The 122,220-nt window shown below is 48.0% G+C and overlaps 1 protein-coding gene across 1 annotated transcript; it reads left to right on the top strand.

The window, feature by feature from the left end:
• Positions 1-12,761: 12,761 nt before the first annotated feature.
• LOC119402464 (dipeptidyl peptidase 1) lies at positions 12,762-112,444 on the top strand. Its single transcript, XM_037669621.2, has 8 exons — positions 12,762-12,982; positions 18,175-18,301; positions 62,553-62,711; positions 79,901-80,065; positions 85,464-85,586; positions 86,521-86,648; positions 99,679-99,850; positions 112,103-112,444. The coding sequence occupies exons 1-8, from the start codon at positions 12,820-12,822 to the stop codon at positions 112,437-112,439; spliced, it is 1,374 nt and encodes a 457-aa protein (XP_037525549.1). The 5' UTR covers positions 12,762-12,819; the 3' UTR covers positions 112,440-112,444.
• The last annotated feature ends 9,776 nt before the right edge of the window (positions 112,445-122,220 follow it).

Below are 122,220 nucleotides of genomic sequence, written 5' to 3'. Positions count from 1 at the left end.
GTCAAGAGCGCCGAGACGACGAAGAACCTTGTATGGCCCGATGTATCGCCGAAGAAGTTTTTCACTGAGCCCACGTCGGCGTATCGGCATCCAGACCGAAACACGGTCGCCGGGCTGCTATTCCACGAAGCATCGTCGAAGCCTCTAACGGCGTCTGTCGGTCATCTGCTGATTCTGCTGCTGCGAGTTGTCGGGCTTCTTCGGCGCACTGAAGGTAGGCAGTCACGTGGAGGTTTCCTTCGTCAGTGACTTTGGGTAGCATGGCCTCCAGTGTCGTTGCCGGGTTCCTTCCGTATACCAACTTGTATGGCGTCATTTACGTCGTTTCTTGCACGGCCGCCTTGTATGCGAAGGTCACGTACGGAAGGATGGCATCCCATGTCTTGTGGTTGACGTCGACGTACATGGCCAGCATATCGGCGATGGTCTTATTTAGACGCTCGGTGAGGCCATTGGTCTGTGGGTGGTAGGCTGTGGTCCGGCGGTGGCTTGTTTCGCTGTATTTAAGATCGCTTGAGTAAGGTCAGCAGTAAAGGCCATACCTCTGTCGGTGATGAGGACTTCTCGAGCGCCATGACGCAGGACGATGTTCTCAACGAAGAACTTGGCTACCTCGGTGGCACTGCCTTTGGGCAGGGCCCTTGTTTCGGCGTACCAGGTGAGGTGGTCGGTAGCTACGACGATCCATTTGTTTCCGGAGGTCGACGTCGGGAACGGCCACAGTAAGTCCATCCCGATTTGCTGGAACGGCCGGCGAGTTGGCTCGATCGGCTGAAGAAATCCAGTTGGCCTTTTCGGCGGTGTCTTCTGTCGCTGACAGTTTCGGCATATCTTTACGTAGTGGGTGACGTCGGTAGCGAGGCGAGGCCAGTAGTACCTTTCTTGTATTCTAGCGAGCGTGTGGGAAACTCCGAGGTGTCCAGCCGTCGGGTCGTCGTGTAAAGATTCCAGAACCTCTGGACGTAATGCTGAAGGTACTACGAGGAGGTCGTTGGCGCGGAGTAGCGAGAAGCTTTTCTTTAGGAGCATGCCATTCCACAAGAAAAAAGACGCCAGTCCTCGCTTGAATACCTGTGGAACAATGGTGGCGTTGCCCTCGAGGTATTCCACAAGACCCTTGAGTTCTGGGTCGGCTCGCCGTTGTTTCGTGAAGTCATCAGCATTTAAGGTTCCCAAGAAAGAGTCACCATCCTGGTCGTCGGGTGGCGGTGGGTCAACGGTGGCACGGGACAGGCAGTCGGCTTCGGAGTGCTTTCGTCCGGACTGGTAAACGACGGTAATGTCGAATTCCTGAAGTCGCAGACTCCACCGTGCGAGGCGACCTGAAGGGCCCTTCAAGTTAGCTAGCCAACACAATGCGTGTTGGTCGCTCACAACTTTGAAAGGCCTGCCGTAAATATAGGGGCGGTACTTTGGTGTAGCCCAGATGATGGCAAGGCACTCCTTTTCTGTTGTGTAATAGTTGGCTTCCGCCTTAGATAGCGACCGGCTAGCATAACTGACAACCCTTTCCAGTCCGTCAGTCCTCTGTACTAGGATGGCTGCGAGCGCTACGCTGCTTGCGTCGGTGTGGATTTCCGTGTCGGCGTATTCGTCGAAGCGCGCAAGTATCGGCGGCGTCTGCCGGCGTTGTTTCAGTTCTTCAAATGCTTCGACTTCTGCCGCTCCCCACTTGAATTCCACGTCGGTTTCCGTGAGGTGCGTTAGCGGCTCGGCGATCCTTGAAAATGTTTTTACGAAACGCCTGTAATAGGCGCACAAGCCCAGAAATCGGCGTGCGGCCTTCTTGTCAGTGGGCGGCGGAAAGGCAGCGATGGCAGCTGTTTTCCGCGGGTCCGGGTGAACTCCAGACCTGCCAATCACGTGGCCCAAGAACAAGAGCTCCTCGTACGCAAAGCGACACTTCTCTGGCTTCAGGGTGAGTCCGGAGATCTTGATTGCTTGAAGTACAGCTTCAAGGCGCCGGAGGTGTACGTCTAAGTTTGAGGCAAACACAACGACGTCGTCCAAGTACACAAGGCAAGTTTGCCACTTCAAGCCTGCCAATACTGTATCCATAACGCGTTGGAAAGTCGCAGGCGCCGACCAAACAGCGAAGGGCATGACCTTGAACTCGAAGAGCCCGTCTGGTGTCGAAAGGCAGTCTTCTCTCGGTCTCTCTCGTCGACTTCGATTTGCCAGTAGCCGGTCTTGAGGTCCATCGACGAAAAGTACTTTACGCTGTGGAGTCGATCCAGGGTGTCGTCTATACGTGGGAGAGGATACACGTCCTTCTTTGTGATTTTGTTCAGGCGACGATAATTGACGCAGAAACGTAGGGTTCCATCCTTCTTTTTCACTAACACCACGGGTGAGGCCCACGGACTGTTGGGCGGCTGGATGATGTGGTCGCGCAGTATTTCGTCGACTTGTTTTTACGGCCTCGCGTTCTCGCGTCGAAACCCTGTACGGGCCCTGACGGAGTGGTCTGGCACTTTCTTCCGTAATGATGCGATGTTTTTCGACTGGGGTTTGCAGAATTCCTGACGATGACGAAAAGCAGTCCTTGAACTGCAAGAGCAGGGTTTTGAGTCGTTTTTGCTTATGCTTCGGAAGGCTAGGATTGACGTCGAAAGCTAGCTGAGGAGTTTGGTTTGTCGGAGTAGGCTCGGAAGATTCGGTGGGGGCGAAAGCATTGGTGGCTTCCACAACTTCTTCGATGTAGGCAACCATCATGCCTTTGCTTAGAATAACAGAGAGCTGAGCTAGTTGGTACGTATTCATTCTAAAAAGAGACAGGGCGTGCAAACACGGACACAAGAAAGAGATCAGGACACCACAAACGCCGACTAACAACTGAAGAGTCGCACAACGGCTCAAAAGAAAGAAGGCACGAAAACTTATCTGCGCATGCCCATGCAACCGGCGAACCTATCAATCCGGCACGCGTGGCGGTCTACGTGGAAGATAACTGTTAAGATAACTGCAAGATTGACAATCTTTTGGAAGGCGCCTTAGGTAATTCGGTTATTAAGGTTTTTCGTTATGTGGACGACTACTTGATTTTTTGTAGTGATGAGGACTTTGAAAAGGTGGTAACTTCCGTGAGCGAAAAATTTGAATTAAATGGAGGAGGGCTGAGCTTTACTAAAGAGGTGCCTCAGAATAATGGAATACAATTTCTAGACATTTCCTTAACGTTCCAGAAGAACCACGTGTGCTGGCAGTATTCTCCTAGATCTTCCAAACCGCTGTTAAATTTTTCGTCGAAGCACTCGAAGGTTGTAAAAAACGGCATCGCCATGTCTTGCCTTAAGTCAGCCCTCACCAAGTCGTGTGAGCACAAAATGAGTGATAGCTATAGCGCACAGGTTACGCGTCTTTTAGATGTAGGGTATCCTCGTGATGCAGTGGCCACGGTCGCTGAGCGTTTAAAGAAGTCTATTGTGTTAAGTCCGAGCATGGTTGCAGAAAGCGATAGGAAGAAACGTGTCGTAGGTATTCCGTACATTCATTGCATATCTCACAGGCTAAAGAAAGTAGGAGGTAGATACGGCGTTAATGTTGTTTTCACGGCTGCCAATAAGCTAGGTAAGATTTGTGCCGCTGTGCAGAGGAAGAATGAGCGAGTAAAAGACAAGAAGCGGACCTATAATTGTTTTGTAAAACACACCAACAAATTCACTGATTGCCGTACGAGTGTGGTGTATAAGGTCCCTTTCAGCTGCGGCCGCTTCTACGTAGGACAGACGGGTCGATGCATTAAGCAGAGATTGTTGGAACATAAGAGATCGCCAACAGGAGGCTCACCATCTAATCTATCTTTACATTGTCGAGATTGTAAGTGCACGCCAAAATTTGATGAATGCGCAGTGTTGTACCGGCATAGAAATGAAGAAACGCGTCTGATGATTGAAGCATGGCATATCGAGAATAGTGGTAGCGCATGCGTGAGCCAACCGTCGATTAGCTTGCATAAAGATGAAATCAAATGCCTTAACAGTTATCTTCCACGTAGACCGCCACGCGTGCCGGATTGATAGGTTCGCCGGTTGCATGGGCATGCGCAGATAAGTTTTCTTGCCTTCTTTCTTTTCAGCCGTTGTGCGTCTCTTCAGTTGTTAGTCGGCGTTTGTGGTGTCCTGATCTCTTTCTTGTGTCCGTGTTTGCACGCCCTGTCTCTTTTTAGAATGCCTTTGCTCACGTGCTTATACTCGTTGCTCAAATTCGTGAGCATCACTGTTGCTTTCCCTCCCCGCAATTCGGCTACTCCTCTGGCGACGCAAATCTCGCGTTTAAACAACTGGTGCTGGTCGCCTTCAACGACGCCTTCAAGGTCTGCTGATTTCTGAGTGCCGACGGAAATGATGACGCTGGAGCGAGGGGGAATCGTGACCTGGTCTTCCAGCACATTCAAGGCGTGCTTTCCTGGCGGAGTGTGCGGCAGTAGTGCTTTTTCTGTGGGTAGTGCTATCGACTTGGATCTCAGGTCGATGACTGCACCATGAAGGCTTAAAAAGTCCATGCCAAGGATGACATCTCTCGAGTAACACTGCAGGACAACGAAGTTCGCGGAATAAATCCGGTTGTTAATGGTGAGTCTCCCTGTGCAGACTCCCTCCGGCGTTACTAGATGACCTCCAACTGTCCGGATTTCGGGGCCTTCCCAAGCAGTCCAAACTTTCTTCAGCTTCGTGGCGAACGGTCCACTGATGACAGAATACTCGGCTCCGGTGTCGACGAGAGCTCTGACGCTGTGGCCATCGATAAGAACGTCGAGGTCGCTAGCTCGTCGTCTCACGTTGCAGTTAGGTCGTGACGTCGGGTCACGGCTACGTCGGTTTGTCCCGCTGCTTCCCCGTTGCGTTGTCGGGTCTTCTGACCGCGAAGTTTCGACGTCAGGGCTCCGTTCGACTTGCGGCGTGTTATATAGATTTCGCCGCGGCGTCGTCGTAGGGGGCGGAGGATCTTCGGTACTTCGTCGTCCAGCAACCGCACCTCCATCGGTTGCTGCCCTTAGTTTTCCGAATACGGGCTAGGCCACCGGCCCCGGGTTGGACCAGTGTACTGGCGGCGCTGCGGTGAGATATAGCGGCCTGGCGATGGCGGCGAACGATAAGGTTGTCGGGGTGACCACTGCGCTCCTGCGAGGTAGTCGCCGATGTCGCGTGGTCGTTCACCCCACTGTGGACGCGGCGCGTTAATGGCGAAGCCACGCAGTCCCATCTGTCGGTACTGGCAGCGACGGTTGTTGTGGCCAGCTTCTCAGCAATGATAGCAGAGTGGGCGGTGGCCGGGGGCGCGCCAAACGTCGGTCTTCCTCGGCGTGTATCGCTGGCCGGCTGGCGGGCAGTGTGACGTCGGTGGTGGCGGTGGTCGTGCCTGGCGGCGGAACTGCTGGGGCGGTGCGGCGTCTTGACGTGGACGAGGAGGGGGGGGGGGCGTTGCGTCGGGCTGCAGCAGCATAGCTTATTGCTTGCAGCTGCGGCGGGGCCGGCTGAGGAACACCCACTGACTGTTGGATTTCATCGCGTACAACGTGAGCACTCGACGTCAGCTCGGGCTGTACAAAAGGTGCGAGCTTTCGCAGCTCTTCTCGCACGATGGCTCGGATCGTTTCGCGCAAGTCTTCGGAGCCGAGGGTATCATCAGCTGCGCTGTCTTGAAATGCGCGGCGATTGTGCTGCCGGGTGAACATCTCGAGCGTCTTTTCGATGTTTGTTGATACGGAGACAAATTCTTCGACAGTATTCGGTGGATTCCTCACAAGTCCAGCGAAGAGCAGTTCCTTTACTCTTCGCATGAGGACACGAACCTTCTTCTCTTGAGGCATGTTGGGGTCAGCGTGGCGGAACAGCCGGGTCATTTCTTCCGCGAAGATGGTCACGTCTTTGTTCGCGAGTTGAACCCGTGTTTCCAGCAAGGTTGCGGCCCTTTCCTTTCGGACGACGCTCGTGCACCTCTCCAAAAAGCACTGCGAAAGTGATCCCAGGTTCGAAGTGCGGACTCCCGGTTCTCGAGCCATGTCCTTACTGCTTCTTCCAGGTAGAAGTACACGTGGTGCAGCTAGTCGTCGGCGTTCCAGTTGTTAAAGGCTGTGACCCCTTCCAACGTCTCCAGCCAGGTTTCGGGGTCTTCACATGGCGAACCACTGAATGTCGGCGGCTCCTTGGGCGGCTGCATCACTGTCACGGCAGGGTTCGCTGTAGCCGTCATCGTGCCTGTTGTTTTTGTCGCCGTGGCTTTTGTCTTGTCCGGTAGGGGTCCGTAATGGGGGGGGGGGGGGGTCCTTTCACTCTGCGACTGGCTCGACTGTCGCTGATGTTGTCGGTGTCTTCTTCGCGGCGAGGGCTTGGCTCACGGTTGGAGGGCGGCGTTCGGTACATGGACGGGGGAGCACCCACACTAGATGTCACATGGTCGTGACGTCGACGAAGGCAGGAATCAGCGTGTCCGATACGAAACTCTTTAGTTGGCCGAACTTGTGGCCGGGAAACTGAAAGTCAAACTACAGCAATACACTTATACACCGCGTACACTGAGAGCGGCGAACAGAGCGTCGGCCGTCGATAAAAACTGCTCATTGCTGGGACGCGCCGTATTTAATATATCACGCATCAAACTTTCCAGTCTTATCACTGGTGGTCGTGCAAGCTCTGGAATAGTCTACACCGTTCGCGTCCTGCGCGTAATCTTGACAAAGTGATCTACAACACTCGTGAAGCTTCTCGAACACTGCGGCGCTGTCAGCGTCGAGCGTTGCTAACCGTCCTTGCGGGTCAAAGCCGCAAACATCAAAATAAAACAAGAAGCGGGCATGGCACCCAGATGATGGCAGGCACTCCTTTTCTGTTGTGGAATAGTTGATTTCTGCCTTTAGAGCGACCGGCTAGCATAGCTGATAACCTTTTCCATTTCGCCGGTCTTCTGCACAAGGACGGCGCCGAGTCCTAGGCTGCTTGCGTCGGTGTGGATTTCCGTATCGGCGTAGTCGTCAAAAAGCGCAAGTATCGGAGGCGTCTGCAGCCATCGTTTAAATTCTTGAAATGCTTCAACTTGCGAGCTTTCCCACCTGAATTCGACGTCGGTCTTCGTGAGTTGCGTCAGTGGCTCGGCGATCCGTGAAAATTCCTTGACGAAACGTCTGTTTAGGCGCACAAGCCCTAAAATCGGCGTACGGCCTTCTTGTCGGTGGGCGGCGTGAAGGCAGCAATGACAGCTGTTTTCTGCGGTTCCGGGCGAATTCCAGACTTGCTATTGACATGGCCCAAGAGCAAGAGTTTGTCGTACGCGAAGCGACACTTTTCTGTCGTTAGGCGAGTCCGGAGGCCTTGACTGCTTGAAATACAGCTTCAAGGCACCGGAGGTGTTCGTCGAAGTTTGAGGCAAACACAACAACGTCATCCAAGTACACAAGGCACGTCTGCCACTTCAGTCCAGCGAGCACGGTGTCCAAACGCACTGCAACGTCCCAGGTGCCGAGTAAAGACCAAAGGGCATGACCTTGAACTCGAAGAGGCTGTCTGTTGTTATAAAGGCGGTCTTCTCTCGGTTTCTCTCGTCGGCTTCGATTTTCCAGTAGCCGGTCTCGAGGTTTATCGACGAAAAGTACCTCGCGTTTTAGAGTCGATCCAGGGTGTCGTCTATCCGTGGGAGAGGGTAGACGTCCTTCTTCGTGATCTTGTTCAGGCAGCGATAATTGACGCAGAAGCGCAGGGTTCCGTCTTTCTTCTTCACTAACTCCACGGGTGACGCTCACGGACTCTTCGAAGGTTGTCGTGGTGTAGCATTTCATCGACTTGTTTCTTTATGGCCTCGCGTTCTCGCGTCGAAACTCTGTATGGGCTCTGGCGAAGTGGTCTGGCACTTTCCTGTGTTACGATGCAGTGTTTTGCGACTGGGGTCTGCCGAATTCTTGACGACGAAAAGCAGTCCTCGTATTGCAGGAGCAGGGTTCTGAGCTGTTCTTGCTTATGCTTCGGAGGCTCGCATTGACGTCGAAAGCTGGTTGAGGAGCTCGGTTCGTCGGAGTAAATTCGGTAGAATCGGTGAGAACGAAATCACTGGTGGTTTGCACAGTTTCTTCGATGTAGGCAACCGTCGTGCCTTTGTTCACGTCCTTGTACTCGTTGCTAAAATTCGTGAACACCACTGTCGCTTTCCCTCCACGCAGCTCGACTATTCCTCTTGCGACGCAAATCTCGCGGTTGATCAACAAGTGCTGGTCTCCTCCAACGACGCCTTAAAGTTTTGCTGATTTTTGAGTGCCGACGGAAATGACGACGCTGGTGCGAGGGGGGAGAGTGACGTGGTATTTCAGCACATTCGACGCGTGCTTTCCTGGTGGCGTGTGTGGTGGTAATGCTTTTTCTGTAGATAGTGTTATCGACTTGGATCTCAGGTCGATGACTGCACCATGAAGACCTAAGAAGTCTATACCAAGGATGACATCTCTGGAGTTATGCTGTAGGACTACGAAGCTTGCGGGATAAATCGGTTTGTTAATTGAGACCCTCGCTGTGCAGATTCCTGCCGCCGTTACTAGGTTACTCCAGCTGCCCAGATTTCGGGGCCTTCCCAGGTGGTCTTGACTTGCTTCAACTTCGTGGCAAGCGGTCCATTGATGACAGAATAGCCGGCTCCGGTGTCGACGAGAGCTGTGACGCTGTGGCCGTCGATAAGAACGTCGAGGTCGCTAGTTCGTCGTCTAGCGTTGCGGTTAGGTCGTGGCGTCGGATCACGGCTTCGTCGATTTGTCCCGCTGTTTCGACGTTGCGTCGTCAGCTTTTCTTCGGGCCGCGAAGTTTCGTCGTGATGGCTCCATCCGGTTTGCGTCGTGTCCTTAGGTCATCGTCGCGGCGTTGTCGTCGGCGGTGGAGGATATTCGGTAGTTCGACGTACAGCAACCGCACCTCCATCGGTTGCTGCCCTTAGTTTTCCGGATACGGGCTAAGGGACCGGCCCCGCGCTGGGCCAGTGTATGGTCGGCGTTGGGGAGCGACGTAGCGGCCTGTCGATGGCGATAGGGAAGGTTCTCGGGGAGTTCATTGCGCTCCTGCGAGATATTCGGCGATGTCACGTGCCCGTTCACCTCGTTCCGGACGTGACACGTTCATGACAAATCCACGCAGGCCCATCTCACGGTAGCGGCAGCGGCGGTAGGTGTGACCATCCTCTCCGCAGTGGTAGCAGAGTGGGCGGTGGTCGGGGGCATGCCAGACATCGGTCTTCCTCTGGGTGTAGCATCGACCGACATGCGGATGGTAGGGCGTGTGTGGCGGCGGCGGCGCCTGTCGACGGTAGTGCAGCGATCTGGCGTCTTGGCGTGGGCGTGGAGGAAGAGCATGACGGCGCGCTGCAGCAGCATAGCTCATAGCTTGCGGCTGCGGCTCTGCTAGCTGAGGCGCGCCCAGTGACTGCTGGATCTCCTGGCGCACGACGTTGGCGATGGAATCTACTTGAGGTTGCGAGGAAGGTATAATTTATTGGTTGTACGATTGCTCAAATTGTCTCACTCAGGTCGGTGGATCCTAGCACTTGAACGTCGGCGTAGCTCGTGGCCAAGAAGCTGCGGATGTATTGCCGCGTTCACATCTCAAGCGTCTTCTCGATTGTCGAAGCCTCCGAAGCAAATTCAGCGACCGTCTACGGCAGGTTCCTTATCAATACAGCGAAGGGTTCCTGTTTGACACCCCGCATGAGGAGCCTGACTTTCTTTTCTTCGGGCATACTTGGGTTGGCGTGTCGAAACAGCTGATTAATCTCTTCCGTGTAGATGGCAATGTTTTCATTGGGCAGATGCACACGGGTCTCCAGCATAGCTGCGGCCCGTTCCTTGCAGACCATGCTCGTGAACGTGCTTAGGAACGTCGTCCGAAAGAGATCACATGTTTGTAGGGCGGAATCTCAGTTCTCGAACCACGTCCTCGCGGCGTCTTCTAGGTAGAAGTAGTCGTGATGCCGTTTTTCCTCGGAGTTCCAGTTTTTGATGCTGGTGACTCGGTCCTACGTCTCCAGCCAGCTTTCTGGGTCTTCAATCGATGATCCACGGAAAGTCGGCGGCTCCCTGGGTTGTTGCATCACTACTGTAGCAGGTGATATAGCGGCGGTCATCGTCGCCCTCGTGTTTGTCGCCGTGGTTTCTCGCTTCTCGGGTAGGAGACCGTATTCGGTTCGCAAGCCTTGTAGCCTGCGGCTAGCTCGCTTTTGAACGAGGTCTTCAACGTCTTCTTCACGCTGTGGGCTTGGTTCCCGGCTCTTCGTGGGTGTCCGGAACATCAAGGAAGCAGCACCTCCACCAGATGTCACGTGGTCGTGACGTCGACGAAGGTAGCACTCGGCTTGTCCAAGATCAAACTCTTTATTTGGCCGAACTTGTGGCCGGGAATCTGAAAGTCAAACTACAGGAATACACGCTGTACACTGTTAGCGCCGAACAGGGCGTCGGCCGTCGAAACACTGCTCATGGCTGGGACGCGCCGTCTTTTATACATCACGCATCAAACTTTCCGGTCGTATCACAGGTGGGTGCGCAAGCTCTGGAATAATCTACACTGTTCGCGTCCAGCGCGTAATCTAAACAAAGCGATCAACAACAATCGCGAAGCTTCTCGAACTGCGGCGCGGTCAGCGTCAAGCGCTGCTAACGGTCCTTGCCGGTCAAACCCAAAAAACATCAAACTAAAACAAGAAGCGGGCTGGCAATATAAAATCTAAGTTTGCCTGCAGTGCTCAAACATTATTTACCTGCTCGAATGTTCACTTTGTCGCAAAACAAAGAAAACGGCAGGAAGATGGAAGCTTATGAAGAAAAAAATCCGTAAGCAGGGGACGTGTGCTGGAGCCGACGTTTCGAGAAGCGGACTTGTCTTCTTCAAGGCTGGTTGAAGGACACCCAATTACGTCAGTAAAACTTGTTGTTGGGCTAATAACCTCAAGAAATTACAACTCTCTTTCATTTCGCTTCTCTTGGTGGTTTGGGCCTTGTAATTGCGTCAAGCGATTCCAGGGGCACAGCATTTCAATTTGACAGGTCACAACTTCGATGAGCTCAAACTCTACATACTTCAGTTAAACTACCGTTCCCCGAGAGACTGAAAATATAGAGAATCCTATCCTATTCAAAAGTTTAATGCCGCTCCAGCCAGTAAGTATAAACGCTTCAAAGGGCAGGTACACCTTTCCATGCTGCATACACCGCTTTGTAATTAGCTCAAATTTTGATCTTTGTATTTGTGTGTACATATATTTTGTTATGTGCGTATATCTTCTCGAGTTGCCCCCTGCAATAATGCCCTCGTGGCGCTGCAGGTATTTGTATAAATCAATAAAAAATACATAACGAAAACGAGTGAGACGAATGTGAAATCGTTCTGATCACCATCAAACTATTATTTTTAGCTGCTGCTCACTATTGAAATGCACCCCCCCCCTTATTCTATACCCTTTGTACGCGGAAAAAGAAAAGGTCAAAAAGCATGTAGATGCTATAGAAAATGAATTGGAAGAAAGGTTATCAGAATACAGTGCGTTGATTGCCAAACCATCCAAGGAAACTGTGAGATCTTGTCCCAAAGAAATATGCAAGTTCTTCATTGAAAATTATATCTTGTTTAGACATTGCTGCACCCAGGCCCGTAGCCAGGGGAGGGGCCGAGGGCCCCCCCCCCGAAAAAAATTCCTGCACCACTTTCTAATCTTCCTGTGCGTGTGTGTGTGTGTGTGTGTGTGTGTGTGTGTGTGTGTGTGTGTGTGTGTGTGTGTGTGTGTGTGTGTGAGAGAGAGTTTGTGTGTGTGTGCGCGTGCGTTTGTGTGCGTGTGCGTGCGGGTGTGCGTGCGTGTGTGTGCGTGTGCGCGTGTGTGTGCGCAAGTGTGTGTGCCTGTGTGTTTGTGTATGCGTACGTGTGTGCGCAAGTGTGTGTGCGTGTGTGTGTGTGTGCATGTGTGTGTGTGCATGTGTGGGTGCGCGTGTGTTTGTGTGTTGTGTGTGTGTGTGTGTGTGGGTGTGTTTGTGTTTGTGTTGTTATTTGTTTTTTTATGGAGAATGGCAGAGGAAATGATACGGTGAAGGAGTGTGGAGTGCTGTGTTTATTTCGCGATATCTTCGTTGGTTTCACACAATCACTTTGTTTTGATAATCCCAACACTGGCGTGTGTACTAAATTTGGCTGCCAGATGAACACAGCAATTTAGGCATGAAGTATGTCGCATTCTGCGTCGCAGATATGATCATAATCGGGCATGATTACAAGAACACGTGGTCCCGTGTTCCTCCTTTACGTCCTCGTCCCCTCTACTCTAGTAATCATGTCCTATTATGCTCAATGCCAACTAGCCCGACTTTCCGCCTTAGCAGATATATGATATCGCGCTTGCTCATTGTAGCCTGTCCTCGCTATTCGTATCACGTGCGTTGCCTTGCCATCATATGAATGCTCTACCTGAAACGCAGGCTGGTTGCAAAAGTCTCACGCAAGGCCTTTCAGCTTTTGTGTTTCGTTAGCACTTATCGTTATGACGCACTTCTGTGGACTCAAGTACGGGGACTCTATAATCTCAACGTATCCCATTGCTTTGTACCTTATCAAAAACGAACCACATAGGGAGTTTTTCGAAATTATCCTGCAGTACGCGTTTTTGTTTTCGAGTGCTTCTTTTCTTTTTTATCGCCAGCGCGTGCACTTGTAATCGAATACTTCATATCAGCGCGGCGGCGGGGCTTGGGCTGCCCGCACCCCTTGTTTCCCGTCTGCCACGGCGGTGCCGAGATAACAATGGCGATAGATAAACCGTGCGCGGGCAACATGGGACGAGCAGACGGCCGTCCCCGCTGCAGCCGACATGTGGTCCTCCGCCTGCTTAGCCCTGTTCGTGTGCGGACTAGGCCTAGTGGCCGCCGATACGCCCGCCAACTGCACGTACGACGAGACCCGGGGGTGGTGGACCTTCACCGAAGGACCTCGCCTCGGCGATAGAAGCATACGCTGCGACAACTGGACTCCAGGTAAAGCACCTCTCGATGACCACTCGAGCGACGTAGATTGTCTATAGAAACGGCGCACCTTCAGGAAATATCTGATCATGCGTCATCCACCGAGCCAGAAGAAGAACTCGCGTCTTCGGATCCGGGGAAACTATATTTCTAGGACGTTGTCAGGTGTAGCCACTAACTCAACAATAGACATATAATTTCTCGTGTAAACTTCGAAGAATGCGCATTTGTGTCTGAAATCTCGATTACCTTCCGAGGAAAAGCTGAAAATGTTCAGTGCTCTATTCTCGCGAATTAAGGAGACGCGCCATGACCTCTCGTGCCAGAAGGCTATTTTTGAGAGTGAAACAGAAACATTCCAGCATATCTCTTCGTAAACGGGGTAAATGTGTATACATTGCGGCTCACATTTTACTGGCAGCAAAGCCAAGGCTAATAATATTCTGCACACTTTTGGGTACACTTTACCATAGAGTAGTTGCGATTTTAATCAATGGAGTAGCCGGGCCCCATAGGTTTAATCCATTATGGCCACGCGGGTTTTTTTGCGGTAATGGCGGGCCCCTGATATTGCATTCCAAGAACTACTTATTTTCCATACTTACTTCATGAAGGCAGGTACCAAAGCCAGGCCATTGTGATAAGCACGCCATCGCTTCTTTTTCTTTTTTTATCTATTGTGAAGCATGTTGTTCTTTGGTCTCGACCAACAGGGAGGGGGTGCTTCGATAAAACTTTGCCCCACTGACTAGGAACCCTGCGCACGCCTAGGAATGCACTACACTATTTAGAAAGCAAATGACACTGCCGGAATTCAACATGGCAGTGCTAGCGACTTGATGCCGGCGTACAAAGGGGGACGTCACTGCCTCGGCAGTGCATTTTCGGGGGTCACGCATGTTTATTTACAACACCCGCTGTTAATTAACAAGCTTTATCCGGAGTTCTCTACTCCTGCAACATGCCACAAATGCCACGAAACCATAGACCTCACTGATATGCTCTGGCGTTGCTCCGCGTTACGCAGCGACAAGGAAAACACTAAAGAGCGGTGGGACGCAGCTCTCCGCAGACCGACATTAGAGGGACAATTATGGGCAGTCCAACGGGCCCGTGAAGCAGCCGAAAGGTCGCATGGTGGGAGCGGCCCGCATTGGGCTAGGAAACTAGCACGACCTATTGGACCTCAATAAAGTTCTTTCATACATCCATCCACCACAAAGCGGGTAAGGCGGCACCTACGGAGCCTTCGTTGAAAGGCTGCATTGTTGAGTTGTGCACGCCGTGTGCGAGAGCAACCTTTACGTTCGGAAAGTCGATGCGGAAGCTGCTTTCCCGAAAATGAACATTGCCGGGACAGAAATACTCCTTTGTCCTGTGTCACTGCACATGAGCGCCTTTTCGGAAGCTGTTTCCTCACTTAAAGCACTTTAGAATGTCCTTGTATCAGGGCTATAAAACGATGAAATGACCGTGTGCCGCGCGGGCCGGGAACGAAGACGTCGCTCGGCAGGGCGTAGCCAGAATTTTTTTTCGGGGGGGGGGGAGGGAAGGTTCAACTATACTCTATGTATGTTCGTGTGTACGTTTGTATGTCTGCGTGTATATATACGCTACTAAAGTTGAAAATTTTCAACCCCCCCCACCTTGGCTACGCCCCTGTCGCTCCGTTTCCATGAGAAAATTGCAAATGCCGAATGCGTAAGACATCTCTTTAGGTGCAAAAATGTTCCACAAGACGGGTGAATTCATGATTGTAGTAGGTTTACGCCGATTTAACAAAACAATCATTAGCAAAATGACAAAGATGTTTCGCCACCGATGCACCCATGCGCAGATGAAGGCTTCGACCTGAATGATGCGACGATGTTGGCTCGGGAATGAAGATAACGCAAAAGTAAACTCCTGGAAACGTGGCCGGTTCGTCCTAAATCATCGGCTTGCAACAACTGCGGCCTCCTACCGGACGTTTACAAGGTCTTATGTGACACTAGTCCATCTCCAATCATTTGTTGCCAGTGTGCCAGTGGCACCTGCATAGGTGGCGAAACCAGACTCCCGGGAAAAAACTGCTCTGCAGTCCCATCCGATGCAAGAAGACTCGCCAGCACTCTGCGGGACTGCTCGACTGCTTGGCTCTTTGTGTACCAGCTTTTGTTCTGTTTACTTTTGAAGGGTTGCTATATTTAGCCACTGTTAAGCGTATAGTTTGGAACTGTGAGCGAATTGCGAATCGAGCGCTAATGTTAACATGCTAGCCCCCACCCCCCCCCCTATCCCCGCCACTGGTACTGCACGTTTTCGTGTGAACACTTTTACGAGAAAGAAATAGACAGCTTTCTTCTTGCGATCCATTTTAATTAAGCGGCAATGACAAGGCACGCTTCTAAAGCTTTGCAGAAGAGTTGATATCTTAGCCACTTGCTTCATGTTACTCGAACAAAAGCACGGGACACGAGTACGATACACACATCCAGCGTTGTGTGCGTCTGCCTCTTTCTCGTGTGCCGTGATTTTGCTGGCTTTTCTTCAAGTTGCAAAACTTAAATTTCGTTGCTGGGCTTGTTGGTTGGTAATCTTAAATACTGGATAGCGTACATTCGACACCGGACAAGGAAAGAAACAGCGATGCACGGTGTTTCTGTGCATCAGTTTTTCCTTCTTTGCCCCGGGTCGAATCTGCGCTATCCAGTATTTAAGGTGGCCCTGCACCCCAAATTACGCATGCCGTTTTTATCGGCCGTTTGCTTGCCATGAGTCTTAATGACTACTGAAGCACCAGTGAAATCCGCCGCAGCCGGGATCTCTAACGCCTCTTTCGCGTCAGCAGTCAAGCACCGTAACCACTGTACCATCACGGCGGACAAAATCAGAATCTTCGTAGCGTTGATGTCAATGCGCTTGCTGTGTGGTGTCAGTGGGGAGGGCGTCACTTCCACGGATGCTTACTCCATTAGGACGAGTAGTAGGTTTCTGCCTATCTCTTCAGGCGTTGTGTGCTCGACTTTCTTGACTTGTGGGCACGCACGTGGAATAATTTGGCCGATGTCGCACTTTATGGTTCAGGGAGCTACTAAAGGGCCACTTTACATCTACCTATAAGGATACACAGCTGTAAGAGTGCGTACACAGCAGAATTACAGGGCATCGCAATTCTGCTCACGCATGCGGATCAGCTGGCATGCACACGCACGAACGATTCGATAAGGATCTCCGCACTGCAAAATATAAACAAGTTTTTCGTCACGTCACTTCCGTCACTGAAATGACGTTAGTGATAGTTCATTTTAGACCAGCTTACGCCGTTAGAGGGGCGAGGCCGAAGATCAAGGGTTGTCACCTTCTTTGAATTTCGTCTTTGTTCCATTTAGCGCTGTAAGCTGGTCAAAATGAACTATCAACAACTAGCCCAGGTTTTCCCTGTTCAGACGTCAGTGATGTTTTGGTGGACCCCCGCTTAACGCACTCTAGTGTTAAAAAGCTTCCATCTCTACAACTGCGACGGGAGTGCGACGAGCGATATATCTCTCGCCAAATTCACTAACCTACAAGCACACATCCTCTAGCACTACCGTCTGAAAATTACCGCATAACTCTCTCACGCAATAAAAAGCAGTACTACGGCGGAGGCTACCAACTAAGACACACATGAGTCTGTGCAACGCTGGCACCCTGAGCTCTACGTTCGTATGAGTTTCCACAGAGCGAGGAATGTGCAATGGTCTAGCCCAGGGGTCTCACCTTAAGCTCACCTTAGCTAGCGGGCCGCAGTCGCAAAACACCTGATGGGCCGGGGTAATGAAGAAAATTAGAGGGGGGGGGGGGGTGTAGTTTGAGCAAATTGTCAGCTCGTTGCCATTTGAAAGAGAAGGCCTTTTCCATATCTTATATATGAATTAGTCTTGAAGGGGATTCAACTTCAGGTTTCCAGAAACATATCCATATAGATCTTCATACCGACTGTACTGTGAACGCCGATTGTAAAATATCGAGTTTTTGTTCTAAGGTTACGTTCCAGCACATGGCGACCGGATGGGATGCCTCACCAAAAGAATGCTTGAGAGCAGTCACGTCTGCGTAGCTCATTAAAATACCCGTCAAAATTTTTTTACTTTAATGGGACCAAGACAGTCATGTGCGGGCCCTGCCGCTAGCGTGTTTGAGAGCCCTGCTCTAGCACATGACTTGTGCAAGCAAATCGCAACTGACAGAGGGCGCAGCGCTGTTCAGCTCCTACTCCCCGGGACCGAACCTGTGACCTTCGAATAACGCGTCCGATGCTCCACTGAACTACGGCGGCGGTCATCTTCTCGTCCACTTTATGGGGTATATATGTGCAGTTAAACCTAGGAGTGTTAGTCAGCGCCAATCGCAGCCATGGCGGCGAGTGCGGGACACTCTTTTTCTGCCTGTTGGCGTCACGTAGCACGTGATCTTTTTACGAGCCGGCAGCTGACCAATAATCCCTCGCATACTACCTAAAGGAATCAAGTCTTCCAGAACGAGACCCTCGCTATGGATGTAGGAAAGAAGATGAGTTTTAAGGGCTCGTTTTTCTTTGCTAGGACACAATATTGTAGACACAATATTGTTACTGTACGCATGTCATTTAGTATAGATCCTCCAATCAACCGATGAATGAGAGCTCCGCTTCCCATAGATTCCAGCAGAAACGTTAGATATGATTAGCCCGTTCTGACAGGGCGTCCTCGTTTGTGCAGGCGGCTTATTCTTGCCATTTCTGTGTAGCATATAGTTAAGGAAGAGATCACGAGCTCTGAGATTCTCGTAAACTAAACGTCCTTCTTGCCTAAAGCTTTTTACATAGCTTGTAAGCGAAATATTTTGCTACACGTGATCATTTTGATGAGGGCAGTGCCGCGACTAACGAGAGGGGCGTTTCGCACGGGAATTCGAAGTAATTGTTTCCGTTCTAGGAATGCATGCCGCCAGCAGATAAAACATTGCATGTGATTTGAGTGGGTCGTTGAACTTGTTTTATGACGAAATGTGACATGTGAAGAAATTTGATAATTCGGTAATGACGTTGCCATTGCAATCATTTGCTATCAAATATGCAATAACTATACTAACGCTCCCCCTCCTTTTAATTTGAGTTTCCAGAACGTTGCCAATAAATTGTGCGAATTTCGCGTGTTTATAGACAGAATATGCGTTCCCCTTTTTGCTTGTCTTTTTTACAGGTAAAGATGCCACCAAGGTACGAGTGTTTCTGGAATTCCCGAACTTGGCCACTGACGAACTTGGAAACCGAGGAACCTGGACCCTGATCTACAACCAGGGCTTTGAAGTTGTGATAAATTTCAGAAGGTACGAGAACACGTGTATAACCGTGTGCATCTGCACAGCGAATAATTTTTTTGTAGTTCCGTAAGGCGGTACAACGCGAACAAAGGAGACGCGCTGTGTCGTGCGTCAACTTCTTTTCTTCGTCAGCGTTAGTCACACTATTGCCGCGAAGGATGTATAATATTGTCGTTGGGGTTTAACGTCCCAAAACCATCATATGATTGTGAGCGTCGCCGCAGTGGAGGGCTCCGGAAATTTCGACCGCGTTGTGTTCTTTAACGTGCACCTCAATTTAAGTACACGGGCCTCAAGTATTTTCGCCTCCATCGAAAATGCGGCCTCCGCTTCCGGCATTTGTTCCCGCAATCTTCAGGTCAGCAGTCAAGCACCCTAGCCACTGGACCAACGTGGCGGGTCGAAGGACGTATAGAAGAACGTGCACTTCCACGCGACTTTCGTTCTGCTACCAAGTGGCGGATGTTGAAAGATTCGGTAACACGGGTGAACAGATATGAGCATCGTGGCTAGCAGCGCGGCTTACGCGGACCAAGAAAAAAAGGAGACATGGCAGGGGCAGCTTAAAGGGGCCCTGAGCCACACACATTGCAAAGCAGTCATCCACTGACCTCAGTACCGGAGTTTATTGCCTCAAGAAATCATTGCTGCGAAAATTTCTCGAATCCCGGTCAAGAATGAGTGGAGTTACAGGCATTTTCCGTGCGCTTCCAGTGCTTTCTTTCTTCTCTCGTCCAGGCAAGCGCGCTGGAAGCTCCACAGGGAGAGGTGATGTCACGGGGCAAAGAAGTTACGCGTTATGACCTTGAGAAGCCGTGGTGAAATGGGATCGCTCCTCCCGTTGTGATTCCCGTGGGCGCTAGTGTGGCTACTTTGTAGTGTTAGCAGACTATAGGGAGCGTGAGGCCGGCACGTGGCGGCACCCAGTGGCGAGTAGAGAAGCTGACAGGCCCAATGTCTAAACTAGAACTAAAAAGACCCATAAATGATCTACAGAGCCAGATAGGCATCAGGAATTATAGATGATATGCGAAATGAATGCCTGAAAGTATTCAAAACAGAGGCAAAGGAAAGGCTACAAGGCTGCCTCGATGATATCGTGTCAAACAGATAAATGCCATGAACTTGGGAAGGAAGCCGGGTAAAGCTGATCCACAAGGGAAAGGAAACAAGTGAGATTGAGGCTTACCACCCCATGACAATACTGAGTAACATTCTAAAACTTTTCAATACAGTCGTCATCCGCAGGCTACAGAATTACCGTGAAAAGACCCGTCTTGTCAGAATCGCAAAATGGATTTCGCCCAAACCGACGGACAAGTGACCATATTTTTACCCTAACCCAGGCAATAGAAATGAAAAACAAGGGCAAATCTCACGTATACCTGGCACACCGGGATTTACAACAAGCGCATGATTCTGTGCCGCATTCAAGACTGTGGGAAAAGCTAGAAAAAATTAATATGGAGGAAGACTTCATGAAATTACTAAAAGCATTATATGCAGAGCTTACGGCAGTATATGAACTTCGCAAATATAAATCTAGACAGGTGAAAAAAAATATTGGACCCGAACAAGGGTGCCCACTATCGTTAAAACTATTCAACGCTTACATTAACAGCCTGCTAGACAGAATAAGAAGGACCAGGGCGACGCCTTTCCACCATTACAACTGAGCGCCAAGAAGATCCACAGTAAAACTTCATGCTTGGTATTCACCTCCAAGAAAGAATTCTGTTCTCGGGTTCTCGGGTGTTCACGGAGATTGCCTCAGATTTAATACTGACAAAACACAATGGATTGACGTAAACATTGACAATGACAAAGACATAACTCTTATTCAAGGCAGCACCATCAAGAAAAACAGCAACATACAGATACTCAGTAATAACGATATCTCACCAAAGGAATTGCCTTGAAAACACGAAGGAATGTTACTAAAACAATGCAACTGGCTGAAAGGTAGGGTCTTGTCACGGCATTCCTACAATTCCTACCGGGTAGGCTGCACACTCTGGAAGACCCTTGTTGTGCCTGCAACGGCAACACACTTGCATAATCTACACAAACAGTGACAGCTATGGACAGCCTCCAAAAAGAGCTAGGGCGCTCGCTACTGGGAGGCAGCTTTTCAACAGCATCCATGGAAGTAAGCAGCTCGAAAAGCGAGACGACGCACCCAGGAAGGAATGACAAGAACAAGTGCTTGTTCTTGTCATTCCTCCCTGTGTGCGTCGTCTTGCGTTTCGCGCTGCTTACTTCCATGGATCCATACCAACTGGCCCAGCTATCTACACTCTTTCAACAGCAGACGCTTCCCCTAACAGGCGAGTAGAGCTGGTCAACTTTCGAAGCACGCGAAGCAAGGTCGAAAATTCAGTGCGCAGGCAGGCTAAAGTTCCTGCCAGAGACCAACTACAGTCATCGCATACACCTGCACCTTCGCTACAGGCGCATAAAAACACGGTGGGTGAAACGATTGGCTTCCCTAGAAAATAAATTCGGCCACAACACTAAACTAGAAGAAGCAAAATCTGAACGAGAACGACGTCAAATAACAAAAAACGCTATCACCGAAGCCAGCACAGAGGAGTGGCCCACGTCGGCGGCAAGGGAACGGAGCCTGCAGCAGTTATACGTCAAATATAAGCTGGCTCCAGGCTGTGAGCCATATTACAGGGACGACCGCGAAAGCGCTCTGCTGTTCCAAGCCAGCAATGACCACGCAGCAATGGCGATGGGAACTGTTCGACGCAGACCCGTCGTACCGCCTATGCAGGGCCACCGAGGAAACCCTCTAACATATCATGATGGACTGCTCGTGACTCGGAACAGAGGCGCATCTCACGCTAAGTCTCGCTGAATACTTGGGACTCTCAGACGATTCCGTCTACACCCGAGTCGAACACACCGAGAGCGCCAAGCGACGCCTAAAACTCTTGGACAAACTGTGCCGGCTGGTCCGACGCAGCGACGGGTTGACAACACGACTGTAGCGATGGTACCACCGGATAGACTTGGCTTGACTTGGCCTTGGGGACGTTTTCCTTGTGGTCAAACGAAACTCGGTGTGTGAGCTGGTGCGCGTATGTGTGCGTGTGGAGCGCACAACTTTTTGTCCTGTGGCACTGCAAGCGCCTGCCCTGTGTCATGTCTATGAGTGTTTGTGGTTTAACTCGAACCTCTCTGCGCTAAGAATCAACATAGAAATAGCGTAGCATCGCCTAGCTAAGGCCTAGAAATAACCTAGAAGCAACCAGATTAGTCTTCAGAATCGTCCAGTCTCGCTTGTTTCAAGCCTTGCGCTGCTTAGTGCAAGCTGCGTTATTTTTTTTTTAAATCTTCTTTAACCCTTTTCTTAAAACTTGACCTCAACCTGTAGATAGTCGCACCTATATATTCTGCAGAGGATTCCCATAAAACGTCAGTCAGCCGCGTCCTCGTGTGTCTTTCTTTTCGTGCGTCTGACGTCAACCACTGAACAAGCGAGATGACCAACTAGCCCAGATGCAAGCCATTCTAATCAAACGTAAATCTCAAAGCAGTCAAGGCGGTGATGCGGGCTAGTTGGTTTGAATCACTAGTAAACATATTTGTAGCGCAAAAAAACCAGACGTAGACACAAGTAAGGAACACATACACAGGACGGGCGTTAGACATCAACTGATTTATTACTACAGACAACATAAAAAGCCAAAAAACCGTCGGACATGAGCGCATGCGCACCATCACACTCCGAGGTGCTTCCTTATACCTGCGTCACCACGTTTTACCACCTTACATGCGCAAGATTTCCTTTCAGATAGTCAAGCTCTTTACGAGACAAGGCTATCGACGCAACACTGACACATTTTCTTTCATTCTCACTTATAGCAAACGCTTCTATAATTTCTCGCGTTGCCTGGTCCTTGCCTTTCTTAAGCACACGTGTAGTGGTGAGTTCTGGAGCACAGCCACACCGGCGGCAATGGTCCGCCAAATGTCCCCCCGCTGCCTGCGCATCAATTGCCGCACGGTGCTCTCGCAATCTGTCATTAAGACAGCGCCCGGTTTGTCCTATGTAGCATCTGCCACAAGTAAGGGGTATCTTGTACACGACACCCGTCTCGCAAGGTACAAACGGTGTCGCGTGCTTTTTGGAGCACGCACTTTTTTCTTTGCGACCATTCACCACAGGGCACATACGGGCCAGCTTCTCTGGAGCAGAGAAAACCACCGACACACCGCATTTTGCTGCCACCTTCTTTAGCCGATGGGAGAAGCGGTGAATGTATGGCAAGGCTACAGGCCACGCACTTGGCTTGCCAGAGGGCCTGGATCGAGCCCGCCCTTCAGTCTTCGCCTCATTTAGGAGGACTTCTGCCACAGAACTGATGATTTCCTTGGAAAAACCCGCCCTCTCGAGGCGTTCTACTTGGCGCTGCAAACTTTGACCAACAAGGTGGTCACATGACTTTGCGAGGGCCGCCCTAAGGCAGCTGACAGCAATTCCCCTTTTTATTAGTTTCGAATGTGCCGAATCATACCTGAGCATTAGAATAACAGAGAGCTGAGCTAGTTGGTAAGTATTCATTCTAAAAAGACAGGGCGTGCAAACAAGGACACAAGAAAGAAGTCAGGACACCACAAACCCCTTCGGCGTTTGTGGTGTCCTGACTTCTTTCTTGTGTCCTTGTTTGCACGCCCTGTCTTTTTAGAATGAATACCTGAGCATTTCCTTTTTTGAACGTGGTTTGTAGCTCCAGCACACGTGCTTCTCAAGCATCTCAAAACACACATCGAGGAATTGTATACTCCCCCCTTCCGGCATTTCATGCGTAAACTTGAGGCCTTTTGCACATGCACTAAACACATTTGGACACATTTTTCTCGTGCAATAGGTTCTACCCCCCTTATCACCACCAGGTAATCGTCAACATATCTAAAAATTACTGCTCTGGGAGCCTGGTCAATGTGCGCAGCAATGCGTCTGTCACAATCGGCTAAAAACAAAGTACTTAAAATCGGAGCTATGCTCGATCCAATACAAACACCCTCCCTCTGTATAAAAACCCGGTCATTAAAAGATACATATGTGTTCGCAAGATAAAAGAATAGTAATTCTAAAAAACTCTCAGTCGATAGCCCGGAGGAGCTGTGGAAGCTCAAAGGGTCCGACTCCTCGATGGCATCTCTTACCACCCTGTGACTTTGTTTTTAGCCGATTGTGACAGACGCATTGCTGCGCACATTGACCAGGCTCCCAGAGCAGTAATTTTTAGATATGTTGACGATTACCTGGTGGTGATAAGGGGGGTAGAACCTATTGCACGAGAAAAATGTGTCCAAAGTATTCTGAATGTGTTTAGTGCATGTGCAAAAGGCCTCAAGTTTACGCATGAAATGCCGGAAGGGGGGAGTATACAATTCCTCGATGTGTGTTTTGAGATGCTTGAGAAGCACGTGTGCTGGAGCTACAAACCACGTTCAAAAAAGGAAATGCTCAGGTATGATTCGGCACATTCGAAACTAATAAAAAGGGGAATTGCTGTCAGCTGCCTTAGGGCGGCCCTCGCAAAGTCATGTGACCACCTTGTTGGTCAAAGTTTGCAGCGCCAAGTAGAACGCCTCGAGAGGGCGGGTTTTTCCAAGGAAATCATCAGTTCTGTGGCAGAAGTCTTCCTAAATGAGGCGAAGACTGAAGGGCGGGCTCGATCCAGGCCCTCTGGCAAGCCAAGTGCGTGGCCTGTAGCCTTGCCATACATTCACCGCTACTCCCATCGGCTAAAGAAGGTGGCAGCAAAATGCGGTGTGTCGGTGGTTTTCTCTGCTCCAGAGAAGCTGGCCCGTATGTGCCCTGTGGTGAATGGTCGCAAAGAAAAAAGTGCGTGCTCCAAAAAGCACGCGACACCGTTTGTACCTTGCGAGACGGTTGTCGTGTACAAGATACCCCTTAATTGTGGCAGATGCTACATAGGACAAACCGGGCGCTGTCTTAATGACAGATTGCGAGAGCACCGTGCGGCAATTGATGCGCAGGCAGCGGGGGGACATTTGGCGGACCATTGCCGCCGGTGTGGCTGTGCTCCAGAACTCACCACTACACGTGTGCTTAAGAAAGGCAAGGACCAGGCAACGCGAGAAATTATAGAGGCGTTTGCTATAAGTGAGAATGAAAGAAAATGTGTCATTGTTGCGTCGATAGCCTTGTCTCGTAAAGAGCTTGACTATCTGAAAGGAAATCTTGCGCATGTAAGGTGGTAAAACGTGGTGACGCAGGTATAAGGAAGCACCTCGGAGTGTGATGGTGCGCATGCGCTCATGTCCGACGGTTTTTTGGCTTTTTATGTTGTCTGTAGTAATTAATCAGTTGATGTCTAGCGCCCGTCCTGTGTATGTGTTCCTTACTTGTGTCTACGTCTGGTTTTTTTGCGCTACAAATATGTTTACTAGTGATCTCAAAGCATTAACTAACATATTGTCACGATCAATAGCCGACAGGACGATAGAGGACAAAGGAGCGAGCAGCACGAGCTGCAGCTGTGGGTTTTCTGAGGAGGACGACGTTGAGGCGTCTGCTCTTTTTGTTATCGGAATACAGACTTGTATTTCCTCGTCGCAACGTGGTCCTGTACCTTGTTATTTCCGCGTTGCGACACTGGTGGAGGTGCTGGACTTCTACGTCTGGTGCTCGGGACTCCGCCACGACCCGGCACTTCAAGTCCGACACCGAAACCTGTTCCTGCAGTGGACACTCCTGTCCACCGCTACAGTCGCCGACAGCGAGGCCTCAGTCCCGAGGCAATCCCCCTGGAACCTCTCCAGCCAAGGACTCCGTCTGCAGAAATGGCAACTGGCAGCGCTTCACAGGTGACCGTTGAGCAGCCTCGGATTCCCGAGACCTTCCACGGCGAGGTTTATGAAGACGTCGAGGATTCGTTGGACCAGTATGAGCGAGTCGTCAAGGCGAACCATTGGACCGTCGAACAGAAGCTCGCGCGCGTCTACTTTGCTCTAGCGGACAGCGCTCGCACGTGGTATGAGAACCGCTAGGCCACATTGTCTTCTTGGGATGCCTTTCGGCAGCAGCTTCGCAGCACCTTCGCAAACAACGACCGCCGCGATTCGGCTCAGCAACTCATCGCGTCTCGTATACAGAAACCGAATGAGAGTGTCGCCATGTTTGCGGAGGACATGACCCGCCTATTTCGACGAGCTGACCCTGAGATGCCTGAAGCCAAGAAACTACGACATTTGATGCGAGGCGTCAAAGAACAACTGTTTGCCGGTCTTCTTCGCAACCCGCCGACAACCGTTGCGGAATTTGTCCAAGAGGCTACAACTATCGGGCGAGCACTACAGCAACGGTGCCGCTATTACGACCGACCAAACAACGCCTCGATAAGCGTCTCTGCTCTGACGGCCGGCAGTGGGGGTTCTCTACGTGAGCTCATTCGCGAGGTTGTTCGTGAAGAAATCCGCAACCTCCTTGTGACTCCGCAAGAACCTGCAATGGCTTCGGTTGCAGAAGTCGTACGACATGAGATCAGGCAAGCATTTTCTTTGCCCGAATCGCTACCAGACCAGCGATCGGTTAACTATGCGTCGGCCGTCCGTCGTCCAACGCCATTGTCGCACAACTCGTCTCCTCTGGCTCATCCTTGCAACGAGCCGGTACTCCCATCGTACATTCCACCGCCGCACGAGCCGGTGATTCCAGCGTACATTCCACCGCCGCCGCCGCCGACTCCACAGCTTAATGCGCATACGGAAACGTCGCCGTTCTACCCTCCGCCAACGTCTGCAGCCTGGTCGCAAAGGATGGCCACCAGTCGACCATTTGCTCGTAAGACGGACTTGTGGCGCACCGTCGACCGCCGTCCACTTTGTTTCCATTGCGGAGAAGCCGGCCATGTTTACCGCATTTGCCCTTACCGTGACCAGAGATCTCAGACTTTTGCGCCGCCCTTTCCACGTCCTCGTTTTGACAACCGCCGCGACAGCAACATGCACCCGCAAGCAGAGCCATTCGGTCCGTATCGTCGACCCCGTTCTCCGTCACCTGCGCCGAGCTCTTCGCCGCACCGTCGTAGTTACGCCGACGCTGCCCGGGGCAGATCCCCCAGCCCCCGTCAGGGAAACTAACAGCAGCGACCTTTGGGGGAAGGTTGCCGCCCGTCGAGACGCTACAACACCCCCAACCGTACGATACAACGATACGACGGACGATGCGACGTCGCCGACCCCGAAGGAAATCGTAAGCGCCGACATAGCTATTTACGTAGACGGACGCCCAGTGACAGCGCTGGTAGATACTGGTGCGGATTTCTCAATTATAAGCCGGAAGCTCGCCGACTGCCTCAAAAAAGTTAAGACTTCATGGACGGGGCCCAACATCAAAACCGCGGGTGGTCAACTGATGACGCCGACCGGCAAATGTACCGCCAGAATTAACTTCGGTAATTCGGCTTTCGTTGCCACGTTCGTCATTTTGTCGGAGTGCTGCAAGGACCTGACCTTAGGAATGGATTTCCTGTCTGAATACGGCGCCGTTATAGACATTCCGGACAGGTCGGTTACATTTTGGATGGCCCCAGATCAAGTTTCGGATATACGCTGTGCAGATCAGCCACGTAAACATCTGCGCGTCTTCGACGATGACGTGACCATCCCTCCGCGGTCCAGCGCTCTCGTGGCTGTAACATGCGACCTACTAGGCAAGTCCGACAACATCGCCGAACAAATCCCAACATTGCTATTCAGCCATGGCCTATCCATTGCAAGAGGCGTCATAAGCGTAAATTTCGGACACACGCAAGTTCTAGTAACAAACTTCAGCCCTGAGCGACGACATCTTGCGAGAGGTATGGCAGTCGCGTACGTGGAGGAGCTCACTGAGGTCGCAAGCTGCTTAACTGTGGAGCAAGACGATCACACCGACCTGCTGCCCGTACCCCTATCCGTCGATGTTGGCCCAAGTTTGCTGCCTACGCAGAAGGAAAGCCTCCTGGGCCTTATTAATCAGTTTCAGGATTGTTTCTCTTCGACGTCCAGAGTTCGTCAAACGCCTTTGACGAAACATCGCATAATTACGGATGAAACGGCCAGACCCATACGGCAAAACCCGTACCGAGTAGCTCCGCGGGAACATGAAGCCATAGAAAGTCAGGTGCGCAAGATGCTTCAGGATGACGTTATTCAGCCGTCGAAGAGTCCTTGGGCATCGCCGGTAGTATTGGTGAAGAAAAAAGACGGCACCTTACGTTTCTGCGTGGACTACCGCAAGCTCAATCAGGTTACTAAAAAAGACGTTTACCCGCTACCTCGTATAGACGATTCCCTCGATCGACTACGGCATGCACGTTATTTCTCGTCGATGGATTTGAGGAGCGGATATTGGCAGATAGAAGTCGACGAAAGAGACAGAGAAAAAACAGCATTCGTGACAGCCGATGGCCTTTATGAATTTAAGGTACTTCCTTTCGGCTTGTGCTCCGCACCGGCAACGTTTCAGCGGCTCATGGATACCGTACTATCAGGCCTCAAGTGGCAAACGTGCGTGGTATATTTGGACGATGTGATTGTATCTTCTGCCATATTTGACGAGCATTTGAAGCGACTACACGCGGTATTCCAAGCGATACGATCTGCTGGACTAACGCTTAAACCAGAAAAATGTCACTTTGGCTTCGAAGAGCTTCTGTTTCTGGGGCATCTTGTCAGCAGTGAAGGTGTGCGGCCTGACCCCGACAAAATAGCTGCCGTTACAAGTTATCCCGCACCATCTGACAAAAAGGCAGTCAGACGATTTTTAGGACTGTGCGCCTATTACCGACGCTTCATTCAGAACTTTTCACGCATTGCCTCGCCGTTGACACGTCTCACCAGAGAAGACGTCACATTCGTGTGGGGTGAAGAGCAGCAGGAAGCGTTCAACAAGCTGCGGCAACGCCTCCAAAAGCCGCCAGTCCTGGGACACTTTGACAATGACGCTCCGACAGCGGTCCACACCGACGCCAGCAATGTCGGCTTAGGAGCCGTACTCGTGCAGTGGCAAGATGGCGCCGAACGAGTAATTGCTTATGCGAGCAGGACCCTCTCCCGCACGGAAGAGAATTATTCCACCACTGAAAAAGAGTGTCTTGCGGTGGTGTGGGCTGTTATTAAGTTTCGCCCATACTTGTACGGCCGCCCGTTTAAAGTTGTCAGCGACCATCATTCTCTTTGTTGGTTGACGAACCTAAAAGACCCATCAGGACGATTGGCGCGCTGGAGCCTTAAGCTTCAAGAATTTGATATGGCTATTGTGTACAAATCAGGGAAGCGACATACGGATGCCGATTGCCTTTCTCGCGCGCCACTTGAACATGCAAATTCTGAAGATGACGACGACGCGGCCTTTGTCGGGGTTGTCAACACGACTACAATCGCACAGCAACAACGCGACGACCCGGAACTGCAATCCATTATTGGTTTCTTGGAGGGACGCACATCCGCTGTGCCAAAGCTCTTCGCAAGAGGAGTAGCATCATTTTGACAATATTTAGGATAATAAAGGCGTTTCCAATGCCTTCAATATAACGATAGGAAACTTATTGAACTCTGTTCAATAACTATTTTTACATCTGTATTTAGTGGGAATTTCCATAACGACCTTACTACAAAAGCCCTAACGCGCGAAGCTCGCGTTGCACACTTCAGATTTGTCGCGATGATCACCGGGCCAGCTACTAACCTTGATCATCCGACTGCTAATCGGGCGTTTCTTTTTTCTGTTTTTTTTTTACGGTGGTGCAAGTTTGTTGAATAATTCCCATCTTTCAACATCTTTCAACTGACTAGCCGTTTTCTCGCATGTTCGGACGTCATTTCTATGTCACACGGCGCATCCATACCTATATGTCATTGGCTCAACGACACTGCAAGAGCTCCAGTGCTTCCGAGAAGGAAGTCGAGATGATCAAACAATGGGTCTAATAAAATCGTGCCTTCTTCGAACAAACCATGTCGCCATCGCAATAATAATAATAATAATAATAATAATAATAATAATAATAATAATAATAATAATATCTGGGCTTTAACGTCCCAAAACCATGATATGATTATGAGAGACGCCGTATAGTTGAGGGCTCCAGAAATTTTTGACCACCTGGGGTTCCTTAACGTGCACCTAAATCTAAGTACAAGGGCCTCAGACATTTTCGCCTCCATCGAAAATGCAGCCGCCGCGGCCGGGATTCGATCCCGCGACCTTCGGGTCATCACTCGAGCGCCATAACCACTATAGCGCCGTGGCGGGGCCATCACAGTGGAAGACCGTTATCAGTTATTGTCTTTAGAAATGTGTGCCTGCTCATGTGACTGAACATATCGCGTGCGTTCCCTGGCCTGTCCGTTATCAGTCGGAGTGAGCACTAGTACGGTCCCTAGAATATACTGGCTAGTCTGCCGTCTCCGCTCTCCGCCGCGTCCTCTCGGGGATGCCTGCGGCGGTGGCGCTGCGCGCAATCGGAGTTCCTTGAGCAGACGCCCCGCCCGCGACTCTCGCTTACGGGTGGGCTGGGGGAGCCGTTTACAACCGCGCTCTCACGTTTGCTTACCTTTTCACGTCGAAAGCCTGCGGTGTTTGCTTTTATTACAGAACGTGACATTGAGTACAAATAAGTAAAGAATACCTTAGCGCTAGTTAAAGTTGCAGAAGAGCACGAAGTCTGGCGTCACACAAGTTTCCCAGTGATGACCACCATCCCTCAGTGCATCCGTCCTGCTTATCACTTCTCGAGACAGAATTGAGAGCATCAGAATTTTTAATCTTTATTGGTTCCTTGACATGGGTTTCGTCAGCGTCATTTAATTGCATCTTCTCATCTTTAGCAGCTTAATTCTTTGCCGCTTTACTAAAGAGATCTTTACTAAAGAGATCTCTTTCGCTGTTCAGTGATTTCGTAAAGAAGCGGAATCAAAGTAAAATGCAGAACTTCATGGAGGCTTTTTGTGATGAAATTTGAATGCTCTTCACATCCCAGATGAGGCAAATCTGTTGTTTTCTTTTTCAAGAAAGCGCTGAAATCCACAATGCTCTTTCCATGCAGCTTACTCACGCTGAAATAAGTGGTAAAGCTATTTTCAAGTTTTGCAATAGCTGCTTTGAGAGGTCCGGAGGGGTACATCAGGCCTCCGTTATCAAAGTGCGCTGTGAATAGGGAGGTCTGATCACTCCCCGTAGCTGTGTTTCTGTCTGACAGGGGCGTAGCCAGAAATTTTTTTCGGGGGGGGGGGGGGGGGTTCAACCATACTTTGTGTATGTTCGTGCGTACGTTTGTATGTGTGCGTGTATATATACGCAAGCAAAACTGAAAAATTTTGGGGGGGGTTTGAACCCCCCCAACCCCCCCCCCCCCCCCTTGGCTACGCCCCTGCTGTCTGATGTGAGACATGTTGCACAAGTCTCGCACTGTGTCTTCTTTAGTTCCTTACGCGCCACCTAACCAGCAATGTAGTAAGTCAGCATATCGTAGCTTTTTTTTTTCCACGTATGCACTGTGGTCTGTGCCTGACGCTAGTGCAGTCTCCGCGCCACTGAAGTCTCCACCATCAATGAGGCTACGACGTCAATTGTGGCAGGCGTGTGTGACTTTATGTCATTGCCAGATAAAAGATAGCTCCTATCCCTATACCTATATATATATCCCTATACCTCAAAAAAAAAGCAAACGAAAGAAATAAGCAGCGCGAAACATGTGCGGTGGGCGAGCAGTCGACAAACTGACATAAGAAGTGCCGCGAATGAGTATTTCTTGTGCCACGAATGTGTTCTTGTGCTGCGCTTCGAGCCTATTTCCCGCTCATTTCGGCATGCAACAGTGTCATTAAAGAACGAACCTATATATTTTCAGTGGAGGAGCCAAAAGCCAAATACAACGCACATTATGAAAGCCAACACCCCTTTCATTTTATAATTTCGAACCTTGTGGCAAGGTACTCGTGGTAAAGATACCATATGTCTGTTCTTCGGCTGATACACATGGTTCTGATGTGCCAAGCTTCTGCTGTAAATGTCTCAGCCTGTTGGAGGGGCAACTTATTTGTGGCGTCATTGTAGAGCTATATTATAGTGCCTAGAATGTACAATATATTCTAGGCACTATAGCTATATAGTCTCCTGGCTGCCGCCTCCCTGGACCGCAGCAAGCCAGCAAGCTTGGACAAAAAGAAAGTTTTGTCTATATATATATATATATATATATATATATATATATATATATATATATATATATATATATATATATATATATATATATATATATATATGGGTCATTCCATGCCAAGTGTCCCAGACGTGGCGCTCGCACATCGCAGATTTTGCTGATAAAATTTCTGCCTTTTTCCTGTGCCACATGGAGTATTGTGGCAAAACATTTTTGCTCGAAAAAAATTTTGACGACCATGGCGCCCCCTCGAATTTCGCTTGTATTTGTTAAACCGTGCCTTATAGAAAAATGTGTATAAAATTCATTTTTTGTGTGTTGAGCTTCGAAAGCACGCTTGCGCCATCGCAGAGGTTCTGTTTAGTTGTCCTATTCTTTAATTCCGAAAATTTTGTGTTTCACTACCAGCTACGTAACTTCAAAAACTACGAAAATGTTCAAAGTTCGTGATTTTTTCTTGAGCTATCTGGAACTCTCCCTAACCAATATAAATAATAGTATGATTTTCAGGAAAGTGTATTTTAGTACAAAAATGTTTAGGGGTAAAATAGACTTCAAATCTTCCCGAAAAAAATTGTGAAATTAGAGAAAATATGCAATTTGTCGCATGTTTGACCGTATTTTTCATACTGATGCGGTCCAAGTAAAAATCCTCGTCATGCGGTGTTTGATAGTAGACTACATCGTTAAGTAATGAAGAAAGTCTAACCAAATCATTTTTTGTTTTAAGGAAGTAAATAATTTTTGAATTTGGCCCTCTGAACGCGTCCTGCATTTCTTCTTGTTGGTGCTTCGCCGCAAAGCACGTGGTCGCCCTTGCAGCTGACACTTGTCACAGGCAGAGGCAAGATGCGAGATGTATGTCAGTGACTCTTGAGTGGTCGAAAGTCTTGTCGCGTTGATGTCAGGGCGACGAGTACTGAGTTCGCGTTACAATGGGAGGTTGCTTGGCGGGCCCAACGGTAAGAATGCACGCCCGAGAGCAGCCTATGGCGCAGTTGGTACAATGTGCTAGAGGGCCGTCTGCACAATTAGCATACGCATACTGAATGAAATAATGCACATTGTATACACTTGTTTGTCTTGGTATAAGTGTTGTGCAGACGGCCCTCTAGCACATTGTGGAAACGACGCCACAGGCTGCTCTCGGGCGTCCATACTTACCATTGGGCTAGCCAAGCAAGCTCCCATTGTAACGCGAATTCATTACTCGTCGCCCTGACATCAACGCGACAAGACTTTCGACCACTCAAGAGTCACTGACATACACCTCGCATCTTGCCTCTGCCTGTGACGAGTGTCAGCTGCAAGGGCGACCACGTGCTTTGCGGCGAAGCACCAACAAAAAGAAATGCAGGACGCGTTCGGAGGGCCAAATTCAAAAATTATTTTCTTCCTTAAAACAAAAAATGATTTGGTTAGACTTTCTTCATTACTTAACGATGTAGTCTACTATCAAACGCCGCATGACGAGGATTTTTACTTGGACCGCATCAGTATGAAAAATACGGTCAAACATGCGACAAATTGCATATTTTCTCTAATTTCACAATTTTTTTCGGAAAGATTTGAAGTCTATTTTACCCCTAAACATTTTTGTACTAAAATACACTTTCCTGATAATCATACTATTATTTATATTGGTTAGGGAGAGTTCCAGATAGCTCAAGGAAAAATCACGAACTTTGAACATTTTCGTAGTTTTTGAAGATACGTAGATGGTAGTGAAACACAAAATTTTCGGAATTAAAGAATAGGACAACTAAACAGAACCTCTGCGATGGCGCAAACGTGGTTTCGAAGCTCAGCACACAAAAAATGGATTTCATACACATTTTTCTATAAGGCACGGTTTAACAAATACAAGCGAAATTCGAGGGGGCGCCATGATCGTCAAAATTTTTTTCGAGCAAAAATGTTTTGCCACAATACTCTATGTGGCACAGGAGAAAGGCACAAATTTTATCAGCAAAATCTGCGATGTGCGAGCGCCACGTCTGGGACACTTGGCATGGAATGACCCATATATATATATATATATATATATATATATATATATATATATATATATATATATATATATATATATATATATATATATACATACATATTGTACGAGAGTAAATAGATCTAATAACACTTTGAGCGAAATCGCATGAACTTAGCTTGTCGTTAAAAAAAATCTTCTCCAACATTACAATGTCTGTGATTAATATACTCACCCATTCTGAGAACTGCATTGCATTTATTGTCTCCGTAACACATCGAGAACCAACCTTTATAATTATGAGACTTTTAGCACACTAAATATATCTGAAGTAACGTTCTTACTCTCAGAATTGTTTGCTTATTAAAAACTGATCTTAGAAATGTTTGGTACCTTCGTAAGGACAATTTAACAGCATATATAAAATGATGGCAGTCCTGTGATAACAGTAGCTCCTTAAGAAAAAAAAAATAAAAGCCAATTTTTGGCCCTTTGGTTTTGCTTCGAGTAACTGCGCGCTCTTAAATGAGCGTCTGAATCCACCACTGATCTTAGTGTGATCACGGCAGTGTCCAGACAAGAGACGACGTTGAATGCAATGTTTGGTCGGTTCAAGATGTTCCAGTCTCTGCCCACACGAACAGAACGAAAACGTGGAGTTCATGCGGGAGCGCAAAATAAAAGGCAAGGCGCGATACTCCACCGATTCCTCCTGCGTGACATGCACCGTGCAGGCGCTCCGATGGACCGCAGCGCCCCCTGCGCAAGCATCCGTTGCGCGGACGCGGCCTTGCATGGGGACGGCGCGGAGACGGCAGACTAGCCAGTATATTCTAGGGACCGTAGCACTAGTAACTTGTAACTGAACGTGAGCCTTGTCTGCGATCACGAGGCTTTCGAGACGCCCACGCACGTGGATACATCTTTGTCAATTACTCTATTTCTTGCCTGCGTCGCTTAAGTGCTGCGGGCTGTGTTCACAAATCCGGGTCCGGGAACGACTGGTGACGATATTTAATTTGCATGAAAAAGAAATCTGTTGTGCTCTTTACGCGAAAAAGACAACGAAATCAGTCTTAGTGTCGAAAGAAAATATTGTCAGCCTACGTCACGATTGTGCTTGAAAATCCGTTGGCGGTAGCAAAAATTCACACATGGCCAAGTATCGATTACGTTAGTGATAGTGCATTAGTGGCGAGTTGCACTGAAGCCTTTTTGGAAGACATTCGATATTTTTTTTCTTTAAATCGTATTAAATTAGGTCTATTTGCTTCAACTCTTGTAATCTGCATAAAAACATTTTGCATTATTCCTACGGGGCCTTCTTTTAACAGTCAAGCTGTTGTAACTCGCCGTGGTTCGTGCGGTGTTGCAGAAAACTCCACATGTGGGTACACGCCACAGGAATTGTGCAAGCCCCACTACCGAGTACAGCAGGTGCGAGCGTTGAACGCAAACTCTGCTCGGCGAGGTGGAGCACGTGAAACACGTGAAAGATAGAGAAAGAAAAAATAGACAGGGAGGAAGAAGGAGATGGACAGAAAGAAAGCTATAGAAAAAGATACAAAAAGAAAAATAGAGAGAAATAAACGGAATAAAGATATAAAAACATAGAAAGACAGAAAGAAGCGGGCACGAAACCCTTCAGCAACCCTTCTGAACGAAAAAGAGATAGGAAAAACAAAGAGTAAGAGAGAAAGAAAGATAGAAAGAAAGAGAGAGAAACACATTGAAAGAAAGAGACCCAAACGGAATATAAAAAAGAGAGAGCAAAAGAGAAAGAGAAGTATGGAGAGGCAAGGAAAGAGAGAAACAAGGAAGGCCAGCCAGCCGCGCTGCTCCTTCTGGCTTGGCACCACTAATGCGAAGCCGCCATAATTTTTTTCCAAGGACCGATCTGTCGCTAAATGAAAATGAGAGTGAACATTAAAACTGCTTTATTTGGAACATGTAGGAACACACCAGCTACTTGTGCATATAGCCTCTGTTTTGATTGACACATTTGTCGTAGCATGACACCAACTTTCCTATGCCCTCGTCGTCATGAAGTAGGGGGGGGGGTCCCTCGGTGCGCAGCTCGAGATACGGGTCGTGGTATCCCAGCGCTGGCAACCACTGTTGCGAAGTAGGAGGGTCCCTCTGGTGCACAGCTGAGAATACGGGTCGAGGTATCCCAGCGCTGCCAACCACTGTTGCGAAATAGGGGGGTCACTCTGGTGCACAGCTGAGAATACGGGTCGAGGTATCCCAGCGCTGCTAACCATTGTTGCGAAGTAGGGGGATCCCTCTGGTGCACAGCTGAGAATACGAGTCGAGGTATCCCAGCTCTGCTAACCACTGTGGCGAAGTAGGGGGTCCCTCTGGTGCAAAGCTGAGAATACGGGTCGGGGTATTGGAGGCTGCGTGTCGTTGTAAGCCGGGAGACTAGCGAGCCGATGTAGCTGAAGATCGGACTTTCGCTTAGGGAGCACAGCAAGGAGACAAAATAGTAACAAAGTTTATCGCAGGTACAGCAGGTTATAGCAGTACAGAGCTTACCAGCACGACCAATTCGGCTGGGGCGACTCTCTAACAACGGACCGGCACGGTCTTAAATGAGGTATCGGTTCATCGTGACATGTCCTCTCCAGGCAGGTGCTGACCGATAGGCAGGAGTTCCACTGAAGTGCAGGTGTTGATCCTCTCCATGTTGATTGAACACAGGTGCTCTGGCACAGCAGCACGCAGGTGCTGACCCCTCTCCACGCTGCCTGATCACAGGTGCTCTGAGACAACATCGTAGAAGGCTGCCGCCTGTGCTTTCAACCAGTTGTGTACGCCCATCTGCAGCTCGCTGTCTGAGTCTAATGTCCTCCTAGTCAGCGTTTCATGCGATCAAAGAGACGATAATAGAGTCTTTTAGCAGGTTACGGAAATACGGTACGCAAATACGGTACGGCAGTACGGTAGCGTTCCTCCTTTCCCGCTGGTTGTGCTTTTCTCGCCCCCCGTTCCAGTGACAATGCGTACCCCAAACGACAGGTGTCTCGTTAACAATGCGTAGGCTGACTGGCAACAATGAGGCGTGACAACACCACAACAATTTTTGAAATAGGTTTTATTTATTTATTTATTTATTTATTTATTTATTTATTTATTTATTTATTTATTTATTTACAGAATAATGCGGTCGAAAGACCAAGCAGGGGGCATAATAAAAGGTAATTCACTATGTAACTTATATAAAAAGGAAGTTCAGGCAATAAAAATATGTTAAGGCAGTAAAACACAGGATAACAATTCAACAAAGTGAAATGGCAACAAGAAAATGCAAATCAAATACAACCCGAGACAGTCTGAGATCTTGAGTTGTACGGTTAAAAACAGAAAGATACGTACTTATCAAAGTCAGGATTTTCATTATCACAAATTGCTTCAAAAGGTAACGCGTTCCAATCATTGATGGTCCGAGGAAAGCATCAGTTCATGAAAAAATTAGTACGTGCGAAGTAAGGTTAAAGATCGTAAGTATGTGTATGTCGAGTTTGTCTTGAAATTCGATTTATTATATAAGTTTCTGGACTAATGTTAAATTAACGCAAATAAAGTGAGTGTAGAAATTTCAGCCAGGCAACTGCTCTTCGGTATTGTAAAGTAGGGATGTTGTTAATGGCCATGATCGTTGTTGGTGAGTCATTTCTGTGGTAGGCAATAAAGATAAAGCGAACCGCCTTTCGCTGCACCATCTCAAGCTTCTTTATATCTTTCTTTAGATGTGGGTCCCAAACGATACTAGCATAATCTAACTTTGGTCTTATAAAAGCATTGTAGGCCAAAAGTTTGATTTCTGGGGGCGCTGTTCTTAATTTGTCTCAAAAACCGAGCTTTCTAGAAGCAGACGAGCATGTTTGATTAATGTGACTTGACCCTGTTGGGTGGTTTGTAATTGTCACACCTAAATATCTATATTCGTCAACCTCAGTCAAAGTACAGTTGTTAAGAGAATACATATAATCAAAACGGTGTTTTTTATTTGTTATATGCATTACAACTCATTTATCACTATTTAATTTCATTGACCAATCTTCACACCACTTAGAAATGGCACACAGGTTGGATTGCAGACATTTCTGGTCATTCGGAGCAGTAATTGCTTTAAAAAGTATGCAGTCATCTGCAAAAAGCTTTATGTGTACTTGTGATGTGTCTATTGATTTAACAATGTCATTTATATACACTAAAAGAGAATAGGTCCCAAAACACTGCCTTGAGGAACTCCGGATGATACTGGTAGGATACCAGACATGCAGTCATTTATTTTAACATACTGCTTGCGATTGTGAAGTTAAGAACGGATCCAGTCAATGAGGTTAACAGGTAGACCTAGCATATGTAATTTAGGAATGACTTTGCTGTGCGTGACAAGATCGAAGGCTTTACTGAAATCTAAAAAATAGCATCAATTCGATTTCCCGTACGAAGCGATGACGTGAACACACATGAGTTCGCGTCGTCAGTCACAATTCATGTGAATTGTTGTGACTAGTTGAGTTGTGGTCAATAATTGTTTTCTAAATCCGTGCTGTAATGGCGACAGCAGGCTGTTTTCTTCAAGAAATGTGGTGATGTAATGCGTGACTATGTGTTCTAACAGCTTACATGACGTACACGTTAAGGAAATAGGCCTTTAGTTTGCAATGTTTAGACGATCCCCTTTCTTAAATACCGGTATTACACGTGCCGTGCGCCAATCATCAGGAATGAAGGAATTTTCGAAGGAGAGACGAAAAACGTTTGTTAAAATGTGTGCAACTGGCTCGGCGTACCTACGCAAGAATGTGTTAGGGATATTATCTGGACCATCTGAAGATCTAGTTTTCAGGTTAAGCAGCAAAGAAAATATACCCTAAGGTATGAACTCCGAAGACATTACTGGAAGAAGGCTTCTATATGGTGATTCATGCTGGGGAGCAGAAAATACGGAGCAGAAGTGATCAGCGACAATCGACGCATCATTTACGATGGAACCATCAACGGTTATTTGACTGGGCGTAGCATTCGTTCGTTCTAAATATCGCCAGAATTTTTCAGGGCTTTTTGTCAAAACTTCAGGTAATTAATGAGTGAAATACCTAATGTTTACAGCGGAGAGTTTGGAAGCAAGACTGACTTTTAATTGAGATATCGCATTAACGGGCTTTTTATGTTTTTTGGCTCGTTTTAGCCTACGGTTTAAATGAATGATTTCTCTTGTCATCCGCGGGTCATTTTTGTTAGTGCGAGCATATTTGGAAGGGACAAACTTTTCAATGCAATAATGAATAGTGTCTTTCAGAGCATCCCAGAGGGCCGTGACGCTGCCCGGCATGTTATCACAAAATTCCCACAAACAGTCAAGCATTGCATGGTCATCGGCTTTAGCGAAATCCTTTCTTAATTTTTTTCCTTGTTTTTTGCGCGACTTCGTATCACCAAGCGGAAAGGAAAGGTACACCGCCTTATGGTCCGAGACACCATCATTCACTTCCACGGAGCATGTGGAAATATCATTACTAATAAAAATTAAATCTATTACTGAGCGGGCACTTCCTGCTTCTCTGGTATACTCGGTAACAGTTTGTTTTAGATCACACATGATCATGTTATCCACAAGAGGGTTTATGTCCACATCGAAAAAGGACACGGGGTCACGCCAATCAATGCGAGGAATATTAAAATCATGGTTTCTTTGCTGCGCTGCAGATGACGAGACGAGGACGATAGGACGATACAGGAACATCAGCAACCATAGCGCAATAAAGAACACGGGACAAGGAAGTGACCAGGACAGAGCGCTTGTCCTGATCACTTCCTTGTCCCGTGTTCTTTATTGCGCTATGGTTACTGATGTTCCTGTATCGTCCTATCGTCCTCGTCTCGTCATCTGCAGCGCAGCAAAGAAACCATGAACGACCACCAACTAGCCCAATTCATCGCTCTACTAAATATCAAAATCACCGGCGAGTATCACCCTGTTGTTGGAAAATGCAGCGCGTATGATCGCACAGTTTGGAAATGTATTCAGGGGAAGCCGATGGAGCCTATACACAGCACACACAATAAAGAAATGGTCCCAGCAGTTTACTCTGAGGAACAAACTTTCGTGACGATCGATTTGGTTAACAACAACACCTGTCAATGGATGCCGTAAAACAATGGCTACGCCGCCGGCCCTACTTGGCCGATTACAACGAAAAATGCTATAGTTTGGGGGTATTAAAACAGAATTACAAACTTTGTCATTTAGCCAGGTTTCCGTGATTACTGTCATATGTTGATCATGTTCAAGAAGTAACAGTTCAAGTTCGCCAATTTTATTTACAAGGCTCCGAGCATTAAAATTTAGTATCCTTATATGTTCTGCCTCTATATGTTCTGCGGTTTACGTCAATGAGCGGCATCCCGCTGCTTTGGAAGTGCTACACGTTCATTTCTGGTGTCGTCCCATACAAAGAGGGCGTCATCAATTTTCAACTTATCATGCAAAACTGATACGCGCTTCTTATTCACTCGATCACTTTGGCGCTATCCAAAGAAGCTTACGCGCGCGCAGTGTTTCGTGACTGTAGTCATTTTGAATGAAAATGTTTGTCCCTTTAAGTTTGTTCGTATTTTGAATGACAGCCTGCTTTTCATTGTAATCTTGAAAGTAGCCTATTACTTGGCGTCGGCCGGTACGGCGGCCAAGGCGGTGAATACGGGCAATAGACTCGCATTTAACTCCAATTTTTTTCTCAAAAATGTCTCCAACAACACTTTTTCTTAAAGATGGCTCGTTTTCCCTGAAGCCCCTGAAACTTCGTAAGGTAGCGACATTTTCCTCCTCCGCTCGCGTTCCTCCTCGTTCTCCTCTCCTTCGCACTCTCTTTTAGAGCATGGCGCCACCTAGCTTGCTCCTGCGTAGCAGACGACGCTTCGCAAAGCGAGCGCTTGCTTGCCAGGCTTTAAGCATTCGCATTAGCCGTCTAGCTCTTGGTATCCTTTTTTTAAATTATATGTTGTTTAGGGCATGTTAGGACACGTTTGTAAAGGACATGTGTGATGTTGAACGTTAATGCCCCGCTCTACATGAAGCCTTATGACACCTACACATTGTACACGTCGTCCTCGCGAGGCGAATTCGCCGCGCATACCAATGACGCACTGAGACTGCCAGTACACACTAGAGGTAGCCGTTCCGAAGTATCGGTTGGGTAAATATAGTTAACGCCGCTATACGTGCCTCTATTATGTAGCACTGTACACTGCAGTACAAAAGGGCGTATTTGAGACATGTCTTTCCCGCAAAACACTGTCCACCATCTGGCTCGCTTGTTTTTTTTTTTTCAGCAAATCTTTGCGTTCGCTATTTCCTGTTAAATGTACAGCAACTTCAAAAAAAGGGCGTGCTATAGGGCGTATTCCTCTCCCGAAACAATAACCATCAATCTCCCGCGTCTTTCCTTGCATTATCGCCGGGTGCGCCGTACTTCCAGGTCACGAATGGCGTGCGTATTATTAAAAAGCATCCTTGATAGGAGAGTGGCGAGCGCAGAGTTTTTAAGAAAGGAAGCGCAAACTAGCCAGAGGAAGGTTATTGGTGAGACGCAAGAAGACTCCAGAAAGGGTGCGAACAGTTTTTAGAGTGCAAGAAACACATGGGCAATGGGTGTTGGCGGTATTATGCTAGTTAAAGAGTGGCCACTATTATTTATTTAGAAAATGACTGTCAGTGCAAGCAGCAGCTCGGAGCTTCATTGAAAGAAGAATGCGCCAGAAGGCGTACATCATTTCCAGTCGATACCTTTAGACAGCGTTGGTTGATTCGTTAAGAGATTAGACGCACCAATCATATGCGCAAGTGCGCCTCATAGACGTACTGGACATACTAACTATACTCGCTGTTCAATGAACGAGCAAGCGAACGAATAAACTAGCCTGCCACCGTAAACGTCGCGAGAGCTCCACTCGCGGATAATAATATCATCTGGGGTTTTACGTCCAATGCCACGATATGATGGAGAGACACCGTAGTTGAGAGCTCTGGAAATTTTGACCATCTGATGTTCTTTAACGAGCATTGACATCGCACGGCGCACTGGCCTCAATCTATTCGCCTCCATCGAAATGTGACCGCTCGGTCGCGACCTTCGGGTCAGCAGCCGAGCACCATAACCTCTGCTCCACCGCGGCGGAGAGCAACTCGCGGATATAAACCTCCACACAAAATGGCACGTAAACCTTCGCGCTAAATAACACGTGTACATGAGGTTCATAAACGATGAACGCACCCTGCGACTCGGTTGGGCACGCACGTTTTGCCTACCTACCTTCTATCGCAAGTCCACCGGCGGATCTGTCGACGTAAAAGAGCCATAGAAACCTATTTGCTCCAGGAAAAAAAAAAACGAGCATGCAACAAAAACGGAGAATAGCACTCCTAATGTGAGCTTTCACACTGCAGCTTTGTTTCTTCGAAAGAACTGCGCCGAATCTATGAAGTTTCGCGATCACCTTTTCGATCGTCAGTCGGCGTGCCATGCCAGGCGCACAAACCAATACCGCAAACTCAAACCAGTAGGCGCATCACGTCAAGCAGAAAACGTAACCCCATATTCTTGAAAAAAAGCCGCACCTCCCCGAAGGGGATCGTGAGGAAATGCGAATGCATTTGGGTGCACCCGATGAGTGTGCGATTAATTAATGAAGAGAGACGAGAGCGTGCACGTAGAGGCGTAATGCTCGAGTTGCATTGTGTTACACTTCGTCCTAGTGGTATCGTTGCCGCGAGAGATTCGACTTCACCGACTTCCATCGCTATCAAGACAACAAAGCGCGCGCTCCCTGCATGATATATATAGGTCCGAGCGCGGAGAGGAGGAGCGCCCGAGCTCTCTCTCTACCGAGCGAGCTCCGCGATGCGAGCGCCCTCACTGGGTACACTCCTCCTCTCTCTTACCCTCCGCTGCTCCGCGATGCGAGCGTCATCACACGCCCGCGCGCTCCTCCTCTCTTACCCTCCGCCGCTCACCACCTGCTCCGGTTGCTAGGCGCAGCGCAGCTGTTGCTAGGGGCGAGGAGGAGCGCGCGCGGAGAGATAACACCTGTGCGCACGCCGGCCAGGGACGCAGGACAACCCCCGACTAAGAAATGCATTCGCATTCAAAAAAAAAACACTTAGTACAGACCCCGCAGAAGCAGCAATAAAACGTGTGAGGAATAGCGCCGTACTGCACAATTAACTGAGACGTGTCTACGGCGTTATAGCACGCAGCGATTTGCGCGAACCTCGACGAGTACTTATAGTGGGAGGACAGCAACTTAACTCGCATAGTCGCGTCGAAAACGTCGGCCGAAAGTTCTATCTTCCGATTCGGTGTAACCAAGCCTTCCTTCGTAACTCGTTGCGCTTCCTGGACGGCATCGTGAACAGCTTTTTGCCTTCACTTGATTTGTTTCGGCATCTGAAAGCGCAGCATAAGCCCATGGCAACGAACTGTGACGTCGGTCTTGTGTGCAAGGTATCTCAGAGCACAACGCACGCAGAATGGAAAGTGCGTATCCATAAAACACATGCGCTGAGAACCAATGAGCCCGTGCTTCGAGAGCAAAGATGGCAATCGCGAGCGACTGTAAACAAACGAACGCTCCGATCGGTCCCACGTGACGGCAGTTGGCCAATGCCAACGCGGCGTCAGCCTCGGAGAGGGCAGAGGAGGCAGAAAAGAGAGGAGGCGCGCTTTTATGCACGTATGTCGCCACTTTACGAAGTTTCAGGGACTTTAGTTTTCCCCGCTATTTTCCAAAATACCATAAACGATTATGTTTGACCTTCGACTGCGATCTTCAAGGTCAACAAGTTTTCTGCTTTGCAAGGCCACCCAATTTTGAAGGGACAGCGACGATGCTTGAAGCGCTGTAATTAGCGGCGAGCTTTCCTTTGGTTCTTTAATAAATTGCTCTAGTGATTCTAAACGTAAGTCAAGATCACGAATGAGCTGTACACACTCGCTAAACTTGTTTTTCATTTGAGTAACCTCGGCGTGAATTCCCTTTCCTTCAGTACATTCTCCAACATATCAGCTGTAGAGGGACCCGGGTTGCTTTCAACATCACCACATATAAAAATTCCAAGAGCTACGTAAGAGTCATAGGCAATACTCAAACAAACGCCTGGGCAAGGCAAAACCAATAAAAACACCTCATCTCCACTCCTAATTGTACAGAATGAACAACTGACGAGAACAATCTTCTTGGTTACCGACATGGTCGCAGCCGTTTCGCCGTGCCCACTGGTGAAGTTCTGTGGTAGTGGTTTTATACTGTCCGTGGCGCATGACGTCACGAACATGCGCAGATCCTGAAGAGCGGTGTCCAACATGCCTGGCGTGAATGTTGATCTTTATTGCGGCCGTGTGTCTGTCTCAGCTTGCGTTGGTCGCAATGGGTCCGAGGCACACGTTGCACGAAGTTGGTACGCCGGCGATCGCTAGCAGAAAAACCTGCACAGCGAGAACTTCTTGTTTAGCGGCGTGGTCGCAGCCGTTTCGCCGTGCCCACTGTGTGGTGTTGGGGTACCTTCACCGGCAAAAGGTCGACGACCTGGAAAGGAGAGCGGTACCGTCATACGGTAGCGTATTTTCGTACCATATTTCCGTAACTAGCTAAATCTCTCTAATCAGAGGGAGAAAAGTCCGGGCTTTACGGTGGGTGGTCGAATACTTCCCGCCGAAAACACTGCAGGAGCTTCTTTGTTGCAGCTACACTGTGCGGCCGCGCATTGTCATGAAGAAGGACAACGCCTGATGACGACATTGCTCTTCGCTTGTTCTGAATTTCCCTTCATAGACGTTGAAGAGTCATACTGTCCGAGGCTGGAGTGAAGGTCGTGCCAGCTGGGTTCCATGAATTCCACCAAGAGAAAACCATTTCCCTCCCAGAACACAGCAGCCATGCACTTCTTGCTGGGGAACGTTCGCTTGCACTTCAGTGCTCTCGGGGAATCACATGCTTCCACAGTTTGCATTGCGCTTTAGTTTCTGCAGTTTCCGAACGGGCCCATGTCTGGTCCACTGTGATTATATTCAGTTAAAAAAGTCTTCATCATGGTAGCGCTGGAGAAAAGTTAAGGCGGCGCCCATGCGCCGCGTTTTGTGATGGCCAGTCAGCATCTTGGGAACCCACCTCGCACAGAGTTTGCGGTACTGGTGTCTGTCACTCACAGTGGCATAGAGAGCTGACTGCGAAATTTCGGGGAAGGAATCATTCAGCACAGAAACTATGAACCGGTGATTTTCTCGAATCGCCTGATCTACTCGCTGAACAAGGTCATCGGCTGACAGTCGCTGCCTTCCCTGTCCGCCTGCATCACGAACGACTCTGCGTCCTGCACCTTGCTGCCACGAATGAAAGTTTTGCCATACATCTTGCTCACTCGTCGACGTATTACATCTGCACCCTTCAGCATGCAGACATCGAATTACAACACAAACTTCACACTAAGCGACAGACGGTGGTAGAATAAGAGAGGTGGCCAAACGGCGCCGCTTCACCAATGCGCCACGCGTTCCACGAAAGTGCTCGAGTTGCCGCCCCTACTCCTCAAGGTGGCAGCAGGGGTACTGTGGGCCAATTTCTCCGCCCCGGTGCGTTCCAAAATACGTAGCCGGCGTGCGTCGCGAGTATTCAAATAGGGGCGGCGCCAGGATCTCTTGGCCGAGGGGGGGGGGGGGGGGGGCTGGGCCACCACGACAAGTGAGTCCCTTCGAGGGGAGCAGCTAAACATACACAATACTTTATGTATGTTCGTGCGTGTGCTTGTATGTGTGCCTATATATACACATGCAGTTGTCTTTTATTTTGAAGGGAGGCAAGTCCCAACCCTCCTCCCTGGCTGCGCCAGTGCTATCAGCACAGAGCCATGTGTCCCGGGACTGAGTCTACTCGCGTAGGGCAACACGCCTGGTCGCCGCAATGAAGTTTATTGCTCTCCTTCTCACATACTCTGTACTCCACGTCTGATAAAACAAGTCATAATATACGCGCGTTTGCCCCAATATCCAAAGAGCAAGCACTGCAATATATATGTGTCGAAAGCTCCACCATTCTGTCGATGTGCCAATGCACAACTTTAGCCATTCCTGCCTAGTAACGCGCTCAATATCTGCCTTTGATTCTTTGTCAGAAGTGCTTTTCATGCCATGTTATCGCATTTCCATGTTCTAAAAAGAAACTTCCAACAAGAAACAGGTTCATCTTGCACAACCGTGTGAGGCAGACAAGCTCCGGCATGTGTAGTTCGTATGACACTATTTAGGCCGTGAGCACGGTCTAAATGGCGGAGTTCAAGAGTGCACTTGACATGTTGCTAAAATGGACAATGAATATATATTCGTTCACCGGTTGCACGCTTGAGAGCAGCACTATAGCAGTGCACTCGCGGTCCGTCACGTGGCCTCTTTTCAAATTTCGCGGGCTTTCTTTACAACGCGGAAAAAATAACACAGTGAGACGTATCGTACAGGAAATAACTCAGTCCGTGGTTTCTAAAACTGCTGTACAGCTCAGTGTCCATAATTTGGATTTTCAGCCAATAATTAAAAGGTTAATTAATTAAAAATAATGAACTACTTTGTTTAGTGGAAAATAAAAAATGGCCTGAGTATCTATAGGCCAGTGCGAGTAGTATACGTTTGGTCCAATTAGCCCCTGAAGTGCCTTCCATTTTCAAACTCTTGGCTGAAGTTATGTGGGACAAGCTGTGTATATATATATATATATATATATATATATATATATATATATATATATATATATATATATATATATATATATATATATATATATATATATATATGTGAAGGAAAGAAGTGTTAATTCTAAGGGCTCGTTTTCTTTGTTATACACAATATTAATGAGCACTAACAGACAATAATGCCAAGGAAAGTATAGGGGATGTTTTTAGTAGTAAATGTAAGGTAAATGTGAAGAAAGAAAGGTGGACGAAAAGATAGCTTGCCGCGGGCGGGGACCGAACCTGCGACTGTCGAATAACGCGTCCGATGCTCTCTCTCTCTCTCTCTCTCTCTCTATATATATATATATATATATATATATATATATATATATATATATATATATATATATATATATATATATATATATATATGTGTGTGTGTGTGTGTGGTGTGTGTGTGTGTGTGTGTGCAAATGCAATTAACTACGATTTGCTTCTCCTTTTGGCTCGCCTTATGTTGGCACTTTCTCTTAGACGCTTACAGCACTCTTTCTTTTCTCCTCAATCTTACTTGCAAAAAACAACCCGCCATTGCTTAATTAATCTACAGATATCCTTACACATATCCATTCAACTGTGTATTGGATAACCCGCCGCGGTGGGCTAGTGGTTAAGGGGCTTAATTGCTGATTCGAAGGTCGCGAGATCGTACCCCGTCCGCATTTTCGATGGATGCAAAATGCTAGAAGCCCGTGTGCTTAGATTTAGGTGCATGTTAAAGAACCCTAGGTGGTCGAAATTTCCGGAGCCCTCCACTACGGCGTCTCTCATAATCGTATCCTGGTTTGGGGACGTAGCACCCCAACAATCATTATTGTGTTTTAACAGCGAAGGTATAATTAGTCGACCTTTCGCCATCCGCCGGCGTTCGCTCAGCGCTGGCTGCGAGATCTTGAGCATCTGACGGATTGTCATATGCTCGTTGGGGAAAGTGGGCTAATGGGGATGCGCGCCTGGACACGTGTCAAAACACAGCTGTCTGCTAGAAGTAGACTCAGTACAAAGGCGGCTTCGCTCTTCCAGGATGGCCAAGACTACTCGCAACACAGAAATGCTTGCAAAACATTTAAATACCTAGAAAGACTCGCAAAAACACAGAAAGGCTCACGAAACACTGTGGGGCGTCAGTTTCGCTGTTTCGACGGCTCTGACGAGTGGAGCTGGCAGCATTTTTTATGTTTAATTTCTTCCGTTCTAGTTCTTAACGATTATATGTGCTTCTTAGTGCTTGCTTTCTAATGCGAAACACCCTAGGGTAAATGAACCAAACTTTCCGAAGCTGCTCGTGGATCATTACCAGAGGCCGGATTTTTAGGTACTAAAAAGTGTGTTTTAGGCGCCAAGAATAGGCAGACAAAGCAACGCTTTAGGCGCTACATATACGCAGGCAAAACACGTTTTAGGCCTTCGACGTCGTAAATGTAGGCACAATAAAGTTTTACATAAATGCAAATAATTTCAAAACAAAGACGTGCACGACCTGCATATGACGGAAAAGCGAAAAATGTTATTGTTTATGATGGCACGAAGGCGCCAACAGTTGAACATGGCCGTGGAATTGGCTTTTTTCCCGCACGGTTTGCAGAATATGGTCTCTCTTTTTATTCTGTAGCATGGTGAGTAAAGTGTCCACTGTCGAACCTACTAACTCCTGGTTTTCTTTTCGTCATGGCTGAGAAGGGCAGCACAGAGGCAGATAGCCAGACCGCTAAAAGACCAGAAGGGAAGGATACCTCTTATTGGTCGGATCTAATCGCGTATGGTCAATTTATCTTCTGTCGGTGAACACTTTAAAGGCACCCTGCAACGCTTTACCTAGTAATCGTCCAATGGATTCATTAGAAGAGCTTATTGCCTCACAAATCGAGTGCTACAAAAATTTTCAGAATCCGTCAAGTACGAGCCGAGTTACAGGGATCTGTCGCATGCTTCAAGCCCTTTCTCTCTCCTTTCGTACCAGTGAGCGCGCTGAAAGGTACGCCGGGAGGTGGATGACAAGGGCACGTGGCGGCATCCCCCGGCGGCCACGGTAACTGTGCAGCTTACAACGCTCAAATAAGCCAATAGCCGTGGATATACGGTTTATGGCATCATTGGTTGACTGAAAAAATTGGGGGACCCTTCAGCATCGCCTTTAAGAGTTGAACGCGATAGCGAAATCCGGCCCCTCGTGCGCACTTCAACCACTAAGTGCATACTTATTAATGTATATTGTTATTGTATAATGTATATTGTTTATTGTATATTGTATATTGTAGTGTATATTGTTTATTGTATAATGTATATTGTTTATAATGTATATTGTATAATGTATAATGTATATTGTATAATGTATATTGTTACACACACACACACACACACACACAGACGCACGCGCCGCGCGCGAATTGTACAGGTTTTCGATCTAAAGCAAGAGTGGCATGGCCTCCAAGATAGACGCCGCGCGCCCGCCATCTGGGAAGCTATAAAGAGTCGAGACATATTTCTCACAATGCCTCACAGATGGCAGCACATTACCTAGCGTTTGCCGTTTGCTTGATCAACGCCTCCACACTGCACTCGAAAGCGAAATTTGATGTTAAATAGTGTTCATATATTTGAACATAGGCATTCATAGAAGTTATGGGCATTTAGACACAAACGCCAAACGTAGGCACTATGAAAACACTATTAAAGAGCTTCTTAAACTCTAATTCATACTCATATATAAAAATGGGGCGATAAAAACGCAAGGAACAAAATAGGCATTCGCCTGAAATCCGGTCTTTAATCATTACAAATAAGAATCGTCTTGCGAGCTAAAATAGGGAGAGTCATCTCTAGAGCGGCAGGACATGCCAACTACCGGTGTAAACTCTAATGAAGCCGAAATATGCACAAGAAGTTTTATTAATTTTAAAGAAAGTGTGCTAGTGTGAATTTAGCCTACTGTACTTATTCGCGTAATATCTTCACCGCTAGTGTTGTTAATTTTTGGCTATTCGCCCTGAAAAATAGTACATAAGTGCTACAATACTATGGCTCTGCCTCCCTCCATTGAAGGCTTCGCGCTCTACGAAAGCTTCCCTGAGAAAAATCAGTCAGACTGCGGGTCACTTTAAGGGACCTTCGTTTAAGGGATCTTCGTCTCTTGTATTGCGTTGAGGTAACGCAGGTCCCACGTTTGACACATATAAGCCGAGCAGGCTGCGCGTTTGCATCGCCAGCGCTTGCTTGCCCATGAACGCCAGCGTCGCCGAAGGGCTCATTCGTCTGTCCGAGCCAGCGAAGCGACAGCGAAAAGCCAGCGCCGAGAGTTAGTCGCGTCGGGCTCGGAGCAGCAAACAGAAGGAAAGCAGTAGAAAGGAGACCATAGAACAGAAAATGGATGAATGCAAAACAAATCAGGTAATCACAAGAAAAGCATATAAAATATCACATAATCAAACGAAACGGACATAGAAGAGCGTATAGATACAAGATATGCAGACACAACGGATAAACACAAGAAAAGAACAGAAAAGAGCAGATAAACAACATATACATACAGGCCTGCAATCGAACACAGGCGAATCGATGCACTGCAGTTCGTACAGCTTTCACTTGCGGTGGAACTGGCTTTGACTTTTTTTATTGTGATAGCAATTATATGGGCACCCTCGGCTGACTTTTGCCATCACCGTCATGTCCCGTGTATATATATATATATATATATATATATATAATGTAAGGAAGACAGCGGCGCTCGGGCACGGGCGCGAGATCGGCTGGCGCGAAGAAGAGAAGGACGAAGCTGGGAGAATAAGATGACTTCTTGGCCAATCTGCAGCTACAGATTTATTATACCTTACTACTCAGCAATCTCCCGACGTTGTACTTTTACAAGAAACTTGGTTGTCAGCTGATCAAAACTTTTATTTAAAAAATTATCAATGCTTTCGATTGGACAGAAACTCACGTGGTGGAGGTCTAACTGTTTTCATTTCTTCAAAATTTTGCCATAGAGCGAAGATAGCTTATAAAGCAATGTCGTCTGACTATGAAGTTTTGGTAGTGGAATTAAACCTTCCTGGCTGCGCTCCACTATCCATAGTTAATAACTATTTTCCGACTGGGATACATGATGAAAGCGCTCTTGATGTCACTCTGAGCTTCTGCAAAAAGAACATTCTGTTTGCGGGAAACTTCAACTCCCATCATGTGTCGTGGGGTTTCCGCACAGACACATCGGGAAAACGGCTATTTGACTGGACTAATACAAACAACTTTATATGTCTAAATTCCAAAGTTGCGACTTTTGTTCGATGTACGTCGAGATCCGTCCTAGATTTAACATTCGCTAGCTCAAACGTTTTAATCTCGTCTTGGACTGTGCTTGATGCTGCTACAAGTAGTGATCACCGTCCACTTGTATTTGAAGTCAAGATCCCAGTATTATCGGTAGACTACCAGGCGCAAAATTTTGTAAACTACTCCAAATTTAAAAAGAATTTACAGTGAACTTTGTCATCATTGCCCAGTATGGAGAGAAATGTTAAAGCTATGAGTCTTTGCTCAGTTTTAAAACGTACCATAACAAAATCACAGTTCACTATATCGTCAGCAAAAGGAAATTCAGCGTGTGCATGGTGGAATTCGGATTGTGCAAGAGATTATAGACGCCGAAAAGCGGCCTGGAAGAAACATCTTATAAACCAAAGTCCTACTAACTGGCGAAATTATTTGTACGCTAAAGCTATGTTCAAAAGAACAGTATCATTAGCAAAAGATGAATATGACGAAAAACGATATAATTTTCTATCCAAGAGTGGTAATAAAAAAGCTCTGTTTAGATTTCTTCGTAGTCGTAAGGCTATTGCAGCGCCCGTAAACATTGACTCGGTTATTCTTTCACCTAAGGAATTGGCAGATTTATTAACTGAAATTGCATCGGGCCTTGAAAAGCGATTTACATCACAGTTACAACTAAAGTTTGTGAAGCATTCATGTGTGAACGATTTTATCGAAGTAAATATGGAAGAACTTGCGCATGTCATTCGCCTTCTCCCTAATTCAGCTCCAGGCCCAGATGGAGTTACGTCAGAAATGTTAAAGATATTATTTGATATCTCTCCAAACGATCTTCTTAACGTCGTCAACCACTCCCTTAGAAATGGCTGGATTCCTCCTGACTGGAGACTTGCAAAAATTGTTCCCCTTCTTAAAAAACAGGGAGCGGGAATGCAGATAGACAACATTAGACCAATCGCTCTAACGTCCCATGTCGTTAAATTAATAGAAAGAATTTTATACATAAGAATTATAAAGTTTATCACAGATAAAGCAATACTGAGCGCCTGCCAGATTGGATTTCGACCCGGTTGCTCGATATGGTGTGCACATGTCGATTTAGAGGCTCGTATAAAGCTTGCCCGGCACAGAAGACAATTATCGGCTTTAGTAACCCTAGATTTAGCCAAGGCATATGATAGCGTTGAACATATCATTCTCCTTAATGCCCTCAACGAATTAAATTTTCCGCAATATATTACAAATTGGCTGTACGAATTTTTAAAAGATAGAAAATTTTATTGCTCCCAACGAGGCGTTTCTACGTCTAAGCATAGTCAAACGAGAGGTGTTCCCCAGGGCTCTGTTCTTTCACCTGTTTTATTTAATATCTTGTTAAGTTCGATTCCACTGTGTGATAAGGTACAAGTGTATGTATACGCAGATGACATTGCGTTTTTCGCATCTGATTATGATATACATTTACTCCATTCAACGTTGCAATCATATTTAGCAACATTAGACTCCTGGTTTGAAGATATTCGAATGCAACTAAACGTTACCAAAAGTGCCATAATTGTTTTTCCTTTACATATGCCTGTTAACATTTCTCTTCACTATCGGCAAGAAAGAATTCCCCAAGTGGACTGTATTAAATATCTGGGAGTAATATATGATGAAAAACTGAGCTGGCGTAGGCACATTGAACATGTTAAAGCTAAGGCTACACGCGCTGTCGGAATGATAACTAAACTTGGTCGGCTCCGTTCCGGGCTACGCAGAGATACTCTGATCATGATTTACCGTATGTACGTTCGCCCGATTCTTGAATTTGGTTGCGTGCTTTTTTCTGGTGGGCCAGCATACAAGATTACTCCTTTGGTTCTCTTAGAGCGCCAAGCTCTTCGGAGTTGTCTTGGTGTTCCTAAATTTACAGCTAATAGCGTGTTGTATCAAGAAGCTCGGGTACCCACTCTTGCTTGCAGATTCCGTATTTTGACAGTTAAAACATATTTAAAATTATATGAAGCTACTCCAAGACGGTTGCAATTCGTATTTTTTGCTGAATCGAGTGCTTTTTTCAATGAGCACTGGTCCCGTCTTCATAAACCTCAGATTTTGTTTGTTCAAACATTGCTGGAACCCCTAAATGTTAATATCTCCGAAATCATTCCATTAGATAAATCCCTATCCAATGTAAAAATAGAATTTGACGACATATTCCCAGCAAATGCGAAACTCTTGCCCTCTAAGTATTTAATTGGCATATTCGAAAATCACCTCTTACAATTAGGAATTAATAATGTAATTGCAACAGATGCATCCATGAATGATAAGAGAGCAGGTGTGGGTATCTTCTCCCAATCATTATCCTGGTCATATTCATTACGCCTTCCAGATTATACTCCTATATTTGAAGCGGAGTTAATGGCAGTTATTTTAGCCCTTCAAAAACTTCCCGCAAATCATTCGACAGCTGTTATAGTGACCGATTCATTATCTGTGTGTTCGTCCCTCACTACAACTTCCGAGTCAGTTATTCTAAACACATTCAGGTCATTAATCCCCATAAACATTCGACTAGTGAGGCTCATATGGGTTCCAGGTCATCGTGGAATATTTGTAAACGAGATGGCTGACTCACTCGCGAAAGTATCCCTTGAAGGCCCAGTTTTGTCAGTTATGCCTCCTACAGCTTATGTCACAGCGGCGAGGTTCAGAAAATTTTCTCTTATTGAAGATTCAGAAAAGATTAAAATACCAAATTCAGAATATTCACACTTGCAATTTGCGTGGGATAATAAATGGTGTCCCACGCGTAAATTGGAAGTATCCATCACTAAATTAAGATGTCGTATTCCACCGCTTAATTTCTACTTAAACAGGTCTGGTCTGGTCCCATCCCCTTTGTGTCCCAACTGTAACGAACCCGAAAATATCGACCATTATCTTCTAAGATGCCACCGTTTTAAAAACCAAAGAAAAAAATGCTTTGAAAATTTATTTAAAAAATTAGGAATATCACTAAGTACTCTAAATATCCTCTCCTTTGGGGCTGCTTCATTGGAATTCAGTAAAAGGAACGTCTGCGGGGCCCTCTGCGAATTCCTGATTGACACGATGAGATTACCTTGCTAATCCTTTGTTTATCAATTTATGGTTTCCCATCCCCTTTTCCCGAATACAAAATCTTATTTATTTCGTTATTTCCTTTTCTCGTATCACGAGAATCACCTTATTTTACTTGAAAAATGCCACCTTTCCCTTTCCCTGGTTTTCTTTTTTAACCCAATGTTCCAACTGACTGTAACCGCCGGCTCCTTGGCCAATCCCCCGGTGTGGGTGTGAGCCAAATGCAAGGAACAAGCAAGCAAGCAATCCCCCAGAGTGGGTATGAGCCATGCAGTAGAGGATACTACTACTATAGAACAGCCGGCCTAGTGTACAGGTGTTGTGTCTATTTCTCTGTCTCGTTCCTCTACAATGGCGCAGTCGTCGAACACGGAGCCTTAAGGCAGAAACCGCCTGTGCTCGTCTGTCTTCGGCTTTGCGGAGCCGCCAGCCAAGGAATGCCGTCCACGCTTCCTAGGGCATGGAAACCGCAAGCCTGCCGCCGCAGGAAGCACAGTTCGGCGGGGACGGCGTCCAAGCCTCCTCGACACCCGCTTACCTGCCGGCGCTACAAGCACCGTCCGGGTAAAGCCCCTTGATCTAGGAAAGTAACGACACTCTCCTCCGCGCGCGAGTTTCCTCCTCGATTCTCCTCGCAAGCCGCCGGCGCGCGCTGCGCACGGCACCATTTTTCGCCGGCGCTCCCGCGGGCGTGCCGTAGAAATCAACGGAGGCGCATGATGTCGGGCCACTTTTGCACCCCGGTGCTGTAGAAAACTTTGAAAAATGGTGATAACAAGATCGAGAACACTGAAATGAACGTTATAATAAAATATTAGTTTCTTTCGAAAGCCGTGAAAATGGGGCATGCTAATTTAAAAAGAGCTTTATGCAGCGTTCCATCATGCAGACGTTTTTTTCTGCCACATGATAACATGCTTTACACTTACATCTGAAATAATTTAGCTTGCGTCATGTCCGCCTGTGTCTGGTTTTTTTGTCTCTTTCCAGTGCGCGCATGTGCAACTCAGGTACTTACAGCGTCGCATCTTGAAATGACATCGTGGATAATATATTGTTCATCCATGTGTTATCTGACGTGAAAGTAGACTTGCGCGGTGGTCTCCAAACTGAACAAGACGCTTGCGCAGTGTCAGTACGATCAAGCAGCGCCAACAGCAACTCATCTACCGCAATGACAGAAGCGCCGGATAAAGATTTTTCAGAATAGTATTTTGACGTTCGTGTCAAAGAAACTAGCACTCGGTTTACCTGTGAGCGGAGACATTCCGCACGAATATAAAAACACTTCGGTGCGATGATTTTAGCTCGTGTTACATCAACAGAAAGAAGCTTTCCGAAAAACAGCAGAAGGGTGATTTTAAAGCATTTGCTACCAGAGCGAGAATTTTCGGCCTCTGCCTCGAAGCCGATATCGACAGCAAGCGAGCGCGATCAGTAGAACACCCCTGCACGTCGTCTCCGCGAGAAAACCAAATTATGATCGTCTCCCAGTTATGCGTGCGTGGCATCCAAATTCAAAAGCAAACTGACGAACTGAAAAAAAAAAAAGCAATGTTAGCTAGCTGGCGCCGCTCATGTACAATACCGGGCCTGCGTTCTCTCATTTCATTCTTTCATTCATTTCATTCTTTCAGGGCCTGCATTCGTTGCATTTGTGTGACTGAAGCGCATATCAGAGTAAGCTGGAAGAATAACGCCTCTACAAGCCGCTGTTCCAATTTTCAGTAAGACAGACAACGTATCCTGCAAGAATGTTACAGCGCGGAAAAAGAAACGAACGGGCGAGTAGAGGCCACACGGATAAGCGCTGAATTGTACCTGAGGTTTATTTGGGAAAACATGCATATTAGTAGAGTCACAAATGCAAATCTGAGCAAAAAAAAAAAAAGGAAAGCAGAAACACGGCACGGAAACAAAACTGATCACTAAAGTGAGTCGTCATGTAGAAGACAACAAAGCAATACCGGTGTAACAGGGGCCCTTTTGATCGCGATCAGGGGCGTTCTAGATCAGGTGCTGCTACGCTGTCACTTATAATCGCGATCAGGCCCGATCGGGATCAAGATCAACGCGATCTGCTCATCGATATCTGGCTCCCAGATTGCAATTTGACTGGCGTTTGCGCCAAACTCGATCCGGATTAGTTTGGACCGAATAGCAGCGATGATTGTTGATCGCGATCAAGAAATCCGATCCGGACTGATTCTGATCGCGATCAAAACTACCCGTGTGACACCGGTATAAGAGATGATCCAGTTTTTCATTAGTGAACGGAAGACATGATAATGCGTGACCAAGACGAGCCATTTCGGTCGCGGCCTGCTAGATAACGGGCCGGCTTACTTTCGCTAGCAGAATGTTATTTGTTGTGCGTTGTGCTTGTGTGCTTCTTTTGTTCTTGCGACTGATCGCATTTGTGTCACAATTTTTATGCGTGAATTCTCCCCCCCCCCCCAAAAAAAAACACCCTCATTTGGGAACCAGCGCCAGTAAGTGTCATCTCTATTCGTCCATTCGTTTGTTTTTTTACACCAAACATTCACAATAAACGGAATCTAACAATCATGACAAGCGCGATCGAGAAGCTGTATGATCGCGCGTAATCGTTCGCAGCGGAAAGCAGATCCTATAGCTGTGCACTTTAGACTGAATGAGAGTTGCCGCCGTGAGAGGTGATGGACTCTCAGCTGAATATTCATCATATTGAGGACAACCCCATTTTTAAGCAACGCGCGAATAGCCTGCGAAAAAAAGACGTTGATGTGCAGGCCGGATCGATATTTAAAATGTAGCATTCGGCGGTGCTTTGATACGAGCAATAGGACAGGCGCCTTACCTCGCAAAGAACGCTGTTCTTTGTCGGAACAAAGTTTCTTTGGCCGATGTTTTGCAGCCACTGCTTCTTGCGCCAGCCATCACGCTTACCATGGGGAATCGTAAAAAGTGCATAACCGTTTGCACTCTCATTGTGGCAGTTATAGGCACAACAGCACGGCATAGCGCCGACACAAAGCACAGAAAACAAAGCGCGCGCAACGTTTGCTACGCGGAGCCCCGGCGTAAAATGGCGCGAGCGAAAAAGAAAAATATCAGCAAAACGCAAGATCCACGCGTCTCCAAGGGCAACGGCGAAGGAGACCAATCGTCGACGCGGAAAAGCGGCGGAGAACGGGAGGACGCGAAAGGGGCGAGGAGGGAGAGAGGAGGACGCGCACGCGGCGGCGAGTACACTGAATGGCGGTACTTTCCCAAGATCAAGGGGCTTTACGTCCGGGGAAGGCGTCCAGGCCTCCTCGGCGACTCGACGGTATTGTACCGATGATTCCATTCATCGTGTTGACCACGCTTCCCTGATTGAGGACATCGCCACACTCATTGCTGCGACGACCACATATCCCGCGGCCGCAGCCAATGGTTCTCCAGGCGGCTCACCTGACGATGCTACGAGGATCATCCGCGCAGCCACGCACTTGTCCGAACAGCTTCACAGCTTGGCACCTTCAAACTGCGGGTTCTCAACCGCCGCCGTGAGTACCGGGGCCCCGTATTCTCCACGGCCATCGCCCCTGGCTCCTCGGGCTCCTCGAGCTTCTCGGGCCCCTCGGGCTCCTTGCTCAACCTTCCCACGGACGTCATGCAGGCGACATCCTTGCTTGCCCAGGAACTAGACCGTTTCGTCGCGAGAGCCTCCAGATCCTTGCAGTCCACATTACCATCAGCGGTTGCATCGGAACTACCGGAGTTCCGAGGATTCCAGGATAATGCCGTCCTGTGGACCAAAACAGTAAACGACCTCGCCGCGTACCATGCCTCGCCGAACCATCAGAAATGGCTGGTAGCCATCGACCGCCTTTGCGGTGCTGCCAAGGCATGGCACAACTACGAAGGCGTCAAACAACAATTCCGGACTGAATGGTGCGCCAGGTTGACTTATGTTTTTTGCCGCTTTTCTATCCCTCCGACCCTATCCCTGCCGACCCAGACTCTACCGCGGATGGGAACTCTGCGACACACCACAACGACGGTGCCGCTCGGGCGTCCACCAACCTGCCCTCCTTCAGAGATAAAGCTCACCACCACCTTAGAGCGGCCTGCGTTTGCACTCCTCATTCGACTCAGAGAATGGGCCCCCAGTTTCGCTTTTGCTGCAGGTGCACGTGCAGATGCCAGCTCCTGTCGTGCCTGACACGCCACCAGAACTCGGAGAGCATATGGCAACCATAAACATGCCCACAGACTCGCCGGAGCCGCTTCCACAGATTCGACAGCAGTCGTTCGCACTCGATCGCCTTCCACCCAGCGAGAATGGTCTCCCGGACAAGCATAAGGAAGCTACCGAGTTGCTAATTCCACTGCCCGTTGACGTACCATCAAATATTCGTAAGAAGCCTGCGACGGACTCCACAGCCAGGTCACCCGGTATGCCGCCCGGACACCTCCAGAAGTGCCGGACGATGATGAAGAAGAGGAAAATGAGCGATGAGCCCCCTAATACTAACGTGGAGGTTGTATCTGCGGAAAATGACTTCTCCGTTTTCACAAAGCCACTGAAACTTCGTTTTGCTGACGAAGGACGTGACCATCCTCCCGGAGTTGACAATGATACGAATGTGACCGACTTCCTCAAAGAAGCGGAAAAGGGGGGTCGAGAAGCTACGCCACCCACTGTGCCTCCTCCGATGCTCTTCCGGCAACCTTCTTCGAGCATGCCGCGTCCGCCGCTTACTCCGCGACACAACCTGAGTCGACTGCCGGATGTATGGCTGGCACCTGCCCACAAAAAGTCGCTTCGTGGCCGAGACCCACTTCCGCGATGCAGCCAGTCTCGCCTTCCAGACACCCTTTTCGCATATCCCCAAACCAAATCGCAGTGTGGCCGAGACCGGCGGCCACAACGAGGCGGCCATAGTCGACCGCCTGAGTCTTCGGCATTTCTGCAAGACATGTCGTGGCGTGCAAAAGAGCGACCACCCAGGCACAGCCAGTACCGCCTGGCAGAGACGTTTTCACTTCAGCGTCTAGGGCCTGTGAGCCTGCGACTACCAGCGCTGCACAGCCAATGTCGTCCACCCGAAACCATTTCTGCAGCTCGCCATGTAATTTCGCAGCGTGGCCAAGACAGCGGCGCTCGGGCACGGGCGCGAGACCGGCTGGCGCGAAGAAGAGAACGACGAAGCTGGGAGAATAGAACAGCCAGCTAGTGAACAGGCGTTGTGTCTATTTCTCTGTCTCGTTCCTCTACAATATATATATATATATATATATATATATATATATATATATATATATATATATATATATATATATATATATATATAGTTTTCTTGAAGTGCCACCTCTCATACTTATACGGCAACCAAAGGCAACTAAAGGTCGGTCAGAGCCTGACCTTTCTCAAAGATCAGGCTCTGACCGAAAGGTCGACGCAATAAATGAAGTTTTCTTGAAGTGCTACCTCTCATACTTATATATATATATATATATATATATATATATATATATATATATATATATATATATTATTGCGATAGCAATTATATAGACACTCTCGTAGGATTTTTGCCGTCGCCGTCATATCCCAGATATGTATATGTATGTATATATATATATATACGGTACAAAGAAAAATAAAGCACAAGAAAAAAATCCAAAGCACAAGACCGGAGATTCTAACCAGCGACCCCTCGTTCCTCAGCGTGCTGTGTTAGACAACTCAACCACACGCTATGTATGCGCCGGCGAAGTAACGGCAAGCTATTTATATACGCCATTTACCGCTGGTGGTAAGCCGATCTCGGGGGAGCTCGAGCGTGTTTTCCATCATGCCACACTCCTACGTTTTCTTTCAGTTTGAAAACTGCTTGAGACGCGCATGACAAAGTGGCCCTTTTCTGTACCCACTCGTGATGTGGAACGAAAAAAAAAAGAAAACCGGGCACACCTTGCGTAAGACGCCCCCGTGTGGCAGGAAACGCAGAGGGGTCACTCCACGCGCCATATTTTGAAAGAAAAAAAAACATGGCTGATCCCTCTGTCATAGGAATCGGTATAACACGAAAGTGAAACGTGTCTTCACAGACGCAGTTGCGCGTTTGTTGTGCATTCTTTCGCCCCAAGGGCGAAGGAATGAATGCTACAGCAACAAATTGTAATGTCACGCGAAGAACGGCAAGCAGCTCGAAACTTGCAACGCGCTGCTCAAGAGAAAGGACGCACGGAACGAACATACACAGGGTGAGAGCGAAATATATCACCTCTGCGTGAGCACCAAGCTCCTTTCGCAAAAGCGGCCGCTGCAGTGAGCCAAGTGACCTTCGAGCTCTCAACGCAAGACGTACGAACCACCGCGATCACGAGATAAACGCACGCACGAGCGACCACGCCCTGTAGAGGCGGGCGCTCGTCGCAACGGCGACCACCTTTAAAGCGCGCTCTTCTTACGCTCTTCGAGCCCTTCACGCCATCTCGCTAGTGATAACGAAAGCACGCTGTAACGCCGATCTCCGAGTACAGCCACTGACAAATGGTGTATATAAATAGCTCGCCGTTAGCATTGCGGAGAACGTGCCGACCGTGGCCGAATCGTTTCGCGCTGCGCGCTGGGGAGCGAGGGGTCGTAAGTTCGATTCCTGGTGACAGAACTTTTTCTTGTGGTCTTTTTCTTTGTCCGCTGTTAGCCTTTATATTTTACAATGTCATATCCGTGACGTAAATACGTCAGTGGAGCCGTGGTGGACCCCAGCATAAAACACTTTCGTGTTAAAAGAAATATCTAAGAGCGTGTGATTCTTCATTGTCGACACTTGCAGCACGTTGCTCAAACACAGAGACGTAACAACTGTGACAGTTGTTACTTCACGGTGGTCCTGTGTATACCTGTGTGTTCTTCGCGGGCGTTCTTTTTTCTGCTTCAGCGGCGCGCTGCAAGTAACGAGCTGCTTGTGTTCTTCGTGTGACGTTCCAATTTCTTGTTATCGCATTTATTGCTGCGCCCTTACGGCAAAACTGTGACTTTTATATAAAATCCACAGTGAAAAATGATTCACAAAAATTTCTTTCCGAAGCACGGAATCGAACGGGCGACCTCTCGCTACGCAGCGCGCGGCGTTAGACGGCTAGGCCACGAGGCGTACGTCTTCCAGCATTCTAACGGCGAGCTATTTATATACACCAGATACTTCAGCGTGCTTTCTTGGTAACCAGCGAGAGGGCGCGAGGGGCGCGCTGTAAATGTCGTCGCCCCGCTCCTTGCGATGCGCGTGCGCCTCCTGCCTCACCAGGTGCACTTTGCCCTACAGGGCATGGTCGGCTGCACGCGTGGTTATCTCGTGAGGGGAAGGTTTGTGTGTCTTGTACTTTCACCGCGATGTCCTCGCTGAAGTTACAGAGCGTACTAAGGTCACTTAATTCGCTCGCTGCAGCGGCCGCGTTTGCGTAAGGAGCGCGCTGTTCAAACGTAAAAAAAGTAACAAATGTGACATTTATTAGTTCGCGCTCGTCCTGTGTATATCTATGCGTTCGCTTCGTGCGTCCTTCTTTATGTTTGAGCAGCGCGCTTGAAGTGTCGAGCTGTGACACTTGATAGCTCGCGGTCGTCCTGTGCGTGTTCTTTTCTTGCGTCCTTTGCGCTTGAGCGACGCGATGGAAATTTCAATTTGAATTTGTTGCTATCGCATTCATTGTTTCGCCATTGCGGCGAAACTGTGACTTCTTTTTGTATTTACCATGATTTCGTTTTAGTTATAAGTACCACGGGAAATTTAGTATCCCCGGACACTTGTAAGACTCCTTCAATTATTTAAAGGGACACTAAAGGCAAATATTAAGTCGACGTTGATTGTTGAAATAGCGGTCCAGAAACCTCGTAGCGCTGCTTTTTTGCCAAGGAAGTGCTTATTTTGAAATAAAATCACGTTTTTAGTGGTCCGCATCGCGTTAGCGCGCTTCAAATCTCCCGCCTGAAAATACGACTCTCGTACGTCACTGCTGCCATGCCCAACGTTGCCCGCTTTTACTGCGCGGCCGCCGACACTAGTAGCAGCCGAGCGGAAGTAGCGGGACCCACAGTAGCAACAACGGCGCTGCGGCAGACTTACTCGGATGGGCACATTCAAAGCCGTCACCAAGTTGCGGTTGGTCTCGTAATCCTCAGTACGAAAGTGCAGCGAGCACACACGCAGAGGTTTTGACTGTTTAGCACACTGGCGCAATGGCATGACACTAAGCCACTTCGAGCGTAAGGGTTCATTCCGCGGCACCCAGTGAAAAGACACACCGGTTTCCTTGCTGCAGCACTGGCGTTGTGCACCATTCGGGCATCCGGCAATATCACACGCATGCGGCATTTTGTCGAACTTTCTGTCAGAGCGACCTTCACGAGCGCGCAAAACACGCACGGCAGTACGCGATCCCGAAACTACCACTGAGACGGGCGAGGCACAGCTCGGCGAAAACGGAACCTTTGAACCACGCGCGCCGTTCCCCATGGCAACGCCACGGAGGTTTTGTTTTCCATTAATCAAGCGGAAACGAACAAACAGCATTTTATTACGTCTTTTGATGCTCGGAATCTTCTTTTTTTACTGCTGCTAGTTTGATTACTAGTGATTTATTGTAGGCCGACTTCCCTACGTCATCGGGATCACTTCGAAAATGTCCCACTCGTGGCGCTCGTCATGTGATACATCTAGCTTAATTTCTCGGTAAGTAGGGCACTGCTGTTGATAATATTGCCGTTTTAGAAGTTGTCATACATTGGGCTTTCACTCCAACATAAATTGTTATTTGCCTTTAATGTCCCTTTAAGCCGAAGAGAAATGAAACTAGACAAGTGTTAAGGCTGAACTTGAAACGCTGTAGAAATCCAGGCACTCACCGCATTGAGCGGACTCCCTTTCGGTGCAGGTACTTCGCCTTCTCCAACTACAGCCAGAGCGAGAGCTTCTGCAGCAGCACCAAGGCCGGATGGGCGCACGACATTCTGGGTCACAACTGGGCATGCTTCGAAGGACACCGAGAAGAGGAAGCCCATCGAGGAAAGCCGCTGCAGGCTGCTCCACCCAGGTACGGAGATTCCATGCGTGTGGGCAGGAGAACGTCTCCAGGGCATGCGATGCCACGGGAAGACCACCGCTCGTGCGCTGTGTTTATAACGAACCACTGCTATGTAATTAGTCAGCGGTGCTAAATTAACCAGGCCCCTCAAGGGTCTTCCGCCACGCGCGAAATCAAACGCAGAAAGTGTTGTGTACGTAATGAGTGCTGTATGTAATTCCACTGTCACACGGCGCACGTGTCCGAACGAGCAACACGCCAATCCCGTCCGCAGAGGCCACATAGCGTGGCAATGTGTTTGGCATAGATGCGTAGGCGCCTGTCAAAGCAGTCGCCGCAGATACACTCATGCAGTACTTTGCTTACTCGTTCACCACTCTCCTCCTCCGCTTTCCTGCTCTCCCGTCTTCGCTAGCTTTCTTTCACCCTCCACTGCGCCAATCTTCCGCCCGGTTTCACTAACTCTGCGATACGCAAGAGGTCACTGATCATCAGTAAGGCAGCTCTAATTAGCCTAATGCGATGTGTGTTCAACCTGCTCAGGAAGTGTGAAGAGCGTATGATAAGTTATGTTTCAGCGTGTCAGGAGACCTGCACAACAAATGCTAAATCTTTTCTTACAGTAAGCGTTTAGATACGGTCTTAGAAATTATTTTTTATTTAAGGAAAGTGATGCGTAAGAACACCTGCTTACCAAATCACTGAACTTAGCGGATTACTTTCAACACCGGGATGTTGACCAAAGTGACATCGAAGTACTAGTGCGACCCTCTGCATTTAACGTATACCGCCGGTCACCCTGCATGCCTTTCAGGTGGCCACGAAGAAATTCAGGAGCTCTTGCCCTACCGGGGAACGAACGAAGCTAGGCATGCCTGACCAACGCAGGCCTGACCTACTTCTTTCTTCCTTTTTTTTTTCGATCATGCGCCCTTTCCCTCCCCGGCAGAAGCGAAACGGCTCTGATTGTTTGCGATCGTGGTGTGAGGGCGCGCCTACGCAGTTGCCATCGCGCATAATGACTCGCGTTCCGGCGCCGGAACGTGAGGTCATGCGTTCATATCCAGGCAACGATGAAATGTGACAATGTGAAATGACCAAGGATGTCGATAGAAGATCAGATTGCAATATCAGAAGCGATTGATTGCAGAAGAGCTACCTATCGAGAGAGCATCAGTAATTGGTAAACGGCACATACTAATGGGCAGGTGACCAGCGCAACGTCGAAGGCCGCATTTATTAGACAGTTATAGTTTAGCGTTAGCGTGATAGCGGGGGTTAAGGGAATAGCGTTACCGTGCCGCAAACGTTGGTTGCGGAAAGCGTGTTTTAGTTTAGCGGAATAGCGTTTACGTGCCCAAGCCGGGACGGTGGCGCCACCTAGCGAAGGGTGAATGCGTTAAAAAAAGTGAAAAGAACAAAACCGAGAATGCTTGCCTGTATCCCCGCACGCAGCAATATTACTCCTTTTTTTAGTGAAAATAAAAGTCAATAAATATGAACTAAGCACTAAAAGCGAAAATTTTCATGTTACAGACTTGTTTACACCGATCTTCTAGATAGGCCTAGGGACGTTCGAAATGGGAAGCGATCTCAAAAACTACGCTAAGTTATCCGTAATACCGTGTCGTCGAAGCTACCTGAAGGCAAGTGAAGCAATTTCGCCCAGTCGTTTGCTGCGAAAGAAGTGGATCCGTCCACATCAACGCTAAATTCAGTTCGAAGCGGGCGTCGAAAACCGCCGCCATGTTTTACGTACACTACGTTAACCACGCAAACACGCTAACGCTAAATCTGAAAAATAGCGTGCGTACGGTAAACGCTACGGGTCACGTACGGTACTGCGCATGCGCATTTCGGTCCCGCTATTCCGGTAAGCCCGCTATTCCGCTAAGCCCGCTAAACTATAACTGTCTATTGACACGTTCCGGCGCCGGGATTTTCGCGTGTGGCAATGCTGACACTCAAAATCTGTAACTCATAACAAACTTTGCTTGAAAAATATCTGTAACGCCTGGTAGAAGGGTTAAAAAAAAGTCACAGTTTCGCCGCAACGGCGAAGCAATCAATGCGATAGCAATAAATTGGAATCTAACGCCAATAAAGGAAACTTAGAAGACTGTAGGATTGGGCGTGTTGGTACAACATGATTATAAGTGCAAAACAGCGCAGCCGACAGGAGGGGACAGAAGAGGACACAGTGCGCTGAACTTCCAACAGTTTATTAAATGCGAAGCATTTCTTAGCGAACCTCGTGCACTTTGGCCGTTTCTATCTACGTATCTATCTATCTATCTAGCCGCCTACGTCTTGGCGCTCTCCTGGTTGTCTCCATAAGTTGTAGTATACCAAAATTTGCATAGCAAGGGATCAGTGTATGAAGAACACGATTCACTGGTCATGACATGAATAACGCAAAATACCTGTCGAGTACGTCATGAAACCCTTTCTCTCAATCATGTGTGGCACATACCCGCATAACAGAGTTCATGTCATGCGGGTATGTGCCACAGGTGATAATGAGTCTCAACGAACACAGTAACGGCGAACACACACAACGACACGCAAGGATAGCGATAATAATAATAATTATTGGGCTTTTATGTCCCAAAACCACGATATGATTATGAGAGACGCGATAGCGAAGGGCTTCGGAAGTTTTGACTATCTGTTATTCTTTAACGTGCACCGAGATCGCACATTACACGGGCATCTAAAATTTTGCCTCCACTGAAATGCTTCCGCCGCAGCCGGAATCGAACCCGCGACCTTAGGGTCAGCAGCCGAGCACCGTAACCGCTACACCACCGCGGCCGACGCAATGAAAGTGAGGAAGCTGAAGACAGAAAAGCCGTGGAAGACGCTCAACTACCATCCCCTCATCCACGTGATCCGCAACGTGGACTACAAAAAAAAAAAACAACCGGGGTGATTCCTTCGCTACAATAAATCTCCCGAGAGAACCGGGCCTCTCATCATTACCGGTGCCTTCAACATCGACTTATCAAGACCCAACAACGCCTCGTCCTTATACTGCGTGAAAGACGGCTTGGATGTGGACAGGACATCAAAAGGCCTCGCTACCACGTCCAGGACAGGAGGCATCATAGATCATTTCATCGTATGAGGCATCCAGATTTCCACCAGCTGCACTTTACCTCCCAATTCACTACACTTAGACCCCTCGTCGCCGCGATCACGAACGGATCCCACAAGTCCGGTCCAGCTGCTGGTGCTCACTCATCACGGTGATGATGATCTCGTTCAAGAACTGTTAAGAATTCCTCTTACAGATACATGCAGGTTCGTTAAACGTGCATGCGTACTCCGCCATAACGGACAGATAAGCATTACAACTGTAACGCAACTGTAACAACTGCAACTGTGACTGTCACCTACGTGCAGTGCGCCTGTGCGTGCCACTCCGCTGCGTGCCATATATCTAGGGAACCTTTCCTAAATGAAGCGTAGTTGCGAGTAACGCCTGTCCTGTGCATCTCGGTTCCTTCTTTGTTCAGTTCGGATTCGCGCTATCCAGTATTGAAGAATACATAAGCAATACATAGCAGCTTACCGCATCTGGTGTTGGTAACACCCATGTTGCTGTTGGCATCGTTACGCGAATGTAGACACCTGGTTATCTAATACATATGCGTCTCTTCAACATACGAGTGTGCGTATACCACTTCCACATTTCTCTAGTGTCATTCCGTAACGTTCGCTCAATACGAAAGATTATGCCACAGTTACCATCCCGCGCATGCTTCGCATAACATGGATTCCAATGATACGTAGGATCTGCCGAATTTTTTCTTTTTAATGCCTTCGCTTTCATACAGTTACACACTGTTACACCAGCCATGCGCAGAACACAATGATGTTACAATACCTCGCGTGGACAAACCTAAATAGCTCTTTTCCTTATCAGTGAGAGCGACAGAGGGGGTACTTACACAATCATCCTTTAAAGAAAAAATTTTACCAGCTTCGATGATTTCGCGTGTGATGCGATCTCTGCTTTTGGCGACAATGCTACAATCTGAATATCTTGGTCGACACCCACACGTGCTACAGTGAGCGGACAGCCACCCTTGCTTTGACCGATCAACATTATACAAATGCTCTTTCAACCTTTCATTCAAACACCGACCCGTCTGACCAACGTAATATTTTCCACATGACAACGGCAGCTGATAAACTACGTTACATAGACAATCTCTAAATTTATTTGCGTGGTTTGTAGTACACGCCCGATTGGGTCGGGACGCTGGGACAGACATTTTGCACAAACTGTTCAATTTTTGTGGGGCCGAAAAAATGTCTTTTACATCCACTCGCTGTGCTACTTGTTTCAGATTGTGTGCTATCTTATGCATATATGGAATTACAGCGAAATTCTCTCTCTCTCTGGCAGGTTGGCCTGCGTTAGTGTGGCCACTTGACTGAAGATCACGCAAGAACATTTCGGCGACAGAGACTTGTACATGGTGAGGGTAACCGGCCATGGTCAGCCTTACAGAGTGCTCCTGAAAACTTTCTAACATCTTGTGTTCACAAGGCTTGCGCAAAGCATTGGTAAAGCAGTATTTTATAATGCCTCGCTTAACTAGTTTAGAGTGCGCAGAATGAAATGGAAAAATTGGCTTATTCCCACGTGGTTGATACATCCAGCAAAAACGGCCATCATTCAAGAATAACTTGACATCAAGGAACCTAATTTCGCAATTCTCAGACAATTCATGGGTTAGCTCAAAAGGTTCAAAACTATTCCGCATCAGATCTAAAACACCAAGTGCGTCAGCTCTGTACGATGCAACATCGCTATCTATAAAAATTAAAAAATCGTCAACGTATCTGAAAACGTGTGCGAAAGCTTCCGAAACGGACCTGTCAAGTTTAGCTAAAAACAAATCACTGATGATGGGAGCAATGCAAGAACCGATACAAATGCCGGCTTTCTGAAGGTGAGGTTTTCCATCCCAAAGGATGTACGTTGACCTTAGGTAAAAACTCAGAAGTTCTAAAAACCCGCCAACGCTAATGCCAGACTGAGTCTGAAAATTGGAGGCACCAAACTCATCAATACATTCTTCAATGCAGTGTAATAAAGGACCGCGCGGAATAGAATAGTACAGGTCTTTCACGTCAAGAGAGAATGCGAATAAGCTCTTGTTATATCGCGAGGAAATTAATTCCTGTACTTTACATGAATTTTTCACCAAAAACGGATCATTTACATTCAAGCAATTCAAAGTTTTCTGCAGGTATAGCGCGACACATTTTTGCCAGGTACCATTTTCGGAGACTATTAGTCTAAAAGGCATGTCGACTTTGTGGGTTTTTGCACTAAAAAACGCTTCAAGGCAATCTTCCTTGGCGTTTGAAACGGTTTTTTGTACGCAGTCAAGATTTAACCTGCGAAGCAGGCTCTTAGCTTTACTTGTGATCTTTTTCACGGAAACGTGGTCATGGCGGTCAAAAAAGGACCAAACCGTACGGGACGCTTTTTCCAGGTAATAAGCGAGGCATTATAAAATACTGCTTTACCAATGCTTTGCGCAAGTATTGTGAACACAAGATGTTAGAAAGTTTTCAGGAGCAATCTGTAAGGCTGGCCATGGCCGGTTACCCTTATCATGTACAAGTCTCTGTCGCCGAAAGGTTGTTGCGTGATCTTCAATCAAGTGGCCACACTAACGCAGGCCAACCTGCCAGAGAGAGAGAGAGAGAATTTCGCTGTAATTCCATATATGCATAATATAGCACACAATCTGAAAAAAGTAGCACAGCGAGTGAATCTAAAAGTGATTTTTTCGGCCCCACAAAAATTCAGCAGTTTGTGCAAAATGTCTGTCCCAGCGTCCCGACCCAATCGGGCGTGTGCTACAAACCACGCAAATAAATTTAGAGATTGTCCATGTAACGTAGTTGATCAGCTGCCGTTGTCATGTGGAAAATATTACGTTGGTCAGACGGGTCGGTGTTTGAATGAAAGGTTGAAAGAGCATTTGTATAAAGTTGATCGGTAAAGCAAGGGTGGCTGTCCGCTCACTGTAGCACGTGTCGGTGTCGACCAAGATATTCAGATTGTAGCATTGTCGCCAAAAGCAGAGATCGCATCACACGCGAAATCACCGAAGCTGGTAAGATTTTTTCTTTAAAGGATGATTGTGGAGGATCGCTCTCACTGATAAGGAAAAGATCTATTAAGGTTTGTCCACGTGATGTATTGTAACATCATTGTGTTCCGCGCATGGCTGCTGTAACAGTGTGTAACTGTATGAAAGCGAAGACATTCAAAAGAAATAAACTGTTGGAAGTTCAGCACTCTGTGTCCTCTTCTGTCCCCTCCTGTCGGCTGCGCTGTTTTGCACTCATAAAGGACGGAAAGCATCTCGAAATTGCCAGCGCGTCGCTCGAGCCCAAAGGACGCACAAAAAGAACGCACACAGGACGAGCGCGAACTGTCATGCGTCACAGCTCGATACTTGAAGCGCACTGCTAAAACATAAATCAGGACACACGACACGAACGAACAGATGCACACAGGACAAGCGCGAACTAAATGTCGCAGTTGTTACTTATTTCTGTTTGAACAGCACGCTCCTTTCGCAAACGCGGCCGCTGCGGCGAGCGAAAGACCTTCGTTGCGCTCCTCGCGCCATCTCGCTTTCAATGAAAAAACGCTTATAAGCGCCTGCCGTCTCTGACTCCGGCCAGCGGTAAAGGGTGTGTATATAACGCTCGCCGTTAGCTCCGTAGAGGATCGGCTTTTCGTGGCGTAGTGGCTAGCGCCACGGGCTGCGGAGCGAGAGGTCTCTGGTTCGATTCCGCGCTTCGGAAGCATTTTTCTGAATTACTTTTCTTTGGGACTTTCATATATATATATATATATATATATATATATATATATATATATATATATATATATACATATATATATATATACATACTTATATATATACGGTGAATGACGGCGACGGGGATGGACAAAAACCAGCCGAGACTGTCCATATAATTGCTATCTCAATAAAATTGGATGTCAAGCAAAGAAAATACGCAGTATTTTGCTGCACCCCTTACCACCAGTTGATAAACAAAGTTCATTACTTGTTCTTTGGCACAGCTCGTGCCTGCGTCTCCTGGCCGAATACCAAGTCCTGATTTGCTCCTGAAAGTATGCACATTTCGTGAACGAGGTGCTTCCAGTGATCGGAAGGGTAGCAGGCAGCAAAAAAAAAAAAAGAAAGCTACTATAAATCGGATGAAATGAGCGTTCGCAACCGAATTTCTTCTGTAAGCGCGTCATCTCCATTTCAAGCCAAGAAAAAAATTATGACGCAAGGATTTGCTTGCACTCGACCCGTTATGTAGATTTCGCACTAAGCACACGAAGAAAAACAGGAATTGAAAGAAGGTCAAGGTTGAGGGCGCGATGGAGGCTTGAAGTGATGTCGTTCGTGTTTCACCGAGTACAATTTCCTCTTCAGAACGCACATTTATAGAACGCAATCTCAGTAACCTCCGTCATTCTTTCCGCGCATTTTCAAAATCCGAACCGACTCCGCCAACTTTCAATCACACCGAGAGAACTTTTGTTCGTCATAGCCGAGGTCAAGTCCTACCCCAAAACGTTGGCTCGAGCGCCTCTTTCTTTTCTCGTCCCTCCAGCAAAGATGGGGACGCAAAACAATGCGCTAAAATACTGACAGGTTTCGAGCGCCATTTTACCTTGGCAATAATAAAGTTACTTCCGAAGGTATGAATTCTAAAAAGACAGGACGTGCAAACACGGACACAAGAAAGAAGCTAGGACACCACAAACGCCGACTAACAACTGAATAGATGCACAACGGCGGAAAAGAACGAAGGCACGAAAATTTATCTGCGCATGCCCATGCAACAGGCGAACCAATCAATCCGGCACGCGTGGGGGCCTACGCGAAAGATAACTGTTAAGGCATTTGATTTCATCTTTATGCAAGGTAATCGACGGCTGGCTCACGCATGCGCTACCACTATTCTCGATATGCCATGCCTCAATCATAATACACGTTTCTTCATTCCTATGTCGGTAGAAAACTGCGCATTCATTGAATTTTGGCGTGCATTTACACTCTCGACAATGTAACGATAGATTAGAAGGCGAGCCTCCGGTTAGTGATCTTTTATGTTCTGATAATCTCTGTTTAATGCAGCGGCCCGTCTGTCCTACGTAGAAGCGGCCGCAACTGAAAGGGACCTTATACACCACACTTGTACGGCAATCAGTGAATTTGCGTGTCTGTTTTACGAAACAAATATCGGTTCGCTTCTTGTCTTTTACTCCCTTATTCTTCCTCTGCACAGCGGCACATATCTTACCTAGCTTATTGGCAGCCGTGAAAACAATATTAACGCCGTATCTACCTCCTACTTTCTTTAGCCTGTGAGATACGCAATGAATGTACGGTATATCTACGACACGTTTCTTCCTATCGCTTTCTGCAACCATGCTCGGACTGAACATAATGGATTTCTTTAAACGCTCAGCGACAGTGGCCACTGCATCACGGGGACAACCTACACCTACAAGACTCGTAAGCTGTGCGTTAAAGCTATCACTCGTTTTGTGCTCACACGACTTGGTGAGGGCTGACTTAAGGCAAGACAAGGCGATACCGTTTTTTGCAACCTTCGAGTGCTTCGACGAAAAATTTAACAGCGGTTTTGAAGATCTAGAAGCATACTGCCAGCACACGTGGTTCTTCTGAAACGTTAAGGAAATGTCTAGAAATTGTATTCCATTATTCTGAGGCAACTCTTTAGTAAGGTTTACTTTAGAACTTTACTAAAGAGTTGCCTCAAAATAACGGAATACAATTTCTAGACATTTACCTAAGGTTTCAGAATAACCACGTGTGCTGGCAATATACTCCTAGATCTTCAAAACGGCTACTAAATTTTTCGTCGAAGCACTCGAAGGTTATAAAAAACGGTATCGCCATGTCTTGCCTTAAGTCTGCCCTCACCAAGTCGTGTGAGCACAAAATCAGTGATAGCTTTAACGCACAGCTTACGCGTCTTTTAGATGTAGGTTATCCCCGTGATGCAGTGGCCACTGTCGCTGAGCGTTTAAAGAAATCCATTATGTTCAGTCCGAGCATGGTTGCAGAAAGCGATAGGAAGAAACGTGTCGTAGGTATACCGTACATTCATTGCGTATCTCACAGGCTAAAGAAAGTGGGAAGTAGATACGGCGTTAATGTTGTTTTTACGGCTGCCTATAAGCTAGGTAAGATTTGTGCCGCTGTGCAGAGGAAGAATAAGGGAGTAAAAGACAAGAAGCGAACCGATATTTGTTTCGTAAAACAGACACGCAAATTCACTGATTGCCGTACAAGTGTGGTGTATAAGGTCCCTTTCAGTTGCGGCCGCTTCTACGTAGGACAGACGGGCCGCTGCATTAAACAGAGATTATCAGAACATAAAAGATCACTAACCGGAGGCTCGCCTTCTAATCTATCGTTACATTGTCGAGAGTGTAAATGCACGCCAAAATTCGATGAATGCGCAGTGTTGTACCGGCATAGAAATCAAGAAAAGCGCCTGATGATTGAAGCATGGCATATCGAGAATAGTGGTAGCGCATGCGTGAGCCAACCGTCCATTACCTTGCATAAAGATGAAATCAAATGCCTTAACAGTTATCTTTGGCGTAGGCCCCCACGCGTGCCGGATTGATACGTTTGCCTATTGCATGGGCATGCGCAGATAAATTTTCGTGCCTGCTTTCCTTTCCGCCGTCGTGCATCTATTCAGTTGTTAGTCGGCGTTTGTGGTGTCCTTTCTTATGTCCCTGTTTGCACGCCCTGTCTTTTTAGAATGAATACTTACCAACTAGCTCAGCTCTCTGTTGTTCTGAGGAAGTATGAAATTGCTTTGCGTAGAAATAATTTATTCGAGCTAACATAAATACACCGTACATAAAGCTTTCATTTTCAAAAGTGGTGCCAAAAATAGTTATTCGCAATAAAATTATGTAAAGCATACATACCGAATGCTGAGCGTACAGTATACCAGAAAGTGGTACACTTATTGTTCGAAATAAACTGCTCTGTAGGGAAATTATGAGAGGTTTCTTGTCCGCAAACGTGTTATATAGTAGCACGCACTGTGGCCCTAGAATTCGGACGCGCAGTTCGGAGGTTGTGGTTTTACATCCCACTGAGAGAACGAGTGAATTTTCGTCCACTCATTCATATCAATTTAGGTCGAAATTATTTCACTACAGTTAAGAAAACAACAACCATTGCAATGTATGCTTTCCTTGACTTGGTTGTCTACATTAGTTGTGTCCAGTGTGTGCGTTAACTAAATGCGTGTAACTAAATACGTTACTCGTTCCGCTAACAAAAAAAAGGAATGCGTTACCGCCCTACGTTACGTACAAAAACAACGTAATGCGTTACCGTTACTGTTACCGAAAACAGGTAACGCGCGTTACTTCTGCCGTTACTCCACAGTCAGAAATTCTAATCAGCGCGCCTTCGCTGCAGAAACCGGAGTAACAATTTAATGAACCCCGTGGTATATTTTACATAAAACCAACAACAAAAACAGAGATTTTACCGGAATTACTGATATAAGCAGAACACTTGGCACACGTGTGCCGGACTTTCGCTATACACTGGCCTAATGTTTACTGCAGATTTGCATGTGATGGCTTATAACTTTCGTAATTCGTCGGTAGCTTTCGTCCACTTTAATTCCTTTCAAATTATGCGAGAAATATTACATTGCAGTTAAGAAACCATAAATAATGTCCCCTATATTTTCATCGGCGTAATTGTCTGTCGCTTTCATTGGTTGCGTATAATACAGAAAAAAAGAGCCCCTCTGACGATCCCTCTTCTTTCGAACTTATAACTTTGTGGCACACGGTAATTCCATTTCTCAAAGTGACAGTAAACATACAATGAGATTTCATCATCAACGCTCTCTGGAAAGAAAACATCACTGATCTCTCAACAAATTTACGGTGATTCTGACAGCGTGCTTCTATCAGCCTACAAAGCATATACGCAGATCTTGTAGGGATAAAGAAATCCCTAACTTGCATAGTCCAGGAAAAAAAAACATGGTTGATCCCTCCGTCATAGGAATCGGAATAACACGAAAGTAAAGCGTGCCCTTACAGAAGTAAGTGAATTTTTCCTGTACACTGATATAAGCGAGTTTGCACAATGTATATTGATGTCTGGCAGCTAATGGAACCGTTTAACGTGTATGCACCCACTTTGATAACTGGTGGTACATCTCCATACCGACGACTAACGTCCATGTTAAATGATTAAACAAACCCTTGTGGTAGCTGTAGTAGTTAACGGTGCAAGCGTAATCAGAGAACGAGGTGTGATAGCCAGAAGAGCGTCGCATATTGGACGCAGAACTTGGTCGCCACCCCGCGGCATGTTAAAATGTGATTGAACACTGCGGCCGGACTAGAGGGAAACGCAAAGCGCGTCGTGCCGCCCCGGTAGCCCGGCCGCGATTTTTCTCGGGGTGAGCGCGTGAGCGGGGAACGCGGTGTTACAGCCAGATGAGGCAGGCGCGCGTCGCAGAGCTATTTTTGGTTTGGATTAGCGTGATTCTATGAGCGAGGCCGACGCATTTACGACGCTTGGGTCAATGTCGCCACCTCGCGGGGTGTTAAGGCATTGACAAAATTGAACTTCTATTGAAAACGCGCCGAATGGGACGGACGTGTAAAGTGTTGCAGGTGCTAATCGCGGAGGCCATAGTAATGACGAATTACTTTACCTTACTGCTCCTAGACGGTCCCGCCACCCCGCCGACCGGAAGAGTGGTAGATATAAAAGGAGCGTTTGTAAAGCCTCTAGAGTCTGTGAACGTGGCGCAGTGGATAGCGTGCCCGGCATCTGTTGCTGCGGACCGAGCGGTCGTGGGTTCGAAGCCCGGTGACGGAACCTTTTTTTCTTTGCCATCTGATCGTGTACCTTTTTGCGACGTCATTTCCGTGACGCAAATACGTCCTTGAAGTCTTGGTAGACCCCGGCATAAAACACTTTCGTGTTAAAAAAATATTCCTCATAAATCATTATTGCCCCTTCAGCCTATATGATTGCCGCGAAAATTGCGAGTGCTTATGCGAAGGCGTTCAAGGTCAGCCTCGCTCGCTCAGGAATTCAACAACCAGTAACGCATACCCGCAGTTAGCGGCAGATCAGAACTGATAAACAGCGCTGTACTATTGCGGTGACAAATTGCTGGCAACTACGACTTGAATAGTTTAAGCAACAGCTCTATTTGAAAGCTGTCGTCGGACAGCTTGCTCGCTTCTTATGCAATACGTCCGCAGCTGCGGTAAATACGTAGGTGGTCGACGGACGCATTAGACGATGCTCCTATCGCCAACGCCTGGCAGGCCGATGGCGGTCGGCCCCTGCGGCAGAATGATAGCTCTGGGAATGTGGCGCCTACGAGACAAAGCAGTTCTGTGGTGAGGCTCCCGGGATAATTGAAATAAAAAGTAACGAGTAACGCGACACCTCACGTTGCCGCAAAATGTCAACGTAAGTACGTTACCTGTTACAGTTACGAAATGGTAACGCGGACGTTACTAAATTACCGAAAAAAGTAACGCGTTGCGGGTGACGGCGTTACTTGCAACTCGTTACCACCAACACTAGTTGTGTCTGGCAAAGAAACGAGCCCCTCGAACAATTCCCCTTCTTTCGTACTGCGAGGACTTCTTCCCGGCACACTTGAGGGTTTAATGGTCAGCCGCCACCTCGTGCAAAGACCACTTGACACACTCTGGCTAAAAGAGTGTTCCACAATCGCCGCCTTGCGATTAAACGCACATAAATACCCTAAATAGTGGACGATGCAGCGCCCTCCATCATAACTCAATTGGTGGAGCATCGGACTCGTAATTCGATGGTTGTGGGTTCACATCTCAACGACGGAATGGGTCCACTTTAATTCATTTCGATTTAAGCCGAAAATATTATAGTTAAGAGAACAACAAATAATGGCAGCTATGCCTTGCTTGGCTTAAGGTGGGTCACCACCTTCGAGGAAAAAATTTACATTTGCACTCCAAAAGTTAAAATTATGGTTTTAGATTGTAGGGCTTAAGTAATCTTAAACTTCGAAATGATGAAATTGCTAAAAATGTGAAAATTGAAATTTATAAAAATCAAGATGTGCCAAAATATCCTTGTTGCACCAACAGACATACCTACAGCATGATCGATGCGATTCAAACGCGACTTGGCAGGTACGTAGTGAGGACAATATCCTGTGCATCTAGCCTCCACTATCACCACATCTCTAAGCTAAAGTGCATTATCACAAAAATACTGATAAGGGTGATATTTGGCAGGTTCGTTTTTCACACAATTGGTCATAGTACAAAAAGTTACCCCCCGATTTCAATAATTCTGCTTGAATGCACAGTACCACTTATAAAAAAATAGCAGGCAACATTTTATACCAGATTATTGATTAGAAGGAACGTTTTCACTGTTCGCGTAACTGTGGGATCCAGAAAATCATGTTTTGAGAAAAATGGCTTTAAAGATTTGAAGTGAATGCCAATGTAATAAAGGAATATTCAAATGTTTGTAAGTCACCAGGCTCATAGAGTGAGACCTCCTGTGAAGCGGCACAATCTTCTTTTAGGTGAGAAGAAGCGCGTATTTTTTTTTTCTGGCTCGTTTTGCGTCTCCAGTTCACTGTCATCTACGTGATCCACAGCGGGTCCACGCTTTGCATATTGGTTGGTTTGTTGGTTCCTATAGGGGAATAGCTCAACCCATTACGGGGGACCAGCCACGAAACGTGCGGCAGCAGAATTTGTGAAAAAAATAAAACAAAAGGAATCGTATGCAAAAAAGATAGTTTATAGTAAACCAAAAATGTTAGTGGCAAATTTGATTTCTTTATGAAATGTTAATTAAACGAGTGTTAAATATAGAGTTGATTCCTTAATTTGCATTGATGCTTCTTTTTCGTCGATACTTTGCCATATTTCATGGAGTAATCTAACATTCTCCTTGAAAGGCCACAACTAAGTCCAAGAGCTCGAAATGTCATAAGAAAAAACAGACAGCAAGCGAAAATGCGCGCAACTTAAACAACCGTGTGCCGCAGCCGTGTAGTGTAACTTTTAAAATAGATACAAAATACCATGTCCCACAAGCTTTAGAACGTACTTAGACAACTTAGCATTACGTAGTATGCATACGAAGAGACATTTATGACCAGATGGCAGGTGTTGTGAAATTATAAACATTCAGTTTCGGTTTCGGATCTGTCTAGGAGGGGTTGGACGAATGGTCATAATTTTCGAGCGGCTAAAGATAACTACACAATTATTATTGGTAAATATCCTTGAATAGACAGGAAACGTGAAACTGCTGAACCAAAAAAAAAAATTTTTTTTTCAAAAAATGCGGTTTTGAAGGACGTTACCTACCTTAATTGTCTGTTCGTTTCTTTAATTGTGTCCAACAGAGAAACGAGCCCCTCGAACAATTGCCCTTCTACGTAGTATTGGGAGTGAAGCGTGAAAGTTTCGTTGGACTAGAGCACTGCTTACATGGCGCGAAGTTTGCGGATGAGCTTCCTGAGGCTTTGTTTCTGTCACTTGCTGTGGCATTCCTTATTTTGCTCAAGATATTTCAACACCACCTGTGCCAATGAATACTGAGAACCACAATGAGTCGTCAGATCGCGTTTCTTAAAGTGGCCCTGCAACACCTTTCTTAGTTATATTGGAATAGTCAAATTATTGACGTATGACTTCACGAGTTATATGCCGCAAAAATTTTTCGAATCTGTCAAGTCTAAGTGGTGTTACCAAATTATAGAGATCACGTTCCGCAGCTTTCTCCCTCTACTCAACGCCGCGAGCGCGCGGAAAGCTGCGCGGGGCGTGAAGGGAGGGAGGACGGAGGTGCGAGGAGGCGCCGAAGAGTTACGTCAGCGCCGGCGGCATTTGTTTTCTTCATTTTTTTCTCTCTGGCGTCTCGGCGCAACCACGTGGTCTGTGGCGCCACTTCCGGTCGGCTCGCGTGGTCCTCGTCAGGCGGAGCCCATCGCACCGTGTATCGCGCGTGCTTGAAAACTGCGAGTTGCTTTGGTAATGTTGGGTGTGCACCTCGAACTGCCGTAGTGTTTTCATCGCTCTGCCAAACATGGACGCAAACCTGCGTGCGCGTTTGGAACGAATGACAGCTGAGATGGGTTTCGACCCACACTCCGATACACCGCCTCGTCGCACTGCTCGCGCTTGAATCGTATACAACACGGTAAAGCTGCGTGCACCCTTCTCCCAGTGGCGGTACTTCGATGCTGTTTGCTCTTCGAATGCGGGCGCACAGCGAGTGCGGGCTGACAACAAAGAACTAAAGACTAGAAGAAAGGATCGTGGGGCATAGGGCCGGCGCGGACCCATCCCCCGGCTGTCTGCAGCTACCGTGAAAATGCGAGTCTGCTTGGTTGCTGTGTCGCGGTTTCTCGGGAACTGAGACTACGGTGAGGATACGTCGAAGTACGGCTCGACGACATACTGAACCGACAGCGAACGGAACTCTCGCCATACAGCGAACACAGGTATCCTAAACTAGCCGGCGCCAGCATTGTTATCGGAGAAATGCTGCACGGCTGCCTCGGTCGCTCGTGAGAACGTGCCGACGATTCAGTTTCCAGCTGACGAGGCAACACTCGAACGGCTGCCGCTCTCAACGGCAACCGGCGATGGTCAAAAGCACAGAAATATTCACGATTTCGGCACTGCGTATGGTGAAGAAAATTCAACCACGTAACTACGAGCAGACGAGCTGTCGGTGAGACCGGAAGTGCTAATATTAATGTTTGTTCGGTGTTTTAACGGCATAACACAATATAAACATACATATTATCTACTTATTGAACTCAAAATTAACAACGAAGGTAATAATGAGGGTGTTATAGTGATTTTAACATCAGCCAATGGTGGAACTGCCGACAATCGCGTCATATTTTGCGGACTAATACATCATTTGTCGAGAGAAGAGGGAGCGATTTCCAGCTGACTTTGAGAATTTATTGTAGATTCCAGGCCGCTCGCTTTGCTCTAATATTTGGCTCGCGTGTTCTCGGGAGCCTCCACTACCGATTGGCAATGCTTTTTGACCTTGCTCAAAAAGTGTTGCAGGGCCCCTTTAACGTGACAGCTGTGGCAGTGTGGAAGACACATTGTACCTACAACCCTGTAGATCTGCTAAGGCAGTCGGCATCGAAAGCACCCGTGAGCAGCATAAAATGGCGCCGTATATACGAAACGCTGCCTGGCCTGGTTGGCGCCTTTTCTTTGTATTAAGGCATGCCCACTGACCAAAACATTTAAAGGAGTAGTTGTGCTCGAGGAACACAATATTGCCGTCAGTCATTGGCGACCTTTTAAAAGCGTTTACCATCTGAAAAACATTCTATATATAGATGTAACGGCTTACGTGTCGCCCTAAGGGTGTGTGCCAAAGACCCACTCTGTTCAACATGAAATTACTTGATGAACCTGCAAATGGTGCCGGCCACAACAAATGTCTGTTTCGAAGCGCAGAATTTCGTTACGAAGCGACTGCTAATATTAATTTCCTTTTCCTTTCCATCTGTTTGTTTTCTAAGGTGCAGTGGCGGTGCAGGTGATTGTGCAATGGTAACAGGGCCGATAAGGCGAGAGAAAGTTGCACCGCTGAAGCAGCAACTCGACGAAGCTCCAGCTGGCTCGGGCTATCTAAAAACTCGCAGCATCTCTCAAGCCTAAGACGTCTTCTCAGTCCATGTATTGTTCCTCCTCCGTCCCCCTCCGAAAGGTTTCTGCACCGAACGCGGTTTCGCACTTCCTCCTGGACCAGCCCACATTTTACCAAGCCACGATGTCATGCGTATGACGTCACAAATTTCTGCTGTCTGTGACGAAATCGCGTTATTATGTTTTGAATCCCTCCTGTTGGCGCCGACGCTGCCGCGGGACGCTCACGGTCAATTTTCGCGTTTGATGAGGCCTCTAGTGCTTTCGCCTTAATAAGTGCTGCCTTCTACGAAGAATATTTGTGCTTCCAATTGAGACATCGTTTCTATTATTCTTGCTTACGGGACTGCGTGCCGTATGCCCACGGCTGAAGTTGCTGTTCCTCGTGTGACAGGCGGGAGATTGGCGACGCCGTGGACCCTTTCAACAGCGAGGAGTTCGTGGTGCTCATCAACAAGGCACAGAGATCTTGGACGGCCAAGGTGCACGAGCCGTTCCGGGGCAAGACCCTCAACGAGATGATGAGCATCCGCGGTGGGCACCGCAACAGAAACTTCAGGTATAGAAGGCGTGCCTCGCACCGCGTAGCATTTGCGCTTTTTACTACATTTACGCGTTTCTGATTGACCAGATTGTGCAAGTAACTGCGGTTCATTTAGCATGGCAGTAGCAGCGCTTCGACGGCACTGCAGGGGACGGTTGGCTGAACATAATTTAAATTAACGCCATTTACTTTATGTGTGAGAATGAGGGCGATCGAGGAGAAATCACAAAAATTCTCCCTTTGTAACGACACCTTATCGAAGTGCAGCAAGCATAAGTAATTGCAGCATGTGTATTTATTTTCCTGGATATTTTTATGTATTGCCCCGCCACGGTGGTCTAGCGGTTACGGCGCTCGACTGCTGACCCGAAGGTCACGGGATCGAATCCCGGCCGCGGTGGCTGCATTTTCGATGGAGGCGAAAATGTTTGAGGCCCGTGTACTTAGATTTAGGTGCACGTTAAAGAACCCCAGGTGGTCGAAATTTCCGGAGCCCTCCACTACGGCGTCTCTCATAATCATATCGTGGTTTTGGGACGTTAAACCCTAGATATTATTTTTTTTATTGTTTATATAGAAAGTAAATACGTACATATGCCATTTGCATAAACTGTATATAAATAAATAACTATTATGGAAGCAAAATACAACGATTTCAGTGTAGCTGTGGCTCTCGGAATGGGACGATGTAGTGCACAATCATCGGCAATGCGTGTCGGAATGCGTGTTACAGGGTAAGACAAAAAAGCTATACAGTCAGGCTCTTTTTATACGTGGGAGCTTTATCAGGAAACTTCCGTGAGGCACATTGTGAAACGCTTTCCCGAGCATACAGAACGTATCAATGGGTACGTTACGACTTATGCTATTGTACAAAATATAAGAAAGATGCTGCACGACTGTGGGATGGGAAGCCTCTCAGAAAAACGGGCTCGTTAATGTAGTCGAGGTACAGACAGCATCAGTTTAACCATAGGCGTGCGCAGGGTTCCCGATTAGGGGGGGCAAAGGTTCATCGCAGCGCCCCCCCCCACCCTACTAAGTCAATGTATGGGGAAGATTTTGCGCCCCCCCCCCTCCTAGGTGACTAGAAGGGTCAATGTACGGGTCGAATTTTGCGCCCCCCCCCTCTTAGATGGTTAGGGGGGGCGGCCGCCCCCCCCTGTCCCCCCCTGTGCGCACGCTTATGAGTTTAACGACGTGAAACTAAATAATGGGTTGTGTTCGTGGTGTTGCACAGGAGGGCATAGCTCCGACAGGATGACGAGACATAATTTTTGGGTGACATGGCTGGTATTACCTATATCGTCCAATCAGCACGAACAGATATCTTGGTCAAACTGACACTTCAACAACGTGGCAGAAAATTCCTCTGAATGTATGATTTGTTGTTTGTTATTTGTATCCTTTAGCTGGTGTCATCATTACCACGTGATGATGGTAGGCTTAGTAATTCAATTAGCTGTATTAGGCATGCACCGTCAAAAGCGTTATGCTCGGAATGTTATGGGGGTTATTAGGGAGTTTTAGCTTGTACGTATACTTCTTTACGTTACCGTGTTACCGGATACCGGATAGAATCTGCGCATGCGCGAACCTTTACGGAACGTAAACTTTTGCGGAACGTAAACTACTCGCCGGATAGGCTTTAGGTTCACGGCCTTATCTCGCAAATCCACCTTCGTTCGTGGCTACTCGCGATATCCGCTTCGCGGAGACTCCAGCCGCCGAGTGAAAATAAGCCGAAGTGCGAGCGCCACTTACGATCACCTTATTTCAGCCGGATTACCGAGGCTAGAGCGACCTAGAATACCGAATCCGCAAACGTGAGAGGCCTAAAGACGCTGACAGGCTGGATAGGTGGCGCCATCTAGCGGGTCCATGGTGTACCAGGCAAGCACAAAATTGTTATTGCAGAAACATTGGGCGTTCTACTTCCAATGCAAATGCCTTGCAGCAGCATAATTACGAATGAGTTGCCTTTTTAATCATTTTGTCCCCTCAAGAACACTAAGCGAAAACAAACGTGTTCATGATTCTGGTTGCACGAAGCGTCACAAGATGTCGACACCATCGTCCGGTAACCCGAACCCGGTATTGCTACACCTCTTCGCTTATACCGGGACCGAAATACTCCACACGCTAAAAACCTCTCATGATTTTTCCGCAGCGTAATTCAATATTATCTAAATTAAAGGTAGTTTAAGTGCAGTTTAAATGCAGTTATCATGACCATTTAGTGGTTTGCGCAAACGTAAAAGTTTACGTACGTACGTAAAGGTTTAAGTTTGGGCAGCTAAAAAGCTTTACTAAAACTCGAGTTCCGGTAAAGCGGTCAACGTAATCCGGTAACGGTAACGTAAAGAAGTATACGTTACAAGCTAAAACTCCCTATTGTAAAGAAAGGGCGCCTACGTGTTCTATGTGAGGAAGCAGCAACGGGAACTCGCACCCACACGAGAAATTACACGGACACACAACTGTGTTTATTGGCAGACAACTGTGTTGCCTGGCTGACAACTGGCTGACAACTGAGCGTATTGGCATATAACGCTCCTTATAAATGCCAGAGCGAAGCACGGCAAAAAAAAAAAAAAAAGAGGAATGGGATAACGAGGTTTCACAGCGCACAGCGCCAACCAAGGAAAAAACCGCAACAAAACGTGATCTTTGATTTTTCTTTGACATCTGATGCCCTACAGCCGCACCCAGAAGATAAGAACTCAGCATCAAAGAGGGCAAGAGAAGGGGTGCTAACGCACTCGTTATGAAATTTCTTAATACGGTAGGCTTCCAAACTGATGCGCGCAGTCTTGTCTTCACTCTGACCTAGCATCGTCGTCCCTTCAAACCGGGCCACACACCGTCTGCACTAAAACTGACATGCGCAACTATGTGGGCGTACGTGTCATCTAGATTTTGCAATTTCTGTGCGTGTTCGCCCAAACGGTCGTTGAGACAGCGCCCAGCTTCGCTAACGTAGAACATCTTCTTCTTCTGGCATCCACGTTCGCTGGTGTTGCAAAACGCGGGAACTAAAATGGGCACTGTTGCAAATACGTGGGCAATAAATTGTGTTGTCAGTCAGCGCTTGTGTGCACGTGTCGTTCGCGATGTTACTTCCTTGCTCCATAGTGGACCAACTCGCCCAAAGAGAAAGTATTGATACGCGTGCTAAGGTGCAGACGAATAAAAGTTCAGCACGCGCCTTGCAGGACCAAAATAAAGTTTTTCAACCAACCAACCAACTATTGCAACAGTAATAACTGTCGGGGTTTACGTCCCAAAATCACGAAATGATTATGAGGGACGCCATAGTGGAGGGCTCCGGAAATTTTGACTACCTAGTGTTCCTTAACGTGCACCTAAATCTAAGCACACGGGCCTCTAGCATTTCGCCTCCATCGAGATGCGGCCGCTGCGGCCGGCACTCGATCCCGCGACCTTCGAGTCAGCAGTCGAGCACCTTAACCACTAGGACACCGTGGCGGGTGGTTTCGCAATCCGGAGTGGGGAAGAATTGTTTTCACCACAAATGTAGTTCTTCGCAAAAATAGTACATCTCATGAAAGCAGCAGTGAAAAGTGGTTGTGTAGCGCTCTTGCTTTGGTGTAAGAAAGCTCTTCTACTGAACAGTATTCAAACCAAGGGCTTAGGTTGCGGGTTCGGATCCCACCGACGGAAAGGGTGATTTCTCGTCCGCATTAATGATTTCACTTGACGTCAAAATTACAACTACTGTTAAATACATCCATTAATGCACCCTATGATTGGCCTAATTGTTTGTTAGATTCATTTGCTTGTGTCTAACAAAGAAACGAGCACCTCGAAAGGATTCCCCTTAATTGGGCAATACAGAGGTGACATGTATATTAGACAACTAAATATCGCAATGAGTTGAACAAAGAAAAGTGAGAAATCGACACGTCTTTAGAAGTTGTGCATCATTAATTGGGGTCGACCTGTGATTTCCAACGCCGTGTAAATTCTACCAATGAGTTATTTCGTCAGCATTATGAATCACAGCGCAACTGCCAAGACAGGTGCGTCAGAAAATAAAAGGGGGGCCGAACAATGTGGTTTATCATGCATCACAAACTCGCGCGGATGTTTACATTCCTCAGCATTGTCGTCGATTGAGCAGAAAATAACGCAATTAGGCATGCGTGCATACCTTGAACAACACATTGACTTATACTGGAAACAGGAGGGTGTAATAAAACTGTATTCTTCGGTGTCAACGCGTTGGTGGGCTATTTGGTGTGAATCCATAGAGAAATTTTAACACGAAATGACACCACAAGAAAGGAAACAGGACAAAGCGCTACTCTCAATTGACATCGTTTATTGCGTCACTTACACAGACCAGATACCAGAAGAGCATGCGTGGTGTACATCATGCGCAGCAACTACAACGACTTGATCAACCGAGCGCACTCTTGACAGCGCATCCAAAAATAAAGAAACTTGAGTACTAAACAAGGTTAAAGAACCAACACTAATGCACTGCGGACCGAATGCCTGTATATATGAAGAAAAAGCTTCTGATAATTCCCGAGCGGTGGTGTCACAGCTCTTGTTTAAGATAGTTAAAAAGGTTGCAGGATGCGCGTCTCCTAAGTGTGGCAGTGACGTCAGTCTGAGGTTTTGCTTCAGAAACTGAAAGTCAAAGGCCAGAGGTGTAACAGTGACACACAAAGAAGAGGCCTGCAGTTGTGCCCTATTGCCAAAGAGTGGCTCACAATCTTAATAATGTGGCCACTAGGTGCCCAATTCAAGTAGCATTTTCTCCCCCCGGAAACTCTCAATGCTGTGCAGGCGTATTTATAAAGAAAATAAAAAACCGCAATGTGCAAAGAAACACCTGAAGTTTGTAGAATGCAGCATTGGGTGCGGTCTACAAGATTCCACTCTCTTGTGGCAAAGTGTACGCATGTCAGTCAGGCCGCTTTGTTAATGAGCGCCTTAAAGAACGTGAGCGATGTCTGCCGACTGGTACAGGCTCCCATTTAGCTCAACAGTGCAAAAAGTACAATTGTCAAGCTTTCTTTAGACAGACCACTATTTTGTTTGACAGACCACCACCAGCCGGGAATTACCGGAAGCTTTTTTCATACAGTCACTGGGTTCGCAGTGCATTAGTGTTGCTTCTTTAACCTTGTTTAGCGCTGAATTCTCTTTATTTGGATGCGCTCTCACGTGTGCGCTCGGTTGATCAAGTTGTGCTGGTCGCTGTTCATGGTGTACACCACGCATGTACTTCTGGTATCTGGTCTGCATAAAGAGTAGAGTGGCGCAATAAACGTTGTCAGTTGAGAGTAGCACTTTGTCCTGTCTTCTTTTTTGCGGTGTCGTTTCACGCTAGAAAAGAGAATCTCTCGTAGGAGATAAGAATGCGTCGGCTTCGTTTCAGGAATCCGCCACCAGCAGCTGTAACCGAGGAGCAGCGGAAGCTCGCCAGTGCGCTTCCAGAGGAGTTCGACTGGAGAAATGTCAGCGGCGTCAACTACGTCTCACCCGTCCGCAATCAAGGTTCGTACTCGTCACTCGTTAAAGGGACGTTGAGGCCGAAACTTGAAGAAAATAATGAATTCACAAACTGCCGTGTCTAGAGAAGGTGACGTTTAACGTACCCGGGAACGGGCGTGTCAACCATGCTAGCCGTCGCCCGCGTCTCTCAAGGCGCTCCGCTCCCACTACGGTTCCTACAACCAATCCGAAGGGCACCGGCAGCGAACAATGTGGGTGGTACAAGTCTCAGCGCCTTTGTGCAAGGGGGAGAGTGATAAATAGAGGAGAGGTGGAGTAAGGGAAGTAGCAGGACAGCAAAATGTCCCCCCCCCCTTCTTGATAACTGGGTTATGGCCACGTAAGTTTTTGACGATAATGGCGGCCGAAGGCCCCTGATGTTGCATGCCAAGAACTTTTTGTTTCGCGTCCTTTACCCTCAGAAAGCCAGGGACCAAAGAAGCATGTCATCGCTTCATCTTCGTTTCTTCATCCGTTGTGAAGCATGTTGTCTTCTGGACCCTACCATCATGAGGGGGCCCTGCGACGAACCTTCGCCCCCAATCGGGAACCCCACGCGCGCCTATGTTTCTCCTGTGTTCTTAAACTTTTATTTCAAGCTCATTTATTTATTACGCAGCTACAGGATACACAAAAAGTTGTGCATTAAACAAGTATGAGACATGCTGAGTAAGCTACATCGCCGTGACCCTTTCAGCCTGACCGCTTTTACGGAATGTTTACCGCTGCTCAATGCAATACGCTGTATTTGAAGTCAGGTGCAAAGTTTCAATGCCGCTTCTTATAACTAAAGGACAAACGCCGCGATCGCTCCCGTATCTGTCTCTTCACCAATACTTGTTATTTTTCCTGTTTTTGTGTTTGCAGAAATCTGCCTGATCATTAAGCGTACGTCAGAGCCAGCTAGTTGTTTACAGTGATGTTTCTGCACCACCAGGAAGCTGCGGTAGCTGCTACGCCTTCTCATCGATGGCCCTGCTGGAGTCCAGGCTACGCATCGCAACCAACAACAAAGTGAAGCGTGTTTTCTCGCCTCAAGATATCGTCTCCTGCTCGCCCTACTCACAAGGTTCGCAATTCACGTTTGAACGTGGTAGTTCTACAACAAGTGTCTTGCATCGCCCTTACTTTCGAGGGGCAAGATCGCATTTCTTAAAGGGGACAAATTAAGCTTTCGTTTCTTGGCCAACTTTCGTGGCATTCAAAGATGACTGCGAGTCTTGACGAACGAAGTTGTCACAGCCATCGCTGTCCTACCGTCGTCTTCTGATGCGGTAAGTATTACGACGACTTGGTAGTGATGTCGCACCGGGCACGAATACCAGAAAGTGTTTCGATGATTCCCACGTTATCAATTGATTGCAGTGGATGGGTTTACTGTGGCTGCAAAGAGACCTCAAGTTTATCGCTATACCAGAGACTTAGGCACATTCATTCATTCATTCATTCATTCATTTCAAGAAACCCCTATGTAAAGGCCCTCACTGGAGGGTATTACATAGGAGGGTAGGAGAAAAAAGGATTCAATGCAATAGAGACACAGCAAGTATAAAAAATGGCAAAAATAGCAAGACTCGCTTAAGCGTAATAAAAAAAGCAACACAACAAAGCAACACAAAATAACAGAATCACATGATAACAGACCTCAAGATAAAAGTGAATGGGCTATCGAGAACACAACGTGAATGAAGACTACACTTTGTGGTAATTTTTTAGAAGGTCATTAAATTTCGAAGCATTGATTTCCGTTGCGATTTTACGAGGCAGCCGGTTCCATTGAATTAGGGTTTTTGGATTGAACCAAAAAATGAAGTACGGCATGCGATGCGTTGGATCTTGAGATGGTGATCACGGCGCGGAAAGATGGCTGAAGGTGAGAGAACCGGATGATGATAAATTCTATGAAAAAAAAAACTCACAGTTTCGCCGCAAGGACGAAGCAATGAATGCGATAGCAAGAAATTAGAATGTCACACGAAGAACGAGAAGAAGCTCGATACTTGCAGCGCCTGTCACAGTTCTTACGTCTTTGTGCTTGAGCAACGCGCTGCAAGCGTCGACAATGGAGAATCAGATGCTCTTAGATGTTTCTTTTTTCTTTTAAACTGCGGCGCGTGGAGTGACCGCCTGCGTTTCATGCCACACGGGGACGTCTGATGCAAGGTGCGCCCGGTGCTCTTTGTTTTTTTTTTTTCATCCACATCACGAGTGGGTACAGAAAAGGGTGACATTGTCGTGCGCGTCTCAATGGCAGTTTTCAAATTTAAAGAAAATTAGGAGCGTTGCGTCTGCAAGTGTCGACAATGGAAAATCAGATGCTCTTAGATATTTCTTTTTCTTTTGAACTGCGGCGCGTGGAGTGACCCCCTGCGTTTCTTGCCACACGGGGGCGTCTGATGCAAGGTGTGCCTAGAGTTACTGTATAATGACGCAAGACACACATGTTCAAACTAAGCGCGCAGGTTCGTGCGCCCTCCAAGAGAACAGCGGCCCGATGTTAAAACAAGAAAAGGCCGTCATGGCGCGCGACTTCCCAGCGCATGATGCGATGAAGAAGTGACGCGCCGCTCGAGGACTTCTCGGAGATTGATTCTTTTTTTTTTTTGGGTCTCCTGCGAAAAACGTTGTGAGCATCTTTCATTTTACTTTTCGGGCACAAGTTAGCCCCTCAATAAATAGTTATTCGCATACTGCCTGAATTGTGCATTACAATATGCTACCTTTAGGTAGCAGGGTTGCGCATAGGTCCGGCTAGCAACCACATCTATGCGGTGAAGTCGCATTCCGTTTTTGCAGGCGACATGCCTACTGTGTCGCCGATTAACATGCTTGGGGTGTCGAAGACCGGCGATAAACATTGGCTGTTGATGACTAGTGTTAATTCAGTTCGCTGCAGCGGCGGCGTCCAGAAATATAAAAATTGGACCGAGCGTTAGCTTCTCCGCAATGCATGGTTGCTAGCGCCGTTCGGAAGACAGATGCGCAACTCTGCTACCTAAAGGTAGCAAATACAGTAACTCTAGGTGTGCCCGGTGATCTTTGTTTTTTTCCTCTTCCACATCACGAGTGGGTACAGAAAAGGGCCGCTTTGTCGTGCGCGTCTCAGGGGCAGTTTTCAAACTGAAAGAAAATTAGGAGCGTGGCGTGATAGAAAACACGCTCAAGCTTCTCCGAGATTTGCTTACCGCCAGCGGTAAATAATGTATATAAATAACTCGCCGTTATTTCGCCGGCGCATGCATGGAGCATGGTTCAGTTGTCTAATGCAGCGGGCTGGGGACCAAGGGGTCGATGGTTCGGATCCCCGGTCGGGTGCTTCGGATTTCTTTTTCTTGTGCTTTATTTTTCTTTGCGACTTTTTATATATATACATGCATATACATATACAGGGCATAACGGCGACGGCAAAAATCAGCCGAGAGTGTCATATAATTGCTATCGCAATAAAAGAGATAAGCGGTTTACGACTATGGAAAAGGACCTGAACGAGGTTTTAAAGCAGTGACGTCGGCGTTCGTGTGCCCTCGTGTATTTCTTAGCGGCCAAGCAGACACGTGCTCGATGTCAGTGAGCATGTCAGTGAGCCCACGGCCGCTCTTCTTCTTCCTCACACCCAGAAGAGCAAGCGGTTACGCACGTAGGCGAACCACCGCTGTCGGAGAGGTAGAAGCAGCGCGCGCACGTCGTCCTTTGCACGGCTACACTGACCTAGAAGAAGGCTCACTGCGCGGCAGCGGGGTAGGTGAAGCCGCTGATGTTACCTGTGGTCACAGACGGCATACATTCTTCTCGCCGGGCCCGACAACGGAAGAGGAGCGGAGCTAGAGGAGAGACGTCACGCGAAGGAACGAAGGGTGAACGAAGGCAACGCGGCAAAAAAACATGGCGGCTTTGACGTCATCATAACTTGTTGCAGCGTGGTCACGTGAGGGAAGTAGGGGGTCCCCAACGGTCCTCTTTGAGGGTGTCAGTAGCGCGAGGGTAGAGTGACCTAGAATAGGGGGAGTGTCCAAAGCGCCGCGCGAATACATGGGAGGAGCGAGGGCCTTTCGCGGTGAACTTCCGCGCCGCGGCGCTGCCGTGCCGGACCCGTGGGCTTTCTCTGCGGCGGAAGCCGCGTCAAAGCGGCGAGCGTCTGCTACGCGCGTGATATTTTGGCCGCTATTAGCTAAAATTACGGAAATTTGGGCAATATTTAATAATACGTCACTGCAACATAATACAGCAGCGACTCATCACACAGAAAACACGTTTGTTAGTTTGTGTGTTGTGAAACGGGGATTTTGTATATATTCTTTCAGCTGGTTTGTCACCGCATTGGTCCACATTTCCGCGGCTGTTTGAGGAACGCATCCTGCGTGCACTTCAGCGTGAGAAAAGGCGCTTAACTTACTTTCGTGTGGAATGACGAAAGAAAACTTGCTGCAGGAAAGAATAAACTGGAGATAACCAGGAGAACGTGACACATAATGCACGTAGTAACTATAGCTCATGCATGCTAACGCGTTTGCACCCTTCATATCCTATCTTTTATTTCGTGCATTCGATTTGTTTTACAAGGCTGCCTACAGCACTCTGCTGTTTCAAGCCATTTCATGCGAAGCCGAATGTGTCAGTCGGCGTGGCCGCGGTACCAAAAGTAAAAAATTACTCGCGTCTCGTTCACGTGGTATACAGGAAAATTAGCACGGAGGGGCACGAATGTACGTATGCCCAACACGACCGATAGGTCACGGCATCACTAACTTGACATGCTTGCCATTTGCGCAACGACTAACAATAATAATATGGTGTGTGGCGCGCAAACCCACTTTCTGTAGCCAGAAATAATTCTGACGATGTGTGGTCTGACGACTTGTTTCCGTCAGGCTATAAAAGACGTGGTGGTCACCTGTATCGATGTAAACATGTTTGACTTACCCATACATTTTGAAGAACTGACCGCATAGGTAAAATGTATGCGAAAAAATTGTATGAAAAAAAAACACGGTCTCTTATGCATTCGCCTGAGACGACTCGAAAACGAAAGCCATATTTTTCGTCAGTCGATGCATTGATCCTCCCTCGCCCCTCTCTGAAAGCTTTCTTTAGTACATAACGTGCTTTCGGACTGCCGGCAGGATCGAAGGCATTGCAAGCTTTCTGCACCTCACCTGCTTTTACATTGCCTCTGTGTTCGGCCCCCGATCACGGAGGCAATGCAAAGCGACCGTGTCATGTGATTTGTGTGGATAAATTTCATTTAAGTATGCTAAAGATGGGTACGAATGGGTTTGAAGTAAGCGTAACGAGACTGCCTGTGCTCAATTGAGTTTTGAATGTGGGATCGGGAAAGCCCGCCTCGCCATGTAATAATACTTGGTGATCTCGTTGTGTGCGGTTGGAGTGTCCTTATGCCCTGCGTTGTCGGCGCTGCAGCCATCGCCCATGTCGAGAGCAGCGCAGTTCCCCGACGCCGCCTGCACCGCTTGCGGGCAGGCCGCTACATTAGCTCACATGCTTTGGGAGTGCGGGTCGCTCGGTCCGACTTACAGCAAGGCCGAGTGGGATGCGCTTTTGCGCAGCCCAAACCTACAGGACCAAATCCTGGCCGTCCAGTGCGCCCGCGACAGGGCTGTTAGGCTAGACCTGCCGGTCCCAACGTGGGAGTAGCCGGGTGGCACGGGGCAACCTCTGCGTCTGCACTGGACTCTTAATAAAGCTGTACTCCCTCTCTCTCTCTCTCATGTGATGGCATCATGATATGCGGTCACGTTGAATGACGTCAAAGTAACGTCACAAGTTCTGTCGACGTCATCGCGTGATGATATTATGCATCACTCGTGTTGGCTATGCGGGACGCCGACGGTCAATTTTCGTGTTTGATGAGGTATCTAAGGCTCTACCTCAAAAAAATCAGGACAAAGTAAATGAAACGATAACAGTGCATCATCGTGTATGCCTCACTTCACGTTACGAGCGATCGCCCGAAAACAAACGTGATTCTCAGTTCAGAGCAGCTGATTGCATGCGTCTGCGGGACAAAGGAGGCTTGCTTTACCCGTATTTCAGCTGACTGTGCGTGCAATTTACTTTTTTTATTACTCTTAATTCGAGCATGCGTGATGCTATTGCCCGATTACTCGTGCGAGTAAGGTTTCTTGTTTTCGTTCTTTGCTAGTGCGTGTCCGTTTTGCGCGTTTTTACACACGCACCAACGTTCTCGAACTCTGTGACCGGAACTAGGCCACGCTGATGCCGCTTGACACATGATTTTTTGCATTCTGTTGTTGCCCCAGCACTAACACAACGCTTAAAGATGGATAAGCTCCATTCCGCACCGCATTTTAAAACTTAAGGAGACTTCAAGCGCCCTGTGCGGAAACGCGGCGCAAGAAACTACAGCGCGTAGCAGACGCCCCTCGCTTTCCGCGCGCTTCCCGAGCGCGGAAAGCCCACGGGTCCGGCGCAGCAGCGGCGCGGCGCGGGAGTTCACGGCAAAAGGCCCACGCGGGAGCCGGCGCTTTGGACACTCCCCCTATTCTAGGTCACTCTAGCGAGGGTGTCGATCGCTCATGCAAACTTCAAAATTCATTTAAAATAACTTCTAAGCTAAATTCGCTGTTGGTATTTTGCAGATGATATACGCATGTTCACTGGAATCGATCCCGCAGGCTATCTCGGCCGCGAAATTTTGTGTCAGTTCCCCTTTAAACTGCTGCGTACCACGTGTCACAACCGTAGAGATCCATGTAGCGGTGAGTGAGTACGAACTTTATTCAGGTCCTGAGGTGAAAGAAAGCGGTGCCGAAGGCCCCGTCATCAATCCGGCGGCTCCACCCAGGTCGGGGCCGGTAGACAGAGTCCTTCGGCGACGGCCCGGGCCCTCTGGACAGCCTTGAGCTGAGCTATGAGCTCTGTGCTTTGAAGCGCTGAGTCCCATGACGACTGGTCAGAAAAATCTGTACCCGCGTTGGCAGGGCACAGCCAGAGCATGTGCTCGAAATTGTTGTATTCGTGGCCACAGTGCGAGCATACAGCAGGAAAGTCAGGATTGCTCCTGCTTAGTGTCGTCGGTGTTATGTATGTTCGAGTCTGCAACTGTCTGTAAGTGATTGCTTGTGCTCTGTTGAGCTTTGTGTGAGGAGGAGGAAAAGTTTGACGTCCTAACCTATGGTGAGAGGTGAGTTCGTGGTATGACACGAGCGGGTCTTTGTTATCGAGGTTCCTGCAGGCTGCATTGAAGCGAGGGGGTGGACCGCAGGCGCGCAAAGTGAGCTCTCGCGCCAGTTGGTGTGCCCGCTCGTTTGGGTTGCAGGAAGGAGATCCGGAAATGTTTCCCATGTGAGCCGGGAACCATGTAATGTGTGAGGACGGGAAATTATCTTCGCCCCTTTCTTGGTAGAAGAGCTTGTTGACAACTGTAGCTGCCTTCGAAGAGACGAGGGCAGCCGAAAAAGTTGTTATTGCTGTTCTGGAGGAAGGAAGGAAGGAAGGAAGGAAGGAAAATAACTTTATTGCGTCCTGCAGAACGCGACTGGGTCGCGCACCCGGCTCAGTCCCACGTAGGGACCGGCAAGCCGAGCCTGCCGGCCACCTCGCGGGCCCGCTGGACAGCCGTGAGCTGATCATTGGGAGCGGGGCTGCGTAGAAGCGTCTCCCACTCCTCCAAGGTGAAGCTTGAGTCCATGGCTTGGCACATGCTGAGGATATGCTTTAATGTGGCTGTCTCGCCGCATGCCGAGCATAGTCCGTTCGGGAAGACGTCCGGGTATGTCTCGTGAAGATACGCAGGACTGGGATGCGATTTGGTTTGGAGTAGTCGAAGGGAGACTGCTTGGGGTCTGTTGAGGTTAGGGTGCGGAGGAGGGTAAACCCTTCGCGCCAGGTAAAAGAATTTAGTGATTTCGTTATACGTGTACGGCGCGTCCCTGTGGCCTGGGTGAGGGACGGGATTGGAAGCGGCGCGGTCCGTCATTCCTCGCGCGGCTTCGTTCGCGACCTCGTTGGGGTTCGCGGGAATTCCCTGTACCTCCCGTAGTCCGAGTAAATGATAGAGGCTCCCGTGCAGCTTTGAAGGGCCACCGCAATGGCCATTTCTTCTGCTTCGTGGGTGAAGTTGGTAACTACCGTGGCTGCGTTGACGAGCGAGCCATGGGCGTCCACCACGGAGACGGCGTAAGCGCCTCGATTCCAATATCTTGCAGCGTCAACAAAGAGGACTTGCGTTTCGTTGCGCATGATCTTGGCGAGTATGGCCTTGGCTCTCGCTTTTCTCCGTCCTTCGTTGTGGGTCGGGTGTATGTTTCTGGGAATCGGATCAACTGTTATCGCTTGCGTGGCATTTTTGCAAAGTTGTGACTTCTCTGGCGGCATGAAGAGGGGCTGAATGCCGGCTTCCAACAAGATCTCGTTGCCCGCCCTTGAGAGCGAGAGCCGACTAATTTGGGCGTGCCGCTGTGCCTCAAACAGTTCGGTAGCTGTAGTGTGCAGGCCCAATTGGAGGAGTCGTTCCGTACTAGTATTTCGAGGGAGGCTCAGGACCCTTTTCGATCCTGTTCTAATTAGTGTATCGATTTTATTGAGCTCTGTCTTCTTCCAGTTGAGGAAAGGGGCGGCGTACGTTACTTGGCTGATGAGAAAGGCGTGAAATGCTTTCATGAGGTTGTCTTCTTTCACGCCGTCCCTTCTGTTGGCGACCCGTGATATAACCCTGGTGAAGTTGAGGACACTCTTTTCTATGCGTTTGAGTGCCTCCACGTTGTCACCGCTGTAAGCCCCAATGACCATACCGAGGACCTTGATTGTGTTACACCTGGGGATACTGCCTCCGTCCCTGGTACTTAGGTGAACGGGGAGGCAGCTAAGGGGCTGTCCCTTCCTGGGGCCGCGTTTGCACAGAAGGAGCTCTGATTTGCTGGGAGACAGCTTCAGTCCCGTATTTTTAAGAAAAGCTTCTGTGGTGTTCAGCGCTTGCTGCAGGTTCTGCTCCAGAGCGCCTAGTGGGCCGCTGGCAGACCAAATGGTAATGTCGTCCGCGTAAATCGCGTGTCCTACCCCCTGGACTCTTGAGAGTTGGTTGGACAGATCGTGCATAGCGATGTTGAAAAGAAGCGGCGAAAGCACTGACCCTTGCGGGGTGCCGATGTTGCCTAGCTTGTGCTTTCGGCTTCTGATTTGTCCAATGTTTATGGTGGCCGTTCGGTCAGCCAAAAACGATCGTACATAGTTGTGGAAATTTACTCCGAGATCTAAAGTGGAGATTTCGTTGAGGATGTGTTCGTGCCTGACCGTGTCGAAGGCCTTGGTTAGGTCGAGCGCCAGGATGCCTTTTACGTCTCTGGATTTATTGTCAATGACGGCGCTCCTGATGAGGAGCATTGCGTCTTGCGTTGAGAGCGATTTTCGGAAGCCTATGAGATTGTGGCGGAATAGGCTGTTTTCTTCAATGTGCTCAGCAATTCTGTTGTGAATAGCATGTTCGGCGACCTTCCAGAGGCACGAAGTAAGGGAGATAGGTCTCAAATTCTCTTCATGGAGCGGTTTTCCGGATTTCGGAATAAGGATTACACTAGGACGTTAGCGCTGCGTCCTGTCTGCTGTCTTTACCTCGTCCTTCGTGTTTTTAGCGCTAGTAGATATGTCCACAGTTAATACGCACCAACTAGCCCAACTCGCTTCTCTAATTACATTAGCAGTTCGCCAGTCATCCGGTACCCGGCCTTCAGTCCATGCAGCGTTGATTTTGCTCGTAATGATTTGTATGGCTTTGTCATCTAGATTTCTGAGCAGTTTGTTTGTGAGTCCATCTGGACCGGGGGCCGAGCGGCCGTTTAGGTCGTGAAGGGCGTGCACAATCTCCGATACCTCGAAAGGACGATCCAGCGAGGGTTGAGGTGTCCCCTTGTACTCGCGTGTCGCGTCGTCCCAGGGGAGAGATTTACTCTCTACCGGCAGGTATATATCTGCCAGGGTGTCAGCAAAATCCCGGGGACTAGTGCCTTCATTCGTGTGCAGATGGACGAGCCTTTCGACCATTATCCGCGCATTGCTCTGGGTCGGTTTGTTGCTGTCGGCGAATAGGTTCTTGAGAAGGCTCCACTTGCTTCCCCTTCTCATTTTACCGTCCGCCTCATTACAAACCTCGTCCCATTGCTGCGCACTCAGCTTTCTGGAGTGTTCTTCGATCTTTTTGTTTATTTCCGTTAGTTTAGATCGCAGCCTCCTGTTTAGCTTTTGCTGTTTCCATCGTTCTCTCAACGCGTTCTTCGCCTCCAGGAGGTGTGCGAGTCTGGAGTCCATGGCTGGCACCTCCAGGTCCAAGCTTATTTCTTTAGTGGCATTAGCCACAGTACTTTTTAGATTTTCCAGGAGCTCTTCGAAGGTTTCTCCTTGTCTGTCCTCGCTACCCCTCAAGCTTCGGAAAAGGTCCCAGTCGACGTACTTGTACGTCTTCGGAGGAGCGGGTGTGATGCGAACGTTGATTTCTAGGATGAAATGGTCACTACCAAGGTCCTCTTGCAGGTTGTCCCACGACCCTTCCGCGTTTCCTAGAAACGTCAGGTCCGGGGTGGTGTCCCGCTGAACCGAATTGCCTCTGCGTGTCGGGAATCTTGAGTCCGTGATTAGTTTCATGCCGAGGGTGTCTGCGCACTCGGCAAGGTTAATCCCTTTCCTATCATTGGTGGCGTAGCCCCAGACGTTGTTGTGCGCATTGAAGTCGCCGGCAACCATCAACGGTCTGTTCTTGGCTTGCGACGCGGCCGATGTGAGGAGTTTGGTAAAGTTCCTGAGTCGGTCAGTCGGGGAACTGTAGACGTTTAGTATGTAAAGGTGTGCGTTAAGGGCTCGACTCGGAATGATTTCTGTTAGCAGGGATTCCAGGCCTTTCTTGTATGTCGGGATGCCCCTCTCCATAAAGCTGACGTCTTTGCGGATGAGGGTGGCAATTCCCCTGGCTTGTTTGAAGTCGGGGTCCAGGGTCGGCCTGGAAACCCTGTACCCCGAGAAGGACATGTTTCGAATGTTCTTTTCGGCCCCGCACTCTTGTAAGATGATCACGTGTGGCTTTTCTTTACATGATCGGACTAATTGCGTTAGGTTAGCTTTCTTTTTGTTGAATGAATTACAGTTCCATTGCCATATCTTGAAAACTTGCGGTGCGTTATCCATGGTGTTGTTTTGGCATGACCCCGTGTATGTCGACCTCACCTATTGGTCCTGGTGGTTGGGAGGGTGTGGAAAGCGCAGGTTGGGGTCCCGGGTCCGCCGTGGACATTGTTCTCTTGGCTTTAAGTTGAGCGATTGGTCTTTCTAGGCGGTCGAGTCTGCCACAGATGTGCATGAGTGCCTCTTTAATATCAGTAATTGCCGATTGAAAGGTACTAGTCCCACACTCCCAATCGTCTATTGGGGGTCCTCGTCCCCACCCCTGGGGGCACACACCCTAGCAGTCTGTGCCGCATTATATTCTAGAGCCAAGCAGTATAATGATGGAATAAACTTTGCACAAATAACTTCCAAATGTTGACCGCACCAGTGAGGCAGTGACATTTGCATAACGCCTTGCTGCGGGGCCATTTGGTGCACGTATTACTTTGAAGAAAAACACCTCGAGGGCGCAACAAAAGAATGGGGCGCACTAAACAAGCGCTCGTGTAGTGTGATTTTCTTCCTTTTGTCCCGTTCTTCGAAATGGGAGATTTGTATTGCGCGCCTCACTCTTAATACACAATAATACCTTCCCCTGTCGCCGCCGGCGCCCCCCGAGGAATGAAGAACCTATCTCTGTGTGCGGAAATAGGCAAATACCAAAGATCAATGCGAACAGGAAGAGTAGATTTTTTTAAAGGATAAAGAGGCGCCTCTAAGACTTCTCCAATTTTTCATTACTGTTCGAATTTTTCTTACTTCTACTGACTGCAAATCTAAATCAATGAAAATAAATCCGACTGGCGCCTTGCGGCCCTCTACCTTTGAAAGCATCACGAACAGCTCATTTTTTTTTTCGTTTTTGCTCACCTGATAGTAGCGGACATGTTTCACTGCACCATAATATCATAGCAAAGGTGACAGCACAGAACTCAAATGGACTGAGCAGTGCACGCATTTTCAGTCGCTCGCCAGAAGTCTATGTATTACAAAAATTCACCATGCAAGTGAAATGAAGTGGCTGCTCCTGCATGTAAGTCAAAGCTTGTTTAGTCAAAAAGCCTGCATTCGCCTATCAGTGTTTAGCAGTTGGCAAATATCGGTGTTTAAGTACAACGAAAAATAGGGTACCGTCTTTTACAACCCTGCGCTACTGTCTAACGGCGTTCGCTGAAACAGAATAAAGAGATAAGTGAAGCGAAAGGAATGCCTCACCCGTTTCTCCCCCCTCTGTGCCGGGAAAGGGAGCTCCATACTCGGGCTTAGCAGCGCGACACTTGTGTTGAAGCAGGCAGCAGCGACGCTCATATCCAGCAACAATGAAATGTGGCAAAGACGCCTTATCGCCGACACGATCGCAATTATTGAAAAACAAATACACCGGCGCCCCTTGGATACTCGCTGGTGCTGGGTTCTTCACGAACGCGGCCGTCGCCGCTGAAAGCTGTAAAAGCTTCGCTTAATAAATTTTGTTTGAGAGACGGGGTTTGAAGCCGGACCCCCGTGGCTCGAAGGCAAATGTCGTAATCACTGGGCGATACATCCACGCTTGCAGGACACGAATTGGTCGGCAGCATACGAATGCGCTGTACCGACAAATGTAACATGAAAGCAATAACAATATGTGGGGTTTAACGTCCCAAAAGCACGATATGATTATGAGGGACGCCGTAGTGGAGGGCTCCAGAAATTTCGACCACCTGGGCTTCTTTAACGTGCACCAAATCTAAGTAAACGGGCCTCAGACATTTTCAACGTGAAAGCAAGACACTTGCTATGAAATTTATTGCTACGAGAGCTTCATTTAAAGGGACACTGAATAAGTAAAACTATAATTTAGTTTAGGCTGATAAATTATACTCTGAAAACTCTGGTGCCTTTAATTTCACCACCATAGGTTTACGAATGGATGAGAAACTCGACGTTCAAAGTCTCATTTTTAAATTTCCTGCCGAAATCCCCGACGGTGGCGTCACAGATTTCATGGTGTGTTTTTCTGTATTTTGGATACATTTCCTTAAAGAAATTTCCTGAAACTTGGTATGTTAAGTCTGGCTTCCTGAGAAGATAATGTACTTCATTTTTACCGATTGGGAACTACGCAGGCCCTAGTAGATGGCCGTCAAAATATATGACGTCACGGTGACTCGTGCGAGAGCTTCAATCCTCATTTTCTTTTTGCTCGTTTTCTCGCTTACGAAGTGCCTTCTCGCAGCAAGCGTGGTGTTCTTGGTATCTTGATTTACTGATATATGACAAAAATGGTTTTTCTGTTTACCGTCCCTGAAACCGTTTTGTCAGAATTAAGATAAAGGCATAAACCTCGCAGTACTATTGGCACAAAGTACCGAGACGCTATTTTCTTAGAGACTTAGACTGATTTTAATACACCAAGGCAAGGCACCTGGGCGCGCAAAAGGGTCATGCAAATAACGGGGAGCGCACGCTTGCCAGGACACGAGTTGCGCCGGCGGCCAGTCACGTTACACAGAGCGTAACGCCATCGGCCGGTCACGTGATCTCACTCTGACCAATCAGGTGTGCCGCGTGCACGCGTTCGTTTCAAATCTAGCGGCGGATTTACGACACCACGCGATCTCGCTAGCCCACCACGTGCGCACTCGCGCGCTTAGCTGCCCGACGGTTTTCAGGGCGTGGAACTTTTTTTTTTTTTTACATAATAGTGGTTGGTTGCCTGTCCCACATAACACTGGTTGGCTGTCAGCGACTTCCGCGTGGCTGTATGAGCCAAATTTCGTTCACGCACGCATTAATCACATGTCTATGTGCCCTATCCCGCAATGTATCTTGTTTGAAGGCCAAATAAATAATCATATTGTGAAGCGCGGAACTGAAAGGCAGCGCTAGTGTGTGTCCCGTCCTCGTCATTTCAGTTCCGCGCTTGATCACCAACAAGGCCAAATATCTACCCTCAAATAAATAAGCGACGAAATCAAAATGAACCGCAGGCTGCAGCGGAGGCTTCCCGTACCTAATCGGCGGCAAGTACGCGCAGGACTACGGCGTCGTGGACGAAACGTGCAACCCTTATACAGGACGAGACGGGCCCTGCAAGACGAACCCCAACTGCACCAGGCACTACGTGGCCAAGTACCGATACTGCGGTGGATACTACGGAGCGTGAGTATTTATTTTTGTAGCGTTAGCTACACTTGCCTAGCCGGAGCCGATTTCGCGTGGAGTGTCATGAGCCGTGCTGCGCATGCGCGAGGATCAGTGATGTCACACAGCTGGGTCACCGGAGCTGGCATCTCACGCGCTCTCCGACACCGCCGCGCGCGGCTCGCCGCTGCTGGTCTGCGCCGCATTCGAGAGGAGTGACGTCGTAGACGCACTGGCGCCAGCGCGCGCGCAGCTATTCGCCTTCACTATGCAGCCGCCGTCTGACACTGCGCTGGGGCCGCTTGATAGCGCCTCCGACTGGCGTTTGCAGGTGGGTAACGCCATGGAGAAGGAGAGCGCAAATGCTGCTCGACGGCGCAGATGAGCCGAGAAGCTTATCTCATTGGATGCCGAAGTAGTTGCCTGGCAATTAGCGGTTCAGCGTACGAAGAATAAATAGAAGAAGGCTAATAATCCTAGACAATCTCGAAAGCTAAGAATAATCAGCTGAACCTTTTCTAACGCTACGTATATCCTGGCATAGCCGAGCTAAGCCACTGCAAATGTTTTTATTTATTTATTTACAAGATACTGCAGGCCCGACTGGGGCCCTAGCAGGAGGGGCAAAAGTGTACTCGAAAAGGCGATACATAGACACATTTACATAGAGTGCATTGATAACAAAAGAAAGTCAGTGTCTGATTAGTACAGCAAAGCAAGAAAGTAATAACACTTTGAATATCTCAAAAAGTGTAAGGAAACGAAAACAAAAAAAAGCAATATTCACACAAAAAAGGAACATAAGTAAACTAACCTAACATCAATCCTGAAGACTCTCAATTACTTTTATACTTTGCACTGCTGATATTGGCAGCGAGTTCCACTCGTTAATTGTGCGCGGAAAAAATGAGAACTTGAACAGGTTAGATTTGGTGCTGTATGGGGTTAGTGATTCTTCATGTCGATGCCTTGTAGTTCGTGAGGCCAGTGATGTCACGTAGGGCTCAGGGGGAAGTAGCAATTGACGATTCTTCAAATGAAAGTGAAATTTGATTCCGTCAATTTTTCTTCGCAATTGCAATGAGTTTATGCCATAAAGATTCGTTAGTTGAGTCGGAGAGTCTGTTTGGCGGTATTTAAAATAAATAAATCTAACTGATTTTTATTGGATCATCTCCAATGCTTCGACATTCTTTTTCGTATGAGGGTCCCAGACAATGGATGGGTATTCGAACTTGGGTCTTTTAATGGACGAATATGCGAGTAGTTTGACATCAGGTGGTGTATTTTAACTTATGTCGCAAAAAGCATAGCTTACGGAAGGCGGATGTGGAAATGTTCGAAATATGTGTGTTCCAACTTAGTGTACTAGTTATTGTGACGCCGAGGTATTTGTAGTGAGGGACCTGTGTTAGCTGTTCTGAAGAGAGACTATACAGTAAAAGTAAAATGTTTTTCCTTCCACTCATATTCATGAAACCCGCTTTGTCAGCGTTAAGTTGCATTTCCCACTCTTGACACCACATATGTATGTTCTGTAGGATAGTATTCAGCAAGGCTTGATCATCCGGACATTTAATTTCATTAAAAAGCAAGCAGTCATCTGCGAAAAGACTAATCTCAACTGGTTCAATAATGACCTGGACAATGTCGTTGATGTACATGAGAAACAAAAGCGGGCTTAGTACGCTTCATTGCAGGACTCATGAGTTAACAGGCAAATGTCGTGAAAAATAATTGTCTGTAAGCGGCACTCGAGTTCACACGGCCGCTGTGTTTACAACGTGCGTGCTTGGCGCCCAAACAGAGACAATGGGCTAAGGTCCGGGAAGCGCTGCCTGCCGATCGAATTCACCGGCAGCATTTCGGCGCCCACACAAAAAACACTACACTACTTGAGTAAGACTTGTTGCTGGGCGAGTTGGTTGAAATCTATGGGGTACATTTTAGCGCAAACTGTCAAAGAAAGCACGGCAAAAGAGTAGAGGAAAGCAGAAAGGTCGAGTGCTAAACTTCAACTGTTTATTCCAAAGGTGAGGCCAACAACAAATAACCATGTGCGCATGCGTGCGCCAGTAAGGGAAAAAATCACACTTTCATATCAAATAGTCGCATCTCGTTTTGGAACAGACAAACAGACGTATCACTGATACAACTCGTGCCTCTCTTCCTAATATGGAACGCCTCCAATAACTCTTGCGCTAAAGTGTCACTGCTCCTGCCTATTATCTGGATCTCACGAAGCAGAGGCTCACAATTGCAGGCCACGCAATGCGCAGGCAAGTGCTCGTTTCTTTATTCTTTAAGGATAATTCATGCTCCCGTGCTCGGTCGTTGACACATCGCCCAGTTTGGCCCACATACGTCTTCCCACACGACAGCGGTATCTCATATACAACGCCCGTCGTGCATTTCACATAAGGTCTGGTGTGCTTCTTCTGCCAACCGAACTTTCAGTCAACGCGACTAATTCGCGGACACAGTCCGGCCAATTTGCGTGGAGCCGAGAAGACTACAGGCACACCGTATCTATTGGCAACCTTCTTGAGGTTGTGGGAAAGTGGGTGGACGAACGGGACCACTGCGGGCTAGCCTCCTTTTTGGACAGGGCTAGGCGTTTTCCTTTTTAGGCCCTTCACCTTCTGAAGAAGGGTTTTCGAAACGGCCACTACGACCGAGCTCGGGAAGCCGGCTGCATATAGCCTTGCCAATTGGTTCTCAAAACTAACCTGCATGGCGTGAGGACACGACTTCATAAGGGCGGACTCAAGGCAGTTGGTAGCGATAGCTCTCTTTACTTATTTCGAGTGGGCAGAATCGTACGGGAGCATCTCTTTCTGTGCACGTGGGCTGTACTGCCAACAAACACGGTTTTTGTCAAAGGTTAATAACAGATCTAAAAACTGGAGAGAGTTACAGGAAGGGGATTCGTGTGTAAAGAGCATGCCCTTCCCATGCAGCCTAAAGGCGGCTAAAACTTCACTAAGGCACTCGTCAAATGTAAAAGCATGGTTAGTCTTTAAAATGATTCAAAAATCGTCAACATACCTAAAAGCCTTAAGGAACAACCTATCGTCAAACGTACTCAGTAGGTCACGGTCAACAGACGCCAAGAAAATGTCACAGAACACCGGAGCGACACATGAGCCTATACATATTCCCTAACGCTGAACGTACAGCTCTTCGTTAAAAGAAATAAAGGTAGACTTTAAGTGGAATTCTAATAAAACCATAAAATTGTCAAGAGACATGCCCACTAAATTCTGAAAATCTACTACCCCATTGCGGTCAATACAATCCCTAACAGAGGCGAACATTTGCTGCTGAGGCACAGAGTAGAACAAATCTGTGACGTCTACAGAAAAACCGTGGGCGATAGATGCGTTTCCTTGCAAGTAACTGATCACATCTTTAGAACATTTGGTGATAAAAGGATCATCCACCTTCAAGCATTTTAGGTGTTTTAAAAGAAACCGGCTTACTAACTGCTGCCACGAACCTCTTTCGCTTACGATGGCAGGGAAAGGAATGTTTTCCTTGTGCGATTTTGCGGTGAAAAAACCTCCAATGAATCACCTTTGCATTCACATATTGGCTTCACTAAGTCCGAAAGGTTAAGTTCCTTACACAGCGCTAAAGCTTCTTTCTTAACTCTTGTGGCCTTTGCTTTCACAGGTACAAAGTTCTTTGTTATTGCTTGTTGCGCCTTGTCGTAAAAACAGGCCTCCTGTGAGCGCCACAAAGCGCCCTTCCTTGTCCGACTGCATAAGTCGAAAGTCATTTTCTTGGAAGAAGGACACAACCGATCTTGTTGGGTCTCTGGCCTTCCCAAACCCAACCTTGTTGGCCGTCCGACCTAGAGCATCCACTCCCTCCAAAAGGCAACGTTCTTGGTCTTCACTAGTGGCTTTCTTCGATACTCGTATATTCAAGGCTAGGAGTTCATGGACTGGTATTACAGGCTCATGACTGTATTTTGGCCCTTTGTCAAGAATGCAGGTGATGTCCTCCGGGATAGCGACATCTTCAGGCACCAAGACACCTGCTTTTCGGACCACCCTCTTGTTAGTTGGAACTTGCAGAAGACTTCTCATGCATCTTGACCACCAGAATTCGGTTGCCTGGGATGCCTGGCGTTTGAAATTACGAAACTGTTGCTCAGCAATTCAGGGAGGGTGCGAGGCGTAGCAAAAAACTCGCAAATGGTCCCAGCAGAGTCTGAATTGATTCCACAACTCCGATTCCACAAATCCACAACTCCACAACTTGTTGGCCTCACCTTTCGAATAAACAGTTGATGTTTAGCGCTCGACCTTTCTGCTTTCCTCTACTCTTTTCCCGTGCTTTCTTTCACAGTTTGCGCTAAAATGTACCCCATACACTACACTACGTAAACGCGAACTTCGGGCCTTGAGCACGTTCGCCCGGCGCTGTTGCCATGAGGCTTGGATCGACGAACATTCAAAAAGAACAAAAGTGAGCTTGCGAGGCGGGAACGCGAAGCAACGCATCGCCGGGGAAGAGCAGGGAGAGAGAGCCGAGACACGAGCGGCGTCGGACGCAGCTGAACGAGCTCCAGCACCGAATCCCGTTTTCTTCTTTCACATGTAACCCCGCCGATTCACTTGTAACTTCAGTTGAATACAGTTTTCTTCTTTAAATCGAACCTTGCCTTAAATTCCATCACTTTGGTCAACGCTGACATGGCGCAGCCGACAGGATGCGAATCGACCGAACTGCATGGGGAAGGAGAAACAACGCCGCGAGACGGAGCGACGCCACCCCGTACATCGTCATCAGACTCGGAAGCGACCATCGTCGAAAGCCTGCTCACGACCCTCGATAGCAGCACGATGGCCACCGCTACGAAAAAGCGACTCTTCGACGAGCTCAGAGTACGAGGTCTACGATGTTCCACACGAAAAGACGAGGTCATCGCACGACTCATCCGCGCCAACACCACTCGCCAAGCCCTAGAGCCGACGGACTCATCAACGAACGACCAGGCTGCCGACGACGACGAGAGCCAGGCGCACCTGGAGATGCTGTCCACCGATAACGCGAGGCTTCGTGCGGAGCTGAACAGTCTGCGAGCCCAACTCAACTGCGCGACCGCGAGTGAACAACGTGAGACATTGTAAAACGCCAGTCACAACTCTTTATTGCCAACAAAACGGCTAACGACACCAACCCACGGGCTGCATCATTCCGTCCCCGCTGACACAACGATGCCCTCGGGTTCGACGCAGTCATCCGTCACTGCACGACGGCACCAACCAAGACGCGGAACGCCCCGCCGCGCCGACTGTTTCAACGCATGGGGGAGAACCATCCATGGCCCAGATCCTCGCCGCGCTTGTGAACACGCAGGCCCTGCTCGCCAACTCGCTGTAGAGAGGTACACCGACGACAAGCCCGATCCAGATTCACTTCACAAGCGATACGTCATCCTCAATCCCCACGTTCAGTGGGACACCGCAACAAAGTGCCCACGAATGGATTGCGCAAGTGGAGAGAATCGCAGCGCTCGCCCACTGCACGCCATCGCTCACGTTGGTGATGGCAGCGAGCCGCCTGACGAGATCTGCCAAGGATTGGCACAGCGCCTACGGCTCACAGCATGACACCTGGGAGCAATGGAAGGAAGCGCTCACTCATAGATTTAAACGGAAGCTGACAATGCAGGAGTTCCTCGACCTGCACACGAAGCGACGCCTTCAGAGCCACGAGACCATTGTCGAGTACATGTACTCAAAGAACGCCATTCTCAACAAGGCGCCGTACCTTCTAGCAGAGGAAGAAAGAATTTGTCTCATTCTCAGCGGCATTGAGGACGACACATGGGCCAACCCACTACCAGCCCAACTCTGCGGCACCGTGACTGAACTTATCGACAGAGCGGCTTTGCTTGACGCGAGGCGTCGCATGAGTGTGTGTGCCGATAACGATAAGAAGCCGCCACCGTCGACAACGAGCCGTGGTCAGGGTTCGAACCAGCGGGTACCAGCCAGCAGCTCTGTCAACTTGCCGACGGCCAACTCGCGCAGCGATTCTTCGGGAGCTCAGCGCCGCGGCCCACCACTGCTCGTTCGTGCTTCAACTGCGGCGACATCGGTCACCTGTCCCATGATTGTCGCAAGCCGAAAACGCCAGCAACGATCAGAGCGGACGAGAAACGAGCGAAGAGGGACAACAGCAGCCACGGAACAGGGACTACATGCAAGCGAACTGTTTTTTGCATTCGACGGGCGGCACATTACCAATTGGGTCCGGTACTGCTACAACTGACCCGTCCGCGTATGCATTGACAGTGGCGCCAACATATCCATCATGAGTGCCAACGCCTTGACTGACGACATTCCCACGCAAGCATGGGTCTCGCGCGAGGACATTGAAGTGCTCAGCCGCAGCATACGTCCAACTCTCGCTGCGACGCTTGATGTGACACTGGGCCCCACGAATGTGTGACTCGAAGACGTCGTGGTAACGGAACTGCCCAGCGTCGTCGACCTGATTCTGGGCTCGGACTGGCGACGAGTTGCCAGCGTTGACGTAACGTTTGACACGTCAAACGATGTGACCATCGTCCCTGTCGAGCCCACCGGAAAATCTTCATCATCCGAAGTGCCACCGCCGAAACAAGGCACACCACACCGCACCGGGGAAACGCTTATCGCGTCATTCTGCCGGCAATCGAACGAGAACGTTTTCAAGGACGACGGGTTCATGCGCCTCAACACGAAATGCCCCGCACCCGACGAAGACTTCACGAGTCTGTTTGAAGACGTCACACGGAGCATAACAAAGGATGCCACCGAGGCAGAGAGGGACCAAAGAGGTTACGGAACCATCGCCACCGAACGACACGGGCGCCGGAGGACAGGCGCAATTTTCGGGAGGGCCGTGTCAGCGGCACTCGAGTTCACAAGGCCGCTGTGTTTACAACGTGCGTGCTTGGCGCCCAAACAGAGACGATGGGCTAAGGTCCGGGAAGCGCTGCCTGCCGCTCGAATTCACCGGCAGCATTTCGGCGCCCGCACAAGAAACACTACACTACGTAAACGCGAACTTCGAGCCTTCAGCACGTTCGCCCCGCGCGGTTGCCGCGAGGCCTGGATCGACGAACATTAAAAAAAAAGTCGTAGTTTCCCCGCAATGGCGAAGCAATGAATGCGATAGCAATAAAGTGGAATGTAACGCGAAGAACGGAAGGCAGCTCGAAGTTGCCAGCGCGTCGCTCGAGCCCAAAGGACGCACGAAAAGAACGCACACAGGACGAGCGCGAACTATCATGCGTCACAGCTCGACACTTGAAGCGCACTGCTCAAACATAAAGCAGGACGCACGAAACGAACGAACAGGTACAAACAGGACGTGCGCAAACTGTCACAATTGTTATTTATTTCTGTTTGAATAGCGCGCTCCTTTCGCAAACGCGGCCGCTGCGAAGTGACCTTCGTACGCTCTGTGGCTTCAGCGCGGATATTGCGGGGAAAGCGCAAGACATACAACCGCCTGCTCCACCCCCCCCCCCCCGGCCGCCCCCTTCTCTCCTCGAGATAAGCGCATGAAGGCGACCACGCCCTTTAGCGCGAAGACCAACGGCGTTCGCAGGAGCGGGGCCATGATCTTTAAAGCGCGCAACGCGCGCACATCGCGCCATCTATGTGGCGAATAAGAAAGCATGCTGATGGAAATGGTCCATATAAATAGCCCGCCGTTAGGAGCCTGAAAGACGGTACTGTTGGTGGCGTAACCGTCTAACGCCGCTCGCAGGAAAGCGAGAGGTCGCCCGTTCGATTCCGCGCGTCAAAAAGTTTTTCTGAATTATTTTCTTTGTTGCTTATATATATATATATATATATATATATATATATATATATATATATACACGGTGCGTGACGGCGGCGACGGCACAAATCAGCCGAGACTGTCCATATAATTGCTATCGCAATAAAAGAACAAAAGTGAGCTTGCGACCCGGCAACGCGAAGCAACGCATCGCCGGAGAAGAGCAGGAAGAGAGCCGAGACACGAGCTGCGTGGGACGCAGCTGAACGAGCTCCAGCACCGAATCCCGTTTTCTTCTTTCACATGTAACCCCGCCGATACCCTTGTACCTTCAGTTGAATGCAGTTTTCTTCTTTAAATCGAACCTTGCCTTAAATTCCATCACTTTGGTCAACGCTGCCAGTCAATACTTACAAAGTGTATGCGGAAACCAAAGCAACGATGAATTCCGGTAGTCCTATGGTTTTTAACTTTAAAATTAGTTTTGTGTGACAAACAAGATCGAAAGCCTTTCTAAAATCTAAAAATATTACGTCTGCCTTGCCTGATTTATCTAGAGTAGAGGCAAAATATGGATGACTGTGATTGGTTGAGTTACTGTGGAAAGACCTTTCCTAAAACCATACTGAAATGGAGACAGTACACTGTTATCATTGAGAAATTTCGTCATATAAGCAGCAATATTATGTTCAAGGAGGAGGATGTAGATGCGGACACTGACCAAGTCAAGGTGAAGAACACAGAGACGTTTCGGTACCCGTACGGGTTCCTTGTCCACACTAAGCAGGCAAGAGCCGTGTGTCGCTTTTTTATGCCAAAATGTGACGTAATGAACGGGTGTAACTGGCAGGTAGATTCCCATCTGTCCTGTTGATAGTGTCCTCAGTCGTCTGGATAAAAACAGATTCCAAAAGTAGTCTCGTGGTCGAATTCTTTTCCTTGGCTGTTATAGCGGCGTTGTCCCAATCGATGAAGTGACCGTGATTATCAGCGGGCTCAGCAAGGGCGTTTGACGCTTTCTTGTTGTTGCTGACGTCTCTTTGATGTTCCTTTAATCTCCTGGTGAAGTTACCAGTTTCGCCGGTGTAACTGCAGCTGCAGTCTGCGCATGGGACCTTATAGACAAAACCGGGGTATCGCTTGCTGTCTAAGCGATCCTTCACGTTCACAAGCTGATTCCTAAGCTTGTTGGACGGCATGTGCGCAACGCGAAGGTCATATCTTGAAAAGATACGGCTTAGGGCTTCGCTGACCCCAGCAACATAAAGGACGCCGGCCCGTCTTCGAAACGACCTGCCCTGGGATGGCTCGGGATGGAGGACACGATCTTCAACATTTTTAATAAACTTCTTCGGGTACCCGTTCGTCACTAGTTCTCGATGTATTGTTTGAAGCTCTTTCCTCATTGCATCGTCACTTGAGCAAATGCGTGTTGCCCGCGTCACCAGGGAAGAAACAACGGATTGCTTGTGGCAGGCTGGGTGGAACGAATTGAAATTCAGGGAGTGTCCGGTATGCGTTGCTTTCCTGTGCACAGTAAACGAAAGGCTAGTTCCGGTACGGCTCACCTGGACATCGAGGAAAGGAAGGCCGCTGTCACACTCATATTCTGCGGTAAACTGTATGGCGGCTTCTGTAGAGTTGAGCAGACGCAGGAGCCGTGGGGCATCACTCTTATTGACATTGCAGAAGCAGTCGTCCACGTAGCGGACGAATATCTTGGGCTTGGGAACAAAGTCGGCGAGCGCCTTCTGTTCAATGACCTCCATAACCAAGTTCGCCGTAGTAACGGAGATGGAAGCCCCCATGGCAGTTCCGTGGATGTGCTTGTAACACTGCTCGCGGTAGGTGAAGTACGTGTTGCTTAAGCAAAATTCCAGTAACTCACATAAGTCCGCTACCTCCAAAGGCGTGCGCTCCGCGAGCGTTTCGTCCGCCAGCAAGACCTCTCTGCATGTTCCTACGGCCAAGTCGACAGGGACCGAAGTGAAGAGCGAGTTGACGTCGAAGGACACCATTACGTCGTCTTCACCCACGGCAATGTCGCGCGCTTTTTCCACGAAAGCTGAGGAGTTGGCAATGTGTGTAGCTGTTTTTCCCGCGAGTGGGCCCAACACTTGGTGTAGGTAACCCGAATGTCGGCGCAGCGGTGACCTTGTGAAGTCGACGATGGGCCGTAGCGGAATCCCTGGCTTGTGTACTTTTGCTAGACCGGAAAAACAGCTACACACATTGCCAACTCCTCAGCTCTCGTGGAAAAAGTGCGCGACATTGCCGTGGGTGAAGACGGCGTAATGGTGTCCTTCGACGTCAAGTCGCTCTTCACTTCGGTCCCTGTCGACATGGCCGTAGCAACATGCAGAGAGGTCCTGCTGGCGGACGAAACGCTCGCGGAGCGCACGCCTTTGGAGGTAGCGGACTTATGTGAGTTACTGGAATTTTGCTTAAGCAACACGTACTTCACCTACCGCGAGCAGTGTTACAAGCAGATCCACGGAACTGCCATGGGGGCTTCCATTTCCGTTACTACGGCAAACTTGGTCATTGAGGTCATTGAATAGAAGGCACTCGCCGACTTTGTTCCCAAGCCCAAGATATTCGTCCGCTACGCGGACGACTGCTTCTGCATTGTCAATAAGAGTGATGCCCCACGGCTCCTGCGTCTGCTCAACTCTACAGAAGCCGCCATATAGTTAACCGCAGAATATGAGTGTGACAGCGGCCTTCCTTTCCTCGATGTCCAGGTGAGCCGTACCGGAACTGGCCTTTCGTTTACTGTGCACAGGAAAGCAGCGCATACCGGACACTCCCTGAATTTCAATTCGTTCCACCCAGCCTGCCACAAGCAATCCGTTGTTTCTTCCCTGGTGACGCGGGCAACACGCATTTTCTCAAGTGACGATGCAATGAGGAAAGAGCTTCAAACAATACATCGAGAACTAGTGACGAACGGGTACCCGAAGAAGTTTATTAAAAATGTTGAAGATCGTGTCCTCCATCCCGAGCCATCCCAGGGCAGGTCGTTTCGAAGACGGGCCGGCGTCCTTTATGTTGCTGGGGTCAGCGAAGCCCTAAGCCGTATCTTTTCAAGATATGACCTTCGCGTTGCGCACATGCCGTCCAACAAGCTTAGGAATCAGCTTGTGAACGTGAAGGATCGCTTAGACAGCAAGCGATACCCCGGTTTTGTCTATAAGGTCCCATGCGCAGACTGCAGCTGCAGTTACACCGGCGAAACTGGTAACTTCACCAGGAGATTAAAGGAACATCAAAGAGACGTCAGCAACAACAAGAAAGCGTCAATAGCCCTTGCTGAGCACGCTGATATTCACGCGGTCACTTCATCGATTGGGACAACGCCGCTATAACAGCCAAGGAAAAGAATTCGACCACGAGACTACTTTTGGAATCTGTTTTTATCCAGACGACTGAGGACACTATCAACAGGACAGATGGGAATCTACCTGCCAGTTACACCCGTTCATTACGTCACATTTTGGCATAAAAAAGCGACACACGGTTCTTGCCTGCTTAATATGAACAAGGAACTCGTATGGGTACCGAAACGTCTCTGTGTTCTTCACCTTGACTTGGTCAGTGACCGCATCTACATCCTCATCATGATACCTGACCGGACGAACTTTCGTCGAACTCTTGACTATGTTCAAGGAGCTTACAGCAAGACGCGGTTAAAGATATCGGTCTATACTTCGTTAGTAATGAGGAGTCGCCCTTCTTTAGCACTGGTACAATTCTTGCCGTCCTCCAGTCCTCAGGAATGATAGCTGTCGTCAATGATTTCTTAAAAATAAGTACTAGAGGTGGAGCGAGCATCTCAGCATATCGGCGAAAGAAAAGATTGTGTATATTGTCAGGGCCAGGTGATGATTTTGCCTCAAGGTTTAGCAACATTGATATAACACCGGATAATGATACAAGGTTTGTTTCGGCACAGCTGACATGATTCTGGTGTAAGGGTTCAGTAGGGTTGGAAAAGCCACCGTAAAAATAGGCATTGAACTTTTCAGCAATGTCTTGTTTATCAACGATGACAACATCATCCTGTACAATGCCGTCGATCAACTTCTTACTTTTCCAAACAAATTGCCAGAACGTTTGTGGTGAACCAGGAATGAAACTAGGCAGCGTGTGATTAAAGTAGTGCTGCTTCGCGCTACTGATTGTTTGGTTTAAGATTTTCTGATTATTCTGTACTTAAGCGACAATACGCCAGCAAGATCTTGCTGGCGCATTGTCCGTTATATATTTTAATTTTTATTTTTCGACACACCGCCCCACATCTTCGTGCGGTGATGAAACCTTCCTTTTCGTATTTTTCCAAACGCTAATTGTGCGCATGCGCAAGAGAGAATGTAGCCAGTTTCGCTTCCGAACATATTTCGCTTTGTTGTATGCCTAGCTTCGATTAGAGCTTAGCTGTGAGTGCAGTATAATCTTACGCTTTCATGGATGACGCAGCTCGAACGAGGAAGTGATGCGATTGGCGCTGGTGCACGGAGGCCCCATCGCCGTGGGCTTCGAGGTGTACCCGGACTTCCAGGCGTACTCTGGTGGCGTCTACCAGCACACTACGCTGCACCGGCAGCTGGGCGCCCCGTTCGACCCGTTCGAGCTGACCAACCACGCGGTGCTCGTGGTCGGCTACGGCTTCGACGAGCACTCGCAGCTGCCCTACTGGACGGTCAAGAACTCCTGGGGACCCGAATGGGGCGAGTCCGGCTTCTTCCGCATACGCCGCGGTAACGACGAGTGCGGCATCGAGAGCCTGGCCGTCGAAGTCGAGCCCATACCCTGAATAAACGAACGCCTGCCAAATGTCGCAACCCGATCAAAGCTGTCATGCAGCAGTTTGCAGCCACATAGGAAATCTACTACACGGATTTATCAGAAAGAGACCTTTTCACGGAACAAACCAAGTTCACAAATGGCAAAAAAAAAAGCGGTGCAATACAACGGCGACAAGAAAGACCACCAGCGCTGACAGGTGCGTTCATTTTCGCTGCAGAAATATATGCGCATTCAGGAAAGCGGAAAGACAGAGGAGAGGGCTTTCCAACTCGTGCCTTTATTTGCCAAAGAAACGCTCATCTGCGGAGATATTTTCGTCTGTTGGTGCGATTTAGCCAGCATGGATGGCAAAGGTCGACAAATCAGGGCGAGTGAGGTGGAAAAATCCTCCCTCTATCCTCCGTCTTTCCCCTTTCCGGAACAGCAAAAATGAATGCCCTCGTTCATAGTCAACGATGGTGGTCTTTCTTCTCTTCGTTGTACTGCGCTGTTTTCTGCATTATACTCGCGTACCAGCAAGCCCAATTTCATACGATTTCAACTTTCAAGTTGAGGCGAATTCGCTCTGGTCCACAAGACGAGAACAGGCACTCGCCCCGAGTCCAAATCCCGGACAACAATGTTTTCGTCGACTATGAAGCTGGTACGTTAGTCAGAACTTTTCGCCTCCTAACTTGGCCCATGACATTAAAAACGAAAGGCGCGTCGAACCTATTCAACCGAACGCTTCCTATTCGCACCAGCCTATAGAGTTAGTAGAATGGAAAGTTGGGCTAGTTGGAATGCATGCATGATTGATGCAGCGCTAAAGAAGGAGACGAAAGGAACACAGAGTGCACAGGACGAGCGCTCGTCCTGTGCACTCTGTGTCCCTTTCGTCTCCCTATTTTGCTCTGCATCAATCATGCCTATATAGTTACTCAGGCTATTTTTACTTTCTCTTTAATTAACTCATTAATTATGTTTATCTATTTAATCATTGGCTGAAGACCCAAAGTATCAGCGCAGATGTTAGAGATCACCTTCAGAAATCACCGAGTGAATATTTTATTATACGATACGTCTCACGTATACAGCCCTTTTTCCCGCGTTGCAGTGAAAGCCCGCAAATGTTTAAAAAAACATGGTTGATCCCTATGTCACAGGAATCGATAAAACGCGAAAGTGAAAGGTGTGTTCACAGACGTAGTTGAGCGTTTGTTGTGCATTATTTCTCCCCACGGGCGAAGGAATGAATGCTATATAGCAACAAATTGTGATGTCACGCGAAGAACGGCAAGCAGCTCGAAACTTGCAACGCGCTACTCAATCAGAAAGGACGCACGGAACGAACGTACACAGGATGAGCGCGAATTGTCACAGTTCTAACTTATTTCTGTGTGAGCAGCGCGCTTCTTTCGCTAAAGCGGCCGCTGCGGTGAGCGAAGTGACCTTCCTGCTCTCAACGCGAGCTTCCGGTGAGAGCGCAAAACGTACTACAAACCACCGCCATCACGAAACAAGCGCGCACACGCACGAGCGACCACGCCCTGTAGAGACACGCTCTCATCGCAACGCGTGAGGCGACGACCTTTAAAGCGCGCCCTTCGAGCCCTTCACGCCATCTCGCTATCGATAACGAAAACACGCTGATGTATCACCGATTTTAGAGTATCGCCACCAGCAAATGGTGTACATATATAGCCCACCGTTAGCATGGCGAAGAACGTGCCTTTGTGGCCGAATCGTTTCGTGCCACGCGCTGCGGAGCGAGGGATCGTAAGTTCGACTCCCGGTGACGGAACCTTTTTTTCTTAGTCATCGGTTAGTCTTTATACTTTACAACGTCATATCCGTGACGGAAATAGGTCAGTGCAGCCGTGGTGGAGCCCAGCATAAAAAACTTTCGTGTTAAAAAGAAAGTCGCGTGACTAAGCGCTGGCTCATTTCTATTGTGCTGCTTTCGAGCATGCCATCGGTGAAACATGCCGCCATCTGCGTCTTATGGGCGCTTTATTTCGCCTCGGCAGCGCTCGGCCAGTAGGATGCATTTGTCCCGTCATCCGATAGAAAGCTGGACGCCCACATGCCGGCCACCATCGAAACTTCAATAATACTTCTTTTGGGCCTAGTTGGTACATATTCCTGAGGCAAAAGAAACAGCGCAAACACACAACACGGCCCACATAGAAAAGACACAGACACACAAGCGCTGACTATCAACTGCTTTATTTCTGTGGAAGTCAAATGCATATATACGCCCAAGGCAGCCTTACAGCACATGCGCACAACAGTAGTTGAAAACTGACGTGTTACAAAGATGAAGTCGGTGTATTAGATACGCGCAGACATGAATTCATACTAAGATGAATGGAGGGACAATGATGTATCGCTGATACAAGGCTGAGCTCTTTTCCTTATGTGGTAAGCTTCTAAAGCCAGCCGCGCATACTCATTCTCGCTTCTGCCTAGGATCAACGTCCCTTCAAATCGCGCTCACAATTGCTGCAAGTATTAGAGCCACAAGATGGGCTCCTTTATCAGTGTTCTTGCTAACGTTTTGCGCATCTCCCCGTTGTCTGCGCCGAAGAAGCTTTCGAAGCTATGCTCCCGCACCTGCGGTGTGAGCAGAGGTGGATGCCAAATCTGACACGGTGTTTCTCTCGTACCGTGTGCCGTCGGCGTGGTTTATGCCATCCGCTCTCATGTGGTAAGACCTACGTTGGTCAAACGGGGAGATGCGTCAACGAGCGGCTCAGGGAATATGCACAAAAAGTCAACAAGAACGCTAATAAAGGAGCCCATCTTGTGGCTCATATTAATTCTTGAAGCAATTGCGAAGCGCGATTTCAAGGGACGTCGATCCTAAAGTCACTGCATCGGGAAAAGTACCGCGTTCGTTTTCTCTTCGCCGCCGCACCCTTTCGGCGGCTTCGCCACATAAATAGTCCAGCTCGCTCGCCTCGCTGGTGTCTCCCGGCCGCCGACGCACGCGTTTTGAAGAGCGATTGTTGTCATAGCCTCAGAAAAGTGTGCAGGAGCATTACGACATCCCGTATTGTTTTGACACTTCATCGCAAGCCTGTCGAGGCATCGAAGAAGGCCTGGGTGCTGCGCTTTTGGGTGCAGCAACCGGCGAGAAACGGGCAAAGCCCTCTTTGCTATTCCTAGCGCGAAAAAGGATGCCAAGCGACGGGCTGTGTTGCTGCGCAGAATACGGCGTGAAAAATTTGTTCCCATGACTGATTCCCGCCTTTTGTGAGACAAGCGTTTCATTGAGAATTCGCAAATGTTGTTTCGGGGAATGTTTGCGCCTCCGCTGCACTAGTGCAGCTTGTTTCGCGTGGTTGCCGCAGAAAGTTCATGCAAAATAACATTGTCGGGCAGCTCTTAATTATGTTTGGCGTAAAACTGACGCCTTTGGATTCACATATAACGATCAGTGCGCCATTAAATCTGACTGCTACAGATTGCTATTGTGTGACGTGACTGTATGACGAACATAAATAACAGTGTGTACCATGAAAATAATGGCACGCATGTCATGTAAGGCATGATTTACATGTTATGCTCATAGTGCACCCGCGGGCGGTTCGCTGGCTTGATATGCACCAAGATTGGTAGCGCGTGAAGTGATTGTATAATTGTATCTTTTGGGTCAATCTGGCAGATCCCACGCATTGTGGGAATCAATCTAATGCGAAGCAGCCAGCAAAGAGCTGCATATATCGCCTTGTTCGTCTTTGAGGCAGATGAAGTCATTCATATCATGACATCTCGTTCATGATATATCGCATGTTTGTCATACATGCATGCATGTAGAATCTGGGATATACAACGCATGACCTGTAATTTATGTTCGTCGCGCACCCATGTCATGCCATACCAAATTTGGTATACATCCAGTTAACAAAACGGCCGGAAGCCGACAAAGACAGTGTAATGTAAACCATGCCGTACATGTCATGCATGTCATGATTTTCATGTTACCACCTGTCATGTTCTTCATACAGTCGCCTCGCGCTATACAATTTCGGTGTATATCAAGCTACCGAACCGGCCGCGAGCGCACCATGAGCGTGGCAAGTAAGTAATGCTGTACATGACATGCAAGTCATGATTTTCATGTTACCACCTGTCACTAACGTTTGTCATACAGAAATATCTCGTCATATCAATTTTGGTACATATGCATTTCATTAAACGACCGCGAGCGCCCCGAGACCACGTCATGTAAATCATGTTTTATTTTTTTTTATTTATTCAAAACGCCTTAAAGGCCCATTTAAGGGCATTGAGTAAGGGGGGCATCAGTATATACATTGCAATAAAAATACAGACAAAAAGTAAAAAACAAAGAACAAAAAAAATACAAATGATAAACAGCAAGGTGCAACAAAGTTATACAATAGAAAAACGCAACGAAATCAGGTTATCGCGAAAAGTTTCACGATTAGAGATGGATACGATGTGATGTGGAAGGCTCTTCCAATGTGCTACACTCTAAGAAAAAAAAGAGTATGCGTGACTCTTTTCGGAGAGTTCTGACTTGCCACGTATAGGACTCTCTTTAAATAGTCACGGTGACTCTCTTGGTGGGTCAGGGTCGGCTCGCTCTAGGAGAGTCCCCTGACCCTCTAGGAAGAGTGCAAAGACTCTCATCGGGAGGATCACGATACCACTTATAGGGAGTCAGACGACTCTTGCCGGTAACGCTCCTAGGGGGGTCAAGGGACCCACACCGAAGCATCACGCGACTCCACAAGTATTTTAAGCTACTCATTTGATCCTTGCTCTACTTTTGCGCGACTACTGTTGAAAATAGTGGAGTATTCATTTTAAGCAAGTCCAGTAATACTTGCCGTTCTGCCCAGCGACTGTAAAAAAGAATAGTTCAGTTTTAGCATTATTTTAATAAAACTCGTCAAAACAACACATATTTTCCAGCAAAGTTAGATAGAAAGCGCGAAAAGATGGTCTGTGATTTCCAATTAAGAAGTTTGGGTATTCCTCATTTGCATGCTTCTGTGAGTATAGCCAACTGAAATGTGTGACTGTGATGTGCACAGTGTCATATGGTGCTAAATGAACAGCAGAAATCGATCGCCATCATGTTTCCATATTTATTCCTTGTGATTAAGAATAAATCAAAAAGTGGTGACGGCTTGAGGCATCAGACTTGTGACTTGCTAGGTTGTCGCTCCTGTCCAGCGTGAGCACAATGAAAAACGGTATCTGAAAAGCAGAACGTGATATTATGATGAGAAAATGAAATTGCAGTAAAGGTTTGCAAAACCTACACGATAAGTGGTTCACACAGACATAATAAAGGCTAACAACAAAACAAGAAAGCACATCCTCCGGCAGCCAGGGGCATGCCGTGAGCGGCTATTGACCACATGTTTTACAAACGTAACCCATCCTTAAATAATCAGATAAACAGATGCGAGTACTAGGGCCCGAACGACACCCAGCGCGTGCGTACGCCGTCTACGTCGAGATCAGACATGTCATATGCTAGAATTAGCGCACATAACTCCCACAATCACGTACACTCACTCGATTCTGTTATATTGCCCAACGTCATCGCAGTGTATGCAAACCACGAAAACAGCAAACAGAAACGAGGGAAAAGAGTGCACGCCGGCGGCCGCAACAACGCGCGCCGTCGAAAGTCTAGAGCTTTTTCACTTTACCGGCGAGGCGTGTCCAACTTGAATGACTACCGCATACGTTCTGGAAGCCACCGTACTATATCTGCACCTCAAACTACCGTCTTTAAGCCAACAAAAACCATTACATATAGTGCGTCTAAGCGTTCTGTACACAGGCTTTTTTTTTTCACGTTCCCACGCGGGGAAGCACGCTCCACACTCAAGGTCGATGGAAATGTTATTATGAAGTATACTAAAGTGCATCTCAAAACGACATCTTGCACCTTCAGTAGTGCTGCAGACACGACGTGCGATCAGCAAGAAATGACCCTCGATTATTGTTTCCATCGCTCACTTTATGGGAGCTTGTACAGCAACGCGCATAACGGTGGCAACTCGTTAACTGACAGCTTTAGTTGGGCATCCGCAACAGACCCGCGGATACAGGCTACTGTTGGAAATGGCTGGCAAGTTCCGCAGAGCTGCTGCAGACGCCCAGCTAAAGCTGTATAATTAGTACCTACGAAAGCAGTACACTCACCGTTAACTGGCGCCCGTTGTCGGTGTCCGCGGCTCCATGAATATTCCGCCCTCCAAGCGTCACTTCGTGCACGGCTCGAGCCGGCGTCAACACCACCGAAGACGCGCAACCTACGCAACCATGCAACGCATTCCAGTAGACCACGACACTGAGACGACTGAGAGAGGAGAGCGGCGCGCCACCCCGGCGTCAACCCCATCTACGTTGCCAAGCAAGGCGCCACAACGGCGCCAAAGGGCGAGCGTGCGATATGTATGGCGTATATGGCGGCTCTTCCGTATACCGAAGCCAATCGAAACGCGCTTCAGGAGGGTCCAGTGACTCCTTCCCAAATGCGAACTCTTTTTCTCTGCCTGTACCTTCCAAAAGGGGTCAGATGGACACCCGAAGAGAGTCACGGTTCCATGACCCTCTTTTGACTCTCTTTTAGATGCGAAGTATCTTAAGGCGGAGCTCAATCCGGTGGTGGTGGTGGTGGTGGTGGTGGTGTGCGGCGTGACCACCCTTACTGCGCATGCGCATACCCACTCCACACATCTCCCCTCCACTTACCCTCTCCCCTTCCCCTCTACACTTTCCCTCTCCCCTCCCCCTTTCCACTTTCCCTCTCCCTCCCTCTCCCCTCCCTCCCCTCTCCACTTTCCCTCTCCCCTTCCTCTCTCCACTTTCCCTCTCCCCTCCCCCTCTCCCATACTCCTCTCCCCTCCCCCTTTCCACTCTTCCACTGAAACGCGGGCTAGACATGCCGAAATTCTCTCCTGCGCAACGCCGCGATGAGCTCGAGCGCATGCGCGTCCCCTCCCCTTCTCCCTCCTCTCCTACGCTGCCCCCCTCTCGCCCGCCTGTCGAACGCGTTCCCCGCTCGCCCTGTCCCTCTTCGCGCGTAGCGTCCCTCTTCGCGTTCCACGACGCGAGGTCGGTAGCATGCCCAACGAACGCCAACGAAACGCGATCGTGCAAGTGCTCCGGCTTCGCATCGCCTCATGGTCCCCTTTAGCGGGAGATGGTGTAATTTTTTTTTCTTAGAGTGTATGGCTCGAGGTAATGGTGATGAGTTAAATGCCTGTGTGTGACCATGAATGCGCATGAAACTACGTGCATTGTGAATGCGTCGAGATGTGCGTAGAGGAAGATAAAGCGGCAAACAGTGGAATTTGTTACTGTAGATGTACCTATGAAATAAACATAAAAGGGCAATGACGCGTCGTTGATCCAGTGACATGAATGCAAGGTCTTGTTTTATTAGGGTGATGCTTGAATGATAGTTGTAGTTACCGGCGATGAATCTCGCGGCCCTATTCTGGACGGCTTCCAACGTACAGATAAGGTAATCTTGATGTGGTGACCATGTGGATGAAGCATACTCTAGTTGTGGGCGAACATAAGTTAGATATGATAATGCGCGTACGTGAGAAGGAGCGTTGCGCAAATTTCTGCGCAGATAGCCGAGAGACTGGGAGGCTTTTGAAGAAACAGCTGCTATGTGCGTAGACCAAGATAAGTCTGATGAAAGGTGAACGCCGAGATATTTGTACGATAGTGTGGCTGAAACAATGCTATTATCAATAGTATAGAGAAAGGATGAATTAGTACGCTTTCTAGTGAACGAGATTAACTTGCATTTAGAGGCGTTAAGGGACATCTGCCAAGCTTCGCACCACCTGTAGGTTAGATTAAGGTCATGTTGGAGAGTGTAATGATCGTCAATAGATTGAATTTTGCGGTAGATGACGCAATCATCCGCGAACAACCTAACTGTGGATGAAAGGTTAGCAGGCAAGTCGTTAATGTATATTAAAAAGAGTAATGGACCCAGTACACTGCCCTGGGGAACACCAGACGTGACATCGCAAATGTTAGATGAAGTGTCGTTAACCTCCGTGAATTGCTGACGGGATGACAAGAAGTTGCGTATCGAAGACAGTGTTAATGAATCGATACAGAGAGAAGACAATTTAGAGATTAAACGGCAATGAGGGACAGTGTCAAAAGCTTTGGCGAAATCGAGAAAGAGGTAATCGGTTTGATCGTTACTGTTCATATTAAAGTGAAGGTCAGTAGTGCATTCGAACAACTGAGTGTCACATGAGTAGCCTTTCCTGAAGCCATGCTGGTTAGGGAAAAAGAAGTTATTTGATTCAAGGTGGTCATAGATATGAGATGCTATAATATGTTCAAGCAGTTTGCAGGATATGCATGTTAGTGAAATGGGTCGATAATTACGGGGCGAGTGCCTGTCACCGGACTTGAATACGGGGACTACCTTGCCGATCTTCTAGTCTTTAGGCCACTCACCGGATGACAGAGAGTGGTTAAAGATGAGACACAGAAAGAGACTGGAAATATCAGTGGTGTTCTTCAGTATTTTAGAGTTAATGTTATCAATGCCTGATGAAGTTGAGACTTTAAGATTCGTGATGAGGTTCGCGATACCTTCTGCAGTGACGGTGATGGGAGCCATGAAAGGGAAGGGCTGATCAGGGATAAATGGCACATTGGAACAATCTTCGTTTGTAAAAACTGAGGCGAAATATGCATTGAAGGCAATCGCGCAAGCTTCGTCAGAAAGCGGAGTTTGTTTAGCATCATGTAATGTAACGCGATTAGAAGACTTATTGTAAGGAGAGATTATTTGCCAGAATTTTTAGGATTATTTTTGATAAGTGAGGGCAAGTCCTGTGAATAATGTTACTTCTTGGCTGCGCCTAGAGCTTTACAGTACTCTTGCAAGCACACCTTGTATTTTTCCCAGCATGAAGCAGAATCATTGCGCTTAGCGGTATTATACGAACGTTTTTTTTTTTATTCCGTAATGTTCGAAGCTGCTTCGTAAACCAAGGGTTAGTCTTACCGTTGGATATAGAGATTAGAGGCACGAACTGGTGTACTAGCTCTAATATTTTTCTTGAAAAAGAATCCAGTTGGCATTTACGGTCCGTGAGGCAAATGACGGTAGAAAATGCTCGTGATAAAAAAATTCTAATTCGGTGCTAAATTGTTCATAATCACCACGGTTATAATCACGGATAGTTTTAGTCACTGCGCCTGTAAACATTACAGGTAAATTGATCTGGAAGTGAATGAGCGTGTGGTCGCTAAATCCTTCTGTGCATGAATTCGCTCAAGTAGTCTCAGGTGCATTAGTGAAAACCAGGTCCAGTAAGTTGGTACCACGGGTGAATTGCTGAACAACTTGTGATAAGTTGTAGTCGAGAGTTACTTCTAAAAAATTTGATGAGATGCGACATGTGGTGGACATGGTAGGCCAATCAATGAGCGGGTAATTGAAATCCCCAAAAAGGTATATTATATCAGCTGAATAGAGTTGTGTAGCTCGCTGTACGTTATCACGCAAAACCTCGGGGAAGGAGGAATGCGCATCAGGTGGGCGATAACATGCTCCTATAAGTATTTTAGCATAAGTTGTAATGCATACAGCCCAAGTTATCTCTATAGAAGGGTTAGTATCAAGGTGAAATGATGGGACTGTATTTTTCACCGCTATTAACACGCCGCCTCCTCTTCTATCAAAACGGTCACATCGATATATCATATAGTTGTCCTTATCTGGAAACAGTTCTTCGTTGGTTACTTCAGGATAAAGCCAGGTCTCC

Source organism: Rhipicephalus sanguineus, chromosome 8 (assembly GCF_013339695.2).
Source record: "Rhipicephalus sanguineus isolate Rsan-2018 chromosome 8, BIME_Rsan_1.4, whole genome shotgun sequence".
Classification (NCBI taxonomy): Eukaryota; Metazoa; Arthropoda; class Arachnida; order Ixodida; family Ixodidae; genus Rhipicephalus; species Rhipicephalus sanguineus.
Note: the sequence above shows the minus strand (reverse complement) of the source record. Positions and strands in the feature narration are given on the sequence as shown.

Bases quoted from the DNA above. Each gene is read 5' to 3' on its own strand.
- LOC119402464 (XM_037669621.2), top strand. From the start codon at position 12,820: ATGTGGTCCTCCGCCTGCTTAGCCCTGTTCGTGTGCGGACTAGGCCTA. The intron at 18,302-62,552 runs GTACGAGAACAC...CTTTCGGTGCAG, and splicing joins GTTGTGATAAATTTCAGAAG to GTACTTCGCCTTCTCCAACT. The intron at 62,712-79,900 runs GTACGGAGATTC...CTCGTGTGACAG, and splicing joins CTGCAGGCTGCTCCACCCAG to GCGGGAGATTGGCGACGCCG.